Source organism: Bufo gargarizans, chromosome 1 (assembly GCF_014858855.1).
Source record: "Bufo gargarizans isolate SCDJY-AF-19 chromosome 1, ASM1485885v1, whole genome shotgun sequence".
In the NCBI taxonomy this organism is placed as follows: Eukaryota; Metazoa; Chordata; class Amphibia; order Anura; family Bufonidae; genus Bufo; species Bufo gargarizans.
Window position 1 is genome coordinate 461,546,319 of NC_058080.1, and position 144,179 is coordinate 461,690,497.

A 144,179-nucleotide genomic window follows, 5' to 3' on the forward strand; every position below is an offset into this window, starting at 1 on the left:
GCTTATCGGTCACGATCCCCCCTGCTGCGCTGAACGTCCTTTCGGACAGGACACTCGACGATGGGCAAGCCAAGAGTTGCATGGCAAACTGTGCCAGCTCTGGCCACAGGTCAAGCCTGCACACCCAGTAGTCAAGGGGTTCCTTGCTTCTCAGAACGTCCACATCGGACGTTAACCTGATGTAGTCGGACACCTGTCGGTCTAGGCAATCCCTGAGGCTGGATCCAGAGGGCGGCTGTCGATGGGTTGGCTGCAAGAATGATCTCATATCCGAAGTGACCAACACATCTTCAAACCGCTCTCTTCTTGCAGGCGCTGTAGGATTGGTACCCGCAACTGTTTCTCTGTGGGTGAAAATACCCTCTGCCAGTGCCAGCAACAGCAGAATGCAGCATCTCTGGCAGCAAGGCCTGGAAATGCTGCATTCTTCCAGCCCTCTGTGATGCTGGTAACATGTCCGCCTTTTTGTGTTTGTATTGGGGGTCTAAGTACGTTGCCACTCAGTACTGGTCCTTGCCCTTTATGCTTTTTATATGGGGGTCCCTCTTCAAACACTGGAGCATGAAAGCCCCCATTTGCACTAAATTGGAAGTGGTGGAGCGCCCTGGCTCCTGCTCATCGCCCAGGAGAATGTCGTCCTCGGTCTCCTCCCCCCATCCACCGACAACACCAGGGATCCCTGAAAAGTTTAAAGCCTGCTTTTCTTTCTCCTCCTCCTCCTCCTCCTCCCCCGAGGCACCATCCTCTTCTGATTCCTCTTCAGACTCCTGCTGACTTGTCTCAGATGGAGTAGCCCCCCCCCCCCCCGGGAATTCATTTAGCATAGCGACTTCCTCATCTTCCAGCTCCTGCTCCTCGACGACCTGATCAATGACACAATGCAATGCACGCTCCAGAAAGAAGGCGTAAGGTACGATCACACTGATGTCACATATACAAGGTGGAGTTCTAGCACGTTGGGAAGTCACAAATCAGACATCTGACGGGCAAATGGTGTCGCCGCTGAACGTCAGCAAGGTGAGCTATGGCCGTGTAAGATCTTCTAAAGTGGCCGGAGATTTTCCTCCTGGCCTGCCACAAGATGTCCTGGACCCAGGGGTATTTGGCAACGAATCCCTGCACGACTAAGTTCAGGACGTGTGCCATGCACGGCATTTGTGTCATTTTGCCCTGTTTAAGCGAGCTCAGCAGATTGGTACCGTTGTCCCACACCCATTTACCAACTGTCAAATTGAGCGGGGTTAGCCACTGATCTGCCTGTGACCGCAGAGCTGAAAGGAGTGCAGGACCAATATGACTCTTGGCTTCCAGGCACAGCACAGCATGGCAAAGCCTAACCTGGCACGTCGAATAGGTTCTTGGGCGCTTGGGGGGTGCAGCGGAAGAGGCGGTAGCAGTGGAATAGGAGGAGTCAGCCAAGGAGGAGACAGAGGATGGAGTAGGAGGAGGAGAAGAAGAGGCAGGCCTGCATGAAATCTACACAGGTGCCACGGATTACATGCTTGACGGCCATCAGAAGGTTCACCCAGTGGGCAGTAAAAGTTATGTACCTTCCCTGCCCGTGTTTGCTAGACCACGTGTCTGTGGTCAGATGTATCTTGGCACCGACACTGTGTGCCAGAAATATATTAACTTGCCGCTGAACGTGGCCATATAGTTCAGGGATGCCCTTCTGGGATAACTATTTCCTTCCGGGGGCCCTTCCATTGTGGTGTGCCAATGGCCACAAATTTTCTTAAGGCCTCTGAGTCCACTAATTTATATGGCAGTAGTTGGCGGGCCAGCAGTTCCGACAAGCCAGCGGTCAGCCGTTGGGCAAGAGGATTAGCCAGTGTCATCATTTTTTTACACTCAAACATTTGGGCCACGGAAGCCTGCCTTGTGCCAGATGAACATGACAACGGCACGGCGGAAGGTGGAGTGGAGGACAAATGGGAGGAGAAGGAGAAGAGGCAGGACGTGGAGCGCCGGAAGTGTGGCTTTGTGGGTTCTGACAGCGTTGCTCACACTGGGCTCGGTGATGGGAGGCCAGGTGCCTTTCTTAAGGAGGTCATCCATAGGTAAGTGTTCGGCTTACTGCGACCTATGCGCTGACAGCACAGTTTGCAGATGGCAACACTATTGTCAGCAACTGACACGTTAAAAAAAGCCCACACTACAGAGATATTTGCGGCGTCCTGGGAGCGCAAGATGTGACCGTGCATGGTGGATGGCTCGCTCCAGATACATTTGCAGTCTGCTTTTTGCCTCCTGTTCACTGAGTTCTGCCTGCTTCTCCTCCTTCTCCTCCCTATCTGCTGCTCCGTTTCTCCCTTTGAACTCCCCTTCTCTTCCTCTCTTGTGGGCACCCATGTGACGTCCATCGACACGTCATCATTGTCACCTTCAGCACCACTGACATTAGAGATCTCGGAGTAGGCAGCAACAGCGGGGACCGCCCTCCTTGGGCTGATCTGGGTACTGTTGTCAGACCGCTGGGTAGCAGCCGTTGCTACCTCCTCTTCCTCATCCTATGCCAATAATGGCTGCGCATCGGTAAGGTCTGGGAATGGATGGGAAAATAATTCCTCTGACTCGAGTGGAGGGGCTATGGTGGTGGTGGTGGTAGTGTCTTTGGGAGTGCACACAGCAGAGAGTGAGGATGGTGCAGATACAGAGGATGAGGAGGGTGCAGTAGCAGAAGGCTGAGTGAGCCACTCAACCAACTTTGGTGTGCCCTTTGAAGTTATCTCACGCGCCTTCTCCAACTTCCCACTTAGGCTCCGACCTGGTGCACCTACCCGACCCCTACAATCCCTGCAAAACGGTCTGCCTCTTCCTCTGCCTGTTATTTTCTAAATTACCTTCTGCCTAAGTCCGTAGAGAAGAGCAGTATTTGTGGAAGAAGGTATATGGCACCCCTCAATTAGTATTTGGCTGAAACAGGTATATAGCACCCCTCAATCAATTTTTGGCAGAAACAGGTATATGGCACCCCTCAATCAGTATTTGGCGGAAAAAGGTGTATTGCACCCCTCAATCAGTATTTGGTGGAAGAAGGTATATAGTAATAGCAGCCCTCAATCAGTATTTGGCGGAAACAGGTATATGGCACCCCTCAATCAGTATTTGCCGCAAACAGGCATATGGCACGCCTCAATCAGTATTTGGCGGACACAGGCATATAGCACCCCTCAATCAGTATTTGGTGGAAACAGGTATATGGCCCCCCTCAATCAGTATTTTGTGGAAGTAGGTGTATAGCAATAGCACCCCTCAATCAGTATTTAGAGGAAGAAGGTACCATATATGGCACCCCTCAATCAGTATTTGGCGGAAAAAGGTGTATTGCACCCCTCAATCAGTATTTGCTGGAAGAAGGTATATAGCACTAGCACCCCTCAATCAGTATTTAGTGGAAGAAGGTATATGGCACCCCTCAATCAGTGTTTGGCAGAAACAGGTGTATTGCACTCCTCAATCAGTATTTGGTGAAAACAGATATATAGCACCCCTCATTCAGTATTTGGTGGAAGAAGGTATATGACACCCCTCAATCAGTATTTGGTGGAAACAGGTATATAGCACCCCTCAATCAGTATTTGGCAGAAACAGGTATATGGCACCCCTCAATCAATATTTTGTGGAAGCAGGTGTATTGCACCCCTCAATCAGTATTTGGTGGGAGAAGCTTGTTAACTCAGCAATCTACATAGATTTAGTTTTGTGGGTGCAGTGCACAATCTTTTTACCCTGCCCTGAGCCCAGTGATACAGAAAAAAAACTTTTATCTGTCTGTTAGTTAGATGGACGGTGGCGGCCATTTTATGCAAGCTCAGTGCACCAGCACAGCATATGTGCATTTGTGACATTCAAATCCAAGCTTGAAATACTGCAATAATAAACCCATTTTTGGCAATATCCTACATCTGGTGCCTTTGCAACATTTGTCAGTGTGAAATAGAAGCTTGCAATACTTCAATAATTTTCTGGGTTTAAAAAAAATCACCCATTTTCTGCAAGACTCTACATTTGGGGTCTTTGCAGCATTTGTCAGTGTGAAATTCGATCTTGAAATACTGCAATAATTTTCTGGGTTTAAAAAACACCCATTTTTGGCAATACCCTACATCTGGGGCCTATGCTTCATTTTTTTTGTGTGAAATATAAGCTTGAAATACTGCAAAATTAATCTGGGTTTAAAAAAACACAAATTTTTGGCAATACCCTACATCTGGTGCCTTTGCAGCATTTGTCAGTGTGAAAGAGAAGCTTGAAATACTTCAAGAATGTTCTGGGTTTAAAAGAACACCCATTTTGGGCAAAATACTTAATTTTGCAGCCTATACTGCATCTGTCAGTGTGAGATACAAGCTTGAAATACTGCAATAATATTCTAGGTTTAAAAAAACACCCATTTTTGGCAATCCCCTACATCTAGGGCCTATGCTGCATTTGTTGGTGCGGCATACAAGCTTGAAATACTGCAATAATATTCAGAATTTAATAAAATACCAATTTTTGGCAATACCCTACATCAGGTTCCTATGGTTCATCTGTCAGTGTAAGATACACATATTAGATACTGGTGTTCTATTCTGTTCTTAAAAAAACACCCATTTTGGGCAGAATAATAAATCTGCGGCCTTTGCTGCATCTGTCAGTGTGAAATACTCGCATTAGATACTGGTGTTCTATTCTGTTTTTTAAAAAAACACCCATTTTGGGCTAAATACTTAATTTTCCAGCCTTTGCTGCATCTGTCAGTGTGAGATACACACGTTAGATACTGGTGTTCTATTCTGTAATTAAAAAAAAAACACCAATTTTGGGAAAAAAAAACTAATTGTGCAGCCTTTGCTGCATCTGTCAGTGTTAGATACACGCGTTAGATACTAGTGTTCTATTCTGTTATTAAAAAAGCACCTATTTTGGGCGAAAAAACGTAATTTTGCAGCCTATCCTGCATCTGTCAGTGTGAGATACACGCGTTAGATACTGGTGTTCAATTCTGTTATTTAAAAAAACACCCATTTTGGGCAAAATACTTAAGTTTGCAGCCTATGCTGCATCTGTCAGTGTGAGATAAAACCTTAAAATACTGCAATAATATTCTGGGTTTTAAAAAAAAAATCCATTTTTGGCAATCCCCTACATCAGGGGCCTATGCTTTATTTGTCAGTGTGAGATACATGCATTAGATACTAGTGTTCTATTCTGTTCTTAAAAAAAAACACCCATTTTGGGCAAAAAACTAAATTTGCAGCCTTTGCTGCATGTCAGTGTGAGATACACGCGTTAGATACTGGTGTTCTATTCGGTTATAAAAAAAGAAACACCCATTTTGGGCAAGATCCTAAATTTGAGAAGTATGAGGAGAGCGTCAGATAAGGGACGTGGCCCCGGTCGTGGTGCTGCTGGTAGAGCTCCTGTTGCAGGGAGAGGACGTGGTCGATCTGTACCAGCTATACGCACAAGTGAAACACCTTCCTCAGGTGCCAATAGGCGACAGAACCTTCAGCGTTATTTGGTCAGGTCTAATGCTGCTCTATGAATGGTGAGGCCAGAACAAGTACAGGCGATAGTAGATTGGGTTGCTGACAGTGCCTCCAGTTCCTTCACATTGTCTCCCACCCAGTCTCCTGTTGAAAGATCAGAGTTGGCACCTGCAGCCAATGTCCATCAGTCTTTCACCTCACCCCCTTGCAAATCAGGCAAGCAGTCTGTTCTGCTTTTTGATGACTCTGCTAGCAGGGTTTTCTAGGGCAATCCACCTAGCCCTGCCCCAAAAGTGGAAGAGATTGAGTGCACCAATGCCCAACCACTTATGTTTCAAGATGAGTACATGGGAGGACCACCTCAACACGTCTCGGATGATGACAAAACACAGGTGCCAACTGCTGTGGCTTTCAAAAGTGTGCAGACTGACAAGGAGGGCAGGGGTGAGGACTGGCTGGAAGATGATGTGGAGGAGGATGAGGTTTTCAACCCCACATGGAATCAAGGTCATGCGAGTGACCTATGTAGTTCGGAGGAAGAGGCGGCGGTTGCACAGAGCCACCAGCACAGCAGAAGAGGGAGCAGGGTGCAAAAGCGGAGCGGCCGTCCCCTAGACAGTATGCCTGCTACTGCCCACCGCAGCAAGGGACCGAGCACACCAATGCCAGCTCCAAGGAGTTCCCTGGCATGGCAGTTCTTCAGACAATGTGCTGACGACAAGACACGAGTGGTTTGCACGCTGTGCAATCAGAATCTGAAGCGAGGCATAAACGTTCTAAAACTGAGCACAACCTGCATGACCAGGCATCTTAGTGCAAAGCATGAGCTGCAGTGGAGTAGACACCTCAAAAACCAAGAAAGGTCTTTGGCTCCTCCTGCTTCCTCTTTTGCTGCAGTCTTGGCCTCTGGAGTGACAGTACCACCTGCCACACCGCAAACAAAGGATCTGCCAGCAACACCACCACCTGTGTCACCAAGCATCTCCACAATGTCCCATGGAAGCGTTCAGCTATCCATCTCCCAAACACTGGAGCAGAAGAGGAAAAACTCCCCTACCCACCCACGATCCCAGGCCCTGAATGCCAGCATTTCTAAATTACTGTCCTTTGAAATGCCGTCTGGTGGAGACGGAGAGTTTTAAAAGCCTTATGGCGGTGGCTGTCCCACAGTACGTAGGGCCCAGCCACCACTACTTTTCCAGGCGTGCCATCCCTTCCCTGCACAACCAAGTGGGGGACAAAATCAGGTGTGCACTGCGCAACGCCATCTGTGGCAAGGTCCACCTAACTACGGATACGTGGACCAATAAGCACGGTCAGGGACGTTATATCTCTCTAACAGCACACTTAGTAAATGCAGTGGCGGCTGGGCCTGAGGCGGATAGCAGTTTGGCTCATGTCCTTCCACCACCAAGGATTGCAGGGCGCTTCAGTTTGCCTCCTGTTGCTTCCTCCTCCTACTCCGCTTCCTCATCCTCTACCGGCTCCTCATCCGGTCAGCTTAACACCTTCACCACCAACTTCACCACAGCCAGGGATAAACGACAGCAGGCAGTTTTAAAACTTATCTGTTTGGGGGACAAACCCCACACTGTGCAGGAGCTGTGGACGGGCCTTGAACAGCAGACCGATGAGTGGTTGGTGCCAGTGAGCCTCAAGCCCGGCCTGGTGGTGTGCAATAATGGGCAAAATCTCGTAGAAGCTCTGGGACTAGCCGGTTTGACGCACATCCCTTGCCTGGAGCATATGCTGAATTTGGTGGTGCAGAGGTTCCTTAAAAATGACCCCGATATGTCAGAGCTGCTGCAGAAAGTGCGGGCCGTCTGTGTGCGCTTTCAGCGTTCTCATTCTGCTGCTGCTCGCTTGTCAGCGCTGCAGCGTAATTTCGGCCTTCCTCCTCACCGCCTGATATGTGACGTGCCCACAAGGTGGAACTCCACCTTGCACATGCTGGCCAGACTGTGCGAGCAGCAGCAGCATGCACGGGTGAGTCGATCTGCGGAACAGCACCACTTCACCACCAATGACTGGGCCTCCATGCTAGACCTGTGTTCCTTGTTGCACTGTTTTGAGTACTCCACCAACATGGTCAGTGCCTATAACGTCGTTCTCAGCGCTACTATCTTACTTCTATGCCTCCTTGAAAAAACACTTCTGGCAATGATGGAAGAGGATGTGGCACAGGAGAAGGAGACAGAAGAGGGATCATTTCATAGGGTTTCCAGTCATTCACAAGTGGCTCCGAGGGTGGGTTCCTGCACCCACAAACGCCAGGTACACAATTGTCCAGCCAGGGCACAGTTCTGGAGGATATCGAGGTGGAGGATGATGAGGAGGAGATGGAGGAGGAGGAATCATGTTCACAGCAGGGTGGCACACAGACCAGCTCATGGCCATCACTAGTGCGTGGCTGGGGGGATACAGAGGACACAGACTATACACCTCTTACAGAGGACAGCTTGTCGTTGCCTCTGGGCAGCCTGGCACACATGAGCGATTACATGCTGCAGTGTCTCCACAATGACCGCCAAGTTGCCCACATTCTAACTTGTGCTGATTACTGGGTGGCCATGCTACTGGATCCCCATTACAAGGACAACGTACCGTCCTTCAATCCGTCACTGGAGCATGATCGTAAGATGCGCGAGTACAAGCGCACGCTGGTAGATGCTCTGCTGGTGGCATTCCCATCTGACAGCGGGGCCAATGTGGACAAGCGCACATTCATTAAAATGAACTAGGCCTGGATCCCACAAGACTTGTCCATACTTTGTGCAGAATAGACATGTATACCGGCCTTACCTGGCCATTGTTATACTACAGCGCATTTGCTCATTGTTGTATTTTGGATTTTTCCCACTCTTTTAGAGTGTACCCTAATAAAAAAAATGTTTTTAACCAAAAACCAGTGTTGGGTACCTCGTCCTCCTCCACCGCCGCTTCCACCGCTACATCCACCGCCTCCTCAAACTCCTTCTCCATATGGACCTCCACCTCATAAATCAATATAATTTTTTTTAATTTGTACGTATTTTATTTTATGTCATTTCACTAATTTGTCTGTTACAATATTCGGGTGAAATTCACCAATTTTTGTGTGTGATATATTATTGCTATACGTAGTAGACAGGTAAAAAAATTGCGCTCATTTGTTTGTTACATTTTTGGGTGAAATTCACAAATTTTTGAGTGTCATATACCACTAAAATCACTAATTTGTCTGTTACATATTCGGGTGAAATGAACCAATTTTTGGGGCGTGATATACCCCTGCTCTACCTAGTAGACAGGTAAAAAACATCATTTATTTGTCTGTTACATATTCAGGTGAAATTAACCAATTTGTGGCTGCGATATACCCCTGCTATACCTAGTAGACAGGTAAACAAATTTCACTAATTTGTCTGTTACATTCTCGAGTGAAATTCACCAATTTTTGGCTGTGATATACCCCTGCTATACCTAGTAGACAGGTGAAAACATTTCACTAATTTGTCTGTTACATTCTTGGGTGACATTTGACCATTTTTGCCATGATTAAACCCCTGCTCTGCATAGGTGACAGGGAATTAAATTTCAAATATTTTTCTTTAATTGACGCGCGCCACCGTCTTTCATTCAATGCGTAAACTTTAACAACTTGTTCCATATTTGCGTTTCAATAATTTGTCCTACTTTTCCGCTTGATCACATTTGATTTCAAACAATTAACCTCCCTTGTGGTATCCCTTTCTCACGCTCTCTCTCCGGCGTGGAACCCTGATTCGCCGCTAACCGTGATCAACATGGTAGGCGCAGAAAAGAACATCGAAAATTGATAGAGAAGATATCCAATTGGATGGTGAACATCACGGGGACGTACGACATTGTGGGGCAGTATGTGTGCACACGCCTACATGTACTGACTGACTTCAACTTCTGGGTCTCCAAATTGGGCACATGGCCTGAGCTTGCCCTTTACGCCTTGGAGGTGCTAGCCTGCCCTGCAGCCAGTGTATTGTCTGAACGTGTGTTTAGCATGGCTGGAGGGGGTTATCACAGGTTATATTTCACAATGTTTTGGAGTGTATCCTAATTTAAAAAAATACAAATAAAAAATAAAACAAAAAAGCATTGTAGGTTACCTACTCATCCTCCACCGCCGCTTCTACCTACACCGCCACATCCACCGCCTCCTCCACCTTCTACTGCATATGGACTTTGTCCTCCAATATCAAGACTATTATTTTTTATTTTTATGTATTTTATGTTATTTTAAGTCATTTCCCTATCCACATTTGTTTGCAGAGCACTTGCCATGCTCTTAACCACATTTTGCTGGCATTTGCAGCCCTCTAGCCCTTTCCATGACATTTTTAGAGCCATTTTAGTGCTCAAAAGTTCGGGTCCCGATTGACTTCAATGGGGTTCGGGTTCTGGGTCAAGTTCGGGTCAAGTCCGGATCCCAAACTCAAACTTTTTGTGAAGTTTGGCCGAACCCGTCGAACCCGAACATCCAGGTGTCCGCTCAACTCTTAATAGCACCTCTCAATCAGTATTTTGTGGAAGAAGGTATATTGTATCCCTCAATCAGTATTTGGCGGAAACAGGTATATAGCACCGCTCAATCAGGATTTTGTGGAAAAGGCTATGTCGCAGCCCTCGACCAGTTTTTGGGGGGGCAACAGGTATATCACACCCGTTGCAAATAGTTACTTCAATAGCGTTTGTCCCTCTGTCTAGCTGCGGTATCGCTGCAGAACCGCACACAACTGCGGCACAATACAAATACACTATAATATAATATTTATGTTAGAAAGTATATTATAAGTATATTACACCCCTCTATATCACATCTATAGATAGCACACCTATACCAGTCCTTAAAAGGACTTTTTTGGCCCTATTAGCTAGCGTTTGGTGTCCCTAACTGTCCCTGCTCCAAAATGCAACCTCTCCCTACACTGGCAAAACACATAATGTAAAATGGCTGCCAGATCGGGTTCTGTTATAGAGTTGGGGGGGTGTCCATGTGCTTAAACGTCTCAATTGCCTGCCCTGTCCCACCTGATGGATGTGTCATAGGTCAAAGTTCGGCGCTATGCAAAAAAATAAGGCGCGTGCGAATGTCGCCATATGTTCGCATGTTCGGTGAATCGCGAACGATCAAAGTTTTCCGTGAAATGACCGCCGGGTGAACCGCAAGGCCATGTCTAACTGGGGCACTATGGAGCACTACAGAGTGCATTATTATTACCGAGGGTCACAACACGGGGGCATAATTAATGCTGGGGGCACTTTAGGTAGCATTATCATTGCTGGGAGCAGAACATGGGTGTTATTAGTGGGGCATTATTACCATGGGGGGCATTATAGGGAAATGTATTAATACTAGGGCTACTGTAGGTCAGCATTATTATTACTGGAGGCCATTAACTATAGAGGGCATTATTACTACAGGCAGCACAATTTTTCTGTGGTGTAGTATATGAGGAGCACAACAGGCATAATATACTGTATATTCCTGCGTATAAGACTACTTTTTAACACATGAAAATCTTCTCAAAAGTCGGGGGTCGTCTTATACGCCGGGTGTCGTCTCATATGCCGGTATACAGCGTGCTGAAACTTACTTCCTAGCAAGACTGGAGAAGCTGTCCTTCTCCAGCTTCAGGGACAGGCGCCCTCTAGCTGAGCCACCGTGTGCTGCATCCCGGCCAGCCGCTCCTGAAGCAGCCCCCTCTTCCTGCTCTCAGCGGTTTTCTCATGCCGGCAGTATCACATTGCGTACTACCGCTCAGATCGTCTTGAAGACAGGGAGGGCTGGGCAGGCAGGGAGAGCTGACCCACCCAATCCAAGCAGGCTTTGTATGCAGTGTGCACAGAAAATACTGGTACATCGCTTGCTGTGATTGGCTGGTTGTTGTATACTGGGTTGGATTGGCGATTCTGAGGGAAGGCAGGGGGGGAGCAGGAGCATCTGCACTTGAGCCAATTCTAATGTTGGCGGATCTCCAATGAAGTTTGGTGTGAAGTTTCTGTGGTGAAAAAACAGAGTCTATCTGGGGAGCAGATACATGTGGTGGTGAATACAGTACAACACCAGTATCTGTACCTGTACATACAGTACAGCACCAGTATCTGCATCGGTTCATACAGTATAGCACCAGTACATACAGTACAGTATACAAATGGCTAACAGTCAAGACCCCATCATGGCTCTACCAGCAAGAAGAAAGAAATATGAAGCCAGTTTCAAATTTAAAGTTGTAAACTTTGCCATGGAACATAATAACTGCGCTGCTGCAAGACAATATGGAGTAACAGAAAAGATGGTTTGCGACTGGAAAGCAAATTAAAAGCATTAAAGAGTATGCCAAGGGTTAAGTGTGCACTAAGGAGAGGCACCCCACATTGGCCAGAACTCGAAAAACATGTAGCAGACATGGTGAATGAGCATCGCCAAAACGGTTATGTAGTGACACAAAATAAAATACGCTTGTTTGCACTTCAGTGGGCCAAATCTAACCCAGATCACAGCAACAGATTTAAGGCCACTGCATCCTGGTGTACTAGATTCTTGGAAAGGCATAGTATGGTACTGAGGCAAAAGACGAAAATTGCACAACAATTACCTGCAGATCTTGATGCCAAAGTAAATGTTGTTGGAGGGGTAGTCTTATACGGCGAGTATAGCCCAAACCGTATATTTCAACTGGAAAAGTTGGGGGTCGTCTTATACGCCCAGTCGTCTTATACGCCGGAATATACAGTAGGTCATGGCAGCTGGGTGACACTTTTGTGAGGATGAGGAATTCACATTGGGAGGATGATGGAAAGCTGAGGAATCTAAGGTGTCTGTGCGACAAACTCTGAAGAGTTGAGATGTGGCTGAAACAAGTTTCTATGGTGGTCCTGACCGAATGGAGAAGATGAGGAAACAGAATGTTTGCATCACAGGAGACATCACTGGCTATAATTGGTATGTAGTGCTTTATTCTCCTGTGTGTTTTGTACCAGAATGCTGAAGGTAGGGCTGGCTCAGTACGTTGGCCCACGTCTTACTTTCTCAGCCCTACCTCCATATCTCATTTAAAGACAATAGGTAGAGGAAGACAGTATTAGTAATGTCAGTGATAGTGACATAGATGACTATGGGTACACATATGGTAGCTAGGGGTAACAAACAGCATGGTTAATAACACAGCACAGTCAGATTTTATTTTTACATTAAAAGATGCTCTCAAAATGAACCCTTTTTGGTAGTAGATGCCTCCTTCTCTTTCTTCTGATTTGTAAAATGGTGGCATGCTGAATGATTCTTTCAAAACAAATCATAATATTTGGGGGGAAATTCTTAATGAATTTGATTCATTTAGTATCGATTCACTCATCTCAATTAACAACTTCATATGTTTTTAATCTCAACATTACCTGGTGTACAAAAAGCACAAATGGAAAGAAGTTGTTGAAGTGTTTTTATTTTAACAAAATAAAAAAACAATACAAACTTGAATCATCTGGGCATCCAACACTTTAAACCCTTCGTGCAAGTTTTTAGTTTTTCCAGTTGAAATCATTTAACCAAATTTAGAATGGTTAATGAATCTCAGTACTGTGGCAACTGGAAGTCAGCCATGTTTCCCTTGTGACGGACGATGCTGCTGTGTTATGCAGGTCATGCATAAAGCAGATTGCTTGAGGGTGCAGAAAATATTGGATCCATTGCCAAACAGATTTCTTTAGTTATTATCTACATTATTATATAATAATACAGATGAGATGCTCTTGTTTTCTTAAAAAGTTTTCGAGATTTCTCCATTTTGTTTTCATGAGTCATGTCTTTATCTTACATAATAAATGCAATTTGTTTTAAAATGTCAAACTTTTAAATATGACACATATGCCAACATACTGTAAGAAATCAGGAAAGTCAGTCCAATTTTGTCAAGTTTTGTTTGCTATGGATTCACTCCTTGGGGCAGCTAAGACAGTCTAAAGTGCTATTCTAGCTGTAGTTTAATAAAGCTTAAAGTGTCTGGCCACTCATGATCTCAAAGCTGAGCCTTTCAGTGAATAAGTACTGCTTATTTTGTTACTATAAACCAGCACCTGCCTGAGCTAAAATGTTCTTGATTTCAGACAACCCCTTTAAGTTCTCTATAGAGAACTTTCATAATATGCATCAGTGGCAGCCTGAGAGCACACCAGATGAATGGCCGATGCACCATGCTGTTCACATAGTGCAGCCGTTCTAACCCTAGGTGTATGGAACACTACATAAATACCGTAACTTGGCGTGCTATGGCCATTTGGCGGCTGCTACATCCATATCTATGACATATCAGAAAGTTATTTTGTTTGGTTAAAGATAAGTCAAACATATGACAATATTCTAGATCTGTCTTCCCCTGAAGCTTATAGCTTTGCTATAGAACTATTTGGATAGATACTCATTTTATATAACATGAATAATCCATTTGTAGCTGGAAACTTGGCGCAAAGGGAATCTGTCATCAGCGACCAACCTATCACACTATTTGCATAGTTAAATAGCTGTGGTTCACTTGATTAAAACACAGTTTTTCTTTGGTTGTTTTCCCTTCCTGGATTACTCTAATTTTCTTAATATGCAAATTAGGCCTTTGGTGCAAGGATGTTGCTATTCTTGTTGCACCCAAGCTCCACTCTTTTCTATGGCCAGCCTCTGCCTGGCTGCTTAGTTTAACGGTGCCAGGCAGTGGCAAAGCAGCGAGGGAGGAGTGTGCCAGTGAAATGCGTGGCTACTGGGTGTAACAAGTGCAGTGTCCCAGGGGGTCAGTAGTGTATGCTGGGCTTTGTAGTGCAGATTGACTCACTAACCTGGGATCCACTGTCGTCTTCAATTGGGGCAAATACTGGAACAGGCAGGTATTTAACAGTTCGTGACGCCAGTGTCAATTAAACGGTGACACGCCGTGTATGGTATTGTAGAAGAATGAAGCAAGCATAGGATAGCCAACAAAAACTGGAACATTTACTGAATATCAGTGAATACAGCTGGTTCTTGGGAGTACAGAATGGCCGGTCTTAGCAAGGCATTATACAGAGTGTTGATTACAGGAGATGCAGTACAGGCGGTTTGCACACTATTCCTGACTGGTCCTGCTACATGTGACTTTCTCTCCAAGGTCTAATGCCCTTTATCTGGCGTACCCTTGAAGCTGTCCTTATCTAGTACCTCCTCTGTTATCTTGAGTACCTCTTGCTTTATCTGATCGGCCTCTGTGGTAATCTGTGTCTTGGCTGGTGGCTGGCTTATGCTGCTTCAGCTAAACGGATGAGGACTCAGGAGGGGAACCTTTTCCTTGGATCCGGAACCCGGTTACAGGGCCTTTACTACCCTCTCCTAGTCGGCAGGCTTCAGGCCTGCTATGCTCTCACAGGCCCATAGCCTGGCCTTCACTCAGACACAGGATCATTTCTGACCTCTGCTCCCACTGTCTGTCTCCTGCTATTACTTCCTGACTGGGCCTTATATAACCTAGGGTTCCCTAGCTCCCTCTAGTGACTCAGAGCTGGAATGACACTCTAGCCGGCCTGCATAAGCACGTTTCACAGTAACAGGAAAATACATAGCATGACATTATAAGATGTTTTATACCAACCTCCCCATAAATACAGGGGGAACGACAGTACCCAAGTGACCCTTCTGTAGTGACGGGGTATTACTCTCCCGTACACTACACAAGTGTCATCACTCGGGAACAGAGCCTTGGATCAACAAAAGAAAAACAACATTTTAATCAGGTGAACCACAGATATGTGTCTATGCAAACAGTTAGATAGGGAGGTCGCTGGTGACAGATTTCCTTTAAATTTGATAAGATATCAAACAAGACAAACAAATTACAGTGTATGAGCCATGCATACGGAAAAAAAAGTGACCAAAACGTTAGAACCTTTATCATTGTTCAACTTCTGCTGGAAAGCTGTTAGCCGTTGGGTACGTTTTGTTCCCTGGTATCAAAATGGTAGAAACTTTATTTTTCCGACATCATTTCCAACTTTCCACTTCCTGAATAAAATTGTGTGTTATTGTCCTTGATATTAACGATTAACAAAATAAGGAATAAATAGAACAACTCATTTGTTGATAGACACTATTAGGCTGTGTTCACATCAAATTTTTGTCCCATGCTTAACGTATGCATATGAAGTATACGTTAAACAGACACCTCAGACAGGTGCCATACAGTGGCATCAATCACTATAGGGTTCCACTGTAAAAAAAAATAAAAAAATGATATGTTAAATGTGTTGACCTGTCCTTAAGATAGGTTATTAATATCAGATCAGTAGGGTGTCTAGCTCTTTGGGCCTGTGACATTACCTTCAAGTATCACAGTGCCTTTATGCAGCACAGTTCACTTTAACCCCTTAAGGACCCATGACGCACATGTACGTCATCTCTGACTGTGACTTAAGGATCAAAGAAGTACATGTTCTTCATAGTGATCAGGCGGATGCAGGAGCAGCGCCCACCCAATCAGTGGCAGGGGTCCATCAGTCACTCATAGCCAGTGAAATCACCAATGCCGACGCATTAACTCCTGAACAGCCGCGGACAGCGCTGACCGCGGCACGTGTGATGTCTGTGCAGGGAGAAAAAAGCCATCGGGTCCCCGTGCTGCTCTGACGGGGACCCAATGGCATGGAGGGCAGCACAATGCCTTCCTTAGGCATCATGGCTGCCTTCCGGGAGAGCCTATGAGATCCAGCACCCTGGATTTCACAGGCAGGAAGGCTGTAAGTGTATTACAATGTGTAATACACTTATAGCCAATGTATAACAATAAAAAAGTATTGTCATGCATTTTAAAAGGGATCAGACCCCCAAAAGTTGAAGTCCCAGAGTGGGTCAAAAAATAAAGTAAAAAAATGTTACAAAAATAACGTTTTCCTAAAAAAATTAAAAGTTTCAAGTAAAAAAAAAAATATATATATATCCTTTTGCCCAAAAAAAAGAAAAGTACACATATCAACCAGCACTATAAACCTATCACATGACCTAACCCCTCAGGTGAACGCTGTCAAAAAAATAAAATAAAAACTGCTAAATAAACCATTTTTTAATCACCTTGCATCACTAAAAGTGCAACACCAAGCGATCAAAAAGGCGTATACCCCCCAAATAGTACCAATCTAACCATCACCTCATACAACAAAGACTGAGCCCCTACTATGGCTCAGAATATGGAGACACAAAAAAAATCTATTTTTTGGTTCAAAAAATTCTGATATTGTGTAAAATTTAAGTCAATAAAAAAGTATACGTATAAGGGCTCCTTCACACTTGCGGCAGGATGGATCCGGCAGGCTGGTCTCCATGTTGGATCCGTCCTTCCGCTGTTTCGCCGAGCCGCCGGACCGCCGCTCCGTCCCCATTGACTATAATGGGGACGGGGCTGAGTTCTGGCGCAGCACGGCAGTGCGCGGCAAAAGCCGCCGGACTTAAAAGTCCTGCATGTCCGACTTTTTAGTCTGGCGGCTTTCGCCGTGCCCCGCCGTGCTGCGCAGGAGCTCAGCCCCCATCCCCATTATAGTCAATGGGGACGGAGCGGCGGTCCGGCGGCTCGGCGAAACAGCGGAAGGACGGATCCGACAGGGAGACCAGCCTGCCGGATCCGTCCTGCCGCAAGTGTGAAGGAGCCCTTAGGTATTGCCTGGTCCATAACAACCTGCTCTATAAAAATACACATGACCTAACCCCTCAGGTGACCACCTTAAAAAATATAAACTGTGTCAAAAAAGGCACCTTACATCACAAAAAGTGCAATAGCAAGCGATCAAAAAGTCCCAAAGTACCCCAAAATAGTGCCAATCAAGCCATCATCTCATCCCGCAAAAATTGTACCCTACCTAAGACAAACTCCCTAAAATTGAAAAAACTATGTCTCTCAGCCTATAGAGACACTAAAACATGATTTTTTTGGTTTTAAAAATGATATCATTGTGTAAAACTTACATAAATAAAAAAAAGTAGATGTATTATATATCGCCGCTTCCATAATAACCTGCTCTATAAAAATATCACATGACCTAACCCCTCAGGTTAATACCGTAAAAAAATAAAATAAAACAGTGTCAAAAAAGCTATTTTTTGTCACTGTACATCACAAAAAGTGTAATAGCAAGTGATTAAAAATTTATATGCACCCTATAATAGTACCAATCAAACCTTCATCTTATCTAAAAAAAAAAATGAGCCCCTACACAAGACAGTGGCTCAAAAAATAAATAAAACTACGGCTTTCAGAATGTGGAGAGACTAAAAAATCTTTTCAAAAATGCTTTGTTATGTAAAACTGAAACAAACAACCAAAATAAATAGTCATATTTGGTATTGTTCCATTGTTAACAACGCACTGCAGTGCACATCTTGTCTAATGACTCATGAACAGCTCCATCTATTGGTTTCATAGTCTTATGACAAGATTATTAGTGTAGCCTTTTGCATGGAAAATATAAAAATTCACGATTAGAATATTCGCGATCTACACTACTCATGAACAGCGCCATCTATTGGATTTACAGTTTTGTCATAAGACTATGAAACCAAAAGATGGCACTGTTCATGAGTCATTAAAAGCAGGGCAATAGTCCTCAGATACACCCTAATAAGCTTATATTACTGCAAATAAAGTGCTAGAAGATGTATGAATGATAGCAGCAATCCGATGTACACCTTAGTGCGCAGGCTATTATAGGCTGAGTGCTACACGGTGTGTGGACTCTGTTGAGCAGTGTGCCCCACTTACTAGCGCCCCAACAATATGAACAGCGCCATCTATTGGTTTCATAGTCTTATGACAAGAGTAATTGTCTTGTCTTAAGACTATGAAACCAATAGATGGCACTGTTCATGAGTAGTGTAGATCACAAATGTTCCAAGACGTCCAAGACGCATCCAGCCATCCTCTTAATGCTGTTTCCAAGCCATTTTGATAGGGCTTCCATTAATTTCTAACCATTTTTTGTGAACCAGACAACTTCTTCTCTTCCGATCAGGGGGTGCCTGGGGTTCTCCCATTGACTACCATTGTGCTCGGTTGAGCACATGAGCATATCGATGTGTTCGGCCAGAGCACCCGAGCACACAAGCACTTTGGTGCTTGATCAACATTAATAGGAATTTGATGCGGTAAGTTTAACATCTGTCATGGGTAAACTATTGGAAGGTTTTCTAAGAGATGCTATCTTGGAGTACCTCAATGTAAATAAATAATGCTGTATCAGCATGGCTGCATGAGGGGATTGGTCATGCCAAACTAATTGAATCAGTTTCTATGAAGAGATAAGTTCTAGACTTGACTGTGGCGAGTCAATGGATGACCTATATCTTGAATTCTCCAAAGCATTTGATATTGTGCCACATTAAAGGTTAGTATATAAAATGATAATGCTTGGACTGGGAGAAAATGTCTGCATGTGGGTAATGCCTCATGCACACGACTGTTGTTCTGGTCCGCATCCGATCCGCAGTTTTTGCGGCTCAGGTGCGGACCCATTCACTTCAATGGGGCCGCAAAAGCTGTGCGCGTCCATTGGTCCGCTCCGTGGCCCCGCAAAAAAAAAATAACATGTCCTATTCCTGTCCGTTTTGCTGACAAAAATAGGCATTTCTACAATGGGCCTCATGGGCGGCTTCCGGGCGGACCACAAAAAACAGAACGGTCGTGTGCATGAGGCCTAAGTAACTGTCTCAGTGATAGAAAACATAGGGTGGGAATTAACAGTACACACTCAGATTGGGTCACTGTCACTAGTGGGGTACCTCAGGGGTCAGTATTGGGCCCTATTCTCTTCAATATCTTTATTAATGATCTTGTGGAAAACTTACACAGTAAAATATCAATTTTCACAGATGACACTAAACTGTGTAAAGTAATTAACACTGAAGAGGACAGTATACAGCTACAGATGAATCTGGATAGATTGGAGGCTTGGGCAGGGAAGTGGCAGATGAGGTTGAAAGGGGTTATCCGAGTTATATAAATGTATGCTAAGAGCTATTATATTAAACACTTTTCTAAATCACTTACTTTATTGATTTTGCTCTATTTTGCCACCGACGTCATCAACCCTGCTCAGGTACTGATATCTCGTTTACAAGCTTCTCCCTGCTTCAGCGAGTGGCCCTGCTCTGTAAACGAGACGTCAGAGCCTTTGGTGCCCGCCCCTCTCTTGCTCTCCTCACACAGCATCAGCCATTGTAAATGATCGCACATGAGCGATCCTTACCAGAGGCGTGATGATAGATTGATACGGCAGGAGGGTAGGTGTCTGGCTCCTTCCCTCACTTCCATGGGCCAGTTTAACAGTTCCCCTCCCGCGGTGTTCGGCGATTTAATGGCGCTCTTTGAAAGGCCCTTAGAAGTCATCACAGCTATTCCTACAAATGGCATGTAAATGGGCAGTGCAGCATGTGACCCAGCCTCTATATAAGCTGGAGTCACGTAGCGCTGCACGTCACTCTGCTCTGATTAGTGTAGGGATAGGCTGCAGCTGCTGTGAGGGAGAGAATAGGAAAGAATCTGTTTTCAGAATTTGTTTTTATCTCTGTGATCTACAGCGATTTTGTTTTGTGGGTGTAGTGCAACATTTTTTTACCCTGCCCTGAGCCCAGTGACACAGAAAAATACATTTTAACCGTCTGTTAGTTAGGTGGGCGTCGGCGGACATTTTGTGCAGGTTCAGTGCACCAGCACTGCATATGTGCCAGGGACAATAGTTTAACCCAGTTCTTTTAGTTCAGCGGGCAACATATACCCATTTTTTTATGTGCACCAGCACTGCATATGTGCCAGGGGAAGGCAAAAAAATATAGGGAATCAGTCTGTGAGTTCAGGGACCCAGGGGGTGACATTTTCATATTTTTTTTCTGTAAAGTACGATCCAAGTAAATCCATCTGTTATATTCTGTGGGGACGAAGTATATTGTTTTTGCTAAAAAGTACATTTGCTCCCTGCTCTGCATTTGTGACAGACCAATAGAAGCGTTAAATACCGCAGTTATATTCTGATTTAAAAAAAACACCCATTTTGTGCAAGAGACTACATTTGGGGCCTTTGCTGCATTTGTGACAGTCCAATACAAGCTTTAAATGCTGCAGTTATATTCTGGTTAAAAAAAACACCCATTTTGTGCTAGATACTACATTTGCAGCATTTTCTGCATTTGTGACAGTCCAATACAAGCGTTAACTACTGCAGTTATATTCTGTTTTTCAAAAAGCAGCCATTTTGTGCAAGACCCTTCATTTTGGGCCTCTCCAGCATTTGTGACAGTCCAATACAAGCTTTAAATACCGCAGATTTTTTATTTGTTTAAAAAAAAACGCCCATTTTGTGCTAGATACTACATTTGCGACCTTTGCTGCATTTGTGACAGTCCAATACAAGCTATAAATAAAGCTGTTATATTCTAGTTTTATAAAAACAATCAATTTGTGCAAGTTAGTGCATTTGGAGACTTTTCTGCATTTGTGACAGTCGAATACAAGCGTTAAATACCACTGTTATGTTTTGGTTTTCAAAAAACACCCATTTTGTGCAAGACACTCTATTTGGGGCCAAATTAAAAAAAAATTGTGACCGTGAAGTAATTGTATAAAATTCGCCTGTCACACTATTTTGTGACCTCAAGAAATTTTTCCTCTTTATGACACCGGCACTGCCTTTCTATCAGTAGACTTAACCTGTTCCGGACACATGACTTACCGGTACGGCATCTTGTCCCGGTACTTAAGGACACATGACATACTGTTACATCATGTGTCGTTCCGATAACTGCCGCGCGGCGGGCGGTGATCGGAACTGTGTGCCTGCTCAAATCATTGAGCAGGCACCCTGGGACAATGCGCCGGGGGGTCCTGTGACCCCTCCCGTGTCGGCAATCTCAGCAAAACGCAGGTCAATTCAGACCTCCGGTTTGCTGCGTTTCCGGGTTATTCAGGTCTCTGGGGACCTGATAACCCGGAACAGAATGGTGATCGGTGGTGTGATATGGTGATCTAGCGATGATGATGAGCCCCCAAGGCGGCGCAGACGCCGCCAGGCAGAGCAAGGGGACCGCCATGCTAGGGACCCTGTGGCCCACACTAGTATGAGCAGCTCTGGGCCTCATACTAGTTTTCTGGCCCACCAGTTATGTCCACCTAAGCCCCCTGCCGGTGAACTTGTTTGGTGTACCCCAGAGCATTTTGAGCCTGCGATTCCTGATTTTGTAGGCCAACCAGGAATCCAGATTTCCACAGTGGGCTTCACTGAATATGACTATTGTGACGAAACCAACCTCGCCACTGGGTGGTGGAGAAGCCTGGCTACCAGCCTCCTGCCCCAGGATTATGGGCCCTCTCATCAGCCAGGCTTCCTTTGTTCACAAAGGACTTTTGCTAACTTTTGAACCCCTGGTCTAATTCGTGCCATTTTGGGATATGTTAAATGTCTATGTGTACTGTAAAGGGTGGGACATTGTATATTTGAGTAGTAATGTCTGTCCTATTGTCCCCACGTGTGTATTGGTGTTTTCCCTTTGTGCTGAGAGATAATTGACGTACTCCTCGGTTGTCTCCAGGACAGAAGACACTGTGTATTCTCCTGCCTGTGATACAATTGCATCAACCCATTGTGTGGGGTAATTGTATCACAGGCAGAGGGGAGGTTTTTGTGTGGGAGTGTCTGAGTGTATTGTACGTGTTTTTACAAAACCCTGTGGGTGGTAACCTTGTTGGAAAATGTGTATAAGTCAATGATGTGTGTTCAATAAAGAGTTCCTGTTGTACCCTTCATCATGTTGAGGCTGGTATTTGGGTAACTGATCGACACTGGGGATTGCTATACGCTGAAGATTTGCTATACTCCCCTGGCTATACTATTAGAGCTGTTCCTGCTCTCTGGATTTAGGAGAGGTTCACCCACTGGAGCCTGGAGCCCTGTCGTAGGTCAAGGGTGGGTAGGAGACGGTGAGACCTCAACCAAGCTTCGGCGGTTCGTGGGGTCTGCAGCGCTTACGGTGTCAAGTGGAGTGCTTGGAGTCCTCGGGAAGCACTAGGAGCATCATTCAACTGAGGTACCCGGTCGGGGTGCCAGGAGATCCGTTACAACTATTTTAGTCTTTTTCTTAGTGACCACTTTGTAAATCTGATGCTGGAGAAAACAATCCTGTATGCCCAACAGTTCGTTGCTCAACACCAAGGCTCCTTTTTGGCTAGGGCCGGTGGCTGGACTCAGGTCAGTGTAGCCTAGATGAGGACGTTTTGGGGACTCGTGCTGCACATGGGCCTAGTCAAAAAACCTAGTGTCAGGCATTACTGGAGTGGGGACGTCCTCTACCAGACCCCACTTTCCCCCCCAAGGTGATCCTGCCAATGACCGCCTGTACAAAATCAGGCCAGTCAACGATCACTTTGGGGCCAATTTTGTGCAGGCCTATGTACCTGGAAGGGAGGTCTCGGTTGATGAGTCTCTCATTGCTTTCAAGGGGAGAATCCTTTTCCGCCAGTATGTTCCCTCTAAGCGGGCGAGGTATGGCGTGAAGCTGTACAAACTTTGTGAGAGTACCTCAGGGTACACCTACAAGTTTTGTGTGTACGAGGGGCGAGATTCCTGTATTCAACCCCCAGAATGTCCCCCCACTCTGGGTGTTAGCGGGAAACTTGTGTGGGACCTTATGCACCCACTGCTAGATAAGGGTTACCACCTGTACGTGAATAACTTTTATACTAGTATCCCCTTGTTCCAGTCCCTCACCGCCAGATCCACGTCCGCTTGTGGGACCGTGCGGAAAAATCAACGCGGCCTCCCTACACACCCCCTCCAGGTACCTATCCCCAGGGGTAAGACCCGTGCCCTTACCAGTGGAAACCTGTTGCTGGTCAGATATAAGATCTCTATGATCAAGTCGTCAAGCCATATAATGCCATGCGCAAAACCCGGGCATGGTACAAAAAAGTTGCGGCCTACTTGGTGCAGGTTGCCTTGTACAACTCTTTTGTGCTGTCCCAGAGCTCTGGCAACACAGTGAAATTCCTTCAGTTCTATAAGGCAGTCCTTAAGGACCTGATCTTTTCTGACCGGGAAAGAGCAGGCCGGAGTACCTCGGCAACTGGAGGCGCCCGGATCGTCCCTGGCCAACAATTTCCAGGTGTGTCCCCCATTCTGGAAAGAAGGGAAGGACCCAAAAAAGGGTCCAGAGTGTGTCACATGAGGGGGATACAGAAGGACACCACTACTCAGTGTGACACGTGCCCCGATCATCCGGGCCTCTGCATTATTGGTTGCTTCAGGGAGTACCACACTTCCATGGAGTACTAAATTTATATTCCCCTTCCCCAATTTAGTCATTGACAGTCGGATAAAAAACTATGGTTCTCAGACTTGAGACACTAAAACAATTTTTTTCCCCCAAAAATATTAGTTAGTAAAACTAAAATAAATAAAAAAAATAGACATATTAGGTATCGCCACGTCCATAAGAATCTGCTCTATAAAAAAACTCCATGACCTAACCCCTCAGATGAACACGGTCAAAAAAATAAAATAAAAACGGTGCAAAATTTTTTATTTTTTTGTCACATCACAAAAATTGTAATAGCAAGCGATCAAAAAGTCATATGCCCCACACAAAAAGTGCCAATAAAACCGTCCTCTCATCCCGCAAAAAATTTGCCACTACCTAAGATTATCAGCTAAAAACTAAAATAAAACTGACTAGATGATGGAGATACTAAAATGTTTTTTTTTGTTTATAAAAAGATAATATAGTGTAAAACATAAATAAATTTAAAAAAGTAGACATGTTAGGTATCGCCACATCCAAAAGAATCTGCTCTATAAAAATACCCTATGACCTAACCCCTCAGATAAACACGGTCAAAAAAATAAAAAAAAACTGTGCCAAAACTTTTTCCATTTGCAAGGGTTAACCGGTAAACAAAACTTAATATTTATTACCCTGATTCTGCAGTTTACAGAAACACCCCATATGTGGTCGTAAACTGCTGTATAACCAAACGGCAGGGCACAGAAGGTAAGGAACGCCATATGGTTTCTGGAAGGCAGATTTTGATGGCATTTTTTTGGGCACCCTGTCCCATTTGAACCCCCCCTGATGCATCCCTAGAGTAGAAACTACATAAAAGCGACACCATCTAAGAAACTACACCCCTCAAGGTATTCAATACTGATTTTACAAACTTTATTAACCCTTTAGGTGTTCCTCAACAGTTTATGGCAAATAGAGATTACATTTCAGAATTTCTATTTTTGGAAACCTTGCCTCACAAAAATGTAATATAGACAAACCAAAAATCATATGTACCCTAAAAATAGTCCCAACAAAACTGCCACCTTATTCGGTAGTTTCCAAAATGGGGTCACTTTTATGGAGTTTCTACTCTAGGGGTGCATCAGGGGGGCTTCAAATGGGACATGGTGTAAATAAACCAGTCCAGCAAAATCTGCCTTACAAAAACCACATGGCGCACCTTTCCCTCTACGCCCTACAGTGTGTCCGTACAGTTGTTTACGGCCACATATGGGGTGTTTCTGCAAACTACAGAATCGGGCAATAAATATAGCATTTTGTTTGGCTGTTAACCCTTGCTTTGTTACTGGAAAAAAATTATTAAAATGGAAAATTTGCCAAAGAATTGAAATTCTCAAATTTCATCTCCATTTGCCAATAACTCTCGTGCAACACCTAAAGGGTTAACAAAGTTTGTAAAATCAGTTTTGAATACCCTGAGGAGTGCAGTTTCTTAGATGGGCTCACTTTTATAAAGTTTCTACTCTAGGGGTGCATCAGGGGGGCTTCAAATGGGACATGGTGTAAATAAACTAGACCAGCAAAATCTGCCTTCCAAAAACCACACGGCGCACCTTTCCCTCTACGCCCTATCATGTGCTTGTACAGTAATTTACGGCCACATATGAGGTGTTTCTGCAAACTACAGAATCGGGGCAATAAATATAGCATTTTTTGGGCTGTTAACCCTTGCTTTGTTACTGGAAAAAATTGATTAAAATGGAAAATTTGCCAAAAAATCATTCTGAAATGTTATCTCCATTTGCCTTTAACTCTTTTGGAACACCAGAAGGGTTAACGACGTTTGTAAAATCAGTTTTGAATACCTTCAGAGGTGTAGTTTTAGAATGGGGTCATTTTTGGGTGGTTACTGTTATGTAAGCCTCACAAAGTGACTTCAGACTTTAACTGGTCCCTAAAAATTGGGTGTTTGAAAATTTCTGAAAAATTTCAAGATTTGCTTCTAAACTTCTAAGCCTTGTAACGTCCAACGTCCCCAAAAACTAAAATGTCATTCCCAAAATGATCCACACATGAAGTTTTATGGTGTCCTAACTAAGGGCAACATAAATAAGTACTGAATTATTTATGTGAATGAGGATTATTAAAATATAACATTTACTAGGTCATTTAAAATATAGAGATACTGCTGGGTAAGAAACAACAATTATTACATGTACCTCCACAAACAAACAAAGATTACATATACCTTCACAGATAGTGGCTCACGTTGAGGTAAGTAAATGGTTTGGTCTTACCATGTCTAGTGGATGCCACGGCCTGTGGAGGGCGGTCCAGGTACTCAATGATTACCGGAATCTGCGTGACCTGGGTGCTGGTGACTGATGGCAGTGTTGGTACTCCTGTTTGGCCCTATTGTGTCTTTCCTACCTACAGATGGGCTGGGGGCTAATCAAACACCTGCCTAGCACACATGGAGCACCCGCCCCGACAGGGGCGACGCCATACCGAACCTTGCCCTTAGTAGGGGCCTAATACTATTCATACCCTAATTGCACAGCCCTACATGCCATGTTTCGGTCTCAGTATCCAGACCTCATCAGGGGACTTCAACGATGTATTCAAGGGTAGCTAGAAAAAAATTGCAAATATATACTAAATATAGATCACTAAATATTCTGAGTGCCAACTTTAAATAGGTATAATAAAGACTCAGATTACTTACTGAAAGAAGAAGGTAGTGTTTAGCCTCGTACTTTCAAAAGTGTCTGGGCGGGTGCTCCATGTGTGCTAGGCAGGTGTTTGATTAGCCCCCAGCCCATCTGTAGGTAGGAAAGACACAATAGGGCCAAACAGGAGTACCAACACTGCCATCAGACACCAGCACCCAGGTCACGCAGATTCCGGTAATCATCGAGTACCTGGACCGCCCTCCACAGGCCGTGGCATCCACTAGATGTGGTAAGACCAAACCATTTACTTACCTCAACGTGAGACACTATCTGTGGAGGTATATGTAATCTTTGTTTGTTTGTGGGGGTACATGTAATAATTGTTGTAATAATTGTTGTTTCTCACCCAGCAGTATCTCTATATTTTAAATGACCTAGTAAATGTTATATTTTAATAATCCTCATTCACATAAATAATTCAGTAATATTTGGGTGTGATTATATACCGCCACACACTACGTTGTGCGCTGGTATAACTAATTTTGCAACATAAATAAGTGACTGATTCTCTTAGCAAAATGGTGGGTCACTTTCTTTAATTGACCCAGTGAATCTGCCAACATCTTTTATTGAAAAGCTCCAGCTCATAATGATGAGTTCTGAATATTCATGAGCTCCTGACTCTCCTCGCCCACCTGCTGCTGATTGACAGTTATTTTCCATATGAATCAGCAGCAGGTGGGCAGGGGAGTGGCTATAGCTCTGAATAGAAAAAACGCTGGACTCACTGACATCACGCTGGACTCAAATCAGCTCATTAGCATGCGGCATGTGGCATCTTTGTGTATATTATGAGGTAACCATCTGTCACACCAGTAAGTGAATACATCTAAGGTACTTTTTAGTAGTTAATGATTGTATATAATTAGTTAGATTATAATCAAATATCCACATGACAGGTTCCCTTTAAGGTGAAAATGAGCCCAGTCTGTAAGGGGTTAATTGACTATTGGCAGTTACTGTCACGGAAGGTGTACAGAAAACTAGAAGACACAAAATGAAGATCCGACTGACTGGATCCAAAACTAAGGAACAAAAGGGAGAGCCCTGCATCAGACCTGGCTCTCTCCCTAACTGCTCAGCCTATGCAAAAATCCCAATGGTAGATGATCGCATATCCTCGTACCTCGACTGTATAACACCTGAACACACTATAATAGTGAGGGGACACGACCACCGGCTCCCTACACTTGATACGGAGGGAGTCAGGGTCACCTGGGATCCAGCAAACAGGAAAACACAAATGAACGAACAAAACTTAGCTGTAGAAGACTCAGTAGTAGGATCAGCATGCACACACTCCAGGAAGTAATATAAACCGCAAAGTGATGCAGTATGGGGAGGGATTTAAAGGGATGCAATCAGTGCAACTACATGACAGCTGAGAGAGGCTAACGAGATGAGAAAATGAAAGCAAAACAAAAGGAACCTCAAGGAGGAGGTTCTGAAGGACGTCTGTCAGAGCTTCTCAGATGTCTGGTGGTGACAGTTACATAGTCGCCATAAACCATCTGTTAGTTTGTTTAATGAACGCAAAGAATGAGGAGAGCGTTAAATAATGGACATGGCCCTGGTCGTGGTGCTTCTGGTGTTGGTGAGCTCCTGTTGCAGGGAGAGGACGTGGTAGATCTGTGTCAGCTACACGCACAAGTGAAACACCTTCCTCAGGTGCGAGTAGGCGACAGAACCTTCAGCGTTTTTTGGTCGGGTCTAATGCGGCTCTACGAATTGTGAGGCCAGAACAAGTACAGTCGATAGTAGATTGGGTGGCTGAGAGTGCCTCCACTTCCTTCAAATTGTCTCCCACCCAGTCTCCTGCTGAAAGATCAGAGTTGGCACCTGCAGCCCATAGCCATCAGTCTTTCACCTCACCCCCTTGCAAAACAGCCAAGGAGTCTGAGCCCCAAGTCATGTAGCAGTCTCTTATGCTTTTTGATGACTCTGCTGGTAGAGTTTCCCAGGGCCATCCACATAGCCCTGCACCAGAAGTAGAAGAGATTGAGTGCACTGATGCCCAACCACTTATGTTTCAGGATGAGGACATGGGAAGACCACTGCAGCACGTTTCTGATGATGACGAAACACAGGTGCCAACTGCTGCGGCTTTCTGCAGTCTGACAAGGAGGGCAGGGGGAAAGAGTGGGTGGAAGATGATGTGGAGGATGATGAGTTACTAGACCCCACATGGAATCAAGGTAATGCGAGTGACATGTGCAGTTTGGAGGAAGATGCGGTGGTCGCACAGAGGCACCAGCACAGCAAAAGAGGGAGCAGGGTGCAAAAGAGTCTGTTACATTCTTGGGTGACAATTTATCATTTTTGCTGTGAATAAACTCCTGCTCTGCGTAGGTGACAGGGAACTAAATAAAAATAAAAAATCATCTGTTACATTCTCAGGTGACATTTTAAAATTTTTGCAGTATACAAACCCCTGCTCTGCATAGGTGACAGGGAACAAATTTTTGCAAAATCGTCTGTTCAATTGGTGGGTGACATGAACCCAGTTTTGCTGTGAATAAAACCCCTGCTTTGCATAGTTGACAGGGACCGATTTTTTTTTAAATCATCTGTTCCATTAGTGGGTGTCATTAACCCATTTTTGTCGATGAAAAACCCCTGCTCTGCATAAGTGACAGGGACTTACATTTCTAAAATTCATCTTTAATTGACGCACGCCCCCTCCTTTTATTAAATCCTTCCGCTTTAACAACTTGTCCCACGTTTCCGCTCAATCACATTTCATCCATTGACCTACCTTTCTCAGGCTCCCTCTCTGGCATGTGTTGGAGACTGAACATTGTTTCATGCTATGTTATACATTGCTTGGTTTATTTCCCTGTATGCCTATGTATTTGAAGTATTGAGTCTGACCACTAGATGTCACTATACACAAATACTCTATCATAATGTTCAATGTGTTAACTATCTGTTATTGCATTTTCCTGTTATCTATGGTTGTTGTTCTTCTATATCTCCTGTGCTAACATGAGGACCATGCTCTCTGCTGTATGTCTCTTCAATACAAATGAATCCTAGTAAACTACAGCCATCCATATATGTCTGATTATTCTCTGCATCATCTGCACCAGCCAACAAAGGTTATGGGCCCAGACAACGTGAATCATCAGACAGTCGGAACAGAGGCCTAGTCTTCATCTGCACACCATCTTTGATCAAGCTGCAGAGGAAATCTTCTCTGAGGTATCCAGGTGCTTGGAATACGAGCAAGGTACATTAATCATGGCTAGCAGCGGGGATCTTAAACTGGGGATCACTAAGCTAAATAGTGACAACTACCAGATGTGGAAGTTCAAGATGGAGATGTTGCTGAGCAAAGATGACACATGTGATGTCCTCACCACAGACAGTCCGGATGTAGACAACCAGGAGTGGGATAAGAAAAACAGACAGGCAAGAGCCACAATAGCCCTACTGTTAGAAGATGAACAGATTATCCACATAAAAGGGGAAGATACTGCCAAAAGTATGTGGAATGCACTCCGTAGATTACATGAGAGCTCTAGCTTAAACAACAAGTTATATTTACTAAGGAAGCTGTATCAGTCAAAACTGACTCCAGAAGGGGATATGCAAGAACATATAAGAAGCGTGCTGGAGATTGTTGCACAACTCAGGGACCTCGGAGAGGAGATCAAAGATAACCATGTGACAGCAATACTTTTATGCAGCCTGCCAGAGTCATACAACCCTCTGATTAATGCATTAGAGACAAGATCTGAAGCAGAACTCACATTACAGTTGGTGAAATCTCGACTTTCAGATGAATACAAGCGCAGAAAGGAGCAAACTTCTCACAGGCAAGAGAGCGATACAGGAGCAGCACTTAACCTCCTCACGACCGCCGTACGCAGGATTGCGTCTTCGCGGCGGTCGTGCTGTTCTGGGTGGACGCGCCGGTGCGTCCTCTCGCGAGACGCGAGACTTCCGGGTATGCCGGCCCGCGCATGCGCATCGCGGGCCGGCAAAATTCAAAGAAGAACTTCGTCATCAACCTGCCGGCCACGATCATTGGCTGGCAGGTTGATGATTTTCAAAAAAACGAATCAGCAGCCAGATAACCCATCATATTAGTAAATATGATGGGGTTATATGGCTGCTGTGCTCCTCTGCTCCTTCTTTTGGTCGGTTGGTTCCAGGAGAGGAGCAGAGGAGCACATCATTACTGTGAGTACCCACTACAGTACACTTAGCCCCCAGATCACCTCCCAGCACCCAATTAACCCTTTGATCACCCTGTCAATCACTAGTGAAAAGGAAAAAAAGTGATCAGTGCAAACTGTCACTTTTTTTTTTTCACTGTTATTGACCGTTAGGTTTTAGGTATAGTTTAGGTCCCTTGGTTAGGTAGTTAGCGATCAGTTAGCGCCCAGCCCACCGCACCGCAGTCCGTTATTCGCTGATTAGCGTATCGCTAATCAGCATTTGTACTTTTATAGTATCTGAAAGTGATCAAAACTGATCACGGTCAGATCTATAATAGTACTAGTCTCACTTTAGTTCGCCCTCCACCCAAAACGCAGTGTTTGCCCGATCAGGCCTGATCGGTCGCCCACACGTGCGTTTGCCCACGCCCGCCCCACCGCAGTGACAAAAAAATAATTTTTTTTTGATCACTGCACATTCACTTTAAACGCACTGCGGCGATAAAAAAATCAGTTTTGATATTTTTTATCAACCGCAGCGGCCTCCGGTACTTCGCTAGGCTCCCCTTTGTAAGACAGGCTTGCTTTTTTTTTCTTGGGTAGTCTCAGGGAATACCCCGAAATTTAGTTGCCCACATGTCTAACAGGGGGTATTCTTCTGAAGAGGCCTACAGGCTTCTGACCCAGTCGGATGAGGAGTGGGAACCCTCATCTGATGAATCCAGCGGGTCAGAATACGAACCTGTAGAAAGCAGTGGCTCTCTGACCCAAAGTTCGGACGAGGAGGCTGAGGTCCCTGATAGCAGCAGGCGTACCCGGCCCCGTGTCGCTAGACCGCAGGTTGCGCAGGATCCGCTTCAAGAGCAGCAGAGTGGGGCTGGTGCTGTCGGATTACGTGGTGAGGCATACACCAGCAGCCCAGCCCTTCCTGGACCTAGTACCAGCACTGCCGTACAACCTGGTGAAGTAGCGAGCACCAGAAGGGCAGTTGAAGCTGGTACGGTGGCACGTGCAGTAGTGACCCCGTCGCAGCCACCGCAAAGACGTGCCCGTAGAGCCCCTAGAATCCCAGAGGTGCTGGCAAACCCAGATTGGCAGTCCCCAACTTCCGCCGCACCCGTAGTTTTCCCTTTCACTGCCCAGTCTGGAGTTCAGGTTGAGACAGCTCAGATCGGTTCGGCCCTGGGATTTTTTGAGCTGTTCTTGACTGCGGAGCTTTTAGACTTAGTTGTGGCCGAAACAAACAGATATGCCACACAATTTATAACCGCTAACCCGGGAAGCTCTTATGCCCAGTCTTTCCGGTGGAAACCAGTCCAAGTTTCCGAAATTAAAACTTTTCTGGGCCTCCTCCTCAACATGGGCCTGACAAAAAAACATGAATTGCGGTCATATTGGTCCACGAACCCAATTCATCACATGCCCATGTTCTCTGCTGCTATGTCCAGGACACAATTTGAGACCATCCTGCGTTTCCTGCACTTTAGCGATAACAGCACCTCCCGTCCCAGGGGCCACCCTGCTTTTGACCGGCTCCACAAAATTCGGCCCCTCATAGACCATTTCAACCTGAAATTTGCAGATATTTATACCCCAGAGCAAAACATCTGCATAGACGAGTCCCTAATACATTTTACCGGGCGCCTTGGCTTCAAACAATACATCCCAAGCAAGCGCGCCCGGTATGGGGTCAAATTGTATAAGCTCTGTGAAAGGGCTACAGGCTATACCCACAAATTTCGGGTCTATGAGGGAAAAGATCAGACCCTGGAGCCGGTCGGTTGCCCTGACTACCTGGGGAGCAGTGGGAAGACAGTTTGGGACTTGGTGTCACCCTTATTCGGCAAGGGGTACCATCTTTATGTGGACAATTTTTACACAAGTGTGGCCCTCTTTAGGCATTTGTTTCTAGAACGGATTGGCGCCTGTGGTACCGCGCGAACTAGTCGCGCGGGCTTCCCCCAACGGCTCGTTACCACCCGTCTTGCAAGGGGGCAGAGGGCCGCACTGTGTAACGAAGAACTGCTCGCGGTGAAATGGAGAGACAAGCGTGACGTTTACATGCTCTCCTCCATTCACGCAGACACGACAATCCAAATTGAGCGAGCAACCCGTGTCATTGAAAAGCCCCTCTCAGTCCACGACTATAACCTCCACATGGGAGGGGTCGACTTCAATGACCAGATGTTGGCTCCGTATTTAGTTTCCCGACGCACCAGACGCTGGTATAAGAAGGTGTCTGTATATTTAATTCAATTGGCTCTGTACAATAGTTTTGTTCTCTACAGTAAGGCTGGGAGAACTGGATCCTTCCTCAAATTTCAGGAAGAGATCATCGCGAACCTCCTGTATCCAGGAGGTTCCGTGGCCCCATCCACCAGTGTAGTTAGCCGTCTACACGAGCGACACTTCCCCAGTGTCGTTGCTGGTACCTCAAACCGACCGCCACCCCGAAAAAAATGTCGTGTCTGTAGCAGGAGTGGAATAAGGCGTGACACCCGCTATTTCTGTCCTGACTGTCCCGACCACCCTGCCCTATGCTTTGGAGAGTGTTTCCGGAAGTACCACTCACAGGTACACTATTAGCATAGGGATCATCTCACCAGGATAGGCACACAGGGCTATTAGGGCCCATTCACTCACAGCTGCTGCAAACGTCTCCTTTCACATGGGACAAAGTGCATAACGCACTTCGCCACATCTTTGGGCGATTTGCGCTTTGCACATTGACCCATGGGGAAGGAGAGGTTTGTTCTATAAAGGTAAAAAAACAAAAAAAAAAACAAAAAAAAAAAAACAGGTAAGCAAACAGGTTAATGTTTAGTTCCAAAAGTTAAAGTTACATGTTCTGTTCCAAAGTTAATAAAATTATTGCGTTGTGGCCTGGTTTTTTTTTTTTTTTTTTTTTTTTGTCTTTTTACCTTCCAGGTGGACCAACCGATCTACTAGCTGCAGCACCGATGTGCATTCTGACAGAAGCATTGCGCTGCTGTCAGATTACACGCAAGTCGGTGTATGCGGCGCTGCAAGACGAGATTTCTACTCTGCAGTAACAGATACGTTTGCCGAGGCATACGAGCTGAGGAGGAGGCGGCGTTCCTATGCTTTGGCAAGCACTTTGTATGTATATATATATATATATATATATATAAAATAAAAAATCCCGGCAATGATTTATTCATCCACATCGATTGATGTGAATGGAGAAATCTGGTTTGCCAGGGCATACGAGCTAAGTGGGTATGGATGTAGGGCGGAGCTCCTATGTCCTGGCAGACGCCTTTCCCCTCCATTTTTTTTTTTTGGGCAGAGATTTTTTCATCCACATTGATCGATGCGAATGAAGAAATCTGTGCCGTTCATTTTTTTCTTTCAGCCCAGAGGCTGAACGGAAAAAAAAATCTCATTACCTGTATGCTCAATATAAGGAGAATAGCAGAAACTCCTAATGCTGGCCATACATGTAATGATTGCGGAGACCCTCAAATGCCAGGGCAGTACAAACACCCCACAACTGACCCCATTTTGGAAAGAAGACACCCCAAGGTATTTGCTGAGGGGCATATTGAGTCCATGAAAGATTGAAATTTTTGTCCTAAGTTAGCGGAAAGTGAGACTTTGTGAGAAAAAACAAAAAAATATCAATTTCCGCTAACTTATGCGAAAAAAAAAAAATTCTATGAACTTGCCAGGCCCCTCATTGGATACCTTGGGGTGTCTTCTTTCCAAAGTGGGGTCACATGTGGGGTATTTATACTGCCCTGGCTTTTTAGGGGCCCTAAAGCGTGAGAAGAAGTCTGGGATCCAAATGTCTAAAAATGCCCTCCTAAAAGGAATTTGGGCACCTTTGCGCATCTAGGCTGCAAAAAAGTGTGACACATCTGGTATCGCCGTACTCAGAAGAAGTTGGGGAATGTGTTTTGGGGTGTCATTTTACATATACCCATACTGGGTGAGATAAATATCTTGGTCAAATGCCAACTTTGTATAAAAAAATGGGAAAAGTTGTCTTTTGCCAACATATTTCTCTCACCCAGCATGGGTATATGTAAAATGGCACCCCAAAACACATTCCCCAACTTCTCCTGAGTACGGCGATACCAGATGTGTGACACTTTTTTGATGCCAAGGTGGGCAAAGGGGCAAATATTCCAAAGTGCACCTTTCGGATTTTGCAGGCCATTTTTTACACATTTTGATTGCAAAGTACTTCTCACACATATGGGCCCCTAAATTGCCAGGGCAGTATAACTACGCCACAAGTGACCCCATTTTGGAAAGAAGACACCCCTAGGTATTCTGTGAGGGGCATGGTGAGTTCCTATAATTTTTTATTTTTTGTCGCAAGTTAGTGGAATATGAGACTTTGTAAGAAAAAAAAAAAACATCATCATTTTCCGCTAACTTGTGACAAAAAAAAATAAATTCTAGGAACTCGCAGTGCCCCTCACGGAATACCTTAGGGTGTCTTCTTTCCAAAATGGGGTCACTTGTGGCGTAGTTATACTGCCCTGGCAATTTAGGGGCCCATATGTGTGAGAAGTACTTTGCAATCAAAATGTGTAAAAAATGGCCTGCAAAATCCGAAAGGTGCACTTTGGAATATGTGCCCCTTTGCCCACCTTGGCAGCAAAAAAGTGTGACACATCTGGTATCGCCGTACTCAGGAGAAGTTGGGGAATGTGTTTTGGGGTGTCATTTTACATATACCCATGCTGGGTGAGAAAAATATCTTGGTCAAATGCCAACTTTGTATAAAAAAATGGGAAAAGTTGTCGTTTGCCAAGATATTTTTCTCACCCAGCATGGGTATATGTAAAATGACACCCCAAAACACATTCCCCAACTTCTCCTGAGTACGGCGATACCAGATGTGTGACACTTTTTTGATGCCAAGGTGGGCAAAGGGGCACATATTCCAAAGTGCACCTTTCGTATTTCACCGGTCATTTTTTACAGATTTTGATTGCAAAGTACTTCTCACACATATGGGCCCCTAAATTGCCAGGGCAGTATAACTACGCCACAAGTGACCCCATTTTGGAAAGAAGACACCCCAAGGTATTCCGTGAGGGGCATGGCGAGTTCCTAGAATTTTTTATTTTTTGTCGCAAGTTAGTGGAATATGAGACTTTGTAAGGAAAAAAGAGAAAAAAAATAAAATCATCATTTTCCGCTAACTTGTGACAAAAAATAAAAAATTCTAGGAACTCGCCGTGCCCCTCACGGAATACCTTAGGGTGTCTTCTTTCCAAAATGGGGTCACTTGTGGCGTAGTTATACTGCCCTGGCAATTTAGGGGCCCAAATGTGTGAGAAGTACCTTGCAATCAAAATGTGTAAAAAATGCCCTGCAAAATCCGAAAGGTGCACTTTGGAATATGTGCCCCTTTGCCCACCTTGGCAGCAAAAAAGTGTGACACATCTGGTATCGCCGTACTCAGGAGAAGTTGGGGAATGTGTTTTGGGGTGTCATTTTACATATACCCATGCTGGGTGAGAAAAATATCTTGGTCAAATGCCAACTTTGTATAAAAAAATGGGAAAAGTTGTCTTTTGCCAAGATATTTCTCTCACCCAGCATGGGTATATGTAAAATGACACCCCAAAACACATTCCCCAACTTCTCCGGAGTACGGCGATACCACATGTGTGACACTTTTTTGCTGCCAAGGTGGGCAAAGGGGCGCATATTCCAAAGTGCACCTTTCGGATTTCACCGGTCATTTCTTACACATTTTGATTGCAAGGTACTTCTCACACATTTGGGCCCCTAAATTGCCAGGGCAGTATAACTACCCCACAAGTGACCCCATTTTGGAAAGAAGACACCCCAAGGTATTCTGTGAGGGGCATGGTGAGTTCCTAGAATTTTTTATTTTTTGTCGCAAGTTAGTGGAATATGAGACTTTGTAAGAAAAAAATAAAATAAAAAAATCATCATCATTTTCCGCTAACTTGTGACAAAAAATAAAAAGTTCTATGAACTCACTATGCCCATCAGCGAATACCTTAGGGTGTCTACTTTCCGAAATGGGGTCATTTGTGGGGGTTTTCTACTGTTTGGGCATTGTAGAACCTCAGGAAACATGACAGGTGCTCAGAAAGTCAGAGCTGCTTCAAAAAGCGGAAATTCACATTTTTGTACCATAGTTTGTAAACGCTATAACTTTTACCCAAACCATTTTTTTTTTTTGCCCAAACATTTTTTTTTTATCAAAGACATGAAGAACTATAAATTTAGCGAAAAATTTATATATGGATGTCGTTTTTTTTGCAAAATTTCACAGCTGAAAGTGAAAAATGTCATTTTTTTGCAAAAAAATCGTTACATTTTGATTAATAACAAAAAAAGTAAAAATGTCAGCAGCAATAAAATACCACCAAATGAAAGCTCTATTAGTGAGAAGAAAAGGAGGTAAAATTCATTTGGGTGGTAAGTTGCATGACCGAGCGATAAACGGTGAAAGGAGTGTAGTGCCGAAGTGTAAAAAGTGGCCTGGTCATGAAGGGGGTTTCACCTAGCGGGGCTGAAGTGGTTAAAGCAACAGACACTAAGATGCCAAACTGGAAGGCCAAACTATGTTTCCGGTGTAACAGGGCTGGGCATTTCAAGCGCGACTGTCCATTGTGGAGGAATGAGCAGAGGGAAAAAGATCCCAATCAGGCACTCATAACCATGATGAAAAACAGCGACCAAGCAGCGTGGCACGGAACTTTTAAAGTGACAGATGCTGTCACCAACCATAAATGGTATATAGATTCTGGAGCAACAAGTCACATGACTAACGATAGAGAATTCTTCGTAGAGCTCAATCCAGACAAGAAAGAAACCATATATCTTGCAGACGGGAGTTGCACAACTGCTGAAGGAACAGGATATGGAATAGTCACTTGTAAAAATGAGGATGGACAAGTGTTAAAAATACCAATGACGGATGTATTGTATGTTCCCGGACTCAATGGCGGCCTTACATCAGTCAGGCGACTGGCAAGCAAAGGACTAACCACAACGTTTAAAGGTGACCAATGCACTATCCAAGATGGGGAAAGAGTGATAGCAACAGCTAAAGCGGGTAAGCACCTTTATGAACTTGATGTTGTTGAGCAAGAAACAAAGCTCTGCACACATAAGCACAAGAACTGTATTCATTTATGGCACAGACGTCTGGGCCACAGGCACCCTGACAGCATACAGGAGCTGGCCAGACGGGATTTAACGAAAGGCTTCAAGTTAACAGGCTGCCCAAACACGCTAAGGTGTGAATGCTGCATCAAGGCCAAAGCCACCAGAGTAATCCCACCAAAGGCAAGTGAAACCAGAGCAACAAGACCGATCGACCTAATACACACAGATTTATGCGGGCCTATGAGAACAACCACCCCAGGAGGAAATAAATACATATTAACTTTTATAGACGACTACTCGAGGTTTACAGTGACATACCTAATGAAGAACAAGTCAGAAGTATTCGACAAGCTGAAGGACTATGTTACCAAAGTAAGCAATAAATTTCACATAAAACCATTAGTACTCGGAAGTGATAATAGTGGCGAGTACACTGGGTTTCAAGTAGAGAATACACTCAGGGAACTAGGAATAGAACATCAAAAGACTGTCCCATATACTCCATGTTACGCTGAGCGCTCCGGGTCCCCTGCCGGCCTCGGAGCGCTCACAGCGTATGCCCCCAGGCAGCTCTCCAGTGTCTCGGCGTGTGCGTCCTCGCTCTCTAGGGCGCGCGTGCGCCGGGACTCTTAGATTCAAAGGGCCAGTGCACCAGTGATTGGTGCCTGGTCCAAAAGGGTTATTAAGGGTTAAGGTTTGTGAGAGGCAGTGCTGACTTAATTAGGCTGCACCTGTGCACTGCCCATTTATACCTTCTCCTCCCACAGCTTCCTGCCGGATCTTTGTGCCTTGTGCCTCAGAGAAAGCATTCCTCTGTGTTTGTTTGCCTTGCCTGTTGCCGAACCCGTTGCTACCGTCTACTCGCCTTTGAACCTTTGCCGCCTGCCCTAACCTCTGCTACGTCCGACTACGCTCTTGCCTTCTCCCTGTGTACCACGCCTTATCAGCTGCCAGAGAGGTCGAGTTGTTACTAGGGGACACGACCTGGTAGTTACCGCCGCAGCAAATCCATCCCGCCTTGCGGCGGGCTCTGGTGAAGACCAGTAACTGCTTAGAACCGGTCCTTTAGTACAACCCGCGCCATCGCCTCTCTGGTCCAGAGGATCCACTACCTGTCCTGCCGGTACGTGACACTCCAGAGCAGAACGGGGTAGCAGAGAGGAAAAACAGATCTCTGATTGAAATGATCAGATGCATGTTGACTGATTCTGGACTCCCTGAAAAATATTGGGGAGAAGCAGCACAAACGGCCACCTACTTACAAAACAGATTACACTCCAAGGCAACGACCAAAACTCCATACGAGCTATGGCACAGTCGAAAACCAAGCATAGGACACCTCAAGATATTTGGAAGCAAAGCTTTTGCTTACATTCCGGGAGAAAAGCGCAGCAAGCTCCAAAATAGAGCAATTGAAGGTGTCTTTGTTGGTTATGCCGAAAACACCAAAGGATACAGAATCCTCAACCCAAAGACCGATAAAGTGACAATCAGCAGCAGCGTAACATTTATCGAGGACCTGAGAAATGAAGTAACGGAGCCAGCCATGCCAAGATCAGAAGAACCAAATAACGCTGAGCAGGTTTTTTTTGCTATGGAACAAACCCCCGAGAGTGATACTGTGTCACAGAAGAGACTGGAACAAACTGAACCAGCTAATGACGCTGAACCAAGACGCTCAATGAGGGAAAACAAAGGTAAACCCCCCAACAGACTCTCGTACAAAGTAGAAACATCCTGCGTAAGAGAACCCACTTGTTGGAAAGACATAACACAACTCCCGGAGAGGGAAGCCAAGAGATGGATAAAGGCAGCTGAGGAAGAAATCATCTCACTACAGGACACGCAGGCTTGGGTGCTAACGCAACTGCCGGCCAAAAAGAGGGCAATTGGCTGTAAATGGACTTTCAAGGTCAAGTACAACACTAATGGTACAGTTGAGAGATATAAAGCGAGACTCGTAGCCAAAGGATACTCCCAAAAATATGGAGAAGACTACGATGAGACATTTGCCCCAGTCGTCAAACATACCACAATCAGAGCTCTACTCACAGTTGCAACTACAAAACAAATGCTAGTAAAGCACTTTGATGTAAAAACCGCTTTCCTACACAGTGACTTAACAGAAGACATCTACATGGAGCAACCAGAGGGCTTTGTAGACCCACAAAAGCCAGAACAGGTGTGCAAACTTAAGAAGGGGATCTACGGGCTCAAGCAAGCAGCCAGAGCATGGAACATGAAGATTAATGAAGCGCTTTTGAGAGAATCCTTTTAGAGGAGCAAGGCCGATCCCTGCCTATACACCAAGAAACTAAATGGTAGGTGGATCTTTGTACTCATTTATGTAGATGATCTGTTAGTATGTTATGAGCAAGAAGGGGATTGTTCCAGACTGCTGGAGGTCTTAAACATGGACTTTGAAACAAAAGATCTAGGTGATGTCAAACACTTCCTAGGCATGCAGATAGAAAGAGAAGAAGATGGTAGTTTTCTTATTAACCAGAGTCACAAAATACAGGAAGTAATTGAAACTTTTGGGCTCAATGATGCCAAACCAGTCAACTCGCCTATGGAGACAAATTATCTTAAAGAATTAAACAACTCAATTAACCCCTTGCAAGATGACTCACAATTCAGAAGAGCAATGGGGAAGTTACTATACATTGCTACAGTGGCAAGGCCTGACATAGCCACAGCAGTGGGATTCTTATGCAGAAAAGTATCCCAGCCAACCCAGATGGACTGGAACACAGCAAAAAGGATCATACGCTATTTGAAGGGAACAATCGACTTTAAACTAAAACTTTCATCAACAGGGAAAAGTGGTCTGACTGGATATGTGGATGCAGACTGGGCAGGTGACCCCAGTGATCGGAAATCCACCAGTGGACACCTGTTTCTATTCAAAGACGGGCTGATCAGCTGGACCACCAGAAAACAGTCCACAGTGACACTGTCCTCCACCAAAGCAGAATATGTGGCCGCATCACAAGCAGGGCAAGAGGTAATCTGGTTGAGACAATTGCTGGAAGATCTAGATCAGAACCACACAGAGTCCACGCCAATCTATGAGGACAATCAAGGATGTATAGCACTCGCACAGACAGAGCGGATAAACCCGAGAACCAAACACATAGACGTGAGATATCACTTCTTAAGAGACTTGCAAGAGCAAGGACAGATGGATCTACGATACTGTCCCACTGAGGAAATGTTAGCAGACATCCTTACTAAGCCTTTGCCTGCAAAGAGACATATGGATCTAACAAGAAGAATTGGTTTGTCTAATTAAGCACTTCACAATGAGAAGGGGTGTTGGAGACTGAACATTGTTTCATGCTATGTTATACATTGCTTGGTTTATTTCCCTGTATGCCTATGTATTTGAAGTATTGAGTCTGACCACTAGATCTCACTATACACAAATACTCTATCATAATGTTCTATGTGTTGACTATCTGTTATTGCATTTTCCTGTTATCTATGGTTGTTGTTCTTCTATATCTCCTGTGCTAACATGAGCACCATGCTCTCTGTTGTATGTCTCTTCAATACAAATGAATCCTAGTAAACTACAGCCATCCATATATGTCTGATTATTCTCTGCATCATCTGCACCAGCCAACAGCATGGAACCCTGATTCCCTGTTACCTGTGATCACCATGGTAGGTGCATAAAAGAGCAGAGGTGGAGAAAAGAAAAAAGAAGGAGGTTATCCAAAAGCTACCAGGGACTGTGTTTCGTCCCTGAAGGAAAGGATAAAGAAGGGGCGCCACCAGGACCGTACGATGAAGCGATTGAGAAGAGAAAAAGGAGAACAGTATGATGGAGAGGCAGCTCTGGTGTGGGATATAACCAAACACCACAGAGAAGTCGAGATGAATCAGTGAAGGGTAGAAAACAAAGGGTAGTCACCCACCCCGAGTGTTAAACCGGTCACTGTAAAAATGTATACGGTTGAGCGCCAAACTCCCAAGGGACAGAATAGAATAAAAGTAGATGTTGGTGTTAGAAGATCGTTGACGGTAACAAAGATCACCAAACTCAGGTGCTATAGGCTGATAGGTGGAACACAGTCGATATTAGATAAAAGGTGACGGGAATAGGGTGATACTTGTAGTATTAATAGGTAAAATCATCCAGCACTAAAACTGAATGAGAAATAGATGCATACTATGAAAGGTTTTCCAAAAGGTTAAAAGTATTAAAACTAATAACATAATAATAAAGATAAAATCATTGGTAAAAATCCACTCACTTCACAGGGGGGGTCGCCACAAGGATAATATCAAGACACCTGTGGCAAGTCACCCCCCTAAGCCGGGATCACGTGTAGGTTGTTAAAGGTTGATGTCTACGACCCGGATGTACAGCCTGGTTGATAAAGCAGCAAACAAATCCAAAGGTACGTAATCAATCCTCTTTATTGGTGAATGTACGGCTCAACGCGTTTCTGGGGTCATAATACCCCCTTCACAATACCCCCTTCATCAGGAGCCTGCTCCTGATGAAGGGGGTATTATGACCCCAGAAACGCGTTGAGCCGTACATTCACCAATAAAGAGGATTGATTACGTACCTTTGGATTTGTTTGCTGCTTTATCAACCAGGCTGTACATCCGGGTCGTAGACATCAACCTTTAACAACCTACACGTGATCCCGGCTTAGGGGGGTGACTTGCCACAGGTGTCTTGATATTATCCTTGTGGCGACCCCCCCTGTGAAGTGAGTGGATTTTTACCAATGATTTTATCTTTATTATTATGTTATTAGTTTTAATACTTTTAACCTTTTGGAAAACCTTTCATAGTATGCATCTATTTCTCATTCAGTTTTAGTGCTTGATGATTTTACCTATTAATACTACAAGTATCACCCTATTCCCGTCACCTTTTATCTAATATCGACTGTGTTCCACCTATCAGCCTATAGCACCTGAGTTTGGTGATCTTTGTTACCGTCAACGATCTTCTAACACCAACATCTACTTTTATTCTATTCTGTCCCTTGGGAGTTTGGCGCTCAACCGTATACATTTTTACAGTGACCGGTTTAACACTCAGGGTGGGTGACTACCCCTTGTTTTCTACCCTTCACTGATTCATCTCGAGGTGCATAAAAGAACATCGAAAGTTGACAGAGAAGATATTCAATTGGATCAAGTCTGTCACGGGGACGTGCGACATGGTTGAGCAGTATGTGTGCACACACCTACACGTACTGACTGACTGGTCTGCCCCCTTCAACTTCTGGGTCTCCAAATTGGGCACATGGCCTGAGCTTGCCCTTTAAGGCTTAGAGGTTCTGGCCTGCCCTGCAGCCAGTGTATTGTCTGAACATTTGTTTAGCACGGCAGGAGGGGGTTATCACAGACAAGCGCAGCCGCCTGTCCACAGCCAATGTGGACAAGCTTACATTCATTAAAATGAACCAGGCAGGGATCCCACAGGACTTGTCTGTACCTTGTGCAGAATAGACATGTATACCGGCCTTACCCAGCCATTGTTGTACTCCAGCGCACTTTCTCTTTGTTTTATTTTTTATATTTCCCAATGTTTTGGCGTCTACCAAAATTTGAACAAAATAAATAAAATACTAAAAAAAAATAAAAAACAAAACCAAAAACCAGTGTTCGGGTCAAGTTCGGGTCAAGTTCGTGTCCCGAACTTGAACTTTTTTGGGAAGTTCGGCCGAACCTGTCGAACCCGAACATCCAGGTGTCCGCTCAACTCTATTGTCCATCATATAGATATAGCTATATCTAAGCTATTGCTATATCTAAGCTATATCAGTATATAAGCTTGAACTGTTTCTAAGATATATCTTTATCAAAGTTATATATATAACTAAGCTATATTTATCTAATATAGATATTACTTAGATGGATATAGCTTAGATACATATATAGCTTAGATACAGATATTGCTTTGATACCGATATTGCTTAGATAAAGAAATAGCTTAGATACAGATATAGCTTAGGTAGAGAAATAGCTTAGATACAAATATAGCTTATATACAAATATAGCTTAGCTACATATATTGCTTAGATACATATATAGCTTAGATACATATATAGATTAGATACAGCTAATTTAAATATTTTTAAATAAAAATGTGACAGGAAGAACTGTCTGCATGAGCTAGGAGATGATCATGTGATTCTTTCTTTTATGCAAAGTTCACACCCACAAATATTCATGAGGGAGAGCTCAGGCATTGTTGTTATACGCCCTCTCAGCATGTACTTCAGCATGTAAACACAGCAATAACAGAACCGTGAAAAGGTGTAAGTATGTATTTTTTTCTCTTAAATCAATTTAACCAATGTATATGTATGTCCTGATGAGTTTTATGAGGTTTTAATTTTTTTCCCCATAACTCAGATAACCCCTTTAACCACCTCCGGACCGCCTAACGCACGGATGCGTCTGGAAGGTGGTTGATTCATTCCTCCTGGACGCATCCATGTGTCATCTCGCGATAGCCGAGATTTCCTGTGAACGCGCGCACACAGGCGCGCGCGTTCACAGGAACGGAAGATAAGCGAGTGGACCTCCAGCGATCGCCGCTGGCAGGCTGGAGATGTGATTTTTTTAACCCCTAACAGGTATATTAGACGCTGTTTTGATAACAGCGTCTAATATACCTGCTACCTGGTCCTCTGGTGGTCCCTTTTGTTTCGATCGACCACCAGAGGACACAGGCAGCTCAGTAAAGTAGCACCAAACACCACTACACTACACTACACCCCCCCTGTCACTTATTAACCCCTTATGAACCCCTGATCACCCCATATAGACTCCCTGATCACCCCCTGTCATTGATCACCCCCCTGTCATTGATCACCCTCCTGTAAGGCTCCATTCAGACGTCCGTATGATTTTTACGGATCCACGGATACATGGATCGGATCCGCAAAACACATACAGACGTATGAATGGAGCCTTACAGGGGGGTGATCACCCATATAGACACCCTGATCACCCCCCTGTCATTGATCACCCCCCTGTCATTGATCACCCCCCTGTAAGGCTCCATTCAGACGTCCGTATGATTTTTACGGATCCATGGATACATGGATCGGATCCGCAAAACGCATACGGACGTCTGAATGGAGCCTTACAGGGGGGTGATCACCGATATAGACACCCTGATCACCCCCCTGTCATTGATCACCCCCCTGAAAGGCTCCATTCAGACGTCCGTATGATTTTTACGGATCCAAGGATACATGGATCGGATCCGCAAAACACATACGGACGTCTGAATGGAGCCTTACAGGGGGGTGATCAATGACAGGGGGGTGATCACCTCATATACACTCCCTGATCACCCCCTGTCATTGATCACCCCCCTGTCGCCACCAGACATCTGAGAAGCTCTGACAGATGCCTTTCAGAACCTCCTCCTTGAGCTTCCTTTGTTTTGCTTTCAGTTCCTCATCTCGTTAGCCTCTCTCAGCTGTCATGTAGTTGGACTGATTGCATCCCTTTAAATTCCTCCCCATAGTGCATCAGTTTGGGGTTTATATTACTTCCTGGAGTGTGTGTGCATGCTGATCCTACTTCTCAGTCTTCTACAAGATAAGTGTTGTGCATTCATTTGTGTTTTTCTGTTTGCTGGATCCCAGGTGACCCTGACTCCCTCCGTATCTGGTGTAGGGAGCCGGTGGTCGTGTCCCATCACTATTATAGGGTGTTCAGGTGTTATACAGTCGAGGTACGAGGATATGTGATCATTTACCATTGGGATTTTCGCATAGGCTGAGTAGTAAGGGAGAGAGCCAGGTCTGATGCAGGGGTCTCCCTTTTGTTCCTTAGTTTTAGATCCAGTGAGTCGTATATTCATTTTGTGTTGTCTTGTTTCCTGTACACCTTCCGTGACACCCCCTGTCATTGATCACCCCCCTGTAAGGCTCCATTTAGACGTCTGTATGATTTTTACGGATCCACGGATACATGGATCGGATCCGCAAAACACATACGGACGACTGAATGGAGCCTTACAGGGGGGTGATCAATGACAGTGGGGTGATCACCTCATATACACTCCCTGATCACCCCGTCATTGATCACCCCCCTGTAAGGCTCCATTCAGACGTCCGTATGATTTATTTATTTATTTTCTCATTAAAAATTTTTATTTTATAACGTGACAAGGTACATTCATTAGTGTAGACACAGCTTGCAAGGCGTGCAACACCTGCATATGAAAGCCATAACATAGGACTCACATCAGATAAATTATAGAAGAAGAAGATAATCACAGGTATATAGGCTGACATTTACAGTAAAACAAGTTTACACTGACACTAACACCAATGCTTAGCCACGCATAATACATTTACTGTAGGTTCGCTAACCTGGCATTTCAAGGAAAGAGATATTCCAAGATTGATATACGCTTTAGTTCCCCTCTGTACTAACCTTAGGCCAATAAATCACACTTCCTACTACGGAGGTATGCAGCCGAACTCTATGAATAGTTCGGGTGTCTAAATTTTTGCCATAAATGCCATTGTCGAAGAAATTTAGAGTGGTTTCTAGCTTCCCAAGATGACAGTTCCTCAAAGCGGAAAATTTGATCAACTTTGAGTTTCCACTGCTCTATGGAAGGAAGGGTAGATGACAGCCAAAACTTAGGAATCAGTAGTCGGGCTGCAAGCAATAGCTGTTTGAAGAGAAAGGGCATATGGTGGGCTGTTTTATCAATATCAAGGTTGAGTAATGCTTTACTCGCAGACATTTGCACTTTAGTCTTACAAATGGAGTTGCTAACCTGGAATATCTCTTTCCACCAAGTTTCAATTATTGGGCAATCCCACCAGATGTGGAAAAAAGTTCCTCTGTCAGTACCACATCGCCAACAAGTATCAGAAGCCGATGCTGAGTACAATGAGGTAACGTCTGGGGTTTTGTACCACCTGGTCAGGACCTTATATCCATTCTCCTGTATACGGACACATCTGGATGAATAATGTGAAGAGGAAAAGACATCTGGCAATATGGAGCATGAAATCTCCTGTCCCAAATCCCGTTCCCAATAGCGGACAAACGCTGGCTTAGTAGGGGTTGATGGAATATTTATCCTTTTAAGAAGTTGTGAAATTAATCTCTATGGGGGGGCCGGGTTTGAGATCAAGGCTTCTGACCAAAGTACAGGGCGATATAGATCCTTTATTGTTATGTGTTGGGAGATGAAGGCATGTATATAAGATGTGGAGGGGATATGCCGGCGATCAGAAGAGAATATCGCTTGGAACTCCTTAAGATTGACTAAGGAACCATTGGAATCGAAAAAAGGTAATATTGAGAGCGACGATTCCCTCAATACCCTTGGGGTGCAATCCATAACCTCCGTCATTGCAGTTCCCAGGATATCCCTAATGGAGAGAAGAGGAGAAGGGAAAGGTATCGCACAATGGGATGACTGAAACCATTTCCACACATTCAGTGTGGCTTGAATGACTGGGTAAGGTGAGGAGGGTAAGCGACATGTGCTTCCGTTGCCTAGTAATAGGGATCTAAGGGGTTTATTTACTAAGTCCTGCTCCATTGCTACCCAAGGTTTTGTGCTATTAGGTCTGAGCCATTCTATTACCCTTGACAACAGGACAGCCTTCCCATACAACTCCGGGTCCGGAAGGGCAATACCCCCGAGAGACTTAGGGCGTGAAAGAAGTTCATAAGACAGTCTCGGTTTCTTCCCTCTCCATATATATGAGCGAAAGAGTCTCCTTAAGGAATTATAATAAGTCTTGGGGACTGGGATGGGTAGGACATGTTGTAAGTATGTAAGGCGAGGGAGTATCAAAGACATAAGTAAATTTTTCCTTCCAAACCAGGAGATGGTTGGAATGTCCAATTTATCTATACTAGAGGAAATATCTTTTAGTAGTGGGGTGTAGTTTAATGAAAATAGGTCCTTGGTATTTGAGCTAATTTTAACCCCCAGATAGGTAACGTATGGGGCAGTCAAATTGAAAGGAGAGTCTTTTTTTAAGCTATTTTGGGTCGGTTGAGATATCCCTACACAGATTACCAGCGATTTTTGCTTGTTAATTTTGAAATTAGAAAAAGAGCTATAGCAATCTAGATGTTTTTGTATAATATGTAATGAGTCCTTGGGATTAGACGTCATGATCATGATATCATCTGCAAATGCAGCAATTTTGTGGTCCCTACCACCTATAACTACTCCTCGAATATCGGTGTCAGCTCTCAATCTCAGTAATAGCGGTTCCAATGCTAATACAAAAAGCAAAGGGGAGAGGGGGCATCCCTGTCTAGTGCCGTTTTGGATAAGGAAAGGGTCAGACAAATCGCCGTTCACCAATACCGAGGCAGAGGCTTGTGCATACATTGCGAAGGTAGCGTGTACAAAGGGATCAGGCAGGCCAAATCGTATAAGGACATGTTTCAGAAAAAGCCAATTTATCCTATCGAATGCTTTTTCTGCATCCGTGCTCAGCAGGAGGAGAGGTCTAGACCTATTAGCAGAAAATTGCACTATGTTCAATACCCTGGTTGTATTATCTCTACCTTCTCTACCTTTGATAAAGCCTACCTGATCCCCATGCACTATTGAAGGAAGTATAACCGACAAACGGGTAGCTAACAACTTCGCAAGCAGCTTAAGGTCGATATTGAGGAGGGAGATGGGTCGATAATTGGCACATTGTTTAGGGTCCTTTCCCTCTTTAGGGATCAAGGTAATATGGGCTTGTGTCATAACCCTAGACAGTTTTTCCCCTTTAAGGGTCAGGTTACAAACCTCAAGTAGGTGAGGGAGTAAACATTGCTGGTACGTTCTATAATATAGTACCGGAAGGCCATCAGGGCCTGGGCTCTTGCCATTAGGTGACTGTTTTAAGGCTGATTTGAGTTCTTCTATAGTAAACGGGGAGGCCAATTTCTGTTTCTAGTCTTCAGGGATGACCGGAAGTGGGATCGAATCTAGGAAGGCCGATAGGATTGATGTTTGAGTCTCAGGGGGGAATGTTTGAGGTAGATTGTATAGAGCTTCATAAAACTCTCCAAATTGAGCACCTATTTCTTTAGAAGAATATAAGGGGGAGCCCCGGGAAGATGACAGTTGGTGGATGTAGTTCACTGCTCTCCTATTTCTTAATCTGCTCATCATGAATTTTGAAGATTTGTCTCCATGAGCAAAGAATTTGTGTTGCAAATTTAAGAAAAGCTTAGCAGAGGACTGCTGTAGTATAGATTTCAGTTCTGCCCTATACCCCGATAACTCCTGGAGTTGCAGTGCTGAGAATGTACGTTTGTGCGCAGATTCTAAGGACTGTATTTTTTGGCAAAGCGAGTCAAATTTTTTGGTTCTCTCCTTTTTTTGATGGGCTCCCATACTTATGAAATGTCCCCTAATAAAAGGTTTGTGGGCATCCCATAAGGATAGGGCAGAGATATCGGGACTTTTATTTAAGGAGAAATATTCCTCAAGGAGTTCTGCTATCTTATCTTTAGAGTGTTGATTCCCTAAAAGGGATTCATTAAGTCGCCATTTAAATTTGTACTGTTTGGGGGCCAGGGCAGAGAGTGATAATGAAACAGGGGCATGATCCGAAAGATGTATAGATCCTATCTGGGGGTTACGACAGTATTGAAGGTGCTCTTTAGATACAAATATGTAGTCCAGACGTTGGTATGAGCCATGGACATTTGAGTAAAAGGTGTAGTCTGCGGTGGTGGGGTGTAGGGTACGCCAGACGTCAATTAGGTGGAGGTTCCAAAAACCCTCTCTAATGTACCGTAGAGTTCTTAAAGCAAGGGCCGATTTTGAGGTTGAAGAATCTAGTTGAGGGTTTAGCGTAGCATTAAGATCTCCTCCTGCTACAGTCAAACCTTCTGCAAAGGAAGTGATAGCTGGGAAAACCTTGGCAAACCAAGCATGTTGGCCAGTGTTTGGTGCATACAAATTAATGAAAGTATAGGTCTGAGGGCCTATTTTGCCCTTGACCATTAGGTACCGACCCTCAGGATCCTGTAAATGTGAAATAAATTGAAAAGGGACTCTCCTCTGGAACCCGATGCTAACCCCCCCTCAAGCAGAGGAGTTGCCCCCACAGTGGAACCATTGCGAATAATGGCCAAAAGAGAGATTGGGGTAGTGATTAAATTTGAAGTGAGTCTCCTGGAGGAGGAGGACAGTGGCTCCTAGTTTGCGTAACAATGAAAAAATCTGACTCCGTTTTGAGGGAGAATTGAAGCCTTTAACATTGTATGACGCAAAAGATAGATCAGCCATTATGTCTTGTGTGTTGCGTATTACCTCGCTGACTGTCTCTCCTCCTCCAGAAGAGTCCAACTTTGTAGGAGCTGCCAGATGAGAGCCGGGAAAGCAAAGCAGAATCCAAAGGGGGCTCCTGCGTCTGACTGGTCCTTAGTGCAATTGAGACATGTACCTTCATAACATGGTAAACAAAACAGCAATTAACCAAACAATAACCAAAAAGAAAAATCATCCATGAGCGAGACCTTAAAGGGCAGGTCATCACAGAATGGGGTTTAGAACGTATGCCTCGTTTAGAACGAATGAGGTTCTCAGACATGCACATGAGAAAAATTATAGATGGCCTCTCACTCGCACCATATACAATTTTGAGAGACAGACTGAAGGAGGCAAGCAAGAAGGAAGCAGGCTAGGCCAGCTTAAGGAGTACCGGGAAAAGACACACAGCAAGAGTAGGTAAGTAAGAAAGAACTCAGGACAGGTGTGCTAATAAACATACGATGTAAATTCTATATGTCACGTCACCCAGTCTCTATGGGGTAAACTGTATGTTTCTTTGCTTAGTCTTCTGTGATTTTGGAGTGCGAGGATGCTCGAATGGTGTGATCACAGGAATCTCTGGCAACTCAAGGATGTCTTGATATAACTCCCAGTTTTCGATATCCATGCTTGGAATCTGAAGTTGGTTGAAAATTCCAGCCAGATCAGCGAACGATGAAATCGTGAGGCGGCGACCCTCGTGCGTGAAGGTGAGTCCAAATGGAAAGTTCCACCGGTACAGGATCTTGTTGGATCGGAGCCAGTCGGTTAGGGGTTTCAAGGACCTCCGTTTTCTTAAAGTTGATGGAGCAAGATCTTGAAAAACCGTGACAGGTGATCCCTCGCACAATATCTCATCCTGGTTCCTGGCCGCCTCCAGTACTGCTGCTTTTACTTGAAAGTTGAGAAAGCGGCATATGACATCCCTGGGGGGCTCAGCCGGCTTCGGTTTAGGCCTAAGCGCTCTGTGGGCGCGCTCTATAGTGATCTCCACTTGCAGCTCTGGGCCTAGCAGGGACTTGCACAGCGCCACCACAGTGGTAGGTATATCAGCAGCCAGGATCGATTCAGGTATCCCCCTAAACCGAAGGTTGTTCCTCCTTCCTCGGTTCTCCTGATCCTCCATAGCGCTGTGGAGGCCGTTCAGGTGGACATGGCATTTCTGGAGGGAGGAAGCTGTGGCTGTCTGGTGATCTAGGATCGCGGCCTGGTGCGTCTCCAAGGAGACTACTCTGTCCCCGACATGAAGCATATCCTGTCGCATCGCTGTAAGTTCGGTCAGAACTGGCTCCATTGCTTTACTAAGCGTCTGCTTAAGGAACTTGCGGGTGATCGGGAGAGCAGTTTTGTTGTGGGAGTCTTCGGTATCTGACTCCCCTTCAGAGAATTCCGCCGCTCGCTCACTAACCTTGAGTGAAGGTGTCGGCGCCATCTTGGGCTCCCGGGCCGCAACTGTGGCGGCAGCTTTTCTGATAAATTTGTCCATTTCTCCACTCGGGATCGCCGTTCTGTTGGAGCTGGACGAATCCCCACCTCTAGCTTAACCTATCTTGACCATTTCTCTGGCAGTCAGCTAATGTATGCTGGTACTTTGTAGGATTTGTAGCGGAGAGCTCCTGACTACGCTGCCATCACAGTCTGGCGCTAGCTCCGCCCCCGTCCGTATGATTTTTTACGGATCCACGGATACATGGATCGGATCCGCAAAACACATACGGACGTCTGAATGGAGCCTTACAGGGGGGTGATTAATGACAGGGGGGTGATCACCTCATATACACTCCCTGATCACCCCTGTCATTGATCACCCCCCTGTCATTGATCACCCCCCTGTAAGGCTCCATTCAGACGGCCGTATGATTTTTACGGATACATGGATCAGATCCGCAAAACACATACAGACGTCTGAATGGAGCCTTACAGGGGGGTGATCACCCATATAGACACCCTGATCACCCCCCTGTCATTGATCACCCCCCTGTCATTGATCAACCCCCTGTAAGGCTCCATTCAGACGTCCGTATGATTTTTACGGATCCACGGATACATGGATCGGATCCGCAAAACGCATACGGACGTCTGAATGGAGCCTTACAGGGGGGTGATCACCCATATAGACACCCTGATCACCCCCCTGTCATTGATCACCCCCCTGAAAGGCTCTATTCAGACGTCCGTATGATTTTTACGGATCCACGGATACATGGATCGGATCCGCAAAACACATACGGACGTCTGAATGGAGCCTTACAGGGGGGTGATCAATGACAGGGGGGTGATCACCTCATATACACTCCCTGATCACCCCCTGTCATTGATCACCCCCCTGTCACCACCAGACATCTGAGAAGCTCTGACAGATGCCTTTCAGAACCTCCTCCTTGAGCTTCCTTTGTTTTGCTTTCAGTTCCTCATCTCGTTAGCCTCTCTCAGCTGTCATGTAGTTGGACTGATTGCATCCCTTTAAATTCCTCCCCATAGTGCATCAGTTTGCGGTTTATATTACTTCCTGGAGTGTGTGTGCATGCTGATCCTACTTCTCAGTCTTCTACAAGATAAGTGTTGTGCATTCATTTGTGTTTTTCTGTTTGCTGGATCCCAGGTGACCCTGACTCCCTCCGTATCTGGTGTAGGGAGCCGGTGGTCGTGTCCCATCACTATTATAGGGTGTTCAGGTGTTATACAGTCGAGGTACGAGGATATGCGATCATTTACCATTGGGATTTTCGCATAGGCTGAGCAGTAAGGGAGAAAACCAGGTCTGATGCAGGGGTCTCCCTTTTGTCCCTTAGTTTTGGATCCAGTGAGTCGTATATTCATTTTGTGTTGTCTTGTTTCCTGTACACCTTCCGTGACACCCCCTGTCATTGATCACCCCCCTCTAAGGCTCCATTTAGACGTCCGTATGATTTTTACGGATCCACGGATACATGGATCGGATCCGCAAAACACATACGGACGACTGAATGGAGCCTTACAGGAGGGTTATCAATGACAGGGGGGTGATCACCTCATATACACTCCCTGATCACCCTGTCATTGATCACCCCCTGTCATTGATCACCCCCCTGTAAGGCTCCATTCAGACGTCCGTATGATTTTTTACGGATCCACGGATACATGGATCGGATCCGCAAAACACATACGGACGTCTGAATGGAGCCTTACAGGGGGGTGATCAATGACAGGGGGGTGATCACCTCATATACACTCCCTGATCACCCCCTGTCATTGATCACCCCCCTGTCATTGATCACCCCCCTGTAAGGCTCCATTCAGACGTCCGTATGATTTTTACGGATACATGGATCAGATCCGCAAAACACATACAGACGTCTGAATGGAGCCTTACAGGGGGGTGATCAATGACAGGGGGGTGATCACCTCATATGCACTCCCTGATCACCCCCTGTCATTGATCACCCCCCTGTCATTGATCACCCCCCTGTAAGGCTCCATTCAGACGTCCGTATGTGTTTTGCGGATCCGTTCTATGTATCCGTGGAGCCGTAAAAATCATACGGACGTCTGAATGGAGCCTTACAGGGGGGTGATCAATGACAGGGGGGTGATCAGGGAGTCTATATGGGTGATCACCCCCCTGTCATTGATAACCCCCCCCTGTAAGGCTCCATTCAGACATTTTTTTGGGCCAAGTTAGCGGAAATTTTTTTATTTTATTTTTTTATTATTTTTTTTTCTTACAAAGTCTCATATTCCACTAATAAAATCTCACATGAACTCACCATACCCCTCACGGAATCCAAATGCGTAATTTTTTTTGGACATTTATATTCCAGACTTCTTCTCGCGCTTTAGGGCACCTAAAATGCCAGGGCAGTATAAATACCCCACATGTGACCCCATTTCGGAAAGAAGACACCCCAAGGTATTCCGTGAGGGGCATATTGAGTCCATGAAAGATTTACAATTTTGTCCCAAGTTAGCGGAAAGGGAGACTTTGTGAGAAAATACAAAAAAAAAATCAATTTCCACTAACTTGTGCCAAAAAAAAAAATATTTGATGAACTCACCATGCCCCTCATTGAATACCTTGGGGTGTCTTCTTTCCAAAATGGGGTCACATGTGGGGTATTTATACTGCCCTGGCATTTTAGGTATTGCCGTACTGAGGAGAAGTTGGGCAATGTGTTTTGGGATTTCATTTTACATATACCCATGCTGGGTGAGATAAATATCTTGGTCAAATGCCAACTTTGTATAAAAAAATGGGAAAAGTTGTCTTTTGCCAAGATATTTCTCTCACCCAGCATAGGTATATGTAAAATGACACCCCAAAACACATTCCCCAACTTCTCCTGAGTACGGCGATACTACATGTGTGACACTTTTTTGCCGCCTAGGTGGGCAAAGGGGCACACATTCCAAAGAGCACCTTTAGGATTTTACAGGTCATTTTTTTACACATTTTGATTTCAAACTACCTCATGCATTTGGGCCCCTAAAATGCCAGGGCAGTATAACTTCCCCACAAGTGACCCCATTTTGGAAAGAAGACACCCCAAGGTATTCCGTGAGGGGCATGGCGAGTTCCTAGAATTTTTTATTTTTTGTCACAAGTTAGCAAAAAATGATGATTTTTTTTTCTTTTTCTTACAAAGTCTCATATTCCACTAACTTGTGACAAAAAAAAAAAATTCTAGGAACTCGCCATGCCCCTCACGGAACACCCTGGGGTGTCTTCTTTCCAAAATGGGGTCACTTTTGGGGTATTTATACTGCCCTGGCATTTTAGGGGCCCATATGCGTGAGAAGTAGTTTGCAATCAAAATCTGTAAAAAATGACCGGTGAAATCCGAAAGGTGCTCTTTGGAATGTGTGCCCCTTTGCCCACCTAGGCTGCAAAAAAGTGTCACACATCTGGTATCGCCGTACTCGGGAGAAGTTGGGGAATGTGTTTTGGGGTGTCATTTTACATATACCCATGCTGGGTGAGAGAAATATCTTGGCAAAAGACAACATTTCCCATTTTTTTTATACAAAGTTGGCATTTGACCAAGATATTTATCTCACCCAGCATGGGTATATGTAAATTGACACCCCAAAACACATTCTTCTACTTCTCCTGAGTATGGCGATACCAGATGTGTGACACTTTATTGCAGCCTAGGTGGGCAAAGGGGCACACATTCCAAAGAGCACCTTTCGGATTTCACCGGTCATTTTTTACAGATTTTGATTGCAAACTACTTCTCATGCATATGGGCCCCTAAAATGCCAGGGCAGTATAACTACCCCACAAGTGACCCCATTTTGGAAAGAAGACACCTCAGGGTATTCCGTGAGGGGCATGGCGAGTTCCTAGAATTTTTTATTTTTTGTCACAAGTTAGTGGAATATGAGACTTTGTAAGAAAAAAATAAAATAAAAAATAAATCATCATTTTCCGCTAACTTGTGACAAAAAAAAAAAAAAATTCTATGAACTCACTATGCCCATCAGTGAATACCTTAGGGTGTCTACTTTCCAAAATGGGGTCATTTGTGGGGTGTTTGTACTATCTGGGCATTGTAGAACCTCAGGAAACATGACAGGTGCTCAGAAAGTCAGAGCTATTTCAAAAAGTGGAAACTCACATTTTTGTACCATAGTTTGTAAAAGCTATAACTTTTACCCAAACCATTTTTTTTATCAAAGACATGTAGAACAATAAATTTAGCGAAAAATTTATATATGGATGTCGATTTTTTTGCAAAATTTTACAACTGAAAGTGAAAAATGTCATTTTTTTGCAAAAAAATCTTAAAATTTCGATTAATAACAAAAAAAGTAAAAATGTCAGCAGCAATGAAATACGACCAAATAAAAGCTCTATTAGTGAGAAGAAAAGGAGGTAAAATTCATTTGGGTGGTAAGTTGCATGACCGAGCAATAAACGGTGAAAGTAGTGTAGTGAAGTAGTGTAAAAAGTGGCCTGGTCATTAAGGGGGTTTCAGCTAGCGGGGTTGAAGTAGTTAAGGCCTCATGCACACGACCGTTGTGTGCATCCGTGGCCGTTGTGCCATTTTCCGTTTTTTTTCGCGGACCCATTGACTTTCAATGGGTCCGTGGAAAAATCTGAAAATGCACCGTTTGGCAGCCGCATCCGTGATCCTTTTTTCCTGGGCGTGAAAAAAATATGACCTGTCCTATTTTTTTCACGGCCAACGGTTCACGGACCCATTCAAGTCAATGGGTCAGTGAAAAAACACGGATGCACACAAGATTGTCATCCGCGTCCGTGATCCGTGTCCGTGATCCGTGTCCGTTTTTTCCTATCATTTCAATGGCAAACTTGACTTTTTTTTTCATTTTTCATGTCTGTGGATCCTCCAAAAATCAAGGAAGACCCACGGACAAAAAAAACGGTCACGGATCACGGACCTACGGACCACGTTTTTGCGGACCTTAAAAAAAAACGGTCGTGTGCATGAGGCCTAACACTGACAAATATAAGGTTATGCACATTGGAAGGAATAATGCAAGTCACCAGTACATACTAAATGGTAAAACACTGGGTAACACTGACATGGAAAAGGACCTAGGAATTTTAGTGGACAGCAAACTAAGTTGTAGAAATCAGTGTCAGGCAGCTGCTGCCAAGGCAATAAGAAAATTTGCTGCCCCAAAAGGGGCATAGATGCCTGTGATGAGAACATAGTCCTGCCACTTTACAAATCACTAGTCAGACCACACATGGAGTACTGTGTACAGTTCTGGGCTCCTGTGAACAAGGAAAACATAGTAGAGCTGGAGAGATTTCAGAGGAGGGCAACTAAGGTAATAACTGGAATGGGTGGACTACAGTAACCGGAAAGATTATCAAAATTAGGGTTATTCACTTTAGAAAAAAGATGACTAAAGGGAGATCTAATAACTATAAATATATCAGGGGTCGGTACAGAGATCTCTGCCATCATCTATTTATCCCCAGGACTGTGACTGTGACAAGGGGACATCCTCTGAGTCTAGAGCAGGCATGTCCAAAGTGCGGCCCTCCAGCTGTTGCGAAACTACAACTCCCAGCATGCCCTAATAGCTGTAAGCTATCCAGGCATGCTGGGAGTTGTAGTTTTGCAACAGCTGGAGGGCCGCACTTTGGACATGCCTGGTCTAGAGGAAAGAAGATATAGAGGATTCTTTACGGTAAGAGCAGTGAAACTATGGAACTCTCTGCCTCACTGGAAAGGGTCCCCTTAACTGCTGGGTTCATAGCAGCTGCTATGCCTGATAATCTGATAACTACATCTATGACACTCTGGTATACAATAAAGAGGCCATAGCACTTGCCCAAGCGCCACAGCCTCTTCAAACAGCTGCTGGGTCGGGTGCTGACTATTCCAAGTCTAGGTCATCAATATTCAGTCCACGGCAAACCCCTTTAATGTTAAGGATTATGTACTATCCTGTACATGTGTATGATGGAAAAGTGAGGAACCTAAAATGTCTGTGTGGCAAACTCTGCAAAAAATGAGGTGGCTGGAAGAAGTCATCTTGGCGGCCTGAGAAAAAAGAATGTGTACAATCAAAGGAGATGTCATTGGGTGTAATAGGCATGTTGTGGTGTATTCTCATGTACTGAATGTTTGGTAGATCTTAAAGATGGGCAGCGTGCTGTAGGTACAGCTGGCTGGCTAGTTGTTGTGGCCCATGTCTCACCTCCTCAGACCCCTACTCCATATCTTATTAGAGACAACTAGAGGAAGAAAGAACTTGGCACTGGCCACTACACAGAGCAAGCTTTTGAGGAGGTATTTTGTGCTGCTATATGGCATTCCTGGGCAGTAGTTTGTGCTGCACTGTGGTACAGTATTTGCTCTAAGGTATTTAGTGCTGATAGGGAGGTATTTTGCACTGTATTTTGTTTGTTTTGCAGTATTAGGATGGCATTATGTACTGCATTTAGGTATTTGGTACTGATGGGAAGGTATGTTTTAAAGCACTGCTGTGAAAGTATTTTGTGCTGTATTGTGGTACAGTATTTGTTTGCCACTGTTACAGAGGTAATATTCATGGTTCTACAGAGGTAATATGGGTGGCAGTATTTAGTTGCCAGTTAGACCCCAGCATCACCATGGATTGGCTGGAGAGGCTACAGTAGAAAAAGCTTGAGATATAGGGCTATATTACTATATTAATTTATTACTACTGCAATACACTTACATACCTGTATTGTAAAAAAACACAACATGTCAATTGGTTGATTTCACCATTTTTCACCTTTAGGGTTGGGCCAAGTTGGACCCAACTACAACATGGAAAAATAGGCTTTTAACAGTGTTAGGCTGGGTTCACATGGGCGTGTCCAGATTAGGTCCGGATGCGTCCCGGTGAATTGCGGCAAACCCACGCGAGTAGGTACGCAATTGCAGTCAGTTTTGACTGCGATTGCGTTCCGATGTTCAGTTTTTATCGCGCGGGTGCAATGTGTTTTGCACGCGCGTGATAAAAAACCGACTGTGGTACCCAGACCCGAACTTCTTCACAGAAGTTCAGGTTTGGGTTCAGTGTTGTGTAGATGTTATTATTTTCCCTTATAACATGGTTATAAGAGAAAATAATAGCATTCTGAATACAGAATGCTTAGTAGGTGGTCAATTGAGGGTTAAAAAAAAATTGAAAAATAACTCACCTTCTCCTCTTGATCGCGTAGTTCCCGGTCTCTTCTTTACTTCTTTAATGATAAACTACCGGCTAGGACCTGTGGTGATGTCAGATCACATGCTCCAATCACATGATCCATCACCACGGTGATGAACCATGTGATTGGAGCATGTGATCTGACGTCACCACAGGTCCTTTTTTTTTTTTTTATAATCTTTTTATTTTCAAAAGTGTAAAAGTATACATTGTTTCATTTCAGAATTACAAAGCATTTTTGCATCATCCCATCTAGTATTGAATTTCACTCTTATTTTTAACCCCCCCATCCCTCCCTTTTTTTCCCTTCCGCGGAGCCACTGTCGTTGCCTTTTCATTACATCAGATATTTTCATTCCCACTTGCCCCAAATCCGCACCCAGGCTACCTTTTTCCCTGCAGTTTGGGCGAGGATATGTTCATATTGCTTAACCCTGTTCATCCGTTCCTTCCACTCCTGAAGATTGGTATATTTCCTAGAGCCCCAATACTTAACTATTATTATTTTGGCCAGGGCAATGCCCCGAAGCCAGAGTATCTGATCAATTTTGTTTTTATCTGTTTCTGGAAGAGTGCCCAGAATAGCGTATTCAATACACGTTGCATATTTCATAGGTGAGCTATCCCGTAGTTTTCGAAATATTTTGGTCCAATAATCTTTTATCCCTGGGCATTCCCACAGCAGGTGTTTATAATCTCCTCTACCTTTACTGCATTTATATCAATTCTGTTGTCTATCCTTGTAAATGGTATGTAGTAATACCGGAGTGTAATAAAGACGGTGTATGATTTTCAAAAGGATCCATGCATGAGCGGGAGAGACCGTTGATCTTGTAATATTTCTGTAAACGATATTCCACGAAATGGGTTCCCCTTTATGCAAATCCTTTTCCCATTTAGCCTCACCTCTAAATGTGATTTTTTGGGTGTATTCAAGTTTAAAGGAATACTTAAGTCACCCAAAAGGTAACGTGGGACACCAGCGCTGGAATAACCGAGCCCACCCGCTACCACCTTCTATGTCTGTGGTTAGTTGGTGAGTATTGATATGAGGAGGAAAGGGAAGGGGCAGATGATGGGATCGGAATGAAAAAAAAAAATATATATGCTAGAGAAGAAAGCTGCCTGATGCGCTGGTCTGTTATACTGAATTCAGGGAAAAAAGCAAGTTCAAACAAGAAGAAATCTCACAGTGTGCAGTGTACAATGCAATATATAATTTGTACCTGATAGGGTCCTGCCTGATGACGGTCTGTATTATATCCTCTCCGGTTAGTTTCTTTCTTTTGAAATCCAATAGGTGTGCTGTGATGAGTCCGTCCTGTGTGCTCACCTTCTAGCACAAACGCTGCCCCGGCCGGAAGCAAGCGTGGTGCGAGGGAGCTGGTTGTTGCCGTCGTCCTGGAGACCGCTGCGGTGACATCACCTGTATAGGTACTGTAGCCGTCGTAGGACAAAACCACCAACGCGTTTCGGAGCCTTTTTGAATCAGTGAATTCAATTTACGTTTGTATGTATCAGTGGGATCCATGGTAAGTTTTTTATAGGTTTTATCATCAGAAAGGAGTCTGAGAGATTCTTTGTGGTAATCACTGTGGTTTAGTATCACTAATCCGCCTCAATCTACTCCGCACCAATCAAAAAAAAAGGATAGGCCCCCATAATCTATCTAAAGGTGAAATCAAAGCCATCAAGTCCCTACAAATTAATCAATCCATCACCATCAGACCTGCAGATAAAGGAGGCGGATTAGTGATACTAAACCACAGTGATTACCACAAAGAATCTCTCAGACTCCTTTCTGATGATAAAACCTATAAAAAACTTACCATGGATCCCACTGATACATACAAACGTAAATTGAATTCACTGATTCAAAAAGGCAAAAATATGGGAATACTCTCAAAAGAAGAAACGCTCTTCACCAACAACCAGAGTCCTAAGACCCCCATATTTTACTACCTGCCAAAAATTCACAAAAACAGAAACAATCCCCCTGGCAGACCTATAATATCAGGCATTGACGGCCTTACCTCTAATTTATCAAAGTATGTCGATGTCTTACGACAAGAGAAAGTTTTATCATTACCAGCATACTTAAGGGACACCAAACATATTTTGCAAATCCTTGAAGGTATCCAATGGGAGTCGAATTATATCCTGGGAACACTGGACGTGACTGCCCTGTATACGATTATAGAAAAGAAAAAAGGCCGTGAGGCCGCAGAACATTTTTTAAGAAAGGACACAAATATGTCAGAAGAACAGATCCATTTTATTGGGGATTGCATTACGTTCATTTTGGAACATAATTATTTTAAATATGGATCTGAATTTTATCTGCAGACGTGGGGGACCGCGATGGGGACCCGATTCGCACCGAGCTTCGCAAATCTATATATGGGCAGATGGGAGGAGTCTGCCATATTTCCCAATGGCGAGCTCGGTGCGGGTCTGGTCCTCTGGAGAAGATTTATTGACGATGTTGTTTTTATATGGAAAGGGGACGTATCATCACTAAATGATTTTTTAATTAACTTAAATAAAAATGAATTTTATCTACACTTCACTCCAACCTTTGATAAAAAACAAATCAATTTTCTTGACTTAACCATATTCATTGAAAATGGGAAAATAGAAACCAAAGCCTACCATAAACCGACGGACACCAATAGCTTCATTCCCTTAGAAAGTTGCCATCTACCCTTATGGCTTAATAACATCCCCTTTAGCCAGTATATAAGAGCCCGCAGAAACTGCACCACCACCGAAGATTACCACAAGGAAGTTGACATATTAAATAAAAAATTCATTGAGAAGGGCTACAAGGAAGAAACACTGACTCCCATCACTAAAACTGTGAATGACATGGATAGAAACAAACTACTTGGAGAACAAATAAAAACTAAAAAGGAACAATATATAAGTGATGACACTGATAACATCCAAGTACCAATCATCACCACATATAGTGCAGGGGCCAATTATTTTAAGAAAATCATCTATAAATATTGGGATATCCTTAAATACGACAAAACGATCGGGAACAAAATCCCCCCCAAACCGACATTTATTTTTTAAAAATCTGCCAATTTAGGCAACCTTGTAGCTCCGTCTGTTAAAAAGAATACAGTGAGCAAGAAAGCCAATGTCAGAAAAGGCTTTTTTCCATGTAAATTATGTAAAAATTGTAAAATCTCCAGACTCCAAACAAAACCCATACTAAAATTCGATACCCCTCAGGGCAAATTCACTATTAAGGATCATATTTCCTGCTACACCAAGGGGGTGATCTACGCCATCAAATGCCCGTGCCAAAAGATTTATATAGGACGCACCAAAAGGGAGCTCAAAACCAGGATTAGGGAGCATGTTAACAACATACACAAAAAGGCAGACCACCACCCGCTATCACGCCACTATGCCAACTTCCATCAGGGAAAATTTGCGGGATCTATTGTTACAGGAATCGAAAAAATAAAACAGGACAGTAGGGGAGGAGACTATATCAAATTGATGTCGAGGATGGAAAGCAAGTGGATCTTCAAATGTAACAGCCTGGCACCCACAGGGTTAAATCAAGAAATCGAACTTTTTGCTTTTCACTAACCACCAACCACTATTAGATCCATCATACAATTTACTATTCATATATCTATGCCCCCATTATTAATATAACCAGTATTCAATATAAACTCACAGGCACCCTTTAGTGGGATACATTTAATAATACATACCCCCAAGCACGATTCAGGAATAAACACAGTGCCCTCCGCCTAACATATCTGCCCTGTACAAGCCGATTCCCGTCACCATGGAGACCGGATAGATTACTTAAACCCGCACGGACATTGCGCTAACCATCCCTGACGAAGGAGCCCGATAGGCTCCGAAACGCGTTGGAGGTTTTTGTCCTACGACGGCTACAGTACCTATACAGGTGACGTCACCGCAGCGGTCTCCAGGACGACGGCAACAACCAGCTCCCTCGCACCACGCTTGCTTCCGGCCGGGGCAGCGTTTGTGCTAGAAGGTGAGCACACAGGACGGACTCATCACAGCACACCTATTGGATTTCAAAAGAAAGAAACTAACCGGAGAGGATATAATACAGACCGTCATCAGGCAGGACCCTATCAGGTACAAATTATATATTGCATTGTACACTGCACACTGTGCGATTTCTTCTTGTTTGAACTTGCCTTTTTCCCTGAATTCAGTATAACAGACCAGCGCATCAGGCAGCTTTCTTCTCTAGCATATATATTTTTTTTTTCGTTCCGATCCCATCATCTGCCCCTTCCCTTTCCTCCTCATATCAATACTCACCAACTAACCGCAGACATAGAAGGTGGTAGCGGGTGGGCTCGGTTATTCCAGCGCTGGTGTCCCATGTTACCTTTTGGGTGACTTAAGTATTCCTTTCATCTTGAAATTGAAGGAGGACAACAGCTCCTTTCGACACTTAGCAGCGGAGTCAGTTTTGCTGACTGTTCACAGACCCACCAGTAGGGAGCGCAAGGTGGACTCATCTTCTACTTTAGATTGTATTCAAGTTTAAACTTTGCTAAAATGTGTGATATCGATGTATTACCGGTCATATCCCGACAAAGATTCAAAAACGTGTTCCGTGCAATGTTCAAATAATTCTTATTCTTCGAGTAGTGTATAGCGTGTCGTAATTGTTCATATCGGAATTTATCCATAAATCCTAATGTAATGTCTGGTAGGATTTCATTAAGGGGCTTAATCTGTCCCTTCTGAAAAACCTGTGAAATTATGTTTATCCCATATTTCTCCCAATATTCCCCATCACCCAGTAACATAACTTGTGGAAGATGTACATTCCCCCATAATGGGGTATATTGGACTGCTTGGGAGACTCCAACCATCAATCTAACTTGTTGCCAGATATACCCAAGCATTCTACCGAATGGGTTCCGTGTTCTTCTCTTCTCCATACTACCAGCTTCAAGGATATGAAAAAGATCCTCCCAAGGTCTACAATACTTCCCAAAAATAAGCCGAATGCATTAATTCTTTCGATTCCTCACACACCATCTCAGTTGGGAAGCTATATAATATCCTTTAAGAAAGGGGATAGAAATTCCACCTTCTTCTTTATATAAATATTGTATCTTGATTCTGACTCGTTTGCGCCCCCATATTAGTTCGTTAAATAGAGTCTCTAATTTATTAAAGAACTTATCTTCTATCGTGATTGGGCTGGCATTAATTATGTATAGTAACATTGGTAATAGCGACATTTTTATAAGTGCTATGCGATTAATTTGTGACAGGGGGAGTTTTAGCCATGTTTTAATTTTCTCCTTAACTCTATCCATTATTGGCAGTACATTTAACTCCATATAGTACTCCAGTTTAGTCCAGATATGATAGGGAGTCTACTGGGGTCAATATGTTAACGTGGGATTTGTAGTCAGGCGGGACCGGTCGTTTTAATGGGAGAAATTTTGATTTTCCCCAGTTTATCTCGTATCCAGATAGGGATCCAAATTCGTCCAGGCTGTCCATAACCCTGGGCAGGTTCATATATCCTCTCCCCAGGAACAGTAGTATGTCGTCCGCATATAGACTTATTTTGTCCACCTCTCCCTCGCACCCAAAACCTGGTATTTCCCTATCTGCTCTAATTTTACATGCCATTGGCTCCAAAAACAGCGAGAAGAGCAGGGGGGAAAGGGGACATCCTTGACGTGTTCCTCAGGTCAAGGGGAAGGGGACTGAGTGTTCACCGTTGATTCGGACCCTGGATACTGGACTTTGATACAGAATACGAACCCATCTGGAAAAATATTCGCCTATTTTAACCCGGGATAGTACTCTCCAGAGGAAGGGCCACTCCACCCTATCGAAGGCCTTAGCGGCGTCCAATGACAAGATGGAGCAGTCCTCCCCCTCCCCCATCTGGACGTTCAAGAAGGCCCTCCTCACGTTATCCTGTATATTCCTTTTGGGGATAAACCCGGTTTGGTCTGCGTGTACGACTTTATGGATAACTGTTTTTAATCTGTTTGCCAGTAACTTGGCGAGAATTTTATAATCTGTGTTCAACAGAGAAACGGGTCGGTAAGATGTAACTAATAGCGGGTCTTGTCCTTTTTTGGGGATTAGTGTGATGGTAGCTTCCATCCATGAGGGGGGTAGGGAGCCAATTGTCCACGATTGGTTCAGTACCTCCAACATTAGGGGGAGCACAGTCCCCTCGTGTTTCCGATACAATTCAAATGGGAAGCCATCCACCCCAGGGGATGTATTACCCTTAATAGAGTGCAACGTATTTTGTAGTTCCGTCAATTGGATAGGTCTATTTAGCCAGTCAATATCTTGTTGATCAAATTCAGGGATCTTAATATTATCTAGATATTGATCTATTTTTCCCGCCTGGTTTTTAGACCCAGCTTGATATAATGACGAGAAATATCGGGTGAATTCCCTTAAAATATCGTCAGGCTCCCGTAGAATGCTTCCTGCCTCTGTCCTAATTCCGGAAATGTTATTGCTCCCCCTTTGATTTTTAACTATCATAGAAAGCAGTCTACTTGGTTTGCCAGACTCGCTAAAGGTCCTCAACCCTGAAAAAAACATTTTATTCTGTGCTTTTTTATATAGATATTGCTTATATTCCTCCTGCACTTTTTTAAGTTGAAGTTGTTTTTCTGGGGTGTTTACAGCGATAATCTCATTCATTATCTGGCTGAGCAAATCTTCTAATTCCTTTTGAGTTTGAGCAAAGGAATTTTTCTGTTTTCTGATTCGCTGTGAATATACAGGTCCTTCTAAAAAAATTAGCATATTGTGATAAAGTTCATTATTTTCTGTAATGTACTGATAAACATTAGACTTTCATATATTTTAGATTCATTACACACCAACTGAAGTAGTTCAAGCCTTTTATTGTTTTAATATTGATGATTTTGGCATACAGCTCATGAAAACCCAAATTTCCTATCTCAAAAAATTAGCATATTTCATCCGACCAATAAAAGAAAAGTGTTTTTTAATACAAAAAAAGTCAACCTTCAAATAATGATGTTCAGTTATGCCCTCAATACTTGGTCGGGAATCCTTTTGCAGAAATGACTGCTTCAATGCGGCGTGGCATGGAGGCAATCAGCCTGTGGCACTGCTGAGGTGTTATGGAGGCCCAGGATGCTTCGATAGCGGCCTTAAGCTCATCCAGAGTGTTGGGTCTTGCGTCTCTCAACTTACTCTTCCCAATATCCCACAGATTCTCTATGGGGTTCAGGTCAGGAGAGTTGGCAGGCCAATTGAGCACAGTAATACCATGGTCAGTAAACCATTTACCAGTGGTTTTGGCACTGTGAGCAGGTGCCAGGTCGTGCTGAAAAATGAAATCTTCATCTCCATAAAGCTTTTCAGCAGATGGAAGCATGAAGTGCTCCAAAATCTCCTGATAGCTAGCTGCATTGACCCTGCCCTTGATAAAACACAGTGGACCAACACCAGCAGCTGACATGGCACCCCAGACCATCACTGACTGTGGGTACTTGACACCGGACTTCCGGCATTTTGGCATTTCCCTCTCCCCAGTCTTCCTCCAGACTCTGGCACCTTGATTTCCGAATGACATGCAAAATTTGCTTTCATCTGAAAAAAGTACTTTGGACCACTGAGCAACAGTCCAGTGCTGCTTCTTTGTAGCCCAGGTCAGGCGCTTCTGCCGCTGTTTCTGGTTCAAAAGTGGCTTGACCTGGGGAATGCGGCACCTGTAGCCCATTTCCTGCACACGCCTGTACACGGTGGCTCTGGATGTTTCTACTCCAGACTCAGTCCACTGCTTCCGCAGGTCCCCCAAGGTCTGGAATCGGTCCTTCTCCACAATCTTCCTCAGGGTCCGGTCACCTCTTCTCGTTGTGCAGCGTTTTCTGCCACACTTTTTCCTTCCCACAGACTTCCCACTGAGGTGCCTTGATACAGCACTCTGGGAACAGCCTATTCGTTCAGACATTTCTTTCTGTGTCTTACCCTCTTGCTTGAGGGTGTCAATGATGGCCTTCTGGACAGCAGTCAGGTCGGCAGTCTTACCCATGATTGCGGTTTGGAGTAATGAACCAGGCTGGGAGTTTTTAAAAGCCTCAGGAATCTTTTGCAGGTGTTTAGAGTTAATTCGTTGATTCAGATGATTAGGTTAATAGCTCGTTTAGAGAACCTTTTCATGATATGCTAATTTTTTGAGATAGGAATTTGGGGTTTTCATGAGCTGTATGCCAAAATTATCAATATTAAAACAATAAAAAGCTTGAACTACTTCAGTTGGTGTGTAATGAATCTAAAATATATGAAAGTCTAATGTTTATCAGTACATTACAGAAAATAATGAACTTTATCACAATATGCAAATTTTTTTAGAAGGACCTGTATACCTCGGAGGTATGCCTTAAGCGCGTCCCAGACCATGTGGATATGTGTTGAGTTAACATTGTCGCTCCAAAAGAGCTTTATTTCCTCATTAATCTTATCCAAATCCCTTATTAACGTCATCCAATGGGGATTGAGTTAAAAAATCTTGTTTTGTTTTGATTTGGTGTAGCTATCCAATATTACCATAACAGGGCTGTGATCAGAAACACTGTGACGTTCATAATTCATTTTTTTTACCCTATTTATGAGCCCGGGGCTGGCGAGGGCCAGATCAACTCGCGACATGGACCTATATGTATTACTGAAACATGAATATACTTGCTTATTTCCATAAAGCGATCGCCATATGTCAATCAACGCCATTTCTTTACACATTCTGAATAGTAAAGTACTTGCGGCAGGGTTTATTTCATATTTAGTTATTGTAGAGGTCCTATCTTTTTTAATGTCAATGACTGAGTTGAAGTCGCCCATCACCAGCACCGGGCACTCCTCTCGTGCTGAAATATAATCCATCAATGTACATAATACCATTGTCGTGAAGGGAGGTGAAATATATATAAAAGCAATAATACTCCTTTGCCCCTGCCAATAACAGTGAAGAAAGATGTACCGTCCCTCTTGATCAATTAGCTGTTCTATTGGTTCATAATCTACCTGTCTATGAACATAAACGCTAACTCCCCTGGAGTATACAGAGTGGCAAGAGTGGTATTCGTGGGAGGCCCATCTCCTTCCGCCGAACGCAGCCACTTTTTTATCCGTAAGGTGTGTTTCTAGTAGGGCCACAATTGCTGGTAAATGTCTAGAGACCAGATCGAACACTGCACACCTCTTAATTTTATCTGCAAAACCTCGGATATTCCAGCTCATTATTCTTGACATTTTTTTTTTTCTCTTTTTTTTTTTTTTTTATAAATTTTAATTAAACCTGCCCAACCTTAAAGCAGCACTGGGTGGATGGGCAAGAGCACCCTAAATACCTTGACAGTTCCCCGCGGAAAAGAAAAAAAAAATCATTTTGTTTAGATCGTCTCGAATTACTGAGATATCGGTCTGCACTGCTGCCACCGTCATTGTCAACGTGTTTAATGATTGGTTAGTTGTTCTGACTGCCTCCAGTATGCCCGCTAATTTGCGATCGATATTATTCATCTGGTTGTCTGCTTCATGTGGCTGGCTTTCTCCCGCCCTATTTACAGGGTTCCCATTCTCTTCATAATCCTCCGTTTGTGGTATTTGTTTCTGGTTACTCCTCGTCTTAGTTGGTGGGGGTGGCGATTTGGGATATTTATCTAACTGTGTCCTTACAATCCTCCCTTTAGGAGATGATGTACCAATAGATTTTCTATTGGGGATTATAGGGGCCATTTTTTTTTTTATTTTTTTTCCCCTTTTCCTTCCTTTCTCCCCCCTCCTTCTTTCCCTCTCCTGCGCGGTTGCTTTCAGAGTAAATTTATACAGATCCCTGTTTGTCTATGGCGCCGAAAAAAAATATCCTGTAACACAGAGAGGTAATCGAAAAGGGTCTTACATATCCTCGATCTCCTTGATTCTTCAGAGTTGGTATCGCCCGATGTCTTCGGCACAGTCTGCCTACGATCTTCAACAGCTAAATGGATCATGTATATTCGGGGATCCGGAGCTCAAAGAGATGACAGAGCAGTTTTCAATATATAAATCATACAGTGCAAAGTCCAGAAACAGTACAGAGATGGCACTAATATCTACTGGTATAGCGCCCAGGGCGAAGCGTCACAGCTGTATAGCAATCAAGGCAGCTCCACAAAAGCATCCACTGCGATCTGTTAAGCGGCATAGAGTGAAACGGTAGAGAATTAGCGGGGCAGCAGTGTTAATGGCGGGTAGCTACCTTTCATAGTCCGCCAACCCCCCAACTCTTCACAACAGCCCAGCAGGCGGAGCAGACCCGATGGGCAAAGCATTACACAGACGACCACTCCACAGACGACCGCTCCCAGCTGACGGCACAGAGCAAACAGGGTACCCAAAGACAGAGGAGCAAAAAGGACGACCACTCACTGTTCGATTTTTACAGCACATGAGGAGCGTGTGGAGCCTGGAACAGCGTGGAGCAAGTATGGACCCAGACGACCAGCGTCAGGTATCGGCTCAATGAACGGAGCCGCAGTGCCCTGTGCAGCATAGGGCCAGACCGGCGTTCCGGAGCGGTAAAACACTTTGGTGCTCGGCGTCCTTTAGCCGACAGCTGATTATTAAAGAAGTAAAGAAGAGACCGGGAACTACGCGATCAAGAGGAGAAGGTGAGTTAATTTTGTAAAAATTTTTTAACCCTCAATTGACCACCTACTAAGCATTCTGTATTCAGAATGCTATTATTTTCCCTTATACCCATGTTATAAGGGGAAATAATGCAGTGAATAGACTGTCACCTAGCAATCATGCGTGAAAATCGCACCGCATCCGCACTTGCTTGCGGATGCTTGCGATTTTCACTCAGCCCCATTCACTTCTATGGGGCCTGCGTTGCGTGATAAACGCACAACATAGAGCATGCTGTGATTTTCACGCAACGCGTAAGTGATGCGTGAAAATCACAGCTCATGTGCATAGCCCCATAGAAATGAATGGGTCCAGGTTCAGTGCGGGTGCAATGCGTTCACCTCCCGCATTGCACCCGCGTGGAAATCTCGCCCGTGTGAACTCAGCCTTAGGCCTCATGCACACGACAGTTTTTTTTCACGGTCCGCAAAAACGGGGTCCGTGGGTCCGTGATCCGTGACCGTTTTTTCGTCCGTGGGTCTTCCTTGATTTTTGGAGGATCCACGGACATGAAAAAAAAGTCGTTTTGGTGTCCGCCTGGCCGTGCGGAGCCAAACGGATCCGTCCTGAATTACAATGCAAGTCAATGGGGACGGATCCGTTTGATGTTGACACAATATGGTGCCATTTCAAACGGATCCGTCCCCATTGACTTTCAATGTAAAGTCTGGAGTTCTTTTATACCATCATATTGGAGTTTTCTCCAATCCGATGGTATATTTTAACTTGAAGCGTCCCCATCACCATGGGAACGCCTCTATGTTAGAATATACTGTCGGATATGAGCTACTTCGTGAACCTTAGATCCGACAGTATATTCTAACACAGAGGCGTTCCCATGGTGATGGGGACGCTTCAGGTTAGAATACACTACAAACTTTGTACAAGACTGCCCCCTGCTGCCTGGCAGCACCCGATCTCTTACTGGGGGATATGATAGCACAATTAACCCCTTTAGGTGCGGCACCTAAAGGGGTTAATTGTACTATCATATTCCCCTGTAAGAGATCAGGGCTGCCAGGCAGCAGGGGGCAGCCCCCCCCCTCCCCAGTTTGAATATCGTTGGTGGCACAGTGTGCCCCCACCATCGCCCCCCCTCCCTCTATTGTATTAAATCGTTGGTGGCACAGTGTGCCAACCACCATCGGCCCCCCTCCCTCCCTCTATTGTATTAAATCGTTGGTGGCACAGTGTGCCAACCACCATCGCCCCCCCCCCTCCCTCTATAGCAGTAACATTGGTGGCAGTGTGCGGTCTCAACAGTAGAAGATTCATACTTACCTGCTTGCTGCTGCGATGTCTGTGTCCGGCCAGGAGCTCCTCCTACTGGTAAGTGAAAGGTCTGTGCGGCGCATTGCTAAAGAACTGTCACTTACCAGTAGGAGGAGCTCCCGGCCGTTCACAGACATCGCAGCAGAAAGCAGGTAAGTATGAATCTTCTACTGTTGAGACCGCACACTGCCACCAATGTTACTGCTATAGAGGGAGGGGGGGGGGGCGATGGTGGTTGGCACACTGTGCCACCAACGATTTAATACAATAGAGGGAGGGAGGGGGGCCGATGGTGGTTGGCACACTGTGCCACCAACGATTTAATACAATAGAGGGAGGGAAGGGGGCCGATGGTGGTTGGCACACTGTGCCACCAACGATTTAATACAATAGAGGGAGGGGGGGGGCGATGGTGGAGGCACACTGTGCCACCAACGATATTCAAACTGGGTCCGTGAACCGTTGTCCGTCAAAAAAATAGGACAGGTCATATTTTTTTGACGGACAGAATACACGGATCACGGCCTCGGCTGCAAAATGGTGCATTTTCTGATTTTTCCATGGACCCATTGAAAGTCAATGAGTCCGCGAAAAAAAACGGAAAACGGCACAACGGCCACGGATGCACACAACGGTCGTGTGCATGAGGCCTTACTTTAAGTTCCCAATCTGCTCCTACCTAAGCTAGAGTCACTGAATATAGTCTGCTGTAAAGAAACAGAACTAAATAGAAGCCAAGCAGCTAACACTAATTACAATAAATAGCAGGTGGCCATTAACCAAGAAGAGGTGCAAATAACAGAAACCCTTGTGCAAGACCAGTTTGTAGCTGTAAATGAGTCTCAGAGGATTAGGGGGTCTCTCCTTAGTTGTTCCATCCCTAATGCTATTGGATGATGAGAACCTCTTCATGACTTCCTTCGCCAGAGCAACTACTGGAAAGCAAGGAGTATGGGGATTAGTCCAAGTTCAGAGAAACACCATGAATGAAGAAAAAATGAACGAAATTGGGTAATTTATTAATACTCCTTGCACTGACGCATGATATGCCTAAGTTATGTAGAGGTGCAGGGCTCTACGTAACTTAGGCGCATCCACCACCGGCCTACAGTAGATCTGTGCCAGCTCCCTTGCTGGCATAGATTTAGATCATTTTCTATTCCTAAAACAGGCATAAAAAATTATAACTGAGATGGGCGTGGCTACTGGACCTCCTCCACGCCCACACCACACACCCTTTTTTAGACTTGACGTGAGTGGGGAAAAGTCGCAGATTTAGCCGCAAATCCCCTTTGCAGCTGAATCTGACAGATATACACAAAAAATTGACATCAATCTAATAATAAATGACCCCAAAGCTCTTAACCTGGGTGGCAAACCCTGGCACCATAATTGAGTTCCATTAAAATTTCTGTTATGGTGCTCCTTTTCATTTATATACACCACTGATTTCAATGTACTGTAGCTGTCACTGTTATTTTTCTGGTACTTTCTGGTACTTCTGTTTTTTCTGGTACTTTTACTGAGATACTCTGTTATGGATACTATGGCTGTCACTGTCTCTTAAGGCAACACCATTTGTTCTTCATGTTATTTTAACCCCTTAGTGACCACCCATACGTGTTTTCACGGCGGTCACTAAGGGGCCCCCGTGCAGCAGGGAGCGGGGACCCAACTCTCACCCAACGTCGCGGCCCTGCTCTAACAGCCCGGACTGGCAGGAGTGCCGATCTGGGCTGTTTAACACTTTACATGCCACCGGCAATGGCGTCCGCTGCATGTAAAGTGCTGACAGAGGGAGCAAAAACGGGGTCCGTAGGTCCGTAGGTCCGTGTGTGTTTTTTCTTCCGTGGGTCTTCCTTGATTTTTGGAGGATCCACGGACATGAAGAAAAAATCGTTTTAGTGTCCGCTGGCCGTGCGGACCCAAATGGATCTGTCCTGACTTACAATGCAAGTCAATGGGGACGGATCCGTTTGACGTTGACACAATATGGTGCAATTGCAAACGGATCCGTCCCTCATTGACTTTCAATGTAAAGTCAGGAGTTCCTATTATACCAATGGATCGGAGTTTTCTCCAATCCGATGGTATATTTTAACTTGAAGCGTCCCCATGGGAACGCCTCTATGTTAGAATATACTGTCGGATATGAGTTAGATTGTGAAACTCAGATCCGACAGTTTATTCTAACACAGAGGCGTTCCGTCAGAATATACTACGAACTGTGTACATGACTGCCCCCTGCTGCCTGGCAACACCCGATTTCTTACAGGGGGCTGTGATCAGCACAATTAACCCCTCAGGTGCCGCACCTGAGGGGTTAATTGTGCTGATCACAGCCCCCTGTAAGAGATCGGGTGTTGCCAGGTAGCAGGGGGCAGTCATGTACACAGTTCGTAGTATATTCTGACTAGAAGCGTCCCCATCACTATGGGAACGCCTCTGTGTTAGAATATACTGTCGGGTCTGAGTTTTCACGAAGTGAAAACTCAGCTCTAAAAAGCTTTTATGCAGACGGATCTTCGGATCCGTCTGTATGAAAGTAACCTACGACCACGGATCACGGACGCGGATGCCAATCTTGTGTGCATCCGTGTTCTTTCACGGACCCATTGACTTGAATGGGTCCGTGAACCGTTGTCTGTCAAAAAAATAGGACCGGTCCTATTTTTTTGACGGACAGGAAACACGGATCACGGCCGCTGATGAACAATGGTGCATTTTCCGAGTTTTCAACGGACCCATTGAAAGTCAATGGGTCCGCAGAAAATCACGGAAAACCGAACAACGGCCACGGATGCACACAACGGTCGTGTGCATGAGGCCTAACTCTGTCTTTCATTTGCACCCTGCAAATGTGATCGCAAGGTGCCGATATGAGTAAAGGCTGCCTTGGGTCTGATGTAATTCAGGACGGATCCGTTTGGCTCCGCACGGCCAGGCGGACACCAAAACGACTTTCTTTTCATGTCCGTGGATCCTCCAAAAATCAAGGAAGACCCACGGATGAAAAAACGGTCACGGATCACGGACCTACAGACCCCGTTTTTGCGGACCGTGAAAAAATACTGTTGTGTGCATGAGGCCTTAATAAAAGTTAATCAGAAAGTTCTGTGTACCTCAAAATGGATCCATTGAAAACTGCAACTTGTCCCACAAAAAAAACAAGCTCTCATAAAGCTATATAGACAGAAAAACAAAAAGGTTAGAGCTCTTGGAACGTGACGATGAAAAAAGGAAGAAAAACGCTTAGTCAGTAAGGCCCAAAACAGGCTGGTCACTAAGGGTTAAATAATATCTTGTAGGAAGTATAGGGATGGCTCACCCTCCAAGTTGCAAGGAAAAGGGTGCTCCCCCTAAAAAGGTTACCCCAAACCTTGAAAGAGAGTCAAAAGTATAGCTATGTAAGAGCGGCACACCTACATCTGATTCATACCAAACTCTAGACAATATTTAATTAATTAATTAATTCTTAATTAAATTAAGAATTAAATATTGTCTAGAGTTTGGTATGAATCAGATGTAGGTGTGCCGCTCTTATAGCTATACTTTTAAATAATAGCTTACTAATAGGGATGAGCGAACCCGAACTGTATAGTTCGGGTTCGTACCGAATTTTGGGGTGTCCGTGACACGGACCCGAACCCGGACATTTTCGTAAAAGTCCGGGTTCGGGTTCGGTGTTCGTCGCTTTCTTCGCGCTTTTGTGACGCTTTCTTGGCGCTTTTTGAAAGGCTGCAAAGCAGCCAATCAACAAGCGTCATACTACTTGCCCCAAGAGGCCATCACAGCCATGCCTACTATTGGCATGGCTGTGATTGGCCAGAGCACCATGTGACCCAGCCTCTATTTAAGCTGGAGTCACATAGCGCCGCCCGTCACTCTGCTCTGATTAGCGTAGGGAGAGGTTGCGGCTGCGACAGTAGGGCGAGATTAGGCAGATTAACTCCTCCAAAGGACTTGATTAACTGATCGATCTGCAGCTGTGGATCATTGAGCTGCTGATCCTCAATTGCTCACTGTTTTTAGGCTGCACAGACCGTTTGTCAGTCTCATTTTTCTGGGGTGATCGGCGGCCATTTTGTGTCTTGTGGTGCGCCAGCACAAGCTGCGACCAAGTGCATTTAACCCTCAATGGTGTGGTTGTTTTTTGGCTAAAGCCTACATCAGGGTGAAGCTGTCACACCAAGTGCATTTAACCAGCAATAGTCTGTTCATTTTTTGGCCATATCCCAGTCTAATTCTGTCACTAAATCCATACCGGTCACCCAGCGCCTAAATACTAGGCCTCAAATTTATATCCAGCTAAATCTGTCCCTAGTGCTGTAGCTGGGCGAGTTATTTAGTGTCCGTTCAAGCACATTTCTTGTTCTGGGTTGAAATACAATTCCCAATTTAGCAATTTCATAATTTAGTGGTTCCTGCTATATCAGAGCTCTTTGAAATCTATCCCAAAAAGGGTATATAATATTGAAGGTGCACATAGGGTCATTCAGAGTAACTTCACACACACCCGCTACTGTGTATTTCCAAGTCTAATTCTGTCACTAAATCCATACCGGTGACCCAGCGCCTAAATACTAGGCCTCAAATTTAATTCCCTCTAAATCTCTCGTTACCCACCGCTGTACTGTTGTTGCTGGGCAAGATATTTAGTGTCCGTCAAAGCACATTTTTTGTTCTGGGTTGAAGTACAATTCCCAATTTAGCAATTTCATAATTTAGTGGTTTCTGCTATATCAGAGCTATTTGAAATCTATCCCAAAAAGGGTATATAATATTGAAGGTGCACATAGGGTCATTCAGAATAACTTCACACACACCCGCTACTGTGTATTTCCAAGTCTAATTCTGTCACTAAACCCATACCTGTCACCCAGCGCCTAAATACTAGGCCTCAAATTTAAATCCCTCTAAATCTCTCGTTACCGTTGTCCTGTTGTAGCTGGGAAAGTTATTTAGTGCCCGTCAAAGCACATTTTTTGTTCTGGGTTGAAGTACAATTCCCAATTTAGCAATTTCATAATTTAGTGGTTCCTGCTATATCAGAGCTATTTGAAATCTATCCCAAAAAGGGTATATAATATTGAAGGTGCACATAGGGTCATTCAGAATAACTTCACACACACCCGCTACTGTGTATTTCCAAGTCTAATTCTGTCACTAAATCCATACCGGTGACCCAGCGCCTAAATACTAGGCCTCAAATTTAATTCCCTCTAAATCTCTCGTTACCCACCGCTGTACTGTTGTTGCTGGGCAAGATATTTAGTGTCCGTCAAAGCACATTTTTTGTTCTGGGTTGAAGTACAATTCCCAATTTAGCAATTTCATAATTTAGTGGTTTCTGCTATATCAGAGCTATTTGAAATCTATCCCTAAAAGGGTATATAATATTGAAGGTGCACATAGGGTCATTCAGAATAACTTCACACACACCCGCTACTGTGTATTTCCAAGTCTAATTCTGTCACTAAACCCATACCTGTCACCCAGCGCCTAAATACTAGGCCTCAAATTTAAATCCCTCTAAATCTCTCGTTACCGTTGTCCTGTTGTAGCTGGGAAAGTTATTTAGTGCCCGTCAAAGCACATTTTTTGTTCTGGGTTGAAGTACAATTCCCAATTTAGCAATTTCATAATTTAGTGGTTCCTGCTATATCAGAGCTATTTGAAATCTATCCCAAAAAGGGTATATAATATTGAAGGTGCACATAGGGTCATTCAGAATAACTTCACACACACCCGCTACTGTGTATTTCCAAGTCTAATTCTGTCACTAAATCCATACCGGTGACCCAGCGCCTAAATACTAGGCCTCAAATTTAATTCCCTCTAAATCTCTCGTTACCCACCGCTGTACTGTTGTTGCTGGGCAAGATATTTAGTGTCCGTCAAAGCACATTTTTTGTTCTGGGTTGAAGTACAATTCCCAATTTAGCAATTTCATAATTTAGTGGTTTCTGCTATATCAGAGCTATTTGAAATCTATCCCTAAAAGGGTATATAATATTGAAGGTGCACATAGGGTCATTCAGAATAACTTCACACACACCCGCTACTGTGTATTTCCAAGTCTAATTCTGTCACTAAATCCATACCGGTGACCCAGCGCCTAAATACTAGGCCTCAAATTTAATTCCCTCTAAATCTCTCGTTACCCACCGCTGTACTGTTGTTGCTGGGCAAGATATTTAGTGTCCGTCAAAGCACATTTTTTGTTCTGGGTTGAAGTACAATTCCCAATTTAGCAATTTCATAATTTAGTGGTTTCTGCTATATCAGAGCTATTTGAAATCTATCCCTAAAAGGGTATATAATATTCAAGGTGCACATTGGGTCATTCAGAATAACTTCACACACACACGCTTCTGTGCATTTCCAAGTCTAATTCTGTCACTAAATCCATACCGGTCACCCAGCGCCTAAATACTAGGCCTCAAATTTATATCCCGCTGAATTTGAATACAATACATTGGGCCAAATAATATATTTGTTGTTGTGGTGAACCATAACAATGAGAAAAACATCTAGTAAGGGACGCGGACGTGGACATGGTCGTGGTGGTGTTAGTGGACCCTCTGGTGCTGGGAGAGGACGTGGCCGTTCTGCCACATCCACACGTCCTAGTGTACCAACTACCTCAGGTCCCAGTAGCCGCCAGAATTTACAGCGATATATGGTGGGGCCCAATGCCGTTCTAAGGATGGTAAGGCCTGAGCAGGTACAGGCATTAGTCAATTGGGTGGCCGACAGTGGATCCAGCACGTTCACATTATCTCCCACCCAGTCTTCTGCAGAAAGCGCACAGATGGCGCCTGAAAACCAACCCCATCAGTCTGTCACATCACCCCCATGCATACCAGGGAAACTGTCTCAGCCTCAAGTTATGCAGCAGTCTCTTATGCTGTTTGAAGACTCCGCTGGCAGGGTTTCCCAAGGGCATCCACCTAGCCCTTCCCCAGCGGTGAAAGACATAGAATGCACTGACGCACAACCACTTATGTTTCCTGATGATGAGGACATGGGAATACCACCTCAGCATGTCTCTGATGATGACGAAACACAGGTGCCAACTGCTGCGTCTTTCTGCAGTGTGCAGACTGAACAGGAGGTCAGGGATCAAGACTGGGTGGAAGACGATGCAGGGGACGATGAGGTCCTAGACCCCACATGGAATGAAGGTCGTGCCACTGACTTTCACAGTTCGGAGGAAGAGGCAGTGGTGAGACCGAGCCAACAGCGTAGCAAAAGAGGGAGCAGTGGGCAAAAGCAGAACACCCGCCGCCAAGAGACTCCGCCTGCTACTGACCGCCGCCATCTGGGACCGAGCACCCCAAAGGCAGCTTCAAGGAGTTCCCTGGCATGGCACTTCTTCAAACAATGTGCTGACGACAAGACCCGAGTGGTTTGCACGCTGTGCCATCAGAGCCTGAAGCGAGGCATTAACGTTCTGAACCTGAGCACAACCTGCATGACCAGGCACCTGCATGCAAAGCATGAACTGCAGTGGAGTAAACACCTTAAAACCAAGGAAGTCACTCAGGCTCCCCCTGCTACCTCTTCTGCTGCTGCCGCCTCGGCCTATTCTGCTGCTGCCGCCTCGGCCTCTTCCTCCGCCTCTGGAGGAACGTTGGCACCTGCCGCCCAGCAAACAGGGGATGTACCACCAACACCACCACCACCACCTCCGTCACCAAGCGTCTCAACCATGTCACACGCCAGCGTTCAGCTCTCCATCTCACAAACATTTGATAGAAAGCGTAAATTCCCACCTAGCCACCCTCGATCCCTGGCCCTGAATGCCAGCATTTCTAAACTACTGGCCTATGAAATGCTGTCATTTAGGCTGGTGGACACAGACAGCTTCAAACAGCTCATGTCGCTTGCTGTCCCACAGTATGTTGTTCCCAGCCGGCACTACTTCTCCAAGAGAGCCGTGCCTTCCCTGCACAACCAAGTATCCCATAAAATCAAGTGTGCACTGCGCAACGCCATCTGTAGCAAGGTCCACCTAACCACAGATACGTGGACCAGTAAGCACGGCCAGGGACGCTATATCTCCCTAACTGCACACTGGGTAAATGTAGTGGCAGCTGGGCCCCAGGCGGAGAGCTGTTTGGCGCACGTCCTTCCGCCGCCAAGGATCGCAGGGCAACATTCTTTGCCTCCTGTTGCCACCTCCTCCTTCTCGGCTTCCTCCTCCTCTTCTTCCACCTGCTCATCCAGTCAGCCACACACCTTCACCACCAACTTCAGCACAGCCCGGGGTAAACGTCAGCAGGCCATTCTGAAACTCATATGTTTGGGGGACAGGCCCCACACCGCACAGGAGTTGTGGCGGGGTATAGAACAACAGACCGACGAGTGGTTGCTGCCGGTGAGCCTCAAGCCCGGCCTGGTGGTGTGTGATAATGGGCGAAATCTCGTTGCAGCTCTGGGACTAGCCAATTTGACGCACATCCCTTGCTTGGCGCATGTGCTGAATTTGGTGGTGCAGAAGTTCATTCACAACTACCCCGACATGTCAGAGCTGCTGCATAAAGTGCGGGCCGTCTGTTCGCGCTTCCGGCGTTCACATCCTGCTGCTGCTCGCCTGTCTGCGCTACAGCGTAACTTCGGCCTTCCCGCTCACCGCCTCATATGCGACGTGCCCACCAGGTGGAACTCCACCTTGCACATGCTGGACAGACTGTGCGAGCAGCAGCAGGCCATAGTGGAGTTTCAGCTGCAGCACGCACGGGTCAGTCGCACTACAGAACAGCACCACTTCACCACCAATGACTGGGCCTCCATGCGAGACCTGTGTGCCCTGTTGCGCTGTTTCGAGTACTCCACCAACATGGCCAGTGGCGATGACACCGTTATCAGCGTTACAATACCACTTCTATGTCTCCTTGAGAAAACACTTAGGGCGATGATGGAAGAGGAGGTGGCCCAGGAGGAGGAGGAGGAGGAGGAGGAAGAGGGGTCATTTTTAGCACTTTCAGGCCAGTCTCTTCGAAGTGACTCAGAGGGAGGTTTTTGGCAACAGCAGAGGCCAGGTACAAATGTGGCCAGCCAGGGCCCACTACTGGAGGACGAGGAGGACGAGGATGAGGAGGAGGTGGAGGAGGATGAGGATGAAGCATGGTCACAGCGGGGTGGCACCCAACGCAGCTCGGGTCCATCACTGGTGCGTGGCTGGGGGGAAAGGCAGGACGATGACGATACGCCTCCCACAGAGGACAGCTTGTCCTTATCCCTGGGCAGCCTGGCACACATGAGCGACTACATGCTGCAGTGCCTGCGCAACGACAGCAGAGTTGCCCACATTTTAACCTGTGCGGACTACTGGGTTGCCACCCTGCTGGATCCACGCTACAAAGACAATGTGCCCACCTTACTTCCTGCACTGGAGCGTGATAGGAAGATGCGCGAGTACAAGCGCACGTTGGTAGACACGCTACTGAGAGCATTCCCAAATGTCACAGGGGAACAAGTGGAAGCCCAAGGCCAAGGCAGAGGAGGAGCAAGAGGTCGCCAAGGCAGCTGTGTCACGGCCAGCTCCTCTGAGGGCAGGGTTAGCATGGCAGAGATGTGGAAAACTTTTGTCAACACGCCACAGCTAACTGCACCACCACCTGATACGCAACGTGTTAGCAGGAGGCAACATTTCACTAACATGGTGGAACAGTACGTGTGCACACCCCTCCACGTACTGACTGATGGTTCGGCCCCATTCAACTTCTGGGTCTCTAAATTGTCCACGTGGCCAGAGCTAGCCTTTTATGCCTTGGAGGTGCTGGCCTGCCCGGCAGCCAGCGTTTTGTCTGAACGTGTATTCAGCACGGCAGGGGGCGTCATTACAGACAAACGCAGCCGCCTGTCTACAGCCAATGTGGACAAGCTGACGTTCATAAAAATGAACCAGGCATGGATCCCACAGGACCTGTCCGTCCCTTGTCCAGATTAGACATTAACTACCTCCCCATAACCATATATTATTGGACTCCAGGGCACTTCCTCATTCAATCCTATTTTTATTTTCATTTTACCATTATATTGCGAGGCTACCCAAAGTTGAATGAACCTCTCCTCTGCCTGTGTGCTAGGCCTAAATATATGCCAATGGACTGTTGCAGTGGTGGGTGACGTGAAGCCTGATTCTCTGCTATGATATGAAGACTGATTCTCTGCTGACATGAAGCCAGATTGTCTGTTACGGGACCTTTCTCCTCTGCCTGGGTTCTGGGCCTAAATTTATGAAAATTGACTCTTACAGTGGTGGGTGACGTGAAGCCTGATTCTCTGCTATGATATGAAGACTGATTCTCTGCTGACATGAAGCCAGATTCTCTGTTACGGGACCTCTCTCCTCTGCCTGGGTGCTGGGCCTAAATTTATGACAATGGACTGTTGCAGTGGTGGCTGACGTGAAGCCTGATTCTCTGCTATGACATGCAGACTGATTCTCTGCTGTCATGAAGCCAGATTGTCTGTTACGGGACCTCTCTGCTCTGCCTGTGTGCTAGGCCTAAATATATGCCAATGGACTGTTGCAGTGGTGGCTGACGTGAAGCCTCATTCTCTGCTATGACATGCAGACTGATTCTCTGCTGTCATGAAGCCAGATTGTCTGTTACGGGACCTCTCTGCTCTGCCTGTGTGCTAGGCCTAAATATATGCCAATGGACTGTTGCAGTGGTGGGTGACGTGAAGCCTCATTCTCTGCTATGACATGCAGACTGATTCTCTGCTGACATGAAGCCAGATTGTCTGTTACGGGACCTCTCTGCTCTGCCTGTGTGCTAGGCCTAAATATATGCCAATGGACTGTTGCAGTGGTGGGTGACGTGAAGCCTCATTCTCTGCTATGACATGCAGACTGATTCTCTGCTGACATGAAGCCAGATTGTCTGTTACGGGACCTCTCTGCTCTGCCTGTGTGCTAGGCCTAAATATATGCCAATGGACTGTTGCAGTGGTGGGTGACGTGAAGCCTCATTCTCTGCTATGACATGCAGACTGATTCTCTGCTGACATGAAGCCAGATTGTCTGTTACGGGACCTCTCTGCTCTGCCTGTGTGCTAGGCCTAAATATATGCCAATGGACTGTTGCAGTGGTGGGTGACGTGAAGCCTCATTCTCTGCTATGACATGCAGACTGATTCTCTGCTGACATGAAGCCAGATTGTCTGTTACGGGACCTCTCTGCTCTGCCTGTGTGCTAGGCCTAAATATATGCCAATGGACTGTTGCAGTGGTGGGTGACGTGAAGCCTCATTCTCTGCTATGACATGCAGACTGATTCTCTGCTGACATGAAGCCAGATCCTCTGTTACGGGAGCTCTCTCCTCTGCCTGGGTGCTGGGCCTAAATTTATGACAATTGACTGTTGCAGTGGTGGGTGACGTGAAGCCTGATTCTCTGCTATGATATGAAGACTGATTCTCTGCTGACATGAAGCCAGATTGTCTGTTACGGGACCTTTCTCCTCTGCCTGGGTTCTGGGCCTAAATTTATGAAAATTGACTCTTACAGTGGTGGGTGACGTGAAGCCTGATTCTCTGCTATGATATGAAGACTGATTCTCTGCTGACATGAAGCCAGATTCTCTGTTACGGGACCTCTCTCCTCTGCCTGGGTGCTGGGTAGTGTTGAGCGCGAATATTCGAAAAGCAAATTTTTTTCGCGAATATCGCAACTTCGCGATTTCGCGAATATTTCGAATATAGTGCTATATATTCGTAAAAACGAATATTCGTTTTTTGTTTCCCCCCCCCCCCCACAAAATTACAGTACACATATAATTGATTGTTTCCCAAAGGTCCAACAGCTCAGATCTTACTCACATTGCCTAGAAAGTGATTGAGGCGCGAATCTTCGTAAGGCGATTTTATTAGCGCACATGCGAATATCGGCACGTCCCAGAACAGAGGCAAAGGGCTTTGCATTCATACATTAGTGAATTGAGTTGCGAATCTTCGTAAGGCGATTTTATTAGCGCACATGCGAATATCTACACTTGTCCCAGAACAGAGGCAAAGGGCTTTGCATTCATACATTAGTGATTGAATTGAGCTGCGAATCTTCGTAAGGCGATTTTATTAACGCAAATGCAAATATCTACACTTGTCCCCAGAACAGAGAGGCAAAGGCCTGTGCATTCATATAGTATAGCACCATATTCGCGAATACGTAGAACTTCGTAAAAGTCGATTTACGAATATTCGTATTTTTTATTTTACTTTCCACCTTACAGATTACATTGATCTGTACTCTGTCAACTACTGTCATCACCCCCCACTGTATCTCGATTGATTCCCAAAAGTCTCACATTCCCTAGAAAGTGATTGAGGTGCGAATCTTCGTAAGGCGATTTTATTAGCGCACATGCGAATATCTACACTTGTCCCAGAACAGAGGCAAAGGGCATTGCATTCATACATTAGTGATTGAATTGAGTTGCGAATCTTCGTAAGGCGATTTCATTAGCGCACATGTGAATTTTGCATAGCATATGTATTATGCGATAATTCGAATTATCGCATATGCGAAATAATAACGAATTTGAATAATCGCGAATATTTTACGAATATTCTTTCGAATATTCACAAAATTTCGCGAATTCGAATATGGGACATGCCGCTCAACACTAGTGCTGGGCCTAAATTTATGACAATGGACTGTTGCAGTGGTGGGTGACGTGAAGCCTGATTCTCTGCTATGACATGCAGACTGATTCTCTGCTGACATGAAGCCAGATTGTCTGTTACGGGACCTCTCTCCTCTGCCTGGGTGCTGGGCCTAAATATATGCCAATGGACTGTTGCAGTGGTGGCTGACGTGAAGCCTCATTCTCTGCTATGACATGCAGACTAATTCTCTGCTGACATGAAGACAGATTCTCTGTTACGGGACCTCTCTCCTCTGCCTGGGTGCCGGGGCCTAAATATCTGAGAATGGACTGTTCCAGTGGTGGCTGACGTGAAGCCTCATTCTCTGCTATGACATGCAGACTAATTCTCTGCTGACATGAAGACAGATTCTCTGTTACGGGACCTCCCTCCTCTGCCTGGGTGCTGGGCCTAAATATATGCCAATGGACTGTTGCAGTGGTGGCTGACGTGAAGCCTCATTCTCTGCTATGACATGCAGACTAATTCTCTGCTGACATGAAGACAGATTCTCTGTTACGGGACCTCCCTCCTCTGCCTGGGTGCTGGGCCTAAATATATGCCAATGGACTGTTGCAGTGGTGGCTGACGTGAAGCCTCATTCTCTGCTATGACATGCAGACTGATTCTCTGCTGACATGAAGCCAGATTCTCTGTTACGGGACCTCTCTCCTCTGCCTGTGTGTGTGCTGGGCCTAAATATATGCCAATGGACTGTTGCAGTGGTGGCTGACGTGAAGCCTCATTCTCTGCTATGACATGCAGACTGATTCTCTGCTGACATGAAGCCAGATTCTCTGTTACGGGACCTCTCTCCTCTGCCTGTGTGTGTGCTGGGCCTAAATATATGCCAATGGACTGTTGCAGTGGTGGCTGACGTGAAGCCTCATTCTCTGCTATGACATGCAGACTAATTCTCTGCTGACATGAAGACAGATTCTCTGTTACGGGACCTCCCTCCTCTGCCTGGGTGCTGGGCCTAAATATATGCCAATGGACTGTTGCAGTGGTGGCTGACGTGAAGCCTCATTCTCTGCTATGACATGCAGACTAATTCTCTGCTGACATGAAGACAGATTCTCTGTTACGGGACCTCTCTCCTCTGCCTGGGTGCCGGGGCCTAAATATCTGAGAATGGACTGTTCCAGTGGTGGGTGACGGGAAGCCAGATTCTCTGCTATGGAACCTCTCTCCAATTGATTTTGGTTAATTTTTATTTATTTAATTTTTATTTTAATTCATTTCCCTATCCACATTTGTTTGCAGGGGATTTACCTACATGTTGCTGCCTTTTGCAGCCCTCTAGCTCTTTCCTGGGCTGTTTTACAGCCTTTTTAGTGCCGAAAAGTTCGGGTCCCCATTGACTTCAATGGGGTTCGGGTTCGGGACGAAGTTCGGATCGGGTTCGGATCCCGAACCCGAACATTTCCGGGATGTTCGGCCGAACTTCTCGAACCCGAACATCCAGGTGTTCGCTCAACTCTACTTACTAATAACAATACAGGTTTTGGCAGATTTGTTCATAATCTGTCAGTGCCTAACATTTCAATGATCTACTGTATTAATCAATCTGATTTCACAATTTAGAGGACTATGATATTGTAGAGAAATAGAGAACATAACGCAGGAGGCTAAGGCTTACATGGCATTTTCTTTCTTTTTTTTGCATGGATTTCACTTGAACAAGTCACAGCCTGATTCAGAAATGCCATAGCTTTCTCATGAACTGTGCCTCATATTTTTTAAGGGAGTATACTGTAACTAACCGTATATACTGTAAACTAAAGGACATGTATATACGGTATTGTTTTTTGTAGTAGTGTTTTGAAAAAAGAATAGTCTAACCTATGTCTGTACTCTTTTCAAATAAAACTGTGGTGTATAATAGTGTAAGGTGCTGATTAAAAGGGTTATCCCATGATGAATGTGAAAAAATAAATAAAAATAAGACATCAGAAAGTACATAACTATATGTTTCTAACAAAGCTAGAAACAGCCCTATACCTCACATGGATCCAGAAAGCTCTCCATTTATTTATTGAATTGCTCTGCTTGATTAATCTAAAGCTGGCAGCTGCGGGTGTCTGTCCCTTTCTGCTGCAGCTCTCTCCCAATCACAGCTCTCTCACTCTGTAACTGTCAGAGCTTCTAATAGAATTGATACTAAACCAATAAAAACTATTAAAACAGAAAGAAGGACTGGAGGCAGTTGAAGTATGTAACTGAGCATGTGCGTCCACCTCAGCAAAGTGGATGGAGAAATAAGGAAAAGAAGAAACAGGTGGGACAATCCAGGTAGATTTTATTGAATAACTTAGTGGCTATACAATTTTTTTTATTATGTGCTATTACAAAAAAAAATATATTATTTAAAATGCAATTAATTGCTGCCCGGCACATCTGTAGCTTGAAAACAGTCCCAACATGAGGATTGAAACATATCACTTTATGGTTGAATAGAGAACACCACACTGTTTTTCACTAAGTTATGAATGTTCTGCTGCATTTATTTTCCTTTTTATGGTTTAATGTTTGGTCACATCTGAACTGCTGGCACTTTGCTTACTACCACATCAACAGTGAGTGGTATATCTATCTATCTATACATTATCTCACTTTTGTGTAAATATTTTAAATATATCTTTTAATTGGACAACACTGAAGATATGACACTTTGATACATTGTAATGTAGTCAGTGTACAGCTTGTATAACCGTGTAAATTTGGTGTGTCGTCAAAATAACTCAACACACAGCCATTAATATCTAAACCACTGGCAACAAAAGTAAGCACACCCCTAAGTGAAAATGGACAAATGTCAATATTTTGTGTGGCCACCATTATTTTCCAGCATTGCCTTAACTCTCTTGGGCATGGAGTTCACTAGAGCTGCATAGGTTGCCACTGGAATCCTCTTCCACGACTCCATGATGACATCATGGAGCTGGTGGATGTTTGAGACCTTGCTCTCCTCCACCTTCCGTTTGAGGATGGCCCACAGATGGTCAATAGGGTTTAGGTCTGGAGACATGCTTGGCTAACCCAGCACCTTTACCCTCAGTCTTGGAGGTGTACTTGGGGTTATTATCATTAGAGATGAGTGAATTTTTAAAAAATTTGATTTGCCCGGTTCGCAATTTTTTTTAAACAATTAGATCCAAATTTATTTGTGGCAAATCGCGTTAAAGACAGCTATTTCCTGGCTACACAGAGCCTGTATAGTGGTGTAGAACACTGTGCCTTGCAGTAAGGCTACTTTCACACTGGCGTTTTGGCTTTCCGTTTGTGAGATCTATTCAGGGCTCTCACAAAATGGATCAGTTTTGCCCTAATGCATTCTGAATGGAAAAGGATCTGCTCAGAATGTATCAGTTTACCTCAGTTTGCCTCCGTTCAGTCTCCATTCTGCTTTGGGGACGGATCAGTTTTCTATGCCACAATCTGGCACAATAGAAAACGGATCCGTCTCCCATTGACTTTGATCCGGCTTGGCTATGTTACAGGTACTACAAACGGATCCGTTCTGAACGGATGCAGACCTTTGTATTATCTGAACGGATCCGTCTGTGCAGATCCATGACGGATCCGCACCAAACGCAAGTGTGAAAGTAGCCTAACATGCATAGGGAGCCTGCTGTGGTAGTGAAACAATAATGTGAATCAGTATGACATGCAGATGACAGGCGTCGCTCTAAGATTCACTGCAGACTTCACTTATTTGGGCAATTACGGGGCCAGAACTGATGCTAGCGTCAAGAAGGAGCACACTCCTTTTACACCCTCATCAGCTGATTCCACATAGATGTCTACAGAACTTGTTCTATTAAAGGCTTATACAAGTAGAGCCCCACAACAGAGTCGAGAGGGTGTCAGCAATAAACTTGTGTTGACATCACTAATTATTTAGCTCTTCCTCTGATCCGTCAGAACAATAACCCCATAAAACGGATCCTGTCTGTGAAGCATCCGTCTTCACTCGGTCCGCATTTGGTCAGTAATCCATCAGTATTGCTAATGCCCCAAAAAAAAATAACAGGAGTGGATCCAAAACAGAGATGACACGTGATGGACTATTTGCATATTTTCTGTGTTTTTTTACCCACTCCTGCTTTTGGCTGCCAAATGATAAGCCAATTTTGATGGGACCGCTGTGCGTCTAATTTTTCCTTCCTTCTGACAGATCAGAAGAATGGTCAAATAAATGGTGATGAAGTCACCAGTCATGAAGTGGGGAGGGTGGGAGAACAGTTTGAAAAGTCCACATTGTGGCCCAATGACATAGTGGTGAGGTGGAAGCAGCATGAGGAGACAACAGAGTGGCCCAGTGATATAGTGGTGAGGTGGCAGCTTGCAACAGCAGCAGCATGAGGAGGCCACAGAGTGGCAAGGTGACATAGTGTTGAGGTAGGAGCAGCAGCATCAGCATGAGAAGGCCACAGAGTGGCACAATGACAGAGTGTGGAGGTGGCAGCAGTAGCATGAGGAGGCCACAGAGTGGCAAGGTGACATAGTGTGGAGGCGGCAGCAGCATGAGTAGACCACAGAGTGGCAAGGTGACATAGTGTGGAGGTGGCAGCAGCAGCATGAGGAGACCACAGATTGACCCAGTGACAGAGTTGGGAGGTGGTTGGCAATAACAGTACCCGCTGACAATGGTGGGTGTTAGAAGGAGCACTTGGCATCAGATGTGTGGCATCAGACGGGTGGCAGCATCAGAATAGTAGCTGAGGCAGGTACCCAGAAGAAACCAGTCTCTTTTGTCAAGGTTTGGGTGAGGCATCATGGAAGATCTAATCTGATGCATCAGGCATTGGTGGGTGGAAATCCTGGCTGATCCATGCCTGATTCATCTTGATAAAGGTCAGTCTCTCCACATTTTGGGTGAACAGGCAAGTTTTTTTGGGGGTAACTATGGCCCCTGCCGCACTAAACACCTGATCTGATGCCACATTACTGGCCGGGAAGGACAGATTTTCCAGAGCAAACTCAGCCAGTTGTGGCCACAAATCCAGCTTGCTCTGGTTCAGGTTCTGCTCTATGTCTAGCTGATGGTGAGTATTTTCTTCAGTAGGCGGGTGAAGAAAGCTGCTCATCAGCGACTCTAGACTTAGGCTACTGCTGATCAGAATCAGCTTTATTTGCCAAACATGACACAGTCGATCGTGCTCGGAATTGGGTACACAGGTACAGGCATAGTACTAGGGGGGAGGAGGGGGGGGAGGGTTATGCAATGGGCACATCAGGGGCGAGGGATTATGGGCGGGAGATGGGGCGTGGTGAGTTCAGCAGTCTGACGGCCGTTAGGAAGAAAGTGTTCAGCCTCATCGATGTCCTTGCAGGGATGGCCTGATACCTGCGGCCGGACTTTAGACGTCTGTGGTCATTGGATATTTTCAGAGCCCTGGAGCGCAGTTTGTTGGAGAAGATAGAGTCAAGGGGTGGTAGTGGCAGTCGAGTGGAACATGAGCGCAGTACTGCTCCTTCCACCCCCCAGCAGCCATGGCAGTGGAACATGAGCGCAGAGGCCTCTCTGGTCAGACCTGCGAGAGGATGGATGATGGCGCAGATAGGCAGCGGCCAACTGACTACATAGGATGTCTCTAAAGTAGTTCAGTTTGTCCTCCTTCTCAGCGGGTGTAAAAAAGGCCCCCATTTTGGACTGGTAGCGAGAGTCTAACATGGTGGAGAGCCAGTAGTCATCTCTCTGGTGAATGGTGACAATTCGTCTGTCACTACGCAAGCGAGCATGCATCGGGCCATTTGTGCAAGTGACTCGGAGGGACTCCCTTCCTCCATCTCCATTGCATACTGCCACGGTGTGCCTGGGTCATCTGCCTCATCCTCCTCATCTCCCTCTTGCTCCTCCAGCTGACACTGCTCCTCCTCTTCTGTCACCTGTGTAGAAAAAACACCCATTTCTCTACACATTGCTTGTGCTCCAATATCCTCCTCCTCCAGTATAGCTTCCACAGGACTCATGTGATGTAGGCGCCACGTTTCCAGTCCCCTGACCAGAAAGATTTTCCAGCATCTTATCCAGGATATGAATCAGTTGATCATTTCGTAGTCCTGGCAAATGAAAAATAATGTGGCCTCCTCAAAGGGAATGAGCAAACGGCAGGTGTCATGCATGAGCTGCCAATGGCTAACATCAAGGTTGCACAGGGGAGTATGTCTGTCCGCTTGGATCATCAAGAAATCATTTATGGCCTTTCTCTGTTCCTATAGTCGGTCTATTATATGGAGGGTGGGATTCCAGCGGCTGGAAACATTGCATATCAGCCTATGTTGGGGGACGGCGTTCTGCCACTGCAGCTCAAAGTGGGTGTGCTTGGCGGTGTATGAGTGGCTGAAGTGCATGCAAAGTTTCCTGGCCAATTTTAGGATGTCTTGCAGATGGGTGGAAGCAGGGGCGGACTGATAGAGAGAGACACACACACACACACACAGGGAGAGAGAGACACACACACACAGGGAGAGAGAGACACACACAGGGAGAGAGACACACACACACAGGGAGAGAGACACACACACACAGGGAGAGAGAGAGACACACACACACAGTGAGAGTGAGACACACACACAGGGAGAGAGACACACACACACAGGGAGAGATAGAGACACACACACACAGTGAGAGTGAGACACACACACAGGGAGAGAGACACACACACACACAGGGAGAGAGAGAGACACACACACACAGTGAGAGTGAGACACACACACAAGGAGAGAGAGACACACACACACACAGGCAGGGGCATAGCTAAAAGCTCATGGGCCCTAGTGCAAGAGTTCAGCTTGGGCCCCCGTCCCTCAGTGCTTGTTGGCAAGGGGCAGGGGAGCACATAACCTTCCTGCTGCCTGAGGCAAACATTAAATGGGCACCCACTCATGCCAAATTCTTGACCTAATCCCTTCCCTCCAGCCAGAGGTGTAAATTGACCAGTATGCACTTTCTATAATGCCAGTGTCTTATGTGGCATAAGAGTCTTTGGGCCCCTCAGGCTCCTGGACCCGGTAGAGACTGCTACCTTTGTACCCCCTTATAGCTACACCCGAGCACACAGGGAGAGACACACACACATACAGGGACAGACACACACATACAGGGACAGACACACACATACAGGGACAGACACACACAGAGAGACACACAGCTAGGTCTCACCACACTCCAGCCAGGAGGGGGGGCAGGGTTACTATTGGGGGGAGCAGGGTCACTAGTGAGGTCACAGGAGGAGGGGGGAGCAGGGTCACTAGTAGGGTGAAAGGAGGAGGGGGAGCAGGGTCACTAGTGAGGTGATAGGAGGAGTGGAAGCAGGGGGGATCAGGGTCACTAGTGAGGTGGAGCAGGGTGACTAGTAAGGTGACAGAAGGAGGGGGGAGTAGGGTCACTAGGGGGGACAGGAGGAGGGAGGGAACAGGGTCACTAGTGGGGTGACAGGAGGAGGGGGAAGCAGGGTCACTAGTGAGGTGACAGTAGGGGGGAGCAGGGTCACTAGGGGGGACAGGAGGAGGGGGGAGCAGAGTTACTAGGGGGGACAGGAGGAGGGAGCAGGGGTACTAGTGGCGTAACAGTAGGAGAGGGGAGCAGGGTCACTAGTGGGGTGACAGGAGGAGGGGGGAGCAGGGTCACTAGTGGGGTGACAGGAGGAGGGGGAGCAGAGAACTGTGAGACTGGATGGAACCATGACTGGGGGAGGGGGGAATCACTTACTTGAAGACTGACAGGCCAGGCTTTTGACTGCCCAAAAAAACACGCCCGGGGGGGGGGGGGGGGGGGCGGGGAGTCACATGCCCAGGGTCAGCTTTTCTCTCAGACCAGTCCAGTCACGAGTCCGCTGCTCCCCAGGGTCCTTGGGCAGCACACCCCACTCTCGTTAATACAGCCACTTCCAGGAGTCAGCCCCTCCTGCTTCCAGCTCTCGCTGGCTTCCCCTGCCTGACTCGACCAGTAGCACCAATACCCAACCAATAACAAAGCTCCTTGCTGTAAGAAGCTTTGTTATTGGTTATTCCAGGCACAGGCAGCATCACGGGCACGTTCACAGCGCTCACTGCGCTCATGAATGTGGGGGACTTTTTTTTCCAGGGAGTACAATGTATTATTTAGTAAAAGTAGTTGCGCGCCTAGGTTGTTTAGCACCCGGGACGGGTCCTTTCTCTGGCACCCCCTTAATACTTTAAAAAAATCGTACCCCCTCAGTAGTGTTGCCCTTGTTGTACAACATTCACAGTAGTTTTGCACAGATGTGTGCACCCTAACAGTCGTTATGCCCACATTGTGCCCCCTTAAAGTACTTATCCCTTCATTGTGCCCCCTTCATAGTAGTTAAGCCCTCATTGTGCCCCTCTCACAGTGGTTATGCCCTCTCTGTGGCTCTTTCACAGTAGTAATGCCCTATCTGTGCCCCTATACAGTTGTAATGCCCTCTTTGTGCCCTCCTCACAGTAATAATCCACATTGTGCCTCCTTCACATTAATAATGCCCCTTGATAGTAGTAATGCCCATTGTTCCCCTTCACAGTAATAATGCCCATTGTGCCCCCTTAATAGTAATAATGCCCATTGTGCCGCCTTAATAGTAATAATGCCCATTGTGCCCTCTTCACAGTAATAACGCCCATTGTGCCCCCTTCACAGTAATAATGCCCTCTGTGTCCTCTCCATAGTAAAAATCCTCATTGTGCCCCCTTAATAGTAGTAATGCCCATTGTGCCCCCTTCACAGTAATAATGCCCTCTGTGCCCCCTTCATAGTAGTAATGCCCTCTGTGCACACTTCAGAGTAGTAATGCTCTCTGTTCACTGTGACCCCTCAATAGTAGAAATGCCCATTGTGTCCCCTTCACATTAGCAATGCCCTTCGTGCCCCTCCATAGTAGAAATGCCCATTGTGCCCCCTCCAGAGTAGAAATGCACCTTGTGCAATGTCCATTGTGCCCCCTCCAGAGTAGAAATGCCCATTGTGCCCCTTCGGTGTTTAAAAAAAAAAAGAACTAAAAAAAACCCCACTATAACTACTCACCTTGTCCGGTTCCTGAAGCTCACAGTCCTCTCTCCCCTGCAGGCACAGATCGCTCTGCAGCACTGTGTGATTGGAGCTTATGCAGATTTGCGGGCTGTAGGCTCCGCCAACACAGGTCTTCAGCGCGATCCGTGACTGCAGGCTGAATGGTGGAGCAGGGATAAGTCTCCCTGCTCTACCATTCAGAACTCCGCCGGCCTGAAGGAGGGGAGGAGCAGGGGGAGCTTAGCGGTGAATGACAGGACCCAGCTCCCTGCGCTCAAGCAATGAGCGCTTCCATCTACAGTCAGGTCCATAAATATTGGGACATCGACACAATTGTAACATTTTTGGCTCTATACATCACCACAATGGATTTGAAATGAAACAAACAAGATGCTTTAACTGCAGACTGTCAGCTTTAATTTGAGGGTATTTACATCCAAATCAGGTGAACGGTGTAGGAATTACAACAGTTTGCATATGTGCCTTCCACTTGTTAAGGGACCAAAAGTAATGGGACAGAATAATACTCATAAATCAAACTTTCACTTTTTTGTACTTGGTTGCAAATCTTTTGCAGTCAATTACAGCCTGAAGCCTGGAACGCATAGACATCACCAGACGCTGGGTTTCATCCCTGGCGATGATCTGCCAGGTCTCTACTGCAACTGTCTTCAGTTCCTGCTTGTTCTTGGGGCATTTTCCCTTCAGTTTGGTCTTCAGCAAGTGAAATGCATGCTCAATCAGATTCAGGTCAGGTGCTTGACATGACTATTGCACAACATTCAACTTCTTTCCCTTAAAAAACTCTATTGTTGCTTTTGCAGTATGCTTTGGGTCATTGTCCATCTGCACTGTGAAGCGCCATCCAATGAGTTCTGAAGCATTTGGCTGCATATAAGCAGATAATATTGCCGAAACACTTCAGAATTCATCCTGCTGCTTTTGTCTGCAGTCACATCATTAATAAATACAAGAGAACAAGTTCCATTGGCAGCCATACATGCCCATGCCATGACACTACCACGACCATGCTTCGCTGATGAGGTGTTATGCTTAGGATCCTTTCCTTCTCCATACTCTTCTCTTCCCATCACTCTGGTACCAGTTGATCTTGGTCTCATCTGTCCATAGGATGTTGTTCCAGAACTGTGAAGGCTTTTTTAGATGTCATTTGGCAAACTGTAATCTGGCCTTCCTGTTTTTGAGGCTCACCAATGGGTTACATTTTGTGGTAAACCCTCTGTATTATCTCTGGTAAAGTCTTCTCTTGATTGTTGACTTTGACACACATACACCTACCTCCTGGAGAGTGTTCTTGATCTGGCCTACTGTTGTGAAGGGTGTTTTCTTCACCAGTAAAATAATTCTTCGGTCATCCACAACAGTTGTTTTCCGTGGTCTTCCGTATCTTTTGGTGTTGCTGAGCTTACCGGTGCCTTCCTTCTTTTAAAGGATGTTCCAAACAGTTGTTTTGGCCACGCCTAATGTTTTTGCTATCTCTCTGATGGGTTTGGTGTGTTTTTTCAGCCTAATGATGGCTTGCTTCACTGATAGTGACAGCTCTTTGGATCTCATCTTGAGAGTTGACAGCAACAGATTCCAAATGCAAATAGCACACTTAAAAATGAACTCTGGACCTTTTATCTGCTCATTGTAATTGGAATAATGAGGGAATAACAAACACCTGGCCATGGAACATCTGAGAAGCCAATTGTCCCATTACTTTTGGTTCCTTAACAAGTGAGAGGCACAAATGCAAACTGTTGTTATTCCTACTCCGTTCATCTGATTTGGATGTAAATACCCTCAAATTAAAGCTAACAGTCTGCAGTTAATGCACACCTTGTTCGTTTCATTTCAAATCCATTGTGGTGGTGTATAGAGCCAAAAATGTTAGAATTGTGTCGATGTCCCAATATTTATGGACCTGACTGTATATTGATGGAAGCGCTCATTGCTTCTGGCACCCCCGTGAGAGCAGGCACCTGTGGCGGACTGCTCCCCGTGCCTCCCCCCCCTATTATGCCACTGAGTAAAAGATATTGTGACCTCTGGCTGCAGGGGTGAATGGGCCCCCTAGTGGCCGCGGGCCCTCGGTCCATGCCCGAGAGCCCGAATGGTCAGTTCGCCCCTGGGTGGAAGACTTCAGGAACCGCTTTACAACTGTCACGGTTAAGGAAGGTAGAGAGGAAGTGCAGCCCCTAAACTGCCACCCTCAACCCTGTCCCTGCCTACTTGGACCACCCGCCCTAGGTGACGGGGCGCAACTGGGCGACGGTCCCTGACCTACGTAAGTGTAGAGCAGAGCGAACAGAGAAGGAGAGGAACAGACAGCCAAGGCAGAAGGCGGTACACAAGACTAAAGCAAACGGATAGACAGGGAGGTAGATAAGACAACAGTACCCAGTGATGGGAAAGGCAATGGCGGGTCAACTAGCCGACGTCGGTCCAGGAGGTCACGTCAATACAAGGCATGAGGCAGGAGATGAAATCCGAGAACGAGCCTAGGTCAAATGCGAGAGATAGCGTAGGTACCAAAGGAGCGGGCAAAGCAAGGTCAGGAAACAATCAAGTTCAATACCAGAGGTCAAGTAGGAAGCAATAATAATAGTACACACAGCCCTAGAGACAAAAATCACAGGCAATCTGTAGCCAGCAGGCCGCCTGTATTTATAGTGGGGAGTGAGGGTCATGTGACGTGGCCAGCGTCACATGACCAACAGACAGATGAGTCGAGCACTGAGTGATCAGCTCGGTGCTCAAGGCAGACCTAGGAGCAGGGAACCTCCCATCTAGCAAAGCCGCCCTGGGAACGAGGCCGAACACAGCTGATGGGAGACCGAGTGTGCCTTCGGCGCCCCGTTACATACAACCAGATTAAACACGTAGGCCATGCAGGGCGCATGGCTCAGCCTTCCTTGGCGCAGCGCTGACACCACGTTCTTCCCGTTGTCGGTCACCAATTTTTCCAAATTTGAGTTGTCGCAGAGAAAGCCAGGATTTGATTTCTTGATGCAGGACACGGAGCAGTTCCTCCCCTGTGTGACTCTGTTCGCCCAGGCAAACGAGGTGTAGAACAGCGTGACACCGCCGTACCCTGCACATGTGGTATGCTGGATGAGCACTGTGAATTGGCCCTGCAGTGGAGGCTGCGGACACGGTGGATGAGGAGGAACTAGAGGTGAAGATTGTCGCAGGACCAACGGCGATTACTCAGTCCCTACAGACGAAAGTCTACATTCACCGACCAATTTTCCCCAAAAAAGGCTGCTATTAAGACGTATTCTTTTTCCTATTAATACACCCCCCAAAAATAAATATAACAATCACAATTCACCGCAAAACGGCTAATAGGACGTACGTATCGATCCTATTAATGCACCCCGTAAATGGCTGTAGTACAATAGAACTTAACCGCTGAACGGAAAATACATATAATTTTCACACTTAAAACCTTTTTTTTCCCCACACGACAAAAAAAGGCTTTAGAATATATATATAACTGCACTGCACAAGGGCTAATAAGACCCCAATAACACGTACGGTTTGCTGAATTTACAGAGGTATTGCAAACCTGAACTGAGCAGCAGTATAATGGCAATTTGGATCCCCATTCAGTGCAGCAAGGTGTAATAGGATTGTTCCTATTACCCAGGCTGTAAACACCCCTATTGAACTCTTTTCTGCTTCATTACTCTGGAATAATTTCTCCCTGTCCTTTCCCTACACTTCTAATGCTCTTTCCCTGAACGTCTATTAGGCAAAATATGAGTTTTCAAGTCTTTCCTAGCACTGTCCCTAAGGCCTGATAAATTCTCTCCCTGCACTAAGTACACTGGAAAATGGCTCAATCCAAGATGGCTGAGGCTATTTATAGGGCTGTGACATTACAGGGCTGGCTGGCTGCTGATTGGCTGCATGCATGGCATTGTGAATGATCCCCCGTTCCCAGAGTTCCTTGCTTCATGTCCTAACATGTGCATCTGCCATTTTAGGAAAAAATCTGATTCATTAACATGAACCGTGAGGAAATTCGGATTCTGTGCAAATTGAATAATTCCTGAAATTCAGATCAAATTCCACTTTGTCAGCTTTGTTTTGCTTATGTCTAGTTATCATACTGCTCTGAGGCCCAGTTTCCAAAGGGGGGGGGGGGGGGTGAATCATGCTCTGCCTCTGTATGTCAAAGAACATGTTGGAATTCATTGTTCCCTCAATGAACTGTAGCTCCCCAAAGCCGGCAGCATTCATGTAGCCCCAAACCATGACACTCTCACCGCCATGCTTGATTGTAGGCACGACTTACTTACTTACTATTTTGAAAAGACAATCTCTGGATATGATGCTGAGTACGTGCAGCACTTACCTTCTTTGGTCGAGCATGCCAGGGCCTGTTCTAAGTGGAACCTGTCTTGTTAAACCACCGTATGGTCTTGGCAATCGTGCTGCATTTCAATTTCAAGGTGTTGGCAATCTTCTTATACCCTAGGCCAGTTATGGCAAACCTTTTACAGACAGAGTGCCCAAACTGCAACCCAAAACACACTTATTTATCTCAAAGTGCCAACACGCACTTTAACCTGAATGCCAATATAGTATATCTTCCATGTACTTTATCATGTAGCTATAATAGCCTGCCTACATTCAGTGCGCTGCCTGTGCTGTTCATAGTGAGCCCTGCGCTGATGAATGGCAGGAAAAGTCTAAGGCATACTGGTACACCATACCAGGGAGCGGGTGCCCACAGAGAGGGCTCTGAGTGCCACCTCTGGCACCCGTGCCATAGGTTCGCCACCACTGCCCTAGGCCATCTTTATGTAGAGCAATTATTTTTTTCTGATCCTCAGAGAGTTCTTTGCAATGAGGTGCCATGTTGAACTTCCAGTGACCAGTATGAGAGAGTGTGAGAGCGATAACACCAAATTTAACACACCTGCTCCCCATTCACTAACGATTCATATGACATGGGGGGGGGGGTGGCTAATCACTTTTCTTGTCAGCAGTTTAGACATTAATGGCTGTGTTGAGGGCACACCAAATTGACACTGTTATACAAGCTGTACACTGACTACTTTACATTGTATCAAAATGTCATATCTTCAGTATTGTCCCAGACTTGTATATCTCCCAACAACTAAGCTTCAACATGTTAGTATGGCTAAGGTTGATATGCCAGTGATTCAGACCCTGGTCCTGGGGCCTGGAGCACAGCAATACAAGCCATTGAAATTGCTGCAGAGATAAGTTAAAAGCATCTAATTTTATTTATTGTCTCTTAAAAATCGTGATTGGATAAAAATGAGTCACACTACAGAAAGAAGAGCACGGTCCCCAGAAATGATAAAGCAAATACATGACTGAAATAATAAATGCATATAAATACTTGCATCATTTTTTATAAAGGTTACATATGAGCATAAAGATGCGACACCAGAAGAAAGGAAATTCCACAATGAAACCCTCAACAAACATAGGTCCAAATGCTGATGTGATACTAAAGTAAACACCCAAATGAAATAAAGCTGAAAGGTATCAAAACAAAGTCCAAAACTGCATAATTATCGACCCATATGATTATTTCTTCACCAGTATGTTGCAAAAGAAAAGTGACAACTGCTCTGAAGACTTTTCTAACTCAAAGCAAAACTATTACACGTTATTATGTAGCAACAACATATTTTCTTATATTATACAGAAAATAAGTACCTCTCCCCATCTAACTTTCTGATATAAGCAAGTCATTAGAGTGTGAGTGGAAACTGTAGTACTTAGAGGGGGAACATTTAAACCCAATGCAGTTAATCAGAATCCATCCCATACTTTCAGAACTGCAGGGCAGTAGTAAAAACCATGGAAACACAATGGTACCCTAGTTGTGGCTGTCTCTTTTCCGCATTGTGGTTTGAGATCTTGTCCCACCAACTAAACCACTAAAACACCTACTACAACCAGAGTATGTTCTTGTCATGTTCAAAATACAAACCTTGTAAATTATGATAACTCTTTTATGTTAAAAAAAATATAATAAAAAACAAAACTAGCATTGCTTGGCAAAAAGTATAAATGTATGAAAAAAATCATGTATTATGCTCTATGTTGACTCCCTATGCGGTTGCCACCTCACAACTCTGTCTCTGGGCCACTGTGTTGACTTCTCATATGTTTGCCAACCTCACCACTCTGTGACTGGGCCACTATGTTGACTCCTCATGCAGTTGCCACCTCACCACTCTGTGACTGGGCCCATTGTGTTGACTCCTCATGCGTTGGCCACTTCCCTACTTTGTGACTGAACCACTATATTGACTCCTCGTGCGGTTTCCATGCTCCCCATACTGTAACTGGGCCACTGTGTTGACTCCTCATGCGGTTGGTACCATCACTACTGTGTGACTGACCACCATGTTGACTCCTCATGCAGTTGTCACCCTCTCCATACTGTAACTGGACCACTGTGTTGACTCCTCATGTGGTTGCCAGCCTCACAGCTTTGTGACTGGGCAACTATGTTGACTCCTCATGCAGTTGGCACCCTCCCCATACTGTAACTGAGTTACTGTGTTGACTCCTCATGCAGTTGCCACCTCACCACTCTGTGACTGGGCCAAAACAGTGGATCCAAAACAGAGATGACACGTGATGGACTATTTGCATATTTTCTGTGTTTTTTTACCCACTCCTGCTTTTGGCTGCCAAATGATAAGCCAATTTTGATGGGACCGCTGTGCGTCTAATTTTTCCTTCCTTCTGACAGATCAGAAGGAGCGGGCGCTCGTCTGCGATCAGCCTGGAGCCTCTGGCGCCGCGCAGAGACCTCAAGGGACCTCTGGATCTGTACCCAAGAAGCACGTAGGACGGAAAGGTGATCCTCCACAGCCGGAATATCCTGGGGAGAGAATACCTTCGGTAACACGGCAGGTTGGAACCCATAATTGGCCATGAAGGGAGACGTCCCAGAGGAAGAGTTCACCGCCGTGTTCCTGGCAAACTCAGCCCAAGGCAGGAGGTCAACCCAATTGTCTTGGTGATCGGAGACATAGCAACGAAGGAATTGCTCCAAGGCCTGATTGGATCGTTCTGCGGCCCCATTGGACTGAGGGTGGTAGGCCGAGGAGAAAGAGAGATGAATCCCCAACTGGGAGCAAAAGGCGCGCCAGAACCTGGACACAAACTGACTCCCCCGATCCGACACAATCTCCTTGGGCAAACCGTGCAACCGGAAGACCTCCCTGGCAAAAATCGAGGCCAACTCTTGTGCAGAGGGTAACTTCTTGAGAGGAACACAGTGGCACATTTTGGAAAACCGATCCACAATCATGAGAATGACCGTATGGCCTCGGGATGCAGGGAGGTCCACAATGAAATCCATCCCCAGGTGTGACCATGGACGCTCCCCGGTGGCTATGGGTTGCAAAAGGCCCAACGGAAGGTGCCGAGGGGACTTACTCTGGGCACAAACGGAGCATGCCGCTACATATGCGGCGATGTCAGAACGTAGAGAAGGCCACCAGAACAGACGTGAAACAGCCCAGGACAGCTGATTCTTTCCAGGATGCCCCGCGGCCTTGGAGTTATGGTAGGTACGCAACAACCGAGTGCGCAACTCCTCAGGCACAAAACATCTGCCGTTGGGTCTCCCAGAGGGAGCACCAGATTGAGCCGCCAAAATCTGCTCACCCAGGGGAGAGGTCAGGCTGGTGCGAATGGCGGCCAGGATCTGATTCGGAGGTATGACCGAAGTCGGAATCGACTCCTCCCCGGACAGCTCGGAGTACTGCCGTGATAAGGCATCCGCTCTGATGTTCTTGGAACCGGGTAGGTAGGAGACCACGTAATTAAAACGTGACAAGAACAGAGCCCATCTGGCCTGACGTGGTGTCAATCTCTTGGCCTCAGAGAGGTAGGTCAGATTCTTGTGGTCCGTCAGGATGAGAACCAGAACCACCGAGCCCTCGAGCAAGTGCCTCCATTCTTTAAGGGCCTGCACGATGGCCAATAACTCCCTGTCACCAATCTGATAGTTGCACTCCGCGGAAGACAGTTTCCGGGAGTAAAACCCACAAGGAAGCAGAGGACCCTCTGGTGTTCTACGCTGAGACAGAAGGGCGCCTACTCCCGTCTCAGACGCGTCCACCTCGAGGACAAAGGGCAACCCAGGGTTGGGATGCGACAGAATCGGAGCCGACACAAAGGCGGACTTTAGAGCCTCAAAAGCTCGGATGGCCTCGAGCGGCCAGACCTGGGGATTACTGCCCTTCCTGGTCAGATCCGTGAGAGGCTTGGCTAGCATGGAAAAGTCCCTGATGAACTTCCGATAATAATTGGCGAAGCGCAAAAAGCGCTGCAGGGCACGAAGACCACTGGGCTGGGGCCACTGTAAGACAGCCGAAACCTTCTCAGGATCCATGGAGAACCCCTCAGCGGAAATGATGTAACCTAAGAAGGTTACCTGGGATCGGTGAAATTCGCATTTCTCAAGCTTACCGAACAGCTTGTTCTCTCGTAACCGTTGCAACACTCGTCTGACATCCAGAATGTGGGCCTCCATGGATTCAGAATATACCAAGATGTCATCCAAATAGACCACCACACACTGCTGCAACAGGTCACGGAAAACATCGTTGATGAATTCCTGGAAGACTGCGGGCGCATTGCACAACCCAAAGGGCATAACCAAGGATTCATAATGACCGGTCCTGGTGTTAAACGCGGTCTTCCACTCATCGCCCGCCTTGATCCTTACCAGGTTATATGCCGCCCTCAGGTCGAGTTTGGTAAAGACCGTGGCCCCTTTGAGGCGATCGAACAGTTCGGAAATCAAGGGTATCGGGTAAGCGTTCTTGATCGTGATGCGATTGAGACCCCTGTAATCGATGCAAGGCCTCAACTCACCGCCCTTCTTTTTCACAAAGAAAAATCCAGCCCCTGCCGGGGACGAGGATTTGCGAATGTGTCCGCGTGAAAGCGCCTCCCTGACGTACTCCTCCATGGCCTCATTCTCCGCTACCGACAGTGGATAGACTTTGCCACGAGGAGGAACGGCACCAGGTTGCAACTCTATGGCACAATCGTATGGGCGGTGCGGAGGTAGGGCAACCGCACGCACCTTATCGAATACATCCCGGTACTCCTCGTATTCAGGAGGCAACAGAGAGTCCGAGGAAGTACACAGCAACTTGACAGGCCCATGGATGCAACTAGCCCCACACTGCGGTGACCACGAGAGGATCTCGGCCGATCTCCAATCGAAAGTCGGATTATGCTTCTGGAGCCAGGGGTACCCCAAGACCACCGAGTAGTGTGGAGACGAAATAACCTGGAGACAGACCGACTCTCTGTGAACGGCACCAATGGCCATCCCCACTGGAAGGGTCTCCTGAGTCACGTGTGGCGGCAGAAGGGGTCTGCCGTCTATCGCCTCAAGAGCCAGTGGGGAACCTCGAGGCTGCAGAGGAATGGAATTGGCGGCAGCGAACACACTATCAATGAACAAACCACCAGCACCAGAGTCCACCAACGCCTGGGTCGTCACCGAGCCCCCGACCCAGGAGAGGACAACAGTAATCAGTGGTTTGTCAACACGGGAAACCGGGGACGAGGAGACTCCACCCAAGATCTGCCCCCGACAGGATCTCAGGTGCGAGCGTTTCCCGGACGGTTCGGGCATGCCAACCGAAAATGCCCACCGAGACCACAGTACATGCATCGGCCCTCGCGTCTCCGGAGTGCCCTCTCCCCCTCGGACAGGCGAGCAAACCCCAGCTGCATGGGTTCACCCCCAGACAAGTCATCCCCAGGAGGCGTGGGAGGAGAGGGAGGCACGGGTGGGACAGCAAACGTAGGCGCCAATCTGTTAGAAGACCTCCACAGGCTCTCCTTAAAAGAAGGTCTCTCCCTGAGTCTGGTGTCAATCAAAATCAGGAAAGAAATAAGAGACTCGAGCTCCACTGGTAGGTCCTTAGCTGCAACCTCATCCTTCAAGGCATCCGAGACACCATGAGAGAAAGCAGCGACCAGAGCCTCATTATTCCAGCCCACCTCTGCTGCCAGGGTACGAAACTTAATGGCGTATTCAGCTACGGATCGTGAACCCTGTCTGATGGACATAAGGAGCTTCGCAGCAGAGGCAGCACGAGCCGGCACATCGAATACCTTCTGAAGAGAAGCAACAAAACCGGAAAACTCGGCAACCACCGGATTGTTGTTTTCCCATAAAGGGCTGGCCCGGGCCAAGGCCTTGTCCGAGAGCAGCGAGATCAAGAAGCCCACCTTTGATCTCTCAGTAGGAAAGGCATGTGGCAGCAACTCGAAATAAATGCCCACCTGGTTAAGGAAACCTCGGCACTGAGTTGGCTCTCCCCCAAAGCGCTGTGGAAGGGGGGCAGAACCGGTCATACCCCGAAACACCGCAGGCGCAGCAACAGGTGTCGGGGTAGACTCTGGCACAACAACCGGAGCGGCAGTAGGAGCGGGCCCAGGAGCGACAACCAACCCATCGGCAACGGAAGCTAAATGAGCCGTGCGTTCAAGCAGGGTTTGCAACGCCACAGCGAACCGACCCAACAGGTGATCCTGCTGATCAAGTCTGGCAACCAGCGTAGGTAGCGAGGATGGCCCTGTACCGTCAGAATTCATGGCTTGGTCCTAATGTCATGGAACCATGAACCGGACGTACAACAGAGATAAGTGGAAATAAGAAGGCTTTATTGAAAATCAAGCTGTAAGGCAAAAGTCCAAACGGATGGCTAAACCGAAGCAGGGTCTTGCGAAGCCAGAGGTCAGGAACCAGAAGGGTGGTCAGACGAAGCCTGGATCGGGAACCAGCAGGGTAGTCAGATGAAGCCTGGATCAGGAACCAGCAGGGTAGTCAGACGAAGCCAGGATCAGGAACCAGAAGCAGCAGCAGTCTTAGAAGCATGTGAACACAGGAGGACCAAGCAAGGAACTGAAGCCACAGACCTCCTATATATATGAGCTAGGCATCCAGCTCCTCCCAGTGGGAAGGAGAAGCCGCAGGGTGGGAGGCTACAAGAAACCCAGAAACCAAGATGGCCGCCAGCACATGTCAAACGAAGGAGAACAGCAAGAAGGTAAGACCATGACAGGGAGAAAGAGACACACACAGGGAGAGAGACACACATACAGGGAGAGAGACACACACGCAGGGAGAGAGACACACACACACACAGGGAGAGAGAGAGAGACACACACACACAGTGAGAGTGAGACACACACACAAGGAGAGAGAGAGACACACACACAGGCAGGGGCATAGCTAAAAGCTCATATGCCCTAGTGCAAGAGTTCAGCTTGGGCCCCCGTCCCTCAGTGCTTGTTGGCAAGGGGCAGGGGAGCACATAACCTTCCTGCTGCCTGAGGCAAACATTAAATGGGCACCCACTCATGCCAAATTCTTGACCTAATCCCTTCCCTCCAGCCAGAGGTGTAAATTGACATGCATGCACTTTCTATAATGCCAGTGTCTTATGTGGCACAAGAGTCTTTGGGCCCCTCAGGCTCCTGGACCCGGTAGAGACTGCTACCTCTGTACCCCCTATAGCTACACCCGAGCACACAGGGAGAGACACACACACATACAGGGACAGACACACACATACAGGGACAGACACACACGTACAGGGACAGACACACACAGAGAGACACACAGCTAGGTCTCACCACACTCCAGCCAGGGGGGGGGGGGCAGGGTTACTATTGGGGGGAGCAGGGTCACTAGTGGGATGACAGGAGGAGGGGGAGCAGAGAACTGTGAGACTGGATGGAACCATGACTGGGGGAGGGGGGAATCACTTACTTGAAGACTGACAGGCCAGGCTTTTGACTGCCCAAAAAAACACGGCCGGGGGGGGGGGGGTCACATGCCCAGGGTCAGCTTTTCTCTCAGACCAGTCCAGTCACGAGTCCGCTGCTCCCCAGGGTCCTTGGGCAGCACACCCCACTCTCCTTAATACAGCCACTTCCAGGAGTCAGCCCCTCCTGCTTCCAGCTCTCGCCGGCTTCCCCTGCCTGACTCGACCTGTAGCACCAATACCCAACCAATAACAAAGCTCCTTGCTGTAAGAAGCTTTGTTATTGGTTATTCCAGGCACAGGCAGCATCACGGCCACGTTCACAGCGCTCACTGCGCTCATGAATGTGGGGGACTTTTTTTTCCAGGGAGTAAAATGTATTATTTAGTAAAAGTAGTTGCGCGCCTAGGTTGTTTAGCACCCGGGACGGGTCCTTTCTCTGGCACCCCCTTAATACTTTAAAAAAATCGTACCCCCTCAGTAGTATTGCCCTTATTGTACAACATTCACAGTAGTTTTGCACAGATGTGTGCACCCTAACAGTAGTTATGCCCACATTGTGCCCCCAAACAGTCGTTATGCCCACATTGTGCCCCCTTAAAGTACTTATCCCTTCATTGTGCCTCCTTCATAGTAGTTAAGCCCTCATTGTGCCCCTCTCACAGTAGTTATGCCCTCTCTGTGGCTCTTTCACAGTAGTAATGCCCTATCTGTGCCCCTTCACAGTTGTAATGCCCTCTTTGTGCCCTCCTCACAGTAATAATCCACAATGTGCCTCCTTCACATTAATAATGCCCCTTAATAGTAGTAATGCCCATTGTTCCCCTTCACAGTAATAATGCCCATTGTGCCCCCTTAATAGTAATAATGCCCATTGTGCCGCCTTAATAGTAATAATGCCCATTGTGCCCTCTTCACAGTAATAACGCCCATTGTGCCCGCTTCACAGTAATAATGCCCATTGTGCCCCTTCACAGTAATAATGCCCTCTGTGTCCTCTCCATAGTAAAAATCCTCATTGTGCCCCCTTAATAGTAGTAATGCCCATTGTGCCCCCTTCACAGTAATAATGCCCTCTGTGCGCCCTTCATAGTAGTAATGCCCTCTGTGCACCCTTCAGAGTAGTAATGCTCTCTGTTCACTGTGACCCCTCAATAGTAGAAATGCCCATTGTGTCCCCTTCACATTAGCAATGCCCTTCGTGCCCCTCCATAGTAGAAATGCCCATTGTGCCCCCTCCAGAGTAGAAATGCACCTTGTGCAATGTCCATTGTGCCCCCTCCAGAGTAGAAATGCCCATTGTGCCCCTTCGGTGTTTAAAAAAAAAAATAACTAAAAAAAACCCAACTATAACTACTCACCTTGTCCGGTTCCTGAAGCTCACAGTCCTCTCTCCCCTGCAGGCACAGATCTCTCTGCAGCACTGTGTGATTGGAGCTTATGCAGATTTGCGGGCTGTAGGCTCCGCCAACGCAGGTGTTCAGCGCGATCCGTGACTGCAGGCTGAATGGTGGAGCAGGGATAAGTCTCCCTGCTCTACCATTCAGAACTCCGCCGGCCTGAAGGAGGGGAGGAGCAGGGGGAGCTTAGCGGTGAATGACAGGACCCAGCTCCCTGCGCTCAAGCAATGAGCGCTTCCATCTACAGTCAGGTCCATAAATATTGGGACATCGACACAATTGTAACATTTTTGGCTCTATACATCACCACAATGGATTTGAAATGAAACAAACAAGATGCTTTAACTGCAGACTGTCAGCTTTAATTTGAGGGTATTTACATCCAAATCAGGTGAACGGTGTAGGAATTACAACAGTTTGCATATGTGCCTCCCACTTGTTAAGGGACCAAAAGTAATGGGACAGAATAATACTCATAAATCAAACTTTCACTTTTTAGTACTTGGTTGCAAATCCTTTGCAGTCAATTACAGCCTGAAGCCTGGAACGCATAGACATCACCAGACGCTGGGTTTCATCCCTGGCGATGATCTGCCAGGTCTCTACTGCAACTGTCTTCAGTTCCTGCTTGTTCTTGGGGCATTTTCCCTTCAGTTTGATCTTCAGCAAGTGAAATGCATGCTCAATCAGATTCAGGTCAGGTGCTTGACATGACTATTGCACAACATTCCACTACTTTCCCTTAAAAAACTCTATTGTTGCTTTTGCAGTATGCTTTGGGTCATTGTCCATCTGCACTGTGAAGCGCCATCCAATGAGTTCTGAAGCATTTGGCTGAATATAAGCAGATAATATTGCCGAAACACTTCAGAATTCATCCTGCTGCTTTTGTCTGCAGTCACATCATTAATAAATACAAGAGAACAAGTTCCATTGGCAGCCATACATGCCCATGCCATGACACTACCACGACCATGCTTCGCTGATGAGGTGTTATGCTTAGGATCCTTTCCTTCTCCATACTCTTCTCTTCCCATCACTCTGGTACCAGTTGATCTTGGTCTCATCTGTCCATAGGATGTTGTTCCAGAACTGTGAAGGCTTTTTTAGATGTCATTTGGCAAACTGTAATCTGGCCTTCCTGTTTTTGAGGCTCACCAATGGTTTACATTTTGTGGTAAACCCTCTGTATTATCTCTGGTGAAGTCTTCTCTTGATTGTTGACTTTGACACACATACACCTACCTCCTGGAGAGTGTTCTTGATCTGGCCTACTGTTGTGAAGGGTGTTTTCTTCACCAGTAAAATAATTCTTCGGTCATCCACAACAGTTGTTTTCCGTGGTCTTCCGTATCTTTTGGTGTTGCTGAGCTTACCGGTGCCTTCCTTCTTTTAAAGGATGTTCCAAACAGTTGTTTTGGCCACGCCTAATGTTTTTGCTATCTCTCTGATGGGTTTGGTGTGTTTTTTCAGCCTAATGATGGCTTGCTTCACTGATAGTGACAGCTCTTTGGATCTCATCTTGAGAGTTGACAGCAACAGATTCCAAATGCAAATAGCACACTTAAAAATGAACTCTGGACCTTTTATCTGCTCATTGTAATTGGAATAATGAGGGAATAACAAACACCTGGCCATGGAACATCTGAGAAGCCAATTGTCCCATTACTTTTGGTTCCTTAACAAGTGAGAGGCACAAATGCAAACTGTTGTAATTCCTACACCGTTCATCTGATTTGGATGTAAATACCCTCAAATTAAAGCTAACAGTCTGCAGTTAATGCACACCTTGTTCGTTTCATTTCAAATCCATTGTGGTGGTGTATAGAGCCAAAAATGTTAGAATTGTGTCGATGTCCCAATATTTATGGACCTGACTGTATATTGATGGAAGCGCTCATTGCTTCTGGCACCCCCGTGAGAGCAGGCACCTGTGGCGGACTGCTCCCCGTGCCTCCCCCCCCCCCTATTATGCCACTGAGTAAAAGATATTGTGACCTCTGGCTGCAGGGGTGAATGGGCCCCCTAGTGGCCGCGGGCCCTCGGTCCATGCCCGAGAGCCCGAATGGTCAGTTCGCCCCTGGGTGGAAGACTTCAGGAACCGCTTTACAACTGTCACGGTTAAGGAAGGTAGAGAGGAAGTGCAGCCCCTAAACTGCCACCCTCAACCCTGTCCCTGCCTACTTGGACCACCCGCCCTAGGTGACGGGGCGCAACTGGGCGACGGTCCCTGACCTACGTAAGTGTAGAGCAGAGCGAACAGAGAAGGAGAGGAACAGACAGCCAAGGCAGAAGGCGGTACACAAGACTAAAGCAAACGGATAGACAGGGAGGTAGATAAGACAACAGTACCCAGTGATGGGAAAGGCAATGGCGGGTCAACTAGCCGACGTCGGTCCAGGAGGTCACGTCAATACAAGGCATGAGGCAGGAGATGAAATCCGAGAACGAGCCTAGGTCAAATCCGAGAGATAGCGTAGGTACCAAAGGAGCGGGCAAAGCAAGGTCAGGAAAAAATCAAGTTCAATACCAGAGGTCAAGTAGGAAGCAATAATAATAGTACACACAGCCCTAGAGACAAAAATCACAGGCAATCTGTAGCCAGCAGGCCGCCTGTATTTATAGTGGGGAGTGAGGGTCATGTGACGTGGCCAGCGTCACATGACCAACAGACAGATGAGTCGAGCACTGAGTGATCAGCTCGGTGCTCAAGGCAGACCTAGGAGCAGGGAACCTCCCATCTAGCAAAGCCGCCCTGGGAACGAGGCCGAACACAGCTGATGGGAGACCGAGTGTGCCTTCGGCGCCCCGTTACATACAACCAGATTAAACACGTAGGCCATGCAGGGCGCATGGCTCAGCCTTCCTTGGCGCAGCGCTGACACCACGTTCTTCCCGTTGTCGGTCACCAATTTTTCCAAATTTGAGTTGTCGCAGAGAAAGCCAGGATTTGATTTCTTGATGCAGGACACGGAGCAGTTCCTCCCCTGTGTCACTCTGTTCGCCCAGGCAAACGAGGTGTAGAACAGCGTGACACCGCCGTACCCTGCACATGTGGTATGCTGGATGAGCACTGTGAATTGCCCCTGCAGTGGAGGCTGCGGACACGGTGGATGAGGAGGAGGCAGAGGTGAAGATTGTCGCAGGACCAACGGCGATTACTCAGTCCCTACAGACGAAAGTCTACATTCACCGACCAATTTTCCCCAAAAAAGGCTGCTATTAAGACGTATTCTTTTTCCTATTAATACACCCCCAAAAAATAAATATAACAATCACAATTCACCGCAAAACGGCTAATAGGACGTACGTATCGATCCTATTAATGCACCCCGTAAATGGCTGTAGTACAATAGAACTTAACCGCTGAACGGAAAATACATATATTATACATGCCAAAAAGGGCTGTAATTTTCTCACCTCAACACACAATGGCAAATAAGCCCTTTTTCTTTCCCCCCACTAATACATGCCAAAAAATGCTTTAGAACATATAACTGCTGCCGTGAATGGCAAATTAAGTCATCTTTTGCCACTAATACATGCCAAAAAAAGTTGTAATTTTCTCACTTAAAGCCTTTTTTTTCCCCACACGACAAAGAAAGGCTTTAGAATATATATATAACTGCACTGCACAAGGGCTAATAAGACCCCAATAACACGTACGGTTTGCTGAATTTACAGAGGTATTGCAAACCTGAACTGAGCAGCAGTATAATGGCAATTTGGATCCCCATTCAGTGCAGCAAGGTGTAATAGGATTGTTCCTATTACCCAGGCTGTAAACACCCCTATTGAACTCTTTTCTGCTTTATTCATTACTCTGGAATAATTTCTCCCTGTCCTTTCCCTACACTTCTAATGCTCTTTCCCTGAACGTCTATTAGGCAAAATATGAGTTTTCAAGTCTTTCCTAGCACTGTCCCTAAGGCCTGATAAATTCTCTCCCTGCACTAAGTACACTGGAAAATGGCTCAATCCAAGATGGCTGAGGCTATTTATAGAGCTGTGACATTACAGGGCTGGCTGGCTGCTGATTGGCTGAATGCATGGCATTGTGAATGATGCCTCGTTCCCAGAGTTCCTTGCTTCATGTCCTAACATGTGCATCTGCCATTTTAGGAAAAAATCTGATTCATTAACATGAACCGTGAGGAAATTCGGATTCTGTGCAAATTGAATAATTCCTGAAATTCAGATCAAATTCCACTTTGTCAGCTTTGTTTTGCTTATGTCTAGTTATCATACTGCTCTGAGGCCCAGTTTCCAAAGGGGGGGGGGGGGGGGGGGGAATCATGCTCTGCCTCCGTATGTCAAAGAACATGTTGGAATTCATTGTTCCCTCAATGAACTGTAGCTCCCCAAAGCCGGCAGCAAACCATGACACTCTCACCACCATGCTTGATTGTAGGCACGACTTACTTACTATTTTGAAAAGACAATCTCTGGATATGATGCTGAGTACGTGCACTTACTTTCTTTGGTCGAGCATGCCAGGGCCTGTTCTAAGAGGAACCTGTCTTGTTAAACCACCGTATGGTCTTGGCAATCGTGCTGCATTTCAATTTCAAGGTGTTGGCAATCTTCTTATACCCTAGGCCAGTTATGGCAAACCTTTTACAGACAGAGTGCCCAAACTGCAACCCAAAACACACTTATTTATCTCAAAGTGCCAACACGCACTTTAACCTGAATGCCAATATAGTATATCTTCCATGTACTTTATCATGTAGCTATAATAGCCTGCCTACATTCAGTGCGCTGCCTGTGCTGTTCATAGTGAGCCCTGCGCTGATGAATGTCAGGAAAAGTCTAAGGCATACTGGTACACCATACCAGGGAGCGGGTGCCCACAGAGAGGGCTCTGAGTGCCACCTCTGGCACCCGTGCCATAGGTTCGCCACCACTGCCCTAGGCCATCTTTATGTAGAGCAATTATTTTTTTCTGATCCTCAGAGAGTTCTTTGCAATGAGGTGCCATGTTGAACTTCCAGTGACCAGTATGAGAGAGTGTGAGAGCGATAACACCAAATTTAACACACCTGCTCCCCATTCACTAACGATTCATATGACATGGGGGGGGGGGGGGGCTAATCACTTTTCTTGTCAGCAGTTTAGACATTAATGGCTGTGTTGAGGGCACACCAAATTGACACTGTTATACAAGCTGTACACTGACTACTTTACATTGTATCAAAATATCATATCTTCAGTATTGTCCCAGACTTGTATATCTCCCAACAACTAAGCTTCAACATGTTAGTATGGCTGAGGTTGATATATTAGTGATTCAGACCCTGGTCCTGGGGCCTGGAGCACAGCAATACAAGCCATTGAAATTGCTGCAGAGATAAGTTAAAAGCATCTAATTTTATTTATTGTCTCTTAAAAATCGTGATTGGATAAAAATGAGTCACACTACAGAAAGAAGAGCACGGTCCCCAGAAATGATAAAGCAAATACATGACTGAAATAATAAATGCATATAAATACTTGCATAATTTTTTATAAAGGTTACATATGAGCATAAAGATGCGACACCAGAAGAAAGGAAATTCCACAATGAAACCCTCAACAAACATAGGTCCAAATGCTGATGTGATACTAAAGTAAACACCCAAATGAAATAAAGCTGAAAGGTATCAAAACAAAGTCCAAAACTGCATAATTATCGACCCATATGATTATTTCTTCACCAGTATGTTGCAAAAGAAAAGTGACAACTGCTCTGAAGACTTTTCTAACTCAAAGCAAAACTATTACACGTTATTATGTAGCAACAACATATTTTCTTATATTATACAGAAAATAAGTACCTCTCCCCATCTAACTTTCTGATATAAGCAAGTCATTAGAGTGTGAGTGGAAACTGTAGTACTTAGAGGGGGAACATTTAAACCCAATGCAGTTAATCAGAATCCATCCCATACTTTCAGAACTGCAGGGCAGTAGTAAAAACCATGGAAACACAATGGTACCCTAGTTGTGGCTGTCTCTTTTCCGCATTGTGGTTTGAGATCTTGTCCCACCAACTAAACCACTAAAACACCTACTACAACCAGAGTATGTTCTTGTCATGTTCAAAATACAAACCTTGTAAATTATGATAACTCTTTTATGTTAAAAAAAATATAATAAAAAACAAAACTAGCATTGCTTGGCAAAAAGTATAAATGTATAAAAAAAATCATGTATTATACTCTATGTTGACTCCCTATGCGGTTGCCACCTCTCAACTCTGTCTCTGGGCCACTGTGTTGACTTCTCATATGTTTGCCAACCTCACCACTCTGTGACTGGGCCACTATGTTGACTCCTCATGCAGTTGCCACCTCACCACTCTGTGACTAGGCCCATTGTGTTGACTCCTCATGCGTTGGCCACTTCCCCACTTTGTGACTGAACCACTATATTGACTCCTCGTGCGGTTTCCATGCTCCCCATACTGTAACTGGGCCTCTGTGTTGACTCCTCATGCGGTTGGTACCATCACTACTGTGTGACTGACCACCATGTTGACTCCTCATGCAGTTGTCACCCTCTCCATACTGTAACTGGACCACTGTGTTGACTCCTCATGTGGTTGCCAGCCTCACAGCTTTGTGACTGGGCAACTATGTTGACTCCTCATGCAGTTGGCACCCTCCCCATACTGTAACTGAGTTACTGTGTTGACTCCTCATGCAGTTGCCACCTCACCACTCTGTGACTGGGCCAAAACAGTGGATCCAAAACAGAGATGACACGTGATGGACTATTTGCATATTTTCTGTGTTTTTTTACCCACTCCTGCTTTTGGCTGCCAAATGATAAGCCAATTTTGATGGGACCGCTGTGCGTCTAATTTTTCCTTCCTTCTGACAGATCAGAAGAATGGTCAAATAAATGGTGATGAAGTCACCAGTCATGAAGTGGGGAGGGTGGGAGAACAGTTTGAAAAGTTCACATTGTGGCCCAATGACATAGTGGTGAGGTGGAAGCAGCATGAGGAGACAACAGAGTGGCCCAGTGATATAGTGGTGAGGTGGCAGCTTGCAACAGCAGCAGCATGAGGAGGCCACAGAGTGGCAAGGTGACATAGTGTTGAGGTAGGAGCAGCAGCATCAGCATGAGAAGGCCACAGAGTGGCACAATGACAGAGTGTGGAGGTGGCAGCAGTAGCATGAGGAGGCCACAGAGTGGCAAGGTGACATAGTGTGGAGGCGGCAGCAGCATGAGTAGACCACAGAGTGGCAAGGTGACATAGTGTGGAGGTGGCAGCAGCAGCATGAGGAGACCACAGATTGACCCAGTGACAGAGTTGGGAGGTGGTTGGCAATAACAGTACCCGCTGACAATGGTGGGTGTTAGAAGGAGCACTTGGCATCAGATGTGTGGCATCAGATGGGTGGCAGCATCAGAATAGTAGCTGAGGCAGGTACCCAGAAGAAACCAGTCTCTTTTGTCAAGGTTTGGATGAGGCATCATGGATGATCTAATCTGATGCATCAGGCATTTGTGGGTGGAAATCCTGGCTGATCCATGCCTGATTCATCTTGATAAAGGTCAGTCTCTCCACATTTTGGGTGAACAGGCAAGTTTTTTGGGGGGTAACTATGGCCCCTGCCGCACTAAACACCTGATCTGATGCCATATTACTTGCCGGGAAGGACAGCTTTTCCAGAGCAAACTCAGCCAGTTGCGGCCACAAATCCAGCTTGCTCTGGTTCAGGTTCTGCTCTATGTCTAGCTGATGGTGAGTATTTTCTTCAGTAGGCGGGTGAAGAAAGCTGCTCATCAGCGACTCTAGACTTAGGCTACTGCTGATCAGAATCAGCTTTATTTGCCAAACATGACACAGTCGATCGTGCTCGGAATTGGGTACACAGGTACAGGCATAGTACTAGGGGGGAGGAGGGGGGGGGTTATGCAATGGGCACATCAGGGGCGAGGGATTATGGGCGGGAGATGGGGCGTGGTGAGTTCAGCAGTCAGACGGCCGTTAGGAAGAAAGTGTTCAGCCTCATCGATGTCCTTGCAGGGATGGCCTGATACCTGCGGCCGGACTTTAGACGTCTGTGGTCATTGGATATTTTCAGAGCCCTGGAGAGCAGTTTGTTGGAGAAGATAGAGTCAAGGGGTGGTAGTGGCAGTCGAGTGGAACATGAGCGCAGTACTGCTCCTTCCACCCCCCAGCAGCCATGGCAGTGGAACATGAGCGCAGAGGCCTCTCTGGTCAGACCTGCGAGAGGATGGATGATGGCGCAGATAGGCAGCGGCCAACTGACTACATAGGATGTCTCTAAAGTAGTTCAGTTTGTCCTCCTTCTCAGCGGGTGTAAAAAAGGCCCCCATTTTGGACTGGTAGCGAGAGTCTAACATGGTGGAGAGCCAGTAGTCATCTGTCTGGTGAATGGTGACAATTCGTCTGTCACTACGCAAGTGCATGCATCGGGCCATTTGTGCAAGTGACTCGGAGGGACTCCCTTCCTCCATCTCCATTGCATACTGCCACGGTGTGCCTGGGTCATCTGCCTCATCCTCCTCATCTCCCTCTTGCTCCTCCAGCTGACACGGCTCCTCCTCTTCTGTCACCTGTGTAGAAAAAAACACCCATTTCTCTACACATTGCTTGTGCTCCAATATCCTCCTCCTCCAGTATAGCTTCCACAGGACTCATGTGATGTAGGCGCCACATCTCCAGTCCCCTGACCAGAAAGATTTACCAGCATCTTATCCAGGATATGAATCAGTTGATCATTTCGTAGTCCTGGCAAATGAAAAATAATGTGGCCTCCTCAAAGGGAATGAGCAAACGGCAGGTGTCATGCATGAGCTGCCAATGGCTAACATCAAGGTTGCACAGGGGAGTATGTCTGTCCGCTTGGATCATCAAGAAATCATTTATGGCCTTTCTCTGTTCCTATAGTCGGTCCATTATATGGAGGGTGGGATTCCAGCGGCTGGAAACATTGCATATCAGCCTATGTTGGGGGACAGCGTTCTGCCACTGCAGCTCAAAGTGGGTGTGCTTGGCGGTGTATGAGTGGCTGAAGTGCATGCAAAGTTTCCTGGCCAATTTTAGGATGTCTTGCAGATGGGTGGAAGCAGGGGCGGAGTTAAAACTCATGGGGCCCCCGGGCAAGCCCCACCCACACACAGCCCCACCGACATATTGCGTCCGCTCCAGGCTCATGTGAGCCCTTGGGCGATAAAGTCTGAGTGGGCCCCCCTATACAGTGATAACTCTCTGAGTACAGATAATATAGTCGATGTCCCACATCTCCAGTCCCCTGACCAGAAAGATTTACCAGCATCTTATCCAGGATATGAATCAGTTGATCATTTCGTAGTCCTGGCAAATGAAAAATAATGTGGCCTCCTCAAAGGGAATGAGCAAACGGCAGGTGTCATGCATGAGCTGCCAATGGCTAACATCAAGGTTGCACAGGGGAGTATGTCTGTCCGCTTGGATCATCAAGAAATCATTTATGGCCTTTCTCTGTTCCTATAGTCGGTCCATTATATGGAGGGTGGGATTCCAGCGGCTGGAAACATTGCATATCAGCCTATGTTGGGGGACGGCGTTCTGCCACTGCAGCTCAAAGTGGGTGTGCTTGGCGGTGTATGAGTGGCTGAAGTGCATGCAAAGTTTCCTGGCCAATTTTAGGATGTCTTGCAGATGGGTGGAAGCAGGGGCGGAGTTAAAACTCATGGGGCCCCCGGGCAAGCCCCACCCACACACAGCCCCACCGACATATTGCGTCCGCTCCAGGCTCATGTGAGCCCTTGGGCGATAAAGTCTGAGTGGGCCCCCCTATACAGTGATAACTCTCTGAGTACAGATAATATAGTCGATGTCCCCTGCAGTCCTATGTAACAACACAGATAACACAGTAATGGCTATCTGAGTACAGAAAATGTAGTAGTGTTACCTGCAGTCCTATGTAAAACCACAGATAACACTAGTTCTGATAATGTGGTAGTGTTACCTGCAGTCCTATGTAAAAACACAGATAAAACTAGTCCTGATAATGTGGTAGTGTTATCTACAGTCTTATGTAAAAACACAGATAACACTAGTCCTGATAATGTGGTAGTTTATCTACGTCCTTAGTGTGCCTCCCTGTGCCTCTCCCACGGACTCCATGCTGGCGGCGCTGCCTCCTCTTCCATCTTTTTCTTGCCCCGCACAGAACGTCCTGATGCAGCTGCGTCAAGACATAGGAACACTGTGGACATGGTGATGGTGACACACACACAGGGAGAGACACACAGGGACAGACACACACACACACACACAGGGACAGACACACACAGGGACACACACAGGGAGAGACCCACACACACAGGGACACACACACACAGGGAGAGGGACACACACACACACAGGGAGAGAGAGAGAGACACACACACAGGGAGAGAGAGAGAGAGAGAGAGACACACACACAGGGAGAGAGAGAAACACACACACGCACAGGGAGAGAGAGAGACACACACACAGGGAGAGAGAGACACACACACACACAGGGAGAGAGACACACACACAGGGAGAGAGACACACACACACAGGGAGAGAGAGAGAGACACACACACAGTGAGAGTGAGACACACACACAAGGAGAGAGAGACACACACACACAGGCAGGGGCATAGCTAAAAGCTCATGGGCCCTAGTGCAAGAGTTCAGCTTGGGCCCCCGTCCCTCAGTGCTTGTTGGCAAGGGGCAGGGGAGCACATAACCTTCCTGCTGCCTGAGGCAAACATTAAATGGGCATCCACTCATGCCAAATTCTTGACCTAATCCCTTCCCTCCAGCCAGAGGTGTAAATCGACATGCATGCACTTTCTATAATGCCAGTGTCTTATGTGGCACAAGAGTCTTTGGGCCCCTCAGGCTCCTGGACCCGGTAGAGACTGCTACCTCTGTACCCCCTATAGCTACACCCGAACACACAGGGAGAGACACACACACATACAGGGACAGACACACACATACAGGGACAGACACACACAGAGAGACACACAGCTAGGTCTCACCACACTCCAGCCAGGGGGGGGGGGGGGCAGGGTTACTAGTGGGGTGACAGGAGGAGGGGGAGCAGAGAACTGTGAGACTGGATGGAACCATGACTGGGGGAGGGGGGAATCACTTACTTGAAGACTGACAGGCCAGGCTTTTGACTGCCCAAAAAAACACGGCCGGGGGGGGGGGGGGGGGTCACATGCCCAGGGTCAGCTTTTCTCTCAGGCCAGTCCAGTCACGAGTCCGCTGCTCCCCAGGGTCCTTGGGCAGCACACCCCACTCTCCTTAATACAGCCACTTCCAGGAGTCAGCCCCTCCTGCTTCCAGCTCTCGCCGGCTTCCCCTGCCTGACTCGACCTGTAGCACCAATACCCAACCAATAACAAAGCTCCTTGCTGTAAGAAGCTTTGTTATTGGTTATTCCAGGCACAGGCAGCATCACGGGCACGTTCACAGCGCTCACTGCGCTCATGAATGTGGGGGACTTTTTTTTCCAGGGAGTAAAATGTATTATTTAGTAAAAGTAGTTGCGCGCCTAGGTTGTTTAGCACCCGGGACGGGTCCTTTCTCTGGCACCCCCTTAATACTTTAAAAAAATCGTACCCCCTCAGTAGTATTGCCCTTATTGTACAACATTCACAGTAGTTTTGCACAGATGTGTGCACCCTAACAGTAGTTATGCCCACATTGTGCCCCCAAACAGTCGTTATGCCCACATTGTGCCCCCTTAAAGTACTTATCCCTTCATTGTGCCCCCTTCATAGTAGTTAAGCCCTCATTGTGCCCCTCTCACAGTAGTTATGCCCTCTCTGTGGCTCTTTCACAGTAGTAATGCCCTATCTGTGCCCCTTCACAGTTGCAATGCCCTCTTTGTGCCCTCCTCACAGTAATAATCCACATTGTGCCTCCTTCACATTAATAATGCCCCTTAATAGTAGTAATGCCCATTGTTCCCCTTCACAGTAATAATGCCCATTGTGCCCCCTTAATAGTAATAATGCCCATTGTGCCGCCTTAATAGTAATAATGCCCATTGTGCCCTCTTCACAGTAATAACGCCCATTGTGCCCCTTCACAGTAATAATGCCCATTGTGCCCCTTCACAGTAATAATGCCCTCTGTGTCCTCTCCATAGTAAAAATCCTCATTGTGCCCCCTTAATAGTAGTAATGCCCATTGTGCCCCCTTCACAGTAATAATGCCCTCTGTGCCCCCTTCATAGTAGTAATGCCCTCTGTGCACCCTTCAGAGTAGTAATGCTCTCTGTTCACTGTGACCCCTCAATAGTAGAAATGCCCATTGTGCCCCCTCCAGAGTAGAAATGCACCTTGTGCAATGTCCATTGTGCCCCCTCCAGAGTAGAAATGCCCATTGTGCCCCTTCGGTGTTTAAAAAAAAAAAGAACTAAAAAAACCCCCACTATAACTACTCACCTTGTCCGGTTCCTGAAGCTCACAGTCCTCTCTCCCCTGCAGGCACAGATCGCTCTGCAGCACTGTGTGATTGGAGCTTATGCAGATTTGCGGGCTGTAGGCTCCGCCAACACAGGTCTTCAGCGCGATAAGTCTCCCTGCTCTACCATTCAGAACTCCGCCGGCCTGAAGGAGGGGAGGAGCAGGGGGAGCTTAGCGGTGAATGACAGGACCCAGCTCCCTGCGCTCAAGCAATGAGCGCTTCCATCTACAGTCAGGTCCATAAATATTGGGACATCGACACAATTGTAACATTTTTGGCTCTATACATCACCACAATGGATTTGAAATGAAACAAACAAGATGCTTTAACTGCAGACTGTCAGCTTTAATTTGAGGGTATTTACATCCAAATCAGGTGAACGGTGTAGGAATTACAACAGTTTGCATATGTGCCTCCCACTTGTTAAGGGACCAAAAGTAATGGGACAGAATAATACTCATAAATATAACTTTCACTTTTTAGTACTTGGTTGCAAATCCTTTGCAGTCAATTACAGCCTGAAGCCTGGAACGCATAGACATCACCAGACGCTGGGTTTCATCCCTGGCGATGATCTGCCAGGTCTCTACTGCAACTGTCTTCAGTTCCTGCTTGTTCTTGGGGCATTTTCCCTTCAGTTTGGTCTTCAGCAAGTGAAATGCATGCTCAATCAGATTCAGGTCAGGTGCTTGACATGACCATTGCACAACATTCCACTTCTTTCCCTTAAAAAAACTCTATTGTTGCTTTTGCAGTATGCTTTGGGTCATTGTCCATCTGCACTGTGAAGCGCCATCCAATGAGTTCTGAAGCATTTGGCTGCATATAAGCAGATAATATTGCCGAAACACTTCAGAATTCATCCTGCTGCTTTTGTCTGCAGTCACATCATCAATAAATACAAGGGAACAAGTTCCATTGGCAGCCATACATGCCCATGCCATGACACTACCACGACCATGCTTCGCTGATGAGGTGTTATGCTTAGGATCCTTTCCTTCTCCATACTCTTCTCTTCCCATCACTCTGGTACCAGTTGATCTTGGTCTCATCTGTCCATAGGATGTTGTTCCAGAACTGTGAAGGCTTTTTTAGATGTCATTTGGCAAACTGTAATCTGGCCTTCCTGTTTTTGAGGCTCACCAATGGTTTACATTTTGTGGTAAACCCTCTGTATTATCTCTGGTGAAGTCTTCTCTTGATTGTTGACTTTGACACACATACACCTACCTCCTGGAGAGTGTTCTTGATCTGGCCTACTGTTGTGAAGGGTGTTTTCTTCACCAGTAAAATAATTCTTCGGTCATCCACCACAGTTGTTTTCCGTGGTCTTCCGGATCTTTTGGTGTTGCTGAGCTTATCGGTGCCTTCCTTCTTTTAAAGGATGTTCCAAACAGTTGTTTTGGCCACGCCTAATGTTTTTGCTATCTCTCTGATGGGTTTGGTGTGTTTTTTCAGCCTAATGATGGCTTGCTTCACTGATAGTGACAGCTCTTTGGATCTCATCTTGAGAGTTGACAGCAACAGATTCCAAATGCAAATAGCACACTTAAAAATGAACTCTGGACCTTTTATCTGCTCATTGTAATTGGAATAATGAGGGAATAACAAACACCTGGCCATGGAACATCTGAGAAGCCAATTGTCCCATTACTTTTGGTTCCTTAACAAGTGAGAGGCACAAATGCAAACTGTTGTAATTCCTACACCGTTCATCTGATTTGGATGTAAATACCCTCAAATTAAAGCTAACAGTCTGCAGTTAATGCACACCTTGTTCGTTTCATTTCAAATCCATTGTGGTGGTGTATAGAGCCAAAAATGTTAGAATTGTGTCGATGTCCCAATATTTATGGACCTGACTGTATATTGATGGAAGCGCTCATTGCTTCTGGCACCCCCGTGAGAGCAGGCACCTGTGGCGGACTGCTCCCCGTGCCTCCCCCCCCTATTATGCCACTGAGTAAAAGATATTGTGACCTCTGGCTGCAGGGGTGAATGGGCCCCCTAGTGGCCGCGGGCCCTCGGTCCATGCCCGAGAGCCCGAATGGTCAGTTCGCACCTGGGTGGAAGACTTCAGGAACCGCTTTACAACTGTCACGGTTAAGGAAGGTAGAGAGGAAGTGCAGCCCCTAAACTGCCACCCTCAACCCTGTCCCTGCCTACTTGGACCACCCGCCCTAGGTGACGGGGCGCAACTGGGCGACGGTCCCTGACCTACGTAAGTGTAGAGCAGAGCGAACAGAGAAGGAGAGGAACAGACAGCCAAGGCAGAAGGCGGTACACAAGACTAAAGCAAACGGATAGACAGGGAGGTAGATAAGACAACAGTACCCAGTGATGGGAAAGGCAATGGCGGGTCAACTAGCCGACGTCGGTCCAGGAGGTCACGTCAATACAAGGCATGAGGCAGGAGATGAAATCCGAGAACGAGCCTAGGTCAAATGCGAGAGATAGCGTAGGTACCAAAGGAGCGGGCAAAGCAAGGTCAGGAAACAATCAAGTTCAATACCAGAGGTCAAGTAGGAAGCAATAATAATAGTACACACAGCCCTAGAGACAAAAATCACAGGCAATCTGTAGCCAGCAGGCCGCCTGTATTTATAGTGGGGAGTGAGGGTCATGTGACGTGGCCAGCGTCACATGACCAACAGACAGATGAGTCGAGCACTGAGTGATCAGCTCGGTGCTCAAGGCAGACCTAGGAGCAGGGAACCTCCCATCTAGCAAAGCCGCCCTGGGAACGAGGCCGAACACAGCTGATGGGAGACCGAGTGTGCCTTCGGCGCCCCGTTACATACAACCAGATTAAACACGTAGGCCATGCAGGGCGCATGGCTCAGCCTTCCTTGGCGCAGCGCTGACACCACGTTCTTCCCGTTGTCGGTCACCAATTTTTTCAAATTTTAGTTGTCGCAGAGAAAGCCAGGATTTGATTTCTTGATGCAGGACACGGAGCAGTTCTTCCCCTGTGTGACTCTGTTCGCCCAGGCAAACGAGGTGTAGAACAGCGTGACACCGCCGTACCCTGCACATGTGGTATGCTGGATGAGCACTGTGAATTGCCCCTGCAGTGGAGGCTGCGGACATGGTGGATGAGGAGGAGGCAGAGGTGAAGATTGTCGCAGGACCAACGGCGATTACTCAGTCCCTACAGACGAAAGTCTACATTCACCGACCAATTTTCCCCAAAAAAGGCTGCTATTAAGACGTATTCTTTTTCCTATTAATACACCCCCAAAAAATAAATATAACAATCACAATTCACCGCAAAACGGCTAATAGGACGTACGTATCGATCCTATTAATGCACCCCGTAAATGGCTGTAGTACAATAGAACTTAACCGCTGAACGGAAAATACATATATTATACATGCCAAAAAGGGCTGTAATTTTCTCACCTCAACACACAATGGCAAATAAGCCCTTTTTCTTTCCCCCCACTAATACATGCCAAAAAATGCTTTAGAACATATAACTGCTGCCGTGAATGGCAAATTAAGTCATCTTTTGCCACTAATACATGCCAAAAAATTTTTTCTCACTTAAAGCCTTTTTTTTCCCCACACGACAAAGAAAGGCTTTAGAATATATATATAACTGCACTGCACAAGGGCTAATAAGACCCCAATAACACGTACGGTTTGCTGAATTTACAGAGGTATTGCAAACCTGAACTGAGCAGCAGTATAATGGCAATTTGGATCCCCATTCAGTGCAGCAAGGTGTAATAGGATTGTTCCTATTACCCAGGCTGTAAACACCCCTATTGAACTCTTTTCTGCTTCATTACTCTGGAATAATTTCTCCCTGTCCTTTCCCTACACTTCTAATGCTCTTTCCCTGAACGTCTATTAGACAAAATATGAGTTTTCAAGTCTTTCCTAGCACTGTCCCTAAGGCCTGATAAATTCTCTCCCTGCACTAAGTACACTGGAAAATGGCTCAATCCAAGATGGCTGAGGCTATTTATAGAGCTGTGACATTACAGGGCTGGCTGGCTGCTGATTGGCTGAATGCATGGCATTGTGAATGATCCCTCGTTCCCAGAGTTCCTTGCTTCATGTCCTAACATGTGCATCTGCCATTTTAGGAAAAAATCTGATTCATTAACATGAACCGTGAGGAAATTCGGATTCTGTGCAAATTGAATAATTCCTGAAATTCAGATCAAATTCCACTTTGTCAGCTTTGTTTTGCTTATGTCTAGTTATCATACTGCTCTGAGGCCCAGTTTCCAAAGGGGGGGGGGGGGTGAATCATGCTCTGCCTCTGTATGTCAAAGAACATGTTGGAATTCATTGTTCCCTCAATGAACTGTAGCTCCCCAAAGCCGGCAGCAAACCATGACACTCTCACCACCATGCTTGATTGTAGGCACGACTTACTTACTATTTTGAAAAGACAATCTCTGGATATGATGCTGAGTACGTGCACTTACTTTCTTTGGTCGAGCATGCCAGGGCCTGTTCTAAGAGGAACCTGTCTTGTTAAACCACCGTATGGTCTTGGCAATCGTGCTGCATTTCAATTTCAAGGTGTTGGCAATCTTCTTATACCCTAGGCCAGTTATGGCAAACCTTTTACAGACAGAGTGCCCAAACTGCAACCCAAAACACACTTATTTATCTCAAAGTGCCAACACGCACTTTAACCTGAATGCCAATATAGTATATCTTCCATGTACTTTATCATGTAGCTATAATAGCCTGCCTACATTCAGTGCGCTGCCTGTGCTGTTCATAGTGAGCCCTGCGCTGATGAATGGCAGGAAAAGTCTAAGGCATACTGGTACACCATACCAGGGAGCGGGTGCCCACAGAGAGGGCTCTGAGTGCCATAGGTTCGCCACCACTGCCCTAGGCCATCTTTATGTAGAGCAATTATTTTTTTCTGATCCTCAGAGAGTTCTTTGCAATGAGGTGCCATGTTGAACTTCCAGTGACCAGTATGAGAGAGTGTGAGAGCGATAACACCAAATTTAACACACCTGCTCCCCATTCACTAACGATTCATATGACATGGGGGGGGGGGGGCTAATCACTTTTCTTGTCAGCAGTTTAGACATTAATGGCTGTGTTGAGGGCACACCAAATTGACACTGTTATACAAGCTGTACACTGACTACTTTACATTGTATCAAAATGTCATATCTTCAGTATTGTCCCAGACTTGTATATCTCCCAACAACTAAGCTTCAACATGTTAGTATGGCTAAGGTTGATATGCCAGTGATTCAGACCCTGGTCCTGGGGCCTGGAGCACAGCAATACAAGCCATTGAAATTGCTGCAGAGATAAGTTAAAAGCATCTAATTTTATTTATTGTCTCTTAAAAATCGTGATTGGATAAAAATGAGTCACACTACAGAAAGAAGAGCACGGTCCCCAGAAATGATAAAGCAAATACATGACTGAAATAATAAATGCATATAAATACTTGCATAATTTTTTATAAAGGTTACATATGAGCATAAAGATGCGACACCAGAAGAAAGGAAATTCCACAATGAAACCCTCAACAAACATAGGTCCAAATGCTGATGTGATACTAAAGTAAACACCCAAATGAAATAAAGCTGAAAGGTATCAAAACAAAGTCCAAAACTGCATAATTATCGACCCATATGATTATTTCTTCACCAGTATGTTGCAAAAGAAAAGTGACAACTGCTCTGAAGACTTTTCTAACTCAAAGCAAAACTATTACACGTTATTATGTAGCAACAACATATTTTCTTATATTATACAGAAAATAAGTACCTCTCCCCATCTAACTTTCTGATATAAGCAAGTCATTAGAGTGTGAGTGGAAACTGTAGTACTTAGAGGGGGAACATTTAAACCCAATGCAGTTAATCAGAATCCATCCCATACTTTCAGAACTGCAGGGCAGTAGTAAAAACCATGGAAACACAATGGTACCCTAGTTGTGGCTGTCTCTTTTCCGCATTGTGGTTTGAGATCTTGTCCCACCAACTAAACCACTAAAACACCTACTACAACCAGAGTATGTTCTTGTCATGTTCAAAATACAAACCTTGTAAATTATGATAACTCTTTTATGTTAAAAAAAATATAATAAAAAACAAAACTAGCATTGCTTGGCAAAAAGTATAAATGTATAAAAAAAATCATGTATTATACTCTATGTTGACTCCCTATGCGGTTGCCACCTCTCAACTCTGTCTCTGGGCCACTGTGTTGACTTCTCATATGTTTGCCAACCTCACCACTCTGTGACTGGGCCACTATGTTGACTCCTCATGCAGTTGCCACCTCACCACTCTGTGACTAGGCCCATTGTGTTGACTCCTCATGCGTTGGCCACTTCCCCACTTTGTGACTGAACCACTATATTGACTCCTCGTGCGGTTTCCATGCTCCCCATACTGTAACTGGGCCTCTGTGTTGACTCCTCATGCGGTTGGTACCATCACTACTGTGTGACTGACCACCATGTTGACTCCTCATGCAGTTGTCACCCTCTCCATACTGTAACTGGACCACTGTGTTGACTCCTCATGTGGTTGCCAGCCTCACAGCTTTGTGACTGGGCAACTATGTTGACTCCTCATGCAGTTGGCACCCTCCCCATACTGTAACTGAGTTACTGTGTTGACTCCTCATGCAGTTGCCACCTCACCACTCTGTGACTGGGCCAAAACAGTGGATCCAAAACAGAGATGACACGTGATGGACTATTTGCATATTTTCTGTGTTTTTTTACCCACTCCTGCTTTTGGCTGCCAAATGATAAGCCAATTTTGATGGGACCGCTGTGCGTCTAATTTTTCCTTCCTTCTGACAGATCAGAAGAATGGTCAAATAAATGGTGATGAAGTCACCAGTCATGAAGTGGGGAGGGTGGGAGAACAGTTTGAAAAGTTCACATTGTGGCCCAATGACATAGTGGTGAGGTGGAAGCAGCATGAGGAGACAACAGAGTGGCCCAGTGATATAGTGGTGAGGTGGCAGCTTGCAACAGCAGCAGCATGAGGAGGCCACAGAGTGGCAAGGTGACATAGTGTTGAGGTAGGAGCAGCAGCATCAGCATGAGAAGGCCACAGAGTGGCACAATGACAGAGTGTGGAGGTGGCAGCAGTAGCATGAGGAGGCCACAGAGTGGCAAGGTGACATAGTGTGGAGGCGGCAGCAGCATGAGTAGACCACAGAGTGGCAAGGTGACATAGTGTGGAGGTGGCAGCAGCAGCATGAGGAGACCACAGATTGACCCAGTGACAGAGTTGGGAGGTGGTTGGCAATAACAGTACCCGCTGACAATGGTGGGTGTTAGAAGGAGCACTTGGCATCAGATGTGTGGCATCAGACGGGTGGCAGCATCAGAATAGTAGCTGAGGCAGGTACCCAGAAGAAACCAGTCTCTTTTGTCAAGGTTTGGATGAGGCATCATGGATGATCTAATCTGATGCATCAGGCATTTGTGGGTGGAAATCCTGGCTGATCCATGCCTGATTCATCTTGATAAAGGTCAGTCTCTCCACATTTTGGGTGAACAGGCAAGTTTTTTGGGGGGTAACTATGGCCCCTGCCGCACTAAACACCTGATCTGATGCCATATTACTGGCCGGGAAGGACAGCTTTTCCAGAGCAAACTCAGCCAGTTGCGGCCACAAATCCAGCTTGCTCTGGTTCAGGTTCTGCTCTATGTCTAGCTGATGGTGAGTATTTTCTTCAGTAGGCGGGTGAAGAAAGCTGCTCATCAGCGACTCTAGACTTAGGCTACTGCTGATCAGAATCAGCTTTATTTGCCAAACATGACACAGTCGATCGTGCTCGGAATTGGGTACACAGGTACAGGCATAGTACTAGGGGGGAGGAGGGGGGGGGGTTATGCAATGGGCACATCAGGGGCGAGGGATTATGGGCGGGAGATGGGGCGTGGTGAGTTCAGCAGTCAGAAGGCCGTTAGGAAGAAAGTGTTCAGCCTCATCGATGTCCTTGCAGGGATGGCCTGATACCTGCGGCCGGACTTTAGACGTCTGTGGTCATTGGATATTTTCAGAGCCCTGGAGAGCAGTTTGTTGGAGAAGATAGAGACAAGGGGTGGTAGTGGCAGTCGAGTGGAACATGAGCGCAGTACTGCTCCTTCCACCCCCCAGCAGCCATGGCAGTGGAACATGAGCGCAGAGGCCTCTCTGGTCAGACCTGCGAGAGGATGGATGATGGCGCAGATAGGCAGCGGCCAACTGACTACATAGGATGTCTCTAAAGTAGTTCAGTTTGTCCTCCTTCTCAGCGGGTGTAAAAAAGGCCCCCATTTTGGACTGGTAGCGAGAGTCTAACATGGTGGAGAGCCAGTAGTCATCTGTCTGGTGAATGGTGACAATTCGTCTGTCACTACGCAAGTGCATGCATCGGGCCATTTGTGCAAGTGACTCGGAGGGACTCCCTTCCTCCATCTCCATTGCATACTGCCACGGTGTGCCTGGGTCATCTGCCTCATCCTCCTCATCTCCCTCTTGCTCCTCCAGCTGACACTGCTCCTCCTCTTCTGTCACCTGTGTAGAAAAAAACACCCATTTCTCTACACATTGCTTGTGCTCCAATATCCTCCTCCTCCAGTATAGCTTCCACAGGACTCATGTGATGTAGGCGCCACATCTCCAGTCCCCTGACCAGAAAGATTTACCAGCATCTTATCCAGGATATGAATCAGTTGATCATTTCGTAGTCCTGGCAAATGAAAAATAATGTGGCCTCCTCAAAGGGAATGAGCAAACGGCAGGTGTCATGCATGAGCTGCCAATGGCTAACATCAAGGTTGCACAGGGGAGTATGTCTGTCCGCTTGGATCATCAAGAAATCATTTATGGCCTTTCTCTGTTCCTATAGTCGGTCCATTATATGGAGGGTGGGATTCCAGCGGCTGGAAACATTGCATATCAGCCTATGTTGGGGGACAGCGTTCTGCCACTGCAGCTCAAAGTGGGTGTGCTTGGCGGTGTATGAGTGGCTGAAGTGCATGCAAAGTTTCCTGGCCAATTTTAGGATGTCTTGCAGATGGGTGGAAGCAGGGGCGGAGTTAAAACTCATGGGGCCCCCGGGCAAGCCCCACCCACACACAGCCCCACCGACATATTGCGTCCGCTCCAGGCTCATGTGAGCCCTTGGGCGATAAAGTCTGAGTGGGCCCCCCTATACAGTGATAACTCTCTGAGTACAGATAATATAGTCGATGTCCCACATCTCCAGTCCCCTGACCAGAAAGATTTACCAGCATCTTATCCAGGATATGAATCAGTTGATCATTTCGTAGTCCTGGCAAATGAAAAATAATGTGGCCTCCTCAAAGGGAATGAGCAAACGGCAGGTGTCATGCATGAGCTGCCAATGGCTAACATCAAGGTTGCACAGGGGAGTATGTCTGTCCGCTTGGATCATCAAGAAATCATTTATGGCCTTTCTCTGTTCCTATAGTCGGTCCATTATATGGAGGGTGGGATTCCAGCGGCTGGAAACATTGCATATCAGCCTATGTTGGGGGACAGCGTTCTGCCACTGCAGCTCAAAGTGGGTGTGCTTGGCGGTGTATGAGTGGCTGAAGTGCATGCAAAGTTTCCTGGCCAATTTTAGGATGTCTTGCAGATGGGTGGAAGCAGGGGCGGAGTTAAAACTCATGGGGCCCCCGGGCAAGCCCCACCCACACACAGCCCCACCGACATATTGCGTCCGCTCCAGGCTCATGTGAGCCCTTGGGCGATAAAGTCTGAGTGGGCCCCCCTATACAGTGATAACTCTCTGAGTACAGATAATATAGTCGATGTCCCACATCTCCAGTCCCCTGACCAGAAAGATTTACCAGCATCTTATCCAGGATATGAATCAGTTGATCATTTCGTAGTCCTGGCAAATGAAAAATAATGTGGCCTCCTCAAAGGGAATGAGCAAACGGCAGGTGTCATGCATGAGCTGCCAATGGCTAACATCAAGGTTGCACAGGGGAGTATGTCTGTCCGCTTGGATCATCAAGAAATCATTTATGGCCTTTCTCTGTTCCTATAGTCGGTCCATTATATGGAGGGTGGGATTCCAGCGGCTGGAAACATTGCATATCAGCCTATGTTGGGGGACGGCGTTCTGCCACTGCAGCTCAAAGTGGGTGTGCTTGGCGGTGTATGAGTGGCTGAAGTGCATGCAAAGTTTCCTGGCCAATTTTAGGATGTCTTGCAGATGGGTGGAAGCAGGGGCGGAGTTAAAACTCATGGGGCCCCCGGGCAAGCCCCACCCACACACAGCCCCACCGACATATTGCGTCCGCTCCAGGCTCATGTGAGCCCTTGGGCGATAAAGTCTGAGTGGGCCCCCCTATACAGTGATAACTCTCTGAGTACAGATAATATAGTCGATGTCCCCTGCAGTCCTATGTAACAACACAGATAACACAGTAATGGCTATCTGAGTACAGAAAATGTAGTAGTGTTACCTGCAGTCCTATGTAAAACCACAGATAACACTAGTTCTGATAATGTGGTAGTGTTACCTGCAGTCCTATGTAAAAACACAGATAAAACTAGTCCTGATAATGTGGTAGTGTTATCTACAGTCTTATGTAAAAACACAGATAACACTAGTCCTGATAATGTGGTAGTTTATCTACGTCCTTAGTGTGCCTCCCTGTGCCTCTCCCACGGACTCCATGCTGGCGGCGCTGCCTCCTCTTCCATCTTTTTCTTGCCCCGCACAGAACGTCCTGATGCAGCTGCGTCAAGACATAGGAACACTGTGGACATGGTGATGGTGACACACACACAGGGAGAGACACACAGGGACAGACACACACACACACACAGGGACAGACACACACAGGGACACACACAGGGAGAGACCCACACACACAGGGACACACACACACAGGGAGAGGGACACACACACACACAGGGAGAGAGAGAGAGACACACACACAGGGAGAGAGAGAGAGAGAGAGACACACACACAGGGAGAGAGAGAAACACACACACGCACAGGGAGAGAGAGAGACACACACACAGGGAGAGAGAGACACACACACACACAGGGAGAGAGACACACACACAGGGAGAGAGACACACACACAGGGAGAGAGACACACACACAGGGAGAGAGAGAGAGACACACACACAGTGAGAGTGAGACACACACACAAGGAGAGAGAGACACACACACACAGGCAGGGGCATAGCTAAAAGCTCATGGGCCCTAGTGCAAGAGTTCAGCTTGGGCCCCCGTCCCTCAGTGCTTGTTGGCAAGGGGCAGGGGAGCACATAACCTTCCTGCTGCCTGAGGCAAACATTAAATGGGCATCCACTCATGCCAAATTCTTGACCTAATCCCTTCCCTCCAGCCAGAGGTGTAAATCGACATGCATGCACTTTCTATAATGCCAGTGTCTTATGTGGCACAAGAGTCTTTGGGCCCCTCAGGCTCCTGGACCCGGTAGAGACTGCTACCTCTGTACCCCCTATAGCTACACCCGAACACACAGGGAGAGACACACACACATACAGGGACAGACACACACATACAGGGACAGACACACACAGAGAGACACACAGCTAGGTCTCACCACACTCCAGCCAGGGGGGGGGGGGGGGGGCAGGGTTACTAGTGGGGTGACAGGAGGAGGGGGAGCAGAGAACTGTGAGACTGGATGGAACCATGACTGGGGGAGGGGGGAATCACTTACTTGAAGACTGACAGGCCAGGCTTTTGACTGCCCAAAAAAACACGGCCGGGGGGGGGGGGGGGGGGTCACAAGCCCAGGGTCAGCTTTTCTCTCAGGACCAGTCCAGTCACGAGTCCGCTGCTCCCCAGGGTCCTTGGGCAGCACACCCCACTCTCCTTAATACAGCCACTTCCAGGAGTCAGCCCCTCCTGCTTCCAGCTCTCGCCGGCTTCCCCTGCCTGACTCGACCTGTAGCACCAATACCCAACCAATAACAAAGCTCCTTGCTGTAAGAAGCTTTGTTATTGGTTATTCCAGGCACAGGCAGCATCACGGGCACGTTCACAGCGCTCACTGCGCTCATGAATGTGGGGGACTTTTTTTTCCAGGGAGTAAAATGTATTATTTAGTAAAAGTAGTTGCGCGCCTAGGTTGTTTAGCACCCGGGACGGGTCCTTTCTCTGGCACCCCCTTAATACTTTAAAAAAATCGTACCCCCTCAGTAGTATTGCCCTTATTGTACAACATTCACAGTAGTTTTGCACAGATGTGTGCACCCTAACAGTAGTTATGCCCACATTGTGCCCCCAAACAGTCGTTATGCCCACATTGTGCCCCCTTAAAGTACTTATCCCTTCATTGTGCCCCCTTCATAGTAGTTAAGCCCTCATTGTGCCCCTCTCACAGTAGTTATGCCCTCTCTGTGGCTCTTTCACAGTAGTAATGCCCTATCTGTGCCCCTTCACAGTTGCAATGCCCTCTTTGTGCCCTCCTCACAGTAATAATCCACATTGTGCCTCCTTCACATTAATAATGCCCCTTAATAGTAGTAATGCCCATTGTTCCCCTTCACAGTAATAATGCCCATTGTGCCCCCTTAATAGTAATAATGCCCATTGTGCCGCCTTAATAGTAATAATGCCCATTGTGCCCTCTTCACAGTAATAACGCCCATTGTGCCCCTTCACAGTAATAATGCCCATTGTGCCCCTTCACAGTAATAATGCCCTCTGTGTCCTCTCCATAGTAAAAATCCTCATTGTGCCCCCTTAATAGTAGTAATGCCCATTGTGCCCCCTTCACAGTAATAATGCCCTCTGTGCCCCCTTCATAGTAGTAATGCCCTCTGTGCACCCTTCAGAGTAGTAATGCTCTCTGTTCACTGTGACCCCTCAATAGTAGAAATGCCCATTGTGTCCCCTTCACATTAGCAATGCCCTTCGTGCCCCTCCATAGTAGAAATGCCCATTGTGCCCCCTCCAGAGTATAAATGCACCTTGTGCAATGTCCATTGTGCCCCCTGCAGAGTAGAAATTCCCATTGTGCCCCTTCGGTGTTTAAAAAAAAAAAGAACTAAAAAAAAACCCACTATAACTACTCACCTTGTCCGGTTCCTGAAGCTCACAGTCCTCTCTCCCCTGCAGGCACAGATCGCTCTGCAGCACTGTGTGATTGGAGCTTATGCAGATTTGCGGGCTGTAGGCTCCGCCAACACAGGTCTTCAGCGCGATAAGTCTCCCTGCTCTACCATTCAGAACTCCGCCGGCCTGAAGGAGGGGAGGAGCAGGGGGAGCTTAGCGGTGAATGACAGGACCCAGCTCCCTGCGCTCAAGCAATGAGCGCTTCCATCTACAGTCAGGTCCATAAATATTGGGACATCGACACAATTGTAACATTTTTGGCTCTATACATCACCACAATGGATTTGAAATGAAACAAACAAGATGCTTTAACTGCAGACTGTCAGCTTTAATTTGAGGGTATTTACATCCAAATCAGGTGAACGGTGTAGGAATTACAACAGTTTGCATATGTGCCTCCCACTTGTTAAGGGACCAAAAGTAATGGGACAGAATAATACTCATAAATATAACTTTCACTTTTTAGTACTTGGTTGCAAATCCTTTGCAGTCAATTACAGCCTGAAGCCTGGAACGCATAGACATCACCAGACGCTGGGTTTCATCCCTGGCGATGATCTGCCAGGTCTCTACTGCAACTGTCTTCAGTTCCTGCTTGTTCTTGGGGCATTTTCCCTTCAGTTTGGTCTTCAGCAAGTGAAATGCATGCTCAATCAGATTCAGGTCAGGTGCTTGACATGACTATTGCACAACATTCCACTTCTTTCCCTTAAAAAACTCTTTGGTTGCTTTTGCAGTATGCTTTGGGTCATTGTCCATCTGCACTGTGAAGCACCGTCCAATGAGTTCTGAAGCATTTGGCTGAATATAAGCAGATAATATTGCCGAAACACTTCAGAATTCATCCTGCTGCTTTTGTCTGCAGTCACATCATCAATAAATACAAGGGAACAAGTTCCATTGGCAGCCATACATGCCCATGCCATGACACTACCACGACCATGCTTCGCTGATGAGGTGTTATGCTTAGGATCCTTTCCTTCTCCATACTCTTCTCTTCCCATCACTCTGGTACCAGTTGATCTTGGTCTCATCTGTCCATAGGATGTTGTTCCAGAACTGTGAAGGCTTTTTTAGATGTCATTTGGCAAACTGTAATCTGGCCTTCCTGTTTTTGAGGCTCACCAATGGTTTACATTTTGTGGTAAACCCTCTGTATTATCTCTGGTGAAGTCTTCTCTTGATTGTTGACTTTGACACACATACACCTACCTCCTGGAGAGTGTTCTTGATCTGGCCTACTGTTGTGAAGGGTGTTTTCTTCACCAGTAAAATAATTCTTCGGTCATCCACCACAGTTGTTTTCCGTGGTCTTCCGGATCTTTTGGTGTTGCTGAGCTTATCGGTGCCTTCCTTCTTTTAAAGGATGTTCCAAACAGTTGTTTTGGCCACGCCTAATGTTTTTGCTATCTCTCTGATGGGTTTGGTGTGTTTTTTCAGCCTAATGATGGCTTGCTTCACTGATAGTGACAGCTCTTTGGATCTCATCTTGAGAGTTGACAGCAACAGATTCCAAATGCAAATAGCACACTTAAAAATGAACTCTGGACCTTTTATCTGCTCATTGTAATTGGAATAATGAGGGAATAACAAACACCTGGCCATGGAACATCTGAGAAGCCAATTGTCCCATTACTTTTGGTTCCTTAACAAGTGAGAGGCACAAATGCAAACTGTTGTAATTCCTACACCGTTCATCTGATTTGGATGTAAATACCCTCAAATTAAAGCTAACAGTCTGCAGTTAATGCACACCTTGTTCGTTTCATTTCAAATCCATTGTGGTGGTGTATAGAGCCAAAAATGTTAGAATTGTGTCGATGTCCCAATATTTATGGACCTGACTGTATATTGATGGAAGCGCTCATTGCTTCTGGCACCCCCGTGAGAGCAGGCACCTGTGGCGGACTGCTCCCCGTGCCTCCCCCCCCTATTATGCCACTGAGTAAAAGATATTGTGACCTCTGGCTGCAGGGGTGAATGGGCCCCCTAGTGGCCGCGGGCCCTCGGTCCATGCCCGAGAGCCCGAATGGTCAGTTCGCACCTGGGTGGAAGACTTCAGGAACCGCTTTACAACTGTCACGGTTAAGGAAGGTAGAGAGGAAGTGCAGCCCCTAAACTGCCACCCTCAACCCTGTCCCTGCCTACTTGGACCACCCGCCCTAGGTGACGGGGCGCAACTGGGCGACGGTCCCTGACCTACGTAAGTGTAGAGCAGAGCGAACAGAGAAGGAGAGGAACAGACAGCCAAGGCAGAAGGCGGTACACAAGACTAAAGCAAACGGATAGACAGGGAGGTAGATAAGACAACAGTACCCAGTGATGGGAAAGGCAATGGCGGGTCAACTAGCCGACGTCGGTCCAGGAGGTCACGTCAATACAAGGCATGAGGCAGGAGATGAAATCCGAGAACGAGCCTAGGTCAAATGCGAGAGATAGCGTAGGTACCAAAGGAGCGGGCAAAGCAAGGTCAGGAAACAATCAAGTTCAATACCAGAGGTCAAGTAGGAAGCAATAATAATAGTACACACAGCCCTAGAGACAAAAATCACAGGCAATCTGTAGCCAACAGGCCGCCTGTATTTATAGTGGGGAGTGAGGGTCATGTGACGTGGCCAGCGTCACATGACCAACAGACAGATGAGTCGAGCACTGAGTGATCAGCTCGGTGCTCAAGGCAGACCTAGGAGCAGGGAACCTCCCATCTAGCAAAGCCGCCCTGGGAACGAGGCCGAACACAGCTGATGGGAGACCGAGTGTGCCTTCGGCGCCCCGTTACATACAACCAGATTAAACACGTAGGCCATGCAGGGCGCATGGCTCAGCCTTCCTTGGCGCAGCGCTGACACCACGTTCTTCCCGTTGTCGGTCACCAATTTTTCCAAATTTTAGTTGTCGCAGAGAAAGCCAGGATTTGATTTCTTGATGCAGGACACGGAGCAGTTCTTCCCCTGTGTGACTCTGTTCGCCCAGGCAAACGAGGTGTAGAACAGCGTGACACCGCCGTACCCTGCACATGTGGTATGCTGGATGAGCACTGTGAATTGCCCCTGCAGTGGAGGCTGCGGACATGGTGGATGAGGAGGAGGCAGAGGTGAAGATTGTCGCAGGACCAACGGCGATTACTCAGTCCCTACAGACGAAAGTCTACATTCACCGACCAATTTTCCCCAAAAAAGGCTGCTATTAAGACGTATTCTTTTTCCTATTAATACACCCCCAAAAAATAAATATAACAATCACAATTCACCGCAAAACGGCTAATAGGACGTACGTATCGATCCTATTAATGCACCCCGTAAATGGCTGTAGTACAATAGAACTTAACCGCTGAACGGAAAATACATATATTATACATGCCAAAAAGGGCTGTAATTTTCTCACCTCAACACACAATGGCAAATAAGCCCTTTTTCTTTCCCCCCACTAATACATGCCAAAAAATGCTTTAGAACATATAACTGCTGCCGTGAATGGCAAATTAAGTCATTTTTTGCCACTAATACATGCCAAAAAATTAATTTTCTCACTTAAAGCCTTTTTTTCCCCACACGACAAAGAAAGGCTTTAGAATATATATATAACTGCACTGCACAAGGGCTAATAAGACCCCAATAACACGTACGGTTTGCTGAATTTACAGAGGTATTGCAAACCTGAACTGAGCAGCAGTATAATGGCAATTTGGATCCCCATTCAGTGCAGCAAGGTGTAATAGGATTGTTCCTATTACCCAGGCTGTAAACACCCCTATTGAACTCTTTTCTGCTTCATTACTCTGGAATAATTTCTCCCTGTCCTTTCCCTACACTTCTAATGCTCTTTCCCTGAACGTCTATTAGACAAAATATGAGTTTTCAAGTCTTTCCTAGCACTGTCCCTAAGGCCTGATAAATTCTCTCCCTGCACTAAGTACACTGGAAAATGGCTCAATCCAAGATGGCTGAGGCTATTTATAGAGCTGTGACATTACAGGGCTGGCTGGCTGCTGATTGGCTGAATGCATGGCATTGTGAATGATCCCTCGTTCCCAGAGTTCCTTGCTTCATGTCCTAACATGTGCATCTGCCATTTTAGGAAAAAATCTGATTCATTAACATGAACCGTGAGGAAATTCGGATTCTGTGCAAATTGAATAATTCCTGAAATTCAGATCAAATTCCACTTTGTCAGCTTTGTTTTGCTTATGTCTAGTTATCATACTGCTCTGAGGCCCAGTTTCCAAAGGGGGGGGGGGGGGGGTGAATCATGCTCTGCCTCTGTATGTCAAAGAACATGTTGGAATTCATTGTTCCCTCAATGAACTGTAGCTCCCCAAAGCCGGCAGCAAACCATGACACTCTCACCACCATGCTTGATTGTAGGCACGACTTACTTACTATTTTGAAAAGACAATCTCTGGATATGATGCTGAGTACGTGCACTTACTTTCTTTGGTCGAGCATGCCAGGGCCTGTTCTAAGAGGAACCTGTCTTGTTAAACCACCGTATGGTCTTGGCAATCGTGCTGCATTTCAATTTCAAGGTGTTGGCAATCTTCTTATACCCTAGGCCAGTTATGGCAAACCTTTTACAGACAGAGTGCCCAAACTGCAACCCAAAACACACTTATTTATCTCAAAGTGCCAACACGCACTTTAACCTGAATGCCAATATAGTATATCTTCCATGTACTTTATCATGTAGCTATAATAGCCTGCCTACATTCAGTGCGCTGCCTGTGCTGTTCATAGTGAGCCCTGCGCTGATGAATGGCAGGAAAAGTCTAAGGCATACTGGTACACCATACCAGGGAGCGGGTGCCCACAGAGAGGGCTCTGAGTGCCATAGGTTCGCCACCACTGCCCTAGGCCATCTTTATGTAGAGCAATTATTTTTTTCTGATCCTCAGAGAGTTCTTTGCAATGAGGTGCCATGTTGAACTTCCAGTGACCAGTATGAGAGAGTGTGAGAGCGATAACACCAAATTTAACACACCTGCTCCCCATTCACTAACGATTCATATGACATGGGGGGGGGGGGGCTAATCACTTTTCTTGTCAGCAGTTTAGACATTAATGGCTGTGTTGAGGGCACACCAAATTGACACTGTTATACAAGCTGTACACTGACTACTTTACATTGTATCAAAATGTCATATCTTCAGTATTGTCCCAGACTTGTATATCTCCCAACAACTAAGCTTCAACATGTTAGTATGGCTAAGGTTGATATGCCAGTGATTCAGACCCTGGTCCTGGGGCCTGGAGCACAGCAATACAAGCCATTGAAATTGCTGCAGAGATAAGTTAAAAGCATCTAATTTTATTTATTGTCTCTTAAAAATCGTGATTGGATAAAAATGAGTCACACTACAGAAAGAAGAGCACGGTCCCCAGAAATGATAAAGCAAATACATGACTGAAATAATAAATGCATATAAATACTTGCATAATTTTTTATAAAGGTTACATATGAGCATAAAGATGCGACACCAGAAGAAAGGAAATTCCACAATGAAACCCTCAACAAACATAGGTCCAAATGCTGATGTGATACTAAAGTAAACACCCAAATGAAATAAAGCTGAAAGGTATCAAAACAAAGTCCAAAACTGCATAATTATCGACCCATATGATTATTTCTTCACCAGTATGTTGCAAAAGAAAAGTGACAACTGCTCTGAAGACTTTTCTAACTCAAAGCAAAACTATTACACGTTATTATGTAGCAACAACATATTTTCTTATATTATACAGAAAATAAGTACCTCTCCCCATCTAACTTTCTGATATAAGCAAGTCATTAGAGTGTGAGTGGAAACTGTAGTACTTAGAGGGGGAACATTTAAACCCAATGCAGTTAATCAGAATCCATCCCATACTTTCAGAACTGCAGGGCAGTAGTAAAAACCATGGAAACACAATGGTACCCTAGTTGTGGCTGTCTCTTTTCCGCATTGTGGTTTGAGATCTTGTCCCACCAACTAAACCACTAAAACACCTACTACAACCAGAGTATGTTCTTGTCATGTTCAAAATACAAACCTTGTAAATTATGATAACTCTTTTATGTTAAAAAAAATATAATAAAAAACAAAACTAGCATTGCTTGGCAAAAAGTATAAATGTATAAAAAAAATCATGTATTATACTCTATGTTGACTCCCTATGCGGTTGCCACCTCTCAACTCTGTCTCTGGGCCACTGTGTTGACTTCTCATATGTTTGCCAACCTCACCACTCTGTGACTGGGCCACTATGTTGACTCCTCATGCAGTTGCCACCTCACCACTCTGTGACTAGGCCCATTGTGTTGACTCCTCATGCGTTGGCCACTTCCCCACTTTGTGACTGAACCACTATATTGACTCCTCGTGCGGTTTCCATGCTCCCCATACTGTAACTGGGCCTCTGTGTTGACTCCTCATGCGGTTGGTACCATCACTACTGTGTGACTGACCACCATGTTGACTCCTCATGCAGTTGTCACCCTCTCCATACTGTAACTGGACCACTGTGTTGACTCCTCATGTGGTTGCCAGCCTCACAGCTTTGTGACTGGGCAACTATGTTGACTCCTCATGCAGTTGGCACCCTCCCCATACTGTAACTGAGTTACTGTGTTGACTCCTCATGCAGTTGCCACCTCACCACTCTGTGACTGGGCCAAAACAGTGGATCCAAAACAGAGATGACACGTGATGGACTATTTGCATATTTTCTGTGTTTTTTTACCCACTCCTGCTTTTGGCTGCCAAATGATAAGCCAATTTTGATGGGACCGCTGTGCGTCTAATTTTTCCTTCCTTCTGATAGATCAGAAGAATGGTCAAATAAATGGTGATGAAGTCACCAGTCATGAAGTGGGGAGGGTGGGAGAACAGTTTGAAAAGTTCACATTGTGGCCCAATGACATAGTGGTGAGGTGGAAGCAGCATGAGGAGACAACAGAGTGGCCCAGTGATATAGTGGTGAGGTGGCAGCTTGCAACAGCAGCAGCATGAGGAGGCCACAGAGTGGCAAGGTGACATAGTGTTGAGGTAGGAGCAGCAGCATCAGCATGAGAAGGCCACAGAGTGGCACAATGACAGAGTGTGGAGGTGGCAGCAGTAGCATGAGGAGGCCACAGAGTGGCAAGGTGACATAGTGTGGAGGCGGCAGCAGCATGAGTAGACCACAGAGTGGCAAGGTGACATAGTGTGGAGGTGGCAGCAGCAGCATGAGGAGACCACAGATTGACCCAGTGACAGAGTTGGGAGGTGGTTGGCAATAACAGTACCCGCTGACAATGGTGGGTGTTAGAAGGAGCACTTGGCATCAGATGTGTGGCATCAGACGGGTGGCAGCATCAGAATAGTAGCTGAGGCAGGTACCCAGAAGAAACCAGTCTCTTTTGTCAAGGTTTGGATGAGGCATCATGGATGATCTAATCTGATGCATCAGGCATTTGTGGGTGGAAATCCTGGCTGATCCATGCCTGATTCATCTTGATAAAGGTCAGTCTCTCCACATTTTGGGTGAACAGGCAAGTTTTTTGGGGGGTAACTATGGCCCCTGCCGCACTAAACACCTGATCTGATGCCATATTACTGGCCGGGAAGGACAGCTTTTCCAGAGCAAACTCAGCCAGTTGCGGCCACAAATCCAGCTTGCTCTGGTTCAGGTTCTGCTCTATGTCTAGCTGATGGTGAGTATTTTCTTCAGTAGGCGGGTGAAGAAAGCTGCTCATCAGCGACTCTAGACTTAGGCTACTGCTGATCAGAATCAGCTTTATTTGCCAAACATGACACAGTCGATCGTGCTCGGAATTGGGTACACAGGTACAGGCATAGTACTAGGGGGGAGGAGGGGGGGGGGGTTATGCAATGGGCACATCAGGGGCGAGGGATTATGGGCGGGAGATGGGGCGTGGTGAGTTCAGCAGTCAGAAGGCCGTTAGGAAGAAAGTGTTCAGCCTCATCGATGTCCTTGCAGGGATGGCCTGATACCTGCGGCCGGACTTTAGACGTCTGTGGTCATTGGATATTTTCAGAGCCCTGGAGAGCAGTTTGTTGGAGAAGATAGAGACAAGGGGTGGTAGTGGCAGTCGAGTGGAACATGAGCGCAGTACTGCTCCTTCCACCCCCCAGCAGCCATGGCAGTGGAACATGAGCGCAGAGGCCTCTCTGGTCAGACCTGCGAGAGGATGGATGATGGCGCAGATAGGCAGCGGCCAACTGACTACATAGGATGTCTCTAAAGTAGTTCAGTTTGTCCTCCTTCTCAGCGGGTGTAAAAAAGGCCCCCATTTTGGACTGGTAGCGAGAGTCTAACATGGTGGAGAGCCAGTAGTCATCTGTCTGGTGAATGGTGACAATTCGTCTGTCACTACGCAAGTGCATGCATCGGGCCATTTGTGCAAGTGACTCGGAGGGACTCCCTTCCTCCATCTCCATTGCATACTGCCACGGTGTGCCTGGGTCATCTGCCTCATCCTCCTCATCTCCCTCTTGCTCCTCCAGCTGACACTGCTCCTCCTCTTCTGTCACCTGTGTAGAAAAAAACACCCATTTCTCTACACATTGCTTGTGCTCCAATATCCTCCTCCTCCAGTATAGCTTCCACAGGACTCATGTGATGTAGGCGCCACATCTCCAGTCCCCTGACCAGAAAGATTTACCAGCATCTTATCCAGGATATGAATCAGTTGATCATTTCGTAGTCCTGGCAAATGAAAAATAATGTGGCCTCCTCAAAGGGAATGAGCAAACGGCAGGTGTCATGCATGAGCTGCCAATGGCTAACATCAAGGTTGCACAGGGGAGTATGTCTGTCCGCTTGGATCATCAAGAAATCATTTATGGCCTTTCTCTGTTCCTATAGTCGGTCCATTATATGGAGGGTGGGATTCCAGCGGCTGGAAACATTGCATATCAGCCTATGTTGGGGGACAGCGTTCTGCCACTGCAGCTCAAAGTGGGTGTGCTTGGCGGTGTATGAGTGGCTGAAGTGCATGCAAAGTTTCCTGGCCAATTTTAGGATGTCTTGCAGATGGGTGGAAGCAGGGGCGGAGTTAAAACTCATGGGGCCCCCGGGCAAGCCCCACCCACACACAGCCCCACCGACATATTGCGTCCGCTCCAGGCTCATGTGAGCCCTTGGGCGATAAAGTCTGAGTGGGCCCCCCTATACAGTGATAACTCTCTGAGTACAGATAATATAGTCGATGTCCCACATCTCCAGTCCCCTGACCAGAAAGATTTACCAGCATCTTATCCAGGATATGAATCAGTTGATCATTTCGTAGTCCTGGCAAATGAAAAATAATGTGGCCTCCTCAAAGGGAATGAGCAAACGGCAGGTGTCATGCATGAGCTGCCAATGGCTAACATCAAGGTTGCACAGGGGAGTATGTCTGTCCGCTTGGATCATCAAGAAATCATTTATGGCCTTTCTCTGTTCCTATAGTCGGTCCATTATATGGAGGGTGGGATTCCAGCGGCTGGAAACATTGCATATCAGCCTATGTTGGGGGACAGCGTTCTGCCACTGCAGCTCAAAGTGGGTGTGCTTGGCGGTGTATGAGTGGCTGAAGTGCATGCAAAGTTTCCTGGCCAATTTTAGGATGTCTTGCAGATGGGTGGAAGCAGGGGCGGAGTTAAAACTCATGGGGCCCCCGGGCAAGCCCCACCCACACACAGCCCCACCGACATATTGCGTCCGCTCCAGGCTCATGTGAGCCCTTGGGCGATAAAGTCTGAGTGGGCCCCCCTATACAGTGATAACTCTCTGAGTACAGATAATATAGTCGATGTCCCACATCTCCAGTCCCCTGACCAGAAAGATTTACCAGCATCTTATCCAGGATATGAATCAGTTGATCATTTCGTAGTCCTGGCAAATGAAAAATAATGTGGCCTCCTCAAAGGGAATGAGCAAACGGCAGGTGTCATGCATGAGCTGCCAATGGCTAACATCAAGGTTGCACAGGGGAGTATGTCTGTCCGCTTGGATCATCAAGAAATCATTTATGGCCTTTCTCTGTTCCTATAGTCGGTCCATTATATGGAGGGTGGGATTCCAGCGGCTGGAAACATTGCATATCAGCCTATGTTGGGGGACGGCGTTCTGCCACTGCAGCTCAAAGTGGGTGTGCTTGGCGGTGTATGAGTGGCTGAAGTGCATGCAAAGTTTCCTGGCCAATTTTAGGATGTCTTGCAGATGGGTGGAAGCAGGGGCGGAGTTAAAACTCATGGGGCCCCCGGGCAAGCCCCACCCACACACAGCCCCACCGACATATTGCGTCCGCTCCAGGCTCATGTGAGCCCTTGGGCGATAAAGTCTGAGTGGGCCCCCCTATACAGTGATAACTCTCTGAGTACAGATAATATAGTCGATGTCCCCTGCAGTCCTATGTAACAACACAGATAACACAGTAATGGCTATCTGAGTACAGAAAATGTAGTAGTGTTACCTGCAGTCCTATGTAAAACCACAGATAACACTAGTTCTGATAATGTGGTAGTGTTACCTGCAGTCCTATGTAAAAACACAGATAAAACTAGTCCTGATAATGTGGTAGTGTTATCTACAGTCTTATGTAAAAACACAGATAACACTAGTCCTGATAATGTGGTAGTTTATCTACGTCCTTAGTGTGCCTCCCTGTGCCTCTCCCACGGACTCCATGCTGGCGGCGCTGCCTCCTCTTCCATCTTTTTCTTGCCCCGCACAGAACGTCCTGATGCAGCTGCGTCAAGACATAGGAACACTGTGGACATGGTGATGGTGACACACACACAGGGAGAGACACACAGGGACAGACACACACACACACACAGGGACAGACACACACAGGGACACACACAGGGAGAGACCCACACACACAGGGACACACACACACAGGGAGAGGGACACACACACACACAGGGAGAGAGAGAGAGACACACACACAGGGAGAGAGAGAGAGAGAGAGACACACACACAGGGAGAGAGAGAAACACACACACGCACAGGGAGAGAGAGAGACACACACACAGGGAGAGAGAGACACACACACACACAGGGAGAGAGACACACACACAGGGAGAGAGACACACACACAGGGAGAGAGACACACACACAGGGAGAGAGAGAGAGACACACACACAGTGAGAGTGAGACACACACACAAGGAGAGAGAGACACACACACACAGGCAGGGGCATAGCTAAAAGCTCATGGGCCCTAGTGCAAGAGTTCAGCTTGGGCCCCCGTCCCTCAGTGCTTGTTGGCAAGGGGCAGGGGAGCACATAACCTTCCTGCTGCCTGAGGCAAACATTAAATGGGCATCCACTCATGCCAAATTCTTGACCTAATCCCTTCCCTCCAGCCAGAGGTGTAAATCGACATGCATGCACTTTCTATAATGCCAGTGTCTTATGTGGCACAAGAGTCTTTGGGCCCCTCAGGCTCCTGGACCCGGTAGAGACTGCTACCTCTGTACCCCCTATAGCTACACCCGAACACACAGGGAGAGACACACACACATACAGGGACAGACACACACATACAGGGACAGACACACACAGAGAGACACACAGCTAGGTCTCACCACACTCCAGCCAGGGGGGGGGGGGGGGGGCAGGGTTACTAGTGGGGTGACAGGAGGAGGGGGAGCAGAGAACTGTGAGACTGGATGGAACCATGACTGGGGGAGGGGGGAATCACTTACTTGAAGACTGACAGGCCAGGCTTTTGACTGCCCAAAAAAACACGGCCGGGGGGGGGGGGGGGGTCACATGCCCAGGGTCAGCTTTTCTCTCAGACCAGTCCAGTCACGAGTCCGCTGCTCCCCAGGGTCCTTGGGCAGCACACCCCACTCTCCTTAATACAGCCACTTCCAGGAGTCAGCCCCTCCTGCTTCCAGCTCTCGCCGGCTTCCCCTGCCTGACTCGACCTGTAGCACCAATACCCAACCAATAACAAAGCTCCTTGCTGTAAGAAGCTTTGTTATTGGTTATTCCAGGCACAGGCAGCATCACGGGCACGTTCACAGCGCTCACTGCGCTCATGAATGTGGGGGACTTTTTTTTCCAGGGAGTAAAATGTATTATTTAGTAAAAGTAGTTGCGCGCCTAGGTTGTTTAGCACCCGGGACGGGTCCTTTCTCTGGCACCCCCTTAATACTTTAAAAAAATCGTACCCCCTCAGTAGTATTGCCCTTATTGTACAACATTCACAGTAGTTTTGCACAGATGTGTGCACCCTAACAGTAGTTATGCCCACATTGTGCCCCCAAACAGTCGTTATGCCCACATTGTGCCCCCTTAAAGTACTTATCCCTTCATTGTGCCCCCTTCATAGTAGTTAAGCCCTCATTGTGCCCCTCTCACAGTAGTTATGCCCTCTCTGTGGCTCTTTCACAGTAGTAATGCCCTATCTGTGCCCCTTCACAGTTGCAATGCCCTCTTTGTGCCCTCCTCACAGTAATAATCCACATTGTGCCTCCTTCACATTAATAATGCCCCTTAATAGTAGTAATGCCCATTGTTCCCCTTCACAGTAATAATGCCCATTGTGCCCCCTTAATAGTAATAATGCCCATTGTGCCGCCTTAATAGTAATAATGCCCATTGTGCCCTCTTCACAGTAATAACGCCCATTGTGCCCCTTCACAGTAATAATGCCCATTGTGCCCCTTCACAGTAATAATGCCCTCTGTGTCCTCTCCATAGTAAAAATCCTCATTGTGCCCCCTTAATAGTAGTAATGCCCATTGTGCCCCCTTCACAGTAATAATGCCCTCTGTGCCCCCTTCATAGTAGTAATGCCCTCTGTGCACCCTTCAGAGTAGTAATGCTCTCTGTTCACTGTGACCCCTCAATAGTAGAAATGCCCATTGTGCCCCCTCCAGAGTAGAAATGCACCTTGTGCAATGTCCATTGTGCCCCCTCCAGAGTAGAAATGCCCATTGTGCCCCTTCGGTGTTTAAAAAAAAAAGAACTAAAAAAACCCCCACTATAACTACTCACCTTGTCCGGTTCCTGAAGCTCACAGTCCTCTCTCCCCTGCAGGCACAGATCGCTCTGCAGCA